The sequence below is a fragment of the Corvus hawaiiensis genome, chromosome 1 (genome assembly GCF_020740725.1).
Source record: "Corvus hawaiiensis isolate bCorHaw1 chromosome 1, bCorHaw1.pri.cur, whole genome shotgun sequence".
NCBI lineage: Eukaryota > Metazoa > Chordata > Aves > Passeriformes > Corvidae > Corvus > Corvus hawaiiensis.
The window spans coordinates 15,216-137,111 of record NC_063213.1 but is presented as its reverse complement, the minus strand read 5'-3'; the positions used below and the strand labels follow the sequence as shown (position 1 = coordinate 137,111).

Sequence of the window (121,896 nt, the reverse complement as noted above, 5' to 3'; positions counted from 1 at the left end):
CAAGACTGGAATATAAATGATGTGCCTCTGCCATGCGACCTGGACGAGTAGCCCATCTCCCTCAGGGGATCTGCCCAGGGTGGTCTCCCCCCTCCTCCCTGGAGCAGTTCAGGTCTGTCTGGGCAGGTCCTCCACTCAGTCGCAGCTCACAACCTGCTTCACCCCAAAGTGCTGCAAGGCCAATTCCCAGCACACTGGAGAGTGCAACCCAGGCACTTGCAGATGGTCTAAGCTGTTCCACAGAAGGTCTGGAGTTGCTGTTGGTCAGATGAGATGAGCAGATAGAGGATAGGATGCTCTCAGTAACAGGTGCACACTCCCCCAGCTACAGCAATGTATTCTTGCTCAGCAGACTCCTCCATTCTTAATTCCAGCACAAAGAGTTCTTTTCATAAGAGCTTGCTGTCTTCTCTTTGGCTTTGAGCATTGCCTTGTCACGCATCCATTGTGAAATATTCCATACAGCACTGCAGAGCGTGTGCAGGTGCAGGCTGCCAGCTTGGTCTCAAGCTGGAAGTCGTGGCCTGAACCACTGCACCAGATGCTTTCATGCCCCACTGTCCCAAGGGCTCACCACTCCCTAGACCTGTACTTCAGCCAAGGCAGTCACCCTCTCCTATTCCCATTCCAAACCCTTTCCTGGATGTACTAAGCACTTACCTTGTCTTCTCAGCATGCATGCTGAACCATTGCTCATGGATTCTCAAAGGGGGCAATTTTCTGGTGACAGGTACCACACAAACTCATTTTCCATTTGCAACAGTATTTTGGTGGTACAAATAACTGTAGGGAAAAGCTTGAAAATGTGACGCAAAAACGCAGTGAAAAAGCCAAAAGCATGTGTATAGTCTCTCCTTAAAAACACCCAGTGAGACTTAAATCCACCTCGTCATCTTTACAGTATTTTACTTCATCTTTTAGACATACACTGGTTTTGAGCCCATGAAGCTGGCAGGTTTTCTTGGCTTTTTGCAGACGGAGCTCAGTCCTTTCACTGCTTCCTCACAGCTGCTTGGAGCATCACCCCAAGGTATTCACTGTCAGTGCTCATTCTGTCCAAACTTCCCTCCTCGTCCCCGTGGACTGCAGGGCTTTGGCAAGTCGCACTGAAGGTTCCTTCTAATTACTCTGTCCAAGTGCACATCATAGACATCTCCCACTGCGTGTTTAAGAAGCAATTTTCCTTTTCCTGTTAGAATTGACACTGCACCAAAGACCCTTAGCCCGCCAGGCCCAGTACCTTCATCCTCACCCTCCCGGGAGTCACCAGCTCCTTAAACACAAGGAAAAGCGTGCGGACAGTGGATCGCAGCTCGGGGCCTGTTCTGAATTTGAAGGATTGGACGTGCCTCAGAGCTCCCTTGGCCTGTTTGCTCTCTCATCCTGTTAGTACCGTACCCATCGCCACTGGAATTCTCATTGCCTCCCGGTGAACCCCGGCCCCGTCACCGTCGGTGCGAGCCCCGCTCGGTACCGGTCGGAAGCGCTCCCGACCCTGCTGCGAGCGGGCGGTGCTCGTTCCCAGCCAGGTACGGGCAGCGCGGGCCGCGTTGGCACCGGGCTGGGCGGGGGCTCTGCGTCGGGCCCGGCGGCCCGGGGGGGTGATGCGGAGCGGGGACGGCGGGCGGCGCTGTGGAGCGCGCGGAGGCTGCGGCGGCGGGTCGGGAGCGCTGCTGGAGCAGCGGGGCTGCGGCGGCGAGGGCGGCAGGGGGCGGCGGTGAGTGCGGGGGTGAGTGCGGGGCGGGGGCGGCGGGGCTGGGGGACTGCGAGAGTAAGGGGGCTCTGGCGGTGGTGCGGGGCGCTGGTGGGGAGAGAAGGGGGTGGCTGTGGCGGCGGAAGCAGGGGCGGCGGGGCTGGGGACCGTGGCGGCGGCGGACCCAAAGCCAGTCCGTCCCTCTCTCGAGCTCAGTCGAGGCGGCAACGCCGGAGCGGCCCGTGGGGCTGGGAGGGTGTGGGCGCCGCACCCGCCTGTCCCCGGGAGGAGCTCCGCGCCGCGCCGCCCCCGCGGGGCTGGGAGCGGGGCAGGGGCCGCGGCTGCACCGCCCTCCCGCCGCAGCAGCGCGGCCGGGGCCGGGCGCTCCCGGCGCGGGACCCTCTGCCCTGGCGCGGCGGGCGAGCCGCACTTTACAGACGGTCCCTGGCCGCTCTCCGCAGCGCCGCGCAGGCGCCCCGCGCGCAGACGGCCCCGGCGGGAGCGGAGCATGGACGGGACGGTGAGCGCCGCGCGGCCCCCCCGCCCCGGCCGCCCTCCGGCTCGGCCCTGCCCCGGGCATCTGCGAGACGCCCACGCCGGCGGTACCCCTGGGCCGGGCAAGGACCCCGGGCAGCACCGCTGCTGCTCCCGCCCGGGCGCTGCCCGCCGGGCTCGCCCGCCCGGGAGATTGGTGGAGTCCGGGCGGACCCCGCGCCGCCGGTACCGCCCGGCGGTGCCTCCCTCCTCAGCCGCCGCCGCCGCTGTTCTCCCGCGGAGCCGCGGCTGGAGCGCCCTGGCGGCTGCCGCGCCGCGCTCTCTGATCTTTCCCCCGGACTCGGCTTTACGCGGTGCGGCGCCCGCCTGGCCCCCGCCGGGTGTCCCAGCGCGGGCCCCGCGTCCTCCGCCGAGCCCCGGCGGCTTTGCTGTCTTGCAGGAACTCGGCTCGCTCGGAGAGGCAGGCAGAAAGGGGGAGCCCAGTGCTCATTTACCTCTCCCGAATGTGGGCTGCAGGCCCCCTCGGGAGGGTCTCCTTTAGCAGGGACTGACTTTACCGAGGGAGACACCATCACTCGTCTGGAATTGCCCATCCTGCCCTGACATGGTCCATGCATTCTCTGGAGAGGAGTGTCCTCTTCTTAACACCCTGTTCCTGGAGACACCCCAGCGCTGCCCTGCATCTAACTGACTGCTGTCTCTGGTGCTCCAGCAACAACCAGCCTTCACACAGGAGATGGCAGCTTTTGAGAGAGAGTATTTGACTTGCTGCCTCTAAGATGCCCCTCAGTTCCGTCTTCAGAGGGAGATACATGGTCCCAGATACTCTCTCAGGACTAACAGATCCGTGCCTGTGGGAGACTGATGCTCTGCGTGGCCTTCTGGAAGATCTTCTGACTTCCTGAACATGTAAACCATCTCACTTTGGCACCAGGAGTCTGCTGCTGGAGACTGCTGCTCCTTCCCTCCCTCCTGTTCCCTGAGGCCTGAACTCTTCTCCGTTTCCTCCATCACTGTGGCCTGTGGAGGATCCCTGTGTGCGAGCTGCTGCTGGGAAAAACTGAGGTAGAATTAAAATGGGGGACTGAGGAACAAACAAGGTCATTCACCAGTCAGCATGATCTGGGAGAGTGTGCATTATCCTTGCCTGGTACTGTCAGCACTTCCCTTCTTGGAGAGACTGACTTCATCCTACTGCCCATCCGAGGAAGTCCTGCAGCTTCTGAAAATAACCACTTCCTTGGTGCTGTCTCAGGAGCAATCAACGATCTGCTGTTTTCCATGGGGACACGACCAGTGAAGCCAGCCTGTCTTCCCTTGCTGAATGCCCTGACCTCTCTGTGAGGAGGAACTTGCAGCTTGGCCTTGCCCCTAAGGCAGGGTGAGGACGCTCAGTCTTTGCTCTCCTCCTTTTCCTCAGTGCTGCGGTAGTGTTCCTTCCTGTACCTCGTGCACTCTCCCTTCTCATTTGCGCTGCCTCCACTGCAGTGTTTGCCTCAGCCCCTGCTTGCCTGGGATCTGTCCTTCCTTGAATACAGCTCTGTTTCAGCAGAATTCACCATGATCTTCTTTCTGTCCTTTTTTCTTCCCTTTTTCTGACCCCACTGGATCCAGAGCCTTGGTCCTGTCCCTGGTGGAGTTACCCACTCTACTCATGCCGCGTGGCACTGCCCAGGCTGGCACTGCAATGTTCATACTTCCCTTTCTTGCCTATCCATTCTTTGAACAGTTGTTTCTATCTGCATGTCTAGGTGCGAGCTTATGCTTGAGGGTGCTGTGTGTGCTGGTGCTCACACCTGTTCTGCTGTAATGCTGCTTTTCTTCATCAGCTACAGTACAGAGCTGTCAGGAGCAGCAGGGCTTTGTACTTGCAGGTGCAGCTGGCTCAGCTCTTCCCAAGGAACAGGTCCCTTTTCCTTCTTAGCCTGGTTCATCTTCTTTGGGACCTATCATAGCATGCAGACACTGAAGCTGCCTGACTATGCCCTAAATCTGTGGGATCATTAGTTACTCCAGTCTGCCGCACTCTCCCTATTCTACTGGGGCAGCTAACAGTGCCTGCTAAAATGCTGGAGTGTTCTGGTAGGAGTTGATTTTGAGTTCTTTAAGGAGTTGATTTTTTTAAGGATGAAAGCAAGCTGACTTGGACAATGTTCCTAAGCTGGCCTGCCTTCCCAAGGTTGAGAACATCTGTCTGAGAAGATACCTTTGCTTCTTGGGACAGGCAAATTCCAGGGATCCACTCTAATCCTACCCACCCTGTGGTTCTTACCAGAGCCTGCTCAGTATGTTGACAGGTTATAGGCAAGCAGTGACCTTCATGTTCTTTCTAGATTCCACAAATACAAGCTGGGTCCTGTGGGGAAATTGAAGAGCCCACACGGATGGGCCAGTGCCTGGGCAAAACTGCTGTCCTGGCAGCCTGGACATGCACCTGTGTACAAAGTCTCCAGAGAAGTCCCAAACCACTATGTCAGTCTCATCTTCCCTTTCTTGCTCTTCTCCCCCTCTTTTTTTCCCCATGTTGTGCTTCTTATGAAGTGTCACATGGGTTGGTGCAGTTCTAGGAAATGTTGTTTTTATTGTACATTACTTCCCTCTCACCCAGTACATACTTTCTCTTTTCAGAGCTGGATCCAAATGCATCCTCAGCCTGCTGTCTTAGAGCTGTTCCTGCTTAAGGTCAATGAGAGCATCTGCTGCTAATTCATCATGACATAATATCTGGTCTCCTGCTCCATCCACAGGATAAGTTTATTCCTTCTTCTTGGTCTACACAGATGTGACTCCAGGTGTTCAGCTGCCTTGTCTGGTACAGGTAGGTTTTAGCTCTTTGAAAGGTGACCTGTTTTAGTCAGGAAGGATGTGTGTGTGCTTTGTATTGGGGATGGAAAATGTTTACCTTTGGGCATATGGGAAATACTATGTTGTGAAATAAATCCTAAGATGCCAGCTTGCTGCTGCTGACCTAAACGGGTCCTTTGAATAGCCAATTACTTCTGTGAGAGTTTGCACTAGTGCTGGCAGGAAGATGCTGATCTGGCAGAGTGGAAGTGACGTTGGAGGATGCAGTTGCTAAGAGGAGTAGTAGTAGCAGCAGGTATTCTTTGTGGTAATTCATTACTCCATTTGCCACAGGTAAATATAATTAGTTCTTGTCAGGTGGTTATTGATCTGCGGGGTTCCCATGCTTCTCAGTGCAGGTTTAAATTAGCTCTTCCCAGCTAGGAAGACTTCTTCACTATCTGCTGTTGCTGGATGGGCACTGGTCATCTCCATGATACGGTGCTCAAATCTGCCACTCAGATCTTCATTTTCTAACATTAGTTACATTCTACTTGTTGCTTCCACTGTGAATATCCACCTGTCTGTTTTCCCAGCCAGTACACAGTGTGCCTATAAGGGACTTTTGTTTTTGCCACACCTGGATTGGTGACTTCTCACCTTTCACAGCCTGCACAGGTCACCTCACTGGTAGTGTAAACTGTGTGGTAGAAGAAATGCATACTATTTTGCTTTGGAAATAAATAGCCTAGGTTATAACAATTCTCACTGGAACTGGAAGAGCTTATGTATGAAAACTCCTTCAGTTTTTTGATGAAGATGCTAATGCTAACCTTCAGTTCTCTTTATCACTCGGCGCTCTCTCCTCATCCAGTGCAGTGTTGATACAGTGGTTTCCAAGCAGAGTGCTTGGGCTAACACCTGGAATTTGGTGGTCTCTCCTTAAATTGAACAGCGTTCCAGGAACTTATCTTTTCTGGAAAGATGCAGCTGAAGGAATTGAATGGTTCTTAATTGAAACTGTAAAATATTGAGAGTTCAGGTGTTATACCAGGAGAGTTATCCAGGTTTTGCATTTTTATAGAAATGTCCTGGGTGCATGGAAATAAGCAGATACCTACAACTTATGTGCCTTTCCATCTAGCTCACAAGGCTGCGCTGTGTTCTCCATAGTGCTTTCATAATGCAGACGCTGGCTAATTGGTCTTGTTCATGGAAGGGTCCTCAGAGGTCATCAAGTGAGGTGTGTTTAATTTTTGTGAATTGACAGCCTGAGATGCCCTTGTCAAATGTTTTCAATATTCACTGAGTAAACATGGAAGTGACAAAGATACTGTCATTTCTGTACCTGGATGTATTTGCGAGCACTGGAAGCTCCATGCTGCACAAGGACCCCATGAATTTTATGGAAAGCTCTTTTGGTCTTCCTTCCATTTCTTGAAAAACTCTGCATTCATAGGTTCCAGTGTTTGAGAGACAAACCTCCTATCCTTTCCCTTCTGGCCTCTTACAGTCCTGCAGCCTTCTCTGTTTTCTGTACTGGCACAGAGATGGTGTCTGTGTCTGTCTGTGATCAGTGCCCAAAGCAAGGGACAGAAGCATTTCTCTCTGAACAGAACTAGCACCATGGCTTAATTGAAGGCCTTAGCTAGACTGAAGAATTTGCCTACTCCAAGAATGTCAGTGTAAGATTCTATTCAATATCGTACCCTTTACCCCCAAATTTGGCACACTTACTCTCTGCCTGTGAATAAATTAAAAAAATTATTTGTTTAAAGGTAGTTCGATTCCTTTCGAGATCCTAAACTGCAGGGAAGAAAACACAATTTACCAGTTATATATTTTTATTTTTACAGGCACAGCTATTGCATTGAAGTGCGAAATCATGTAAACTTAACTTTTCAGCATGTGGCCTTTGATTTGTAAATGTGCTTTTGATGAGCACCTCCCCTATGGAGACAGGCTGAGAAAGTTGGGACTATTCAGTCTGGAGAAGAGAAGGTTGTGTGGAAGTGTCTGAAGGGGCTACAAGGAAGCTGAAGAGGGATTATTTGTTAGTAACTGCAGTAATAAGAAAAGGAGTAATGGGTACAAATTGAAAGAGGGGGAAATTTAGGTTAGATATTATAAAGACATTTTTTACTATGAAGGTGGTTAGACACTGGAACAGGTTGCCTAGGGAGGTTGTGGGTGCCTCGACCCTGACAGTGCTCAGAGCCGGGTTGGATAAGGCCTTGAGTGATCTGGTCTAGTGGGAGGTGTCCCTGCCCATGGCAGAGGGGATGGGACTAGATGATCTTTAAGTCCATTCCAATCCCTTAACATTTTATGAGTCTATGATGTGAAAGAAATTTGACTTCACTTGGTGAAATTGCAAGGCCCAACAAAGAATGATATTGAAAATTTATAAATTTATTATTTTTAAAGATTTAAACCAGTCATTTTCCTCTGATAAAATATCTATGATTCATGGCAACAGCAGAATTTAGAGTTAAGAGGTGGTGTCTAGATGGAAAGCAAGAGCTGTGTTTGCAGCTGTGAGACCAGTGAGGAATGATTTTAAAATGTTACTTGCAGATTTTTATGCTTTCCAGTTTCATGGTAGAAAGAGGACATAGTGGAAGGTTACTTAAGGGTTTTTATTCTTGTTTGTTCTTTGAGATCATGGGGATAACCACATAGTAACTGAATGGGCTGGCAGGCTGATCACGCTCTGTGTGGACAGGGGCCAATCTGCGTAGTTGCAGGAGAAGGTACAAAGCTCATTCACTGTGGTTCACAGAGGCATAGAATGTATTGGTTGGAAGGGATCTTTTACAGATCACCTAGTCATGTTCCAGTGTTTCACCTCCCTCATTGTAAAAAATGTCTTCCTTACTAAAAATGCCTTCCTTCCAATCTAAAACCACCCTCTTTAAAATGGCACTTTAAAAGTGTTGTCCCTTGTTTTGTCTTAGAGGCCTTGGTAAAAAGTCTCTGTCTTTCTTACAAGCCCCCTTTAAATACTGAAAGGCTTCAAGAAAATCTCCCTGAAGCCTTCTCTTCTCTGGGTTGAACACCCTTGGCTCTCTCAGCCCATCTCCAGAGCAGAGGGCTTCAGCCCTCAGAGCATCTCCATGGCCTCCTCTGGGCTTGCTCCAGCAGATCCATGTTTGTCTTGTACTGTGGAGCAAGGTGAGGTCTGACAAGAGCAAACAGGAATAATCCCCCCCCTCACATGCTGTCCATGCTGCGGGATCAGCCCAGGACTGATTGTTTCTGGGCTGGCAGCGCACGTGACCAGGATCTGTTCTATTTTTCATCCACCAGCACCTCCAAAGTCCTTCTCCACAAAGCTGCTCTCAGTCAACTCATCCCCAAGTCTGTACTGGGATAGGTGAGACAATTGCCCCAAAGGTGCAGGGCCTTGCACTTGGCCTTGCTGCACTTTATGAGGGTCCCATGGGCCCACTCTCTCAGGGTCCCTCTGGATGCCGTCCCTGCCCTCCAGCTTGTCACCTGCACCCTTGGCTTGGTGTCACCTGCACACACACAAGGGTGCACTCAGTGCTACTGTCTGTGTCATTAATAAAGATATTAACCAGTACTGGTCCCAGTATGGAGCCCCAAGAGACACCACTGGATCCTGATTTCCATTTGGATATTGAGCTGACATCTGTTGAAAGACATTTTACTTAGAGCCCAAGAACTATTGATTCCAATGTTCAAAAACTCAGCTGAGAAATGTGGGAAACCAGCATGGCTGAGTAAGGACCTCCTTCCTGAAACTGAAACACAGCAGGGAAATGCAGAGACAGTGGAAGCAGGAACACACATCCTGGGAAGAACATAAGGATACTGCCTAGGACTGTAGGGATGGGATCAGGAAAGCTAAGGCACAGCTGGAACTAAGTTTAGCAAGGGATGTGAAGAATAAGGGCTTCCTTGCACAGGTATGCTGGTTAGACAAGGAAGGCAAAAGAAACTGTATTCCCCAATAAATGAGATGGAGAATTAGTGACGACCAAAATGGAGAAGGCTGAGGTACTCAACAACTTTTTTCCTGCTCAGTTTTCACTTGTAATTGCTCTTCCCAAATCACTGGACTCTCTGAATCTCAAGGCAGGGACAGGGGGAATGAAGTCCTGCCCACTGTAGGAGTAGATCAGGACCTAGACCATCTGAGGAACATGGACATACTCAAGTCCATAGGACCTGATTAAACACGTGCCAGGGTCCTCAGGGAACTGGCTGATGGTGAATCCTGTCTCTCCTTAGTAATCTGTATTCATCAAAGAACATCGGAGAAGCTGAAGCCCTGGCATCAACACCAGCCATGAAGCCAGGTGTTGATCTGCACTGATCATGGTTGTTTACACATTAATGGATCTTATGGCTAAAAGAAACTTTTGGATCATGTGACACCCATATTTTACTGAGCACTAATTGATTTCCGTAGGTCCTTACTGTGAGCCTTATACCTTTCACAAAGACAAGCTGGTTAACCATTGGAAATTTCAATGCGATATACTGCTTGTAGACCTTCTATCAGTGGAGGGTTTAAGAACTTGGACAAATACTTGTTAAGAAGGGTTTTGGCAGATCAAGGCTGACTTGGGGAAAGGAAGTATTTGAAGCTCTAAAGGCCATGCCAGCCCCTCTGCTTGTTCTCTTAATACTTGTCATTCTTGTATGAATGAAAGTGTCTAGTGCAACAGTATCTGTATGTGGTTTGTAAGTAATTGTTGTGCTAGTTTTGGGCTTGGTAGTCCAGACCTATCTTAGTAAGGAAGTGAACCAGTGTGGACTGCTAAGAACAGCATCTCTGGATCTCCCTGGGATGTGCACGGACCAGCTAGGGACCAAGGCAGTGTGCCCTGAGACAGGGCACCTGAGAAACATCTGCTGTCACTACTTTGCTATGGACTGTCTGGTACTTTTAGTCTCCACCATCCTCTGAAGTGAATGGTGGTGTGTGTCTTGTGGACATTTAACACATACAGATTTTGTCAAGTGGTTTACAAGTCCAAGAAAACTGGATGTTCCTTATCTAGTTACTGCTTTTTGCATCTTCAGTGTCTCTTGGCAAGTCCTATGTCCGTTGGTGTCCCAGGCTGGCTATTTTGCATGAAAAAGGTTTCATTCATTTTGAACTTAGTCCTCCATTTTTGTTGGTGGTCCTCAAGTTCTTCTGTTACACGACAATGTGCTCCTTTCATCACAGTGACAATTTTCATTCTTTATATTTCCCCCCTCCTCTGCAACATAAACACGCACTCTGCTTCAGTTCCTCTCCATAAGAGGATTATTTTGTACCTAGTCTTTCTATATCTGTATGGTTATAATTCTGCTGTATGCTTTCAGAGATGTGACCAGCACTGGCTGCAGTGTGATAAAAAAACTGTACTGACTGATACCATGTTCTGTAGTGTCTTCTATCAGGCTCTTCATTACTCCTTCAGATTTTATTTTCTGAGTGAATGCTTCTGTCAAGTGTTGCAGCCATCCTCATCTGTTAATATCTTTAACAATATAAATTGCACACAAAGTTGTAATTCGTGGAGTCCTGTTTTTTGTTTGAAGAGGAGGTGTGTAAGTGTGCCATTGCAGGTAAGGAGTCAGCGTGTCTTCTGTAGAGACAAACAGTGCCCCATGGGTCTGTTATGTTCCTATTCTATTCTCAGTTGTGTCCCTGTTTTATTAGGATTAGAATTCTTCGATGGCTCATGTAAATCAAAGTGGGTTTGTCAGCATATTGCACTTCAGTGTTTTGAAAATGGCTCTCAGCAAGGTTTCTAAAGAATATATTCTAAAGAATATAAAATATAATAAGATAAGGGAAATAGTCAATAAAGAAAACTCCTTGTAAGCAGTAAGAAAAAGCAGTGACTCATACAATGGTTGAGGTTGGAAGGGACCTCTGGAGGTCATCAAGCAGAACTGGTTGCCCAGGGCCGTGTCCAGACAGCCTTTCAGTATCTCCAAGGTGGGAGACTCCACAACCTGTCTGGGCAACCTGTCAGCCTCACTGTAAAATACCATTTGCTGATGTGCCAAGGGAACCTCTTGTGTTTCAGTCTGTGACCCTGGCATCAGGTCCTGTCACTGGGCACCACTGAAAAGAGCCTGGATCCATCCTCTTTGCATGCTCCCATCAGGTATTTTTATACATTAATGAGCTCCCCTCTGAGCCTTCTCTTCTCCAGACTGAGCAGTACCAGCACTCCTGGCCTTTCCTCACTGGAGAGATGCTCCAGTCCCTTTGTCATCTTCATGGCTCTTCTCTGCACTCCTCAGTATGTACATGTCTCTCTTGCACTGGGCAAAGCACTCCAGCTGTGGCCTCATCATGCTGCACTGAGGGGAAGGATCCCCTCCTGGATGTCACTGTGCCCAGGTACCCCACCCTTGCTGCTGCCTCGTGTTCCACTTGGGGTCTTTGTCTGACAAACTGCTCTCTGGCTGAGTGGCTGCCAGCACATTCTGATGCCTGGGGTTTTTCTTCCCCAGGGGCAGGAATTTGCACTTCCTGGTGAATTTTTGCCAGGAAATGTAAGGGTACACGCAAGGCGAGAGCACACCTCTTCTTCATTAAGGTCAGGCAGTCAAGGAGGTTCTCCATGCAAAGGGGATAATAAGTAAATGGGGAAAGTGCTACAGAAAAAGAGAGACACAAGGCTGTGAGTCAAGGGATAATGGTGACAAAGCCCAAGAGCAGACTTCCACTGACTGATGAGCCTTAGGAAACTACAGGCATAGCTTTCAAGAGGTCTAAGATGAATTAGTGCAATCCCTGGGACCTGGAGTTGCTGAAGGTGATGGCTGTAGAAGGACGAATAAATGCTGAGTTTCTGTGCCTTTTTGGTTCCCCATTGGTGCTCAGTGTAGGATGAATGAGTTCCAAAGATCTAAATAACGAAACAACAAAATTAGATTATAATGTGACATTATTTGACGCAGTAGAACCTAAAGCTGTTTTAGGACTGGGGAAGTGTGTTTCAAAACTGGATGATAATATGGCAGAATAAATTCCAGGTTGATGAATTTATGTGTAAAGTGCATAAAGAAAATAAACCTGCCAATGTAGCCACATTGTTGCTAAAATTATTTCTTTCAGCTCAGGAAAGAAATCTTGGCATCTTTATAGAGAGTTCTCTGCAAACACGAGCTTAACAGTAGTGATTAAAATGGAAAATTTGATGTTAGGTATTACAGGAAATGAATTAGCAAAGCCGAAGTTACTGTTGTAATATTGTATAAATCCATGGCTCTCCTATGTTCTGAAGAGAGGATGGAGTTCTGTATCCCTTAAGATGCCGTGACTAGTAGAACTAGAGGAATTCTAGAAAAAGTGATAAGGATAGTGAGAGGTGGAGGGATTTCCATCAGAGGAGGCCTGTGAGAATTCTTTAGAGAAATGATATACGAAGGTAAAAGTGGTAGAGATCATCAGCCACCACTGAGGAAAGGCAAAGCACAAATGGACTTAGGATTTGTAGAAGATACAGGCATGTGATGAAATTATGAGGCAACAGGCTTAAAACTAGCACAAAATATTGTGGGTGTTGGGTTTTTTTTTTTTCAGCTGAACATAAGCCCAGATGTGCCCAGGTAAGCAGGAGGCCAATGGCACCTGACTTGTACCAGCACTGGTGTGGGCACAACCCCCGGGGCAGTGCCTGTCCCTGTGCTGGCACCGCCGAGCCACCTCCTGTCCTGGGGGTAGTTCTGGGCCCCTCATGACAAGGGTGGAGCGTGTCCAGAGAAGGCAACGGAGCTGGGGAAGGGGCTGGAACCCCAGGAGAAGCTGAGGGAGCTGGGAAAGGGGCTCAGCCTGGAGAAAAGGAGGCTCAGGGGGAACCTTGTGGCTCTGCACAACTCCCTGACAGGAGGGGACAGCCGGGGGGGTCGGGCTCTGCTCCCAGGGAACAGGGACAGGAGGAGAGGAAATGGCCTCAAGTTGTTGGGAAATATTTCTTTACTGAAAGGGTTGTGAAGCCCCAGCACAGGTTTCTCAAGGAAGTAGAAGGGTCACCATTCCTGGAGGGATTGAAAAGACACGTAGACATGACATTTGGGGACACGGCTTAGTGGTGGACTTGGCAGTGCTGGACTTACATTGGATATGATGATCTTGAAAGTCTTTTCCAACCTAAATGATTCTGTAATTCTGTTCTGTGATTAGTAAGTGGACCGTGTTCCCCTTCACTCTTAGGGCACTGCACTGCATTCACTCTGTAAATTGAGGTATAAGGGTGGAGAAGGGGTCCCTCTGCTGCCAGAAGCCTCCAGGCTCCCTGTTATGAGGCATGCTATCCACTGATCCTTTGAGCCCAGTCTCTAGCTGTCTCTGCTTTCCCACATCAGGTATATGGAGCAGCAGGCCCCTGTTTCAGTTGACAATCCCTCCCCAAATTGCAAATCTTAAGTATCAGTGCAGTCTTTTCAGAAGGGTGAGGAAAAGGCTTGCGCGAGGGAGGAGAGAGAATGTGAAACGGGATTGGGCGGCACCAGCAGTGCAGTGGGCACTGACTGCATCCTGCAGCCCAGGGAGCTACCTTGATGCTCCTGCATGGCTGCAGTGCAGATCCCACCTCCGCTAAGGTCCCGTGCTGCAGGACCTCTCCCTGGTGAAGTGGCCAAGGCGGCCGCAGAGGGGCAGTACGGAACTGCCAGGACAGTGTCCCTGCTGACCCTGCCTGTGCGGAGCTGCTCCCGCACCGACAGAGCAGCTCGGGAACACAGCAGGAATCTGCCATGTGCTGCGGGCCGGCGCTGCTGCCCTGAGGCCTCCAGTGTACAGAGCCTGCTGATTTTACAGACATGTTCTGGTTAAAACTAGTGGTGAAGGCAGACGAGAGATGGACACTGCCTTTTGCCAACCAGCTCTTCTGGAAGTGCAGGTCTCGACCACAGGAAGCCCATGGAGAGGAAGGAATCAGTTTATTGCACATTAGATCAGTGAGAGTGAATTGAAAGAGCAACAGGACAACAGGAGAAAAGACAGGCATACAGAGGTTTGTAGGTTGGCAATGTCATTTTAAATGTTGATATCAAAACCAGTTATTAGGGATAATCTGACATATTATAGCAAAATGCTTAAAACATATTCTGAAAATAGGAATGGGAGAATGATTGACGTGCTTAAGTGGGGGAGGTGATTATGACTGTATAAAACTCCTTATGATCTTAAAGATGCTGAAATGCTTTGGGCACAGTGTCCAAAAGCAGTGGCTGTCTCCTTGGCAACAGGAATGCATCTATCTGTTGCCATGGCAATGGACTAGAGGGGTGCTCAAGGAGGGCTTGTGCAGAGCTCATCAGCGCAGGCTCCCAGCTCTTCGTTGCTCCTCCCTGGAGCAGAGGCTGTGGGCACATTCAGGTGCTCTGATCCTGCAGCTGACAAGGAGGAGTGAACTGGAATAGTGTGGTACTGTTCCTGCTCCCTGTGTAAAACAGATTAATTGTGCAGTGTTGTTTCATCTGGGGAGTTCCTCAGTCCCTAATTGCCAGCATTAAAGACTTCTTTGAAGCTCCCCATAAGGAAAGCAGGATTTTTGCTATCCAGAGAGGCATCAGAGAGTGTTTGATGTTGATTCTTTCAAAAGAGCGGACAGACAAATCTGAAAAACAGGAAACAGTGTATATGCAAGGAGTCTGCATCTCAGCCCTTTCCTGGTGTCTAAAAGGAGAAATTGTGCAGAGGCACTGACAGGCCTACCTGTACTAGGTCCACCACACAGGAATTGCTAATAAAGTAAGCAAATTATGTATAATAGGCACCACTTCTTCTAAACCCACTGTGATACTCTTCTAAGGGAGCCAACTCGTATTTAGCACCAGAAGTAGGATCTAAGCATGGTTTGATGTTTTTATCCTTTTTAAATACGAGGCGTGGGATGCAGAAGCACTGATGGAACAGTGATCATTTCAAAGTGATGAACTGGTAAAATTATTTTAGAAGCAGCATTTTGAATGCATTTCTATGTATTGTGTGTAGGTATTACTAAGCAGTGTTTGTTTTAATTTTTTTCATCAACAGGCTGCTTTTCATTCTAGTAGCTTCTTCCTAGTCCTGCATTAAAGGATAGCAAAATAGAAATCCATTACTTACCTTCATTATCATACTGTTTTGCCCCCTAATACATACCTTCTAAGGCAAAAAGCACTTTCAATCGCTGCTTCTAGACTGGCATATGTGCTTTCAGGTAAAGGCACTCCAGGTGTTTTGTCCTTGCCTTGTTTCTGCTCCAGTCTCCAGGCTGTGGTTTCTCATATGAATTCACAGCATGTTGATTGGGCAAGTTGATTGAGTTACTTGTCATGCTTAAGTCTTTCCTGAGTAGAATCATAATATCATAGAATGGCTGAGGTTAAAAGGGACCTCTCGAGATCATGTGTTCCAACCTCCCATCTCAGAGCTGGGTCAGCTTGAGCAACTTGCTGAGTACCAAGTTCAGTGAACTTCTGAGTATCTGCAGTGGTAGAGTGAACTTGCTCTTTGGGCAACCTTTTCTAAGTAAAAACCCATTCACCTGTTGTGTATGTGCATCTGGTTCAAACATTCCCTGACCTTGTCCTTCTTCACTGGGGGCAAGTCTTCCTCGCTTCAGACATCTTAGTGGTCTTAGGAGCCTGGAATTCCTGACAGCCAATCTTGCCAGTAAAGAAAGATGTAAAAGAAGGCATTCAGTACTTCATTCTCAGCAAATCCCCTCCCCAGTAAGCCCACATTCTCCCATGTCTGTCTTTTACTGCTGAGATATTTGTAAAAAACTTTCTGTCTGCCCTTCATGTTCCTCACAAGATTCAATTCCAGGTGGGCTTTTGTTATCCTAATTGCATCCCTGCATGCTTGGACACTGTCTCTGTATTCCTTCTGGGTCACCTGTCCCTGCTTCTGCCTCTTGTAATGCTTCAGCTCAGTCAGGAGCTCCTTGTTCATGCATGCAGGCCTCCTGCTGCTTTTGATTCATTTCCTGCCTGTGGGATGTACCAGTCTTGAATTTGGAGGAGGTAATCTTTGAAAATCAACCAGATCTCCTGTAACTCTCTTCTTTTCAAGGCTGTAATTCATAGAAATCTTCCAAGAAGATCCCTGAACAGGCCAAAGACTGCTGTTTTGAACTCTAGGGCTGTGATTCTGTTTTCTACCCTGATCCATCCTCTCATGTTCCTGAAATATCATCTCATGGTCTAGCTGAGGCTGCTCTGACCTTCACATTCCTGACCAGTTCTTCCACATCGAGAGCACCTCTCCTTGTCTGCTCCTCAGATGCCTGTGTTAGGAGTTTATCTTCAGTGTGACCCAGAAGCCTCATGGATTGCTTGTGCCCTGCTTTCTTATCCCCTCAGCAGATACTGGGGTGGTTGAAATCTTCCATGAGGACCAGAGACTGTGGACATGAGGACTTTTGCTGCTGTCTGTGGTCTCACTACTTCTTCCTCAGCAGGTGGTCTGCAGCCGACACCTACCACAGCGCTACATGTTGGTCTGCCTGATAACTCTGTTCCTAACTGTGGTCTGTGAGCGCTCAGCTGATTCTCTGTCCCTCCCAAGATGGAGCTCTGTGTGCTCCAGCCACACGCTTGGCTGAAGGGCAGTTCCTCCTCCTCGTCCCCCAGCCTGCCCTTCCTAAAGAGTCTGTCTCCAGCCATCACAGCACTCCTGTCCTGTGGGTTGTCGGTTACTTTGGAATTCAGTGCATGTTCAGGGTGAAAAGGGACCAGAGACAGCGTCACTAACAGCATGGATGTTCGGAGGTTTTCTGTGAGGAGGGAGAGGTGGGCTGTCAGTCTGGGAGCAGATACAGCACCGTTGCAATAGGAATCAGGAGAATATGTCACAGCTTCATCGGTTTGAAGAGAGTGACTGAGGGCCTTCTGTCCTCCAACCATAGGCAAATGGCAGAAAAAGCATTTCACATGTTCCTGCTCTCTCAGATGCTTTGCTGCAGGGAGACTGCAACAAGATCAGGAACTGAAATATTAACTATTGGAGTTATATGTGGTTCATTCTTTACCAGCTGCCAGACAGAACAGTAATTTTCTGAGGGTGTTCTTCAGGGTTTTGTCTGGTTTGAAATAGGTCAGAGGCCTATTGTTTCTGCAGGCAGGCAAGAGGGTTCACAGCACTGGTCTTTTGAGAGACAAATGGAGTTGAAGTATAAGGGAAGATCAATGCTAATCCTTAAAATAACGCCATAACAGGAGAGGGATGTAGGTTTGCAACTGATTTTTTATTAAATAATTTATCATGAGGAACTGTGATTATTGATGCCTTGCAGCACTGTGGAAGAGACAAGGCATCCTGGAGCTGCATGGCAAAGTGGATGCAGGGCAGGGTAAAATCAGCAAATGCATAAGGCTGATGGGATGCAGAGGGATGTAGAATTGGGCCCTTATCTATATGCAGTATCTATACTGCATATAGACAGTTTCAGAACAAATTTTAGCCTGTGGCATTCCAAGAGGATTTAATCAGAGTGAAAAAAAAGTATTTGCCAAGTTCAGAAGAGACAGAATTGCAGTTTTGTGATGTGCAACAGCAGGAGCTTGAACTGGGGAGAGGAAGGATTGACTCGAATAGAAGGAGATGGAGAAACAGAAAATGAAAAAGAAGAGTAACTGTCAAAACAAAGTCAGCCAAGTGGAAGAGTTGCTAAAGATCAAATGCAGCAGGAAAGGATTAAGTTATGTGATAGACAAAAGAAGATTTTCTGAAGAACAGAAATACGACAAGCTTTTTTCGTGTTGGAATATTTCTTGGCTCCCTGTATTTCTTATTATTGGAGTATTAGTGATTAACTTTCCATTACATAAACTTTCCACAAATTTTTTAGGTTTGTTTTATTCTTGTTTAGATTAGGTGAATACCCTACTGGAGATTAATATCCAAGATCTTAACTAAAAGGATTTAAAAATACTGTTTTAATTGTTATGGTATCTCAGACTTACAACTAATGATTTAGAAAGCCTTTCTCTCTATAACCTTAGCAGAAATTTATGTATTATTATCTGGCATCATATTTATAATTAGTATTTGGTGTTGCTGTATCATATGTATATATACCAGCTTGGCTTTAGCATCAGAACACTAGGGAATCTCTTTGAAGAAGGAAGCACAGTTATTTCCCAAGAGACAATAAGGTAGTCAAAATCCCCTACAAGTTCATTGTTTCTATGGTTTCAAGTTTCAGGCTGGGTATAAATTGACCAGAAAACAGGTGCCAAGGATGGGGTGCACAGGGTAGGGATTTGGTGGCTATTCCGAGCAATTGCAGCCAGACAGCTGGCATGCCTGTCAGGATGACTGGTGTTCTCTATTCCACTGCGCTCCTTCTATTTCCATCTCTTAACTTCATCTGTAAACTGTCAAGGTCAGAGACTACATTGTTCTTAGCTGTACTTCCTCATACTCTCAGGCACCAGAAACTACTGAGTCCCAAGAATGGGAAGGATTGTGACATGTGGCAGAGAATGTGACTGACACAAAGTACAACACGCAGCTCTTCTCCCTCTGACAGTGCATGGCCATGCACAAACACGCCTCTCTCCTTGGAGTTCTCCAATGTAAACTCTGTTTGTTTTGAAAAGCACTGAATGCCATAATGATTCAACTTAAGTTTGTTCTGCCTGTGTTTCTTCTGCACGTTTTGAAGATGATTTAACAAGTAACTTGTGCCACCACTTGTGTGCCTTGTCATTCAGACGTGCTTTTTCCTGGGATCTCATGCGGTGCGGTGCTGTGCACGCTGTGTGCCGGGTGACCCCGTTGCCGAAGGCAGGTTGTGCCTCTGAGCTGGGAGCTGCCAGCCTGCTGTGCGTGTGCTCTGGTGAGGGAGAGGAGCAGACAAACCACTGTGTTGTGCTGAAGCCAGACAGTTTCCATTTCTGCAATACTTGGTTGCTCAGAATGAGTCTTAGTCGAAGGCCCATTGTCCAGTTGGAGCCCAAGTGCTGTAATCGTGTCTCTGTGCCACGAGCTGCTGTGCTCACTGTCCTGTGATTTCATACATGTATTTATGTAATGGGTGGATTGATGCTGAAAGGATTAGCAAACCATCCTACCTGCTGCACAGACATGGCACAGTTCTTCCACCTCAGGATGTATCTCCACCAGCTTGATTTTTTCCTGCTTAAGTCTCCTGTCTAATGTTTTAGGCCAAGTTGAGTTTTTTATCCTCTCCCCTGACTGGCTGTGAAATTTTTCCAAAATCTTCTTGTGTGAGGATTTAATCTACATATATTTTGCTTCCCTCTTTTAGATCTTGGAAGGAGGTTAAAAAAATCTGTATGTAACAACCAACCTTGGAGTCCATAATAGTCACTTTCCTTCCACCTGTTTTTATTACTCATTTGTAACTTTTCAGTAATGTTACATACAAATAGCATACAAATTATGTTCCTTTTAAGAATTTCAGGCATATGATAATGTTTTACTACATTGCCTCTAAGTCATATTTGCCATTTCCCACTGGCTGCCATTGTATTTTTTTCCAAAGCCATTGTTTGCTGTAATGATGTACCATTTGAGATTAACTTTGACTTTTTTGGGGTAATCTGTAATTGTTGTAATTATTCTGCCAAATAAAATAATTTTAAAAGACATTTGGCCTTGTCTGGCAACACAGTTTTTTTATGATCACCACTATTACTTGCTCTCAGTTCCATCATGTTCTAAGGCCAATGTGATTGTATTCCCCTGTAAGTTGTCCTTTCCAGTCCAGTTGAAGTGAGAGCTGGATTTATGAGACAGTCCGTGCCGAGACTGCTCTGTTTTCCTTCTTTGGTTCTGTCCTTTCTCCAGCCTCCTAGTGCTGAATTCTTAGGCAGCTGTGCATATTAATACATCCTTCAGTCCATATTTACTGGCTATTGATTTGCTTAAACTATAGATACTTTTCAAATGATTTTCAGTGAGAATAGGACATAATTCTTAACATTGCTGGTATTAATCAGAATGGACTTTAAATTTGTTTTTCCGGACAAACAGGAAATCCTATAGGTTTTCTGACAATACAGAAGGGCAAGAGTACTCTAGGCAGATGCACTGGCTTCATCCTAAGTCCATGCAAGGCTCAAGAATGATTTTTGAAAGAGAAAATAACTGAGCATGAGAAGGATATGCATGGTGTGAAAAAGCAGCCTAAGTTTACTAATCTACTCTTTCTCAGATAAGTAATTTTCTACACAAAGGAATCAATGTCTTTCTTGTCTAGACTTGAGTGAAGCCTTTGATACAGTGTGATCTGAAAATTTGGCTGGGACTCAGAAGACAGGTAATAGCAGAACTGCAAAGTAGGTAAGGAGCTTAGTAAAGAAGACAAAAGACATTGCAGTTTCTTCAGGATTTGTCTTGGCACTGGTGTCATTTAATATTTTCACTAATGCCCATGGCACAAAAATAGGCAATGTATAATTAAATTTGCTAGTGATACAAAATAGGTATCGTTGAAGCAGAAGAGAACAGGTTATATGGGAAGAACTGCTTGACTGTGAACTACACAAACAGAAATCAGCTGGTATCTGGTGACAGTACAGTGCACAGCCATGCACTTGGGGCCTTGTCACAGGAGTAGGCACTGTATGCCAGAAGCTGATCTAATGACAGTGCTTAAGAAGGAGAAACAGCCCAGTACATCAGTGCACCTTCAAGATAATGTGGAGCTGTCACTGTCAGGATGTTGTGGAAGGCAGCTGTGAGCCTAGCGAGGTTTGATGGATTTCTGCTCGTGAGAAAAGTCATAATGGCACACGAGGATGTGGCCTGGACACTGGAGGTACAGTTCTGTCTGCCCTTATTCTAGCCAGGTTAACTGGGACTGACAGGAAAAAGATGGAATGATAAGAAATAGGCACAGAGTTTTAGGAATGCAAATAACAGTTTTCACTTGTTTAGTCTGACAAAAGGAGAAGTGAATGTGGATGTGACTGCTATGTGGAAATGCTTCAAAGCATAAACATTAGACACAAAGGACCATCAAGGACAGTGTTGGTAAGCGTTAGCAGCTGTCCCCTAGGAATACCAAGATTTAAAGTGCTGTGAAATAAACTTATATCTGAAAGGGTTATTATATGTGACATGGTTGCTGTTGATTATACATAGAATCAGAGAATTGTAGAATGGTTTGAGTCGGAAGGGACTTCCCAGTCCAGCCAGTAGACCCGGTTGCTCCAAGCCCTGTCCAGCCTGGCCTGAACACTTTTAGGGATGGGGCAGCCACAGCTTCTCTAGGCAACGTGTACCAGTGTCTCACTACCCTCATTGGGAAGAACCAGTGGTTCCCAGTTGCTGACCCAGTGGTTCCCTCAGCTGTGTTCTGTCAGCGAGTGACAGCAGGTGAATCTTTAGGATGCCTTTACCAAATGCACCCCAAAGCCATCATTCTAACCACCAAATATTATGAAGATACTTACACCTTTTGGACTAGGGGCCAGTTGGTTTGAGGGTAGTTGTTGATAGGTCTTTTTCTCTGCTCCCTCATGATTACCCACCAATAATTCCTCTATTTCCTTCAATTTTGAAAAATTCAAATCTGCATTCCCAACTGTTCTCCTTCCAGGACCAAGGTCTTACTAGTAACCTCTCACACTTTGCAGCTCTGCTCTGGCCCTTGGCTAGAGTGTGATGATTGTGGCTGCTGTTTGCAGTGCTCTGGTTATTTGCTCAGATGTTTGAAGCCGTGCACAGCTGTTGCTGCACACTCAATATAAAGAGGGTTGGTGAGGATGGAAAAGTGGAGATAAAGGCACAGTAGAACTAGACAGCTTACCATGAGGTCAAACAGAATTGTGCAGAATTGGCTAAAATGTTAGTATGGTTGATGACATGATAATTCTGATGACTCATTATTTTGTATCCTATAATATTACATACATATTTTTTATATTTCTCCATCTTTTAGCATCTCTGCTGTTGCCTTTGATTACATTTTAAATAATCAGGGAACAAGTTTCTCTCTCTACCTCTGCACAATAATGTTTGGAACCTTCAGAAACAGAGACAAGCACTTTTCTTTGCCTTAATTTTTTCCCCTTCCCTTCCCATGCCTTCCCATACTTCTTCGTTGCAGATAGACTTTAGAAACAATTAGTGGAAAGGCCTAACAGAGAAAGGAGAGCCTGTGGGACAGTGATACAAGATTGTGGCTGAAGATACAGGAGTCAAATAGAGAGCAAAAAGCTACAATATAAAAGCCGTATGATCCTTGGGAAGCCCCAAAGACTGACTGGTAGCACTTGGCATATGCAGATTCCTCATTCGTACATTGTCATAACAATCAGATGTCTACTTTCTCCTGCAATAAAAAATTTAAGGAACTCTTTTTGTTTGGTTTAAATTTCCTTGCATGAGATATGTGAAATCTGTCAGGGGAAACTACTCTGGATGAAAAAAAAGACACCTTAACCTTTGTGTTACAAAATTTCATACAGTTTCTGTAGGGAAATAAGGCAAAAAGAACCTCTGGAAATCAGGTGGTCCTTTGTCCTGCCCCAAGTCAGAGTCTACACCACCTGCATCACTCTGGATAGATGCTTGTCTAACGTGTTCTTGAAAGACCTTTGGCAATTGGGATTCCCATCCTTGCTGGACAAACTATCCCAGAACATCTCCACTGTCACTGCTGTGCTTCTTAATAGCTAACATAAATCTTCCTGGGAGAAATTCAATCCATTATTTCCTGTATTCTGTGTATGGGGAGCAGCTCTTCCCTGTATTTGCAGCAGCCTTTTGGACACCTGACAACTGTTGTTTTCTCTTTATCTTGTTTGGGCCGTACAGTTCTTGTTACACTTACTGTCCTTTCCTGAACCATCCTGGTTTCCTGATTTCTCCCACGTTTCCTCTGATGCACAGAGCCCCTGACTGCAAAGGTTGGTCTGCATGAGACACTGACGATTCATACCACAACAGAATTGCTTTGGAAGAGTTCTTCAGCAATTCTGGCAAACTTTAATTTTGCAACCTTAAGGAAATGTTGAGCTGGAACAGCTTGTGCCCTGGAGAGCTCAGGGGCTGGGGGGAAGGAGGAGAGACGAAAATGAGGAGAAAAGATTAATCTAGAGTATTGTTGTCAGTGCCTATGCTGCCACCAAGGGGATGAGAGCAGTGGGGCAGCATTCCTGCAGTTCCTGATCTTCTGGGGGTTTTATCTCTTTATTTTGTGTCAGTGTAGTACTGTTAACTCACATTCAGCTTATGATCTATCATATCCCCAGATATTTTTTTCTGAAAAAAACTCTTCAGCCAGTTGTTCCCAATCTTCTGTTTAGATAGTCGTTGATATCTATCCTGATGTGGAACTGTGCACTGTTTCTGATTGAATTGTGGTTTGGAAAAAACAGGACATGTCTCCAGTTCCTCTGGATTTTAATTTTAATAATTTCTTGTAGCAAACTTGTAATCTCTCCAAACCGTATGTTGCTAGGAAATTGAATAAGCATGTTGTCTAAGTACATTATCCATATTTTTAATGAGACTGCTGAATAATTCTGAACTCAGGAACAAGTGGACATTTCTTTAGATTAAGCAGAGCCTCAGTCTTGGGATATTGTCTGGTTCCAGCATGTCTTCTATGCCACACTGCATCAATTCCAAAACTGCTGCAAATACTTTAAATTTCAGTGAAAAGCACGATGCTGACTTTAGTGAAACTTGGATGAGGGAAACTACACCTGCTTAAGGCAATCAGCACCTTCACGTACTTCTGTAACTACCTACAGATCAAAAAATTGCAAGTAGCAGCAAACATGTCTCCCTAAAACAACAACGTGGTTCATCTCTTTTCTAATCAGACCATCAGTTTAACAGCCTGAAAAGCCTGAATAACAGCACAGAAATTAAACCAAACCACACACACAGAGACCAGGTGGGCTCCCAGAGCCCCAGGAAGTACCAGGGAAGGAGGTCAGCCTTTCTCTGAAATGAAATGGTCTGGGAATGTGACATGAAGCGAGCTGAAAGTGAGTATGAATGAGGCTCCAGTGTGTGCTCAGCCTTCAAGAAACCGTGGAGGAACACAAGACTTGCAGAGAGCCCTATGGCACAGAGAACTTCCAGGCCAGAGATGGCTGGGAGCTGCTAGGATACTTGAAGCAGTTGGGGACGACTTAGGTTGAATCAGTCACTTTTTAAAAGAGCACTGACAACTATTTTCTATACTTTTATGGAAAAAAAAAAAAGTTGGGAAAATAGAAAACCAAACCATTTAAAATAAAATTATATGCTGTTTCTCTTAATATGGGAAATGAAAATTTTGCATGGTAACCTTCACCCTTTTGTGCAAATGCCTCACACAGTAGTTTTCCTGGACACTATTGTAAAGGGTTGAAGAATCACAGGAAATGGGTTTCATTCTCAGCTAGGTGATGTTGGGCAAGTCATTTCCATCCATTTGTACCTTATTTTCCATTTGCAAAATGTAAGAGCTGTTTCTACTCATTTATTTTCTGAAGTGCTTGGAGAACTACAATCATACTAAGTAAGAACTGAGTTTTTATTATTACAGGATTTTTAAACTTTTTTTTTAAACTCAGTTGACAGCTGAAGCTAGTGTGCCATTCCGTAATTTTCAAGTGGCTGGCCCTGGAATTTGATGTTCAAGGAAATCTAATTTGGATGTCTGTTAAGAACATCCAGGTAGATTACAGTATATATTGTATGGTCTGCAGCTTAAATTAGTAGCACTTCATAGCAGACGTGCTCCTGCTCCGGAAGGTGATCAGTGGCTATCGATGGCGATCGGGGCAGCTGCGGCTCCATGCTGTATCTGCAGCTAAGGGGAAAATAAGAAAACCCTGAAATCCGCAGCCGAGCGCATGCTCCGGCGGCGGGACAAAGGGCCGGGGCGAAGCGCTCCCGCCCGTCCCGAGAACAGCCCGACCCCGCTCTGTGCTCCGCCGCCGCAGCCCCGGGAGCCGCCCCGCCCTCCGTCCGCGGGCGGTGCCGTTGAGGCGCGGGAGGGGTTAAAGCGCTCCCCCCGCGCGTCCCCGCCGGCCCGCGCTGACCTTCACGCGGCCGCGCCGAGCATGCGCGCGCTGCGCCCGGGCTCGCGGGGCCGCGCTCCGCCCGCCGAGGTTCTGCTCGCCCGGCCCGGCCCGGCCCAGCCGGGCCCGGCCCGGCCCCGGGCAGGCGGATCGGGCCGGGCCGGTCCCCGCCCGCGGCGCGGCCGGGACCGTGGCAGGCGCACGCCCTGCCCGTGCCGGGCGCGCCGTTGCCATTCGGTGCCGATGGTGCTGGCGACGGAGCGCGGGGGGACGCGAGGGGGGACCGCGCGCCGCGCCGCAGCCCGGAGCCGCCGCCCCTTCCCGCGCCGAGCGGGCGGGCAGGGCCGTGGGGTGCGCCGGGCCCGTCACGACGGCTGCTAGAGGAGCCGCTGCGGCCCGTCCTTAGTGCCGTTTCACGCGGTGAGGGCCCGCACGGCTTCCCGCGAGGTGGGGGGGAAACAGCCGCACGGGCTGGGACTGCTGGGACCGCCGGCCAGTGCGGCCCCAACAGCTAGTGCAGACTGTGAGGAAAATGAACGGTGTCTGCCGGGAGCAGGGAAGGGGCTCACATGATGGGAGCCAACATTTCTGTGTGAGTCCGGGGTCTAAAATCATGGCAGGTACCAGGTGGATGCTGCCTTGCCAATCATGCTGGCATGTAGAATTTAGAGTCGTTTAGGTTGGAAAAACCCCTCCCGATCAAGTTAACCTTACATTGCCATGTCCACCAGACACGCAGCAGTTGGTTCCAGATTATACGTGCCTTTAGTTCAGCTAGAACCTGAGGAATTGTTCCAGCACAGAACGAGGCATGGCTATGTTGATTTGCTTGGCATATTCCTTTTGAGGCGCTGAGAGGGGGAATTGATAACAATGGTCATCCTCCCTAAGTTTCTGTGATTCCTAGGGCTATTGCCACACACTAGCTCTTAGATTGGGGTGACCCTAAAAATCAGTGGAGGTCACTGTCTTCATCTCCATGTTCAGAAGGCCATGTGATCTTCATGGCTTGCCCTTCATTGCTAGTCAATGCAGTGTCTTTTCTGTGCTTGTTTTTAATGTTGGATGAGGGTAGAATATTTTTTGTTTCTGATCTGATTCTGTCTTGTTTGCAGTCTTGCCAGAAAATTCACAGCCCCTAGACAAGAATTTCAAGCAGAGGAGTAGAATAAACCCCTCTTGTAACCTGGCAACATCTCGCCTATTGCTGTGTTAAGGGAGACCAGGGAACATCGGCGCCTGTGAGCCGCGGGCACACGGAACTGTCGGAAAGCAGATCAGTGCCCCAGGCCATCACTGCGGGCTCGGCCATCACGGAGGAGCCACACTCTGCTTGTGGAATGGCCGCCGTGCTGCCAGCGCCACGCTCGCCCCAGGGCCACGGAGGGGGCGGTCTGCTGCTCTCTTCTCCTTCCCCCGTGGGCATCAGGTTCCCAGCAGTGTCCTGGGATCTCACACTCTGTCGTGCAGGGCTTTATGTGACAAGCAGTGAGCTGCTGATGTCTTGCAGCAGCTGTGGTGTTAATAATTTGTCTGCATCTGTCAGTCACCTGGGGTCTCTGGTGGATCCATCACAGTGGTACCAGCATCCCTGGAGTGGTCACTGGGGAGAGGCAGTGGGAGTATTGGAAACAAGCTGTGGAAGCTGTGCCGCCATGCTGCCCCCCACCCCCTTCCTCTGCTGATCTCACACTCTTTCTTTCCCCTCGCTTCCACATGTTGTCCCTCCCTGTTCCCAGCTCCGGCCTCCCGCTGCTTCTCTGTCTTGTCCAGAGGGGTTAGTTCTCGTCTCTCATGCTGGAAATGCTGCCAGCGAATGTTTCTGTGTGCTGCCTGCCAGGTCCCTGGGGAAAGGGCCTGGAAATGCAGTGCGGGAGGAGCAGTGGGAGCAAGGGAAAACCACTGCTCGCCTGCTGCATTTTCTAATGGGAAAACATCTCTGTGAGGTGCTGAGCTCTGTGTCACTGCTTAAGTTGCCCCCCTCCCCCTTCCCCTTGCCCCAGAATTGCCTATCCCTGACGCAGAGAAGGAGAGGCTGCAGCACCACCACGGAAAACCGAGACGTGTTTTTCAATTTGCCTCCTGCTTATCTCTGCTGTTTGGACAGAGAGGTTTAAAAAGCTGGATTTTCTGTCCCTGCAGAGTAAACAGACAGAGCCCGGCAGCACAAACTATTTCTGGCTTATCAGTGGAGGAATGCAGCAGCTGAGGCTGAGCTCGAGTGGGCCGTCAGGAAGGCCCTGAAGGGGCCCCCTCCCCACTCCGCGCTATTAGAAGTGTGAGAGCCCAGCAGGACTCAGAGGGGAGAGTTGGAGAAAAAGGCAGAAAAGGGAAAGAAAGAGGAAGAGAGAGAGTGAGAGAGGCTGAGCAGACCCTGATGGCTACAGATGAAGTTACAGGAGGGGCTCGCAAAGCTACGAAAAGCAAACTTTTTGAGTTTCTGGTCCATGGGGTGGTGAGTCGGGAAAGTTAGTGAGCTGGCTGGCTCTGAATAGAGGGATGAGTGGAAACTGGAGGTTCTGTGCTGGGCTGTATCGGCTCCTGCAGTGTGCTCCTGGGGCGCTGGTAGCTGCCTCACCAGGGGAACACCAGGGTCTGTGGAGCCCCCAGCCTATGCACTGATTCATTGATAATACAGGCTTGTGTCTGGGGGGATGTGTGCTGTGCTTTTTGCTGTGATTCTCCATGAATGGTGAATAGCATGCTTTTCAGCCTGATCATGGTGCAGAATCTGCGCTGGATCTAACCCAAATGGGCTTGTAGGACACTTTGTTCTGTAATCAAACTTGTGTTTTGAAAAACAGTTCTGATGAGAGCCTGATGAAGCCTTGGGGTGCTGCCTCTGGTTCTTGTCTCCAGTCTTGGCTCGTATGTATCCTCTGGCTACTTAACAGGTGACTTTCAGGGGCTTGAAGAGATTAGCTGTGCAGATCTGTAACAGTCAATGGAAACTCACCCACGAGAGAATTTCAGGGTGCCATGCTTAATTAAAGCAATCCTTCAGGTCTTTAAAAATGTTCCAGCTTTTGTTTAAGAATCAGGTCTTCGATCTCCATTTAAGGGGAAATGCTCACCCTGTTTTGCTGCCATTGGAAACGTTCTTTACATGACTCTAGTGTCTGAGAGCAGTCACCATTTATAACATTTGGATTTCTAGCATTGATACACATTTAACAGAAATAAGGCTGTTAAAGAGCCCCAAGGAATGCAATATTGTTTGGATGCTGATAGTCCCAAGTGCTTCTTTCTTGAGGATTCTGACACCTCCTGTGACACCTTTTTGAAGACATCAGGTAGGGGCTCTTGTACAGAGATCATAGAAACCTGTGGGGCTTATGCCAGACTACTGAGCTGTTTCCATGGTTCAGGCTTACTCCAGATGTGAAGTCTCTTGCGTGTCCTTTAGCTCCTGGATGTGGTGGGACTGGCATGGCTATGGACTTTGAGGTGGCTTTCTGTGTTGGTGAGAGCTGTGAAGAGGTGATGTGGTGCCAGTGTACAGGAGCAGGCTGGGCGAGATTGGTGGCTGTTCAGGGGTCGCAGAGAGCGGGTGTGCAGGTGGTAGCAGTGGTTTTGTTGTGGACATGTGGATTTGTCAAGGTGGTCTGGATTGTGATGGCTGTGTCTGAGCAGAACCAGAAGCAAGTTGGGAGGGTGGCAGATGGGATGATTTTGCCTTATCTAAAGTTTCGCTTGGCATTTGCACACCAGTGCTCTTCCTTTAGTATCAAGAAGAAGGGCAAAAATAGTTATGTGAATTTGCTTATTCCACGTCTAGCTGGCCTTCATGTGAAAGCAGCATGCAGGGCTCTTAAGCCTGGGAAATTTTAAATTTATACTGGAATGAATATAGCAGAACTCATTTCCATTACTTATTTGGATGCCAGGAAAGTCTGCCTTTTCTGCCCTGGGAGTTTTGTTGCCAGTAGCATCTTACTTGAATACATGCATTAGCCTGGAATATCTGTATGTGTTTGTCATCTTCCTGCTTCTTGTTGGCGAGGCTGACGCTTCTTGGCTGTTGTTCTGGTGCCTGAACACTTCTTGTATCACCCTCTCCTTTCCTTCATTATCATCTCCCTTAGTTCTGCTTTGCTGCCTGGTTTGTTCTTTCCTTTAGTTTCTTCCTTGTCTCGGGTTCGTTTTGATCGAAACATGGGTTGGGGTTGTCACTCTTCCGTTACTTGAAAAAAAATGAAAAAAACGTACAACTTCATTTTATCTCTCCAGGCCCTGTATCCTACCAAGTAAGAGAGCATGCCATGCCAGCCATTACCTTGAGTTTACCTTGTGCTGGTTCCTGTGTTCTATTACTACCCAAAGTGTGTCAACATCTGAATTAATTCCTTGAAAAATCAAGTTGCATAGCAAACTTTAGTGGAATTTCTTGGAGTCAGATCCTGCTTTAATTTCAGGAACCAATCTCTTCTTCAAATGGCTAATTTTTTTTTCATTCTATCTATGATAACATTATTTAATTTGGTTATTGAAAATTATTTTCTTTTCACCCCTAAAAATTGGGAGAAGCAAACAGAGGTAGAATGTTGTGAGAATATTTTTTTTTTGCTTTGTTGGCACTTAAATGAACAGGATAATTCTGCGGTATTTCCTAAGGGCAGTTAGCTCTTGGATTCACTTGATCTTTCTGGAAACATATGTTCCTTTGCTAAGGTCACTTTGCCCTTTGCTCTTGTGCACCTGATCCTGCTTTTGTGCTTTTCCATATTGCCAGCTTAGACAATGTCTTCTTCCTCGTTTGTCCAAGGCAGATAGGATCCCCCTGAAAGGTGAAATCTCTTAAAGGTTAAAACTCTGAAGTGGGATGCTTCATTCTCTTCCTACTTGAGACCTTGATAGTTTGTTACACCTCTGGTTAGCAGTTGGGCTTTAAAAAAGGTTAAATTTCTTTCAGTTATTTATTTTTACTGTGCTTTTACTCCTGTTCTGTTTCATCAATGTCTTGCACATCGTTTTTGTGGGAGGAATTTTTTTTCCCCCCAAAGGCTTCATCCTGTACTTTGTCCTTTTGTTGTTGTTGTTGTTCCTCTCTTTTTCTAGCATTTTTATGGACAAGTATGGCTTTAATCACCACATTTATGTTGATTATCTTTTTATCAATGCATTTTCTGCTGTCCAGTAGTACATTTCAGGCAGTCTTTATGACATCTGTCTAGGTGTCCAGCTGTTGCCTTATATTTTGTTGAATAAGTTACTAGTCTTGCTGCAGGTCATTCGTTTCCTCGGTTTCCTCTATCCTCTAGTCCCTACCACAGGCCTCATTGCTGGCTGGATCCCTTAAATGGATCCTGCCTTTGTCTACCTCCCCTGCTTTTTTCTTTGTTTCTTTCTGGTTTTTCTTTTTCTTACTCAAACAGCCTGTTTAGTCTTGAGAAGGTCCATGGTGCAGGTCTTGTCAAAACGCTTGTCCACACATCTGTCCTCTTGTGACTCGATTGCAGGAACCTTCGCTTGGTGCCTTGTGCTGGTGACCTTGGCTGTGTCATCTGCACGCAAGAACCTGCTGAGAGGTTCATTTTCTTGTCCCGTTGTTCTGACCTTTTTAATCTGCTTCTGTGTCCTTTTGCTGTTCCCACTTTATCTTCCTTCCAAAGCCAATCTTTTTGCCTTTTATCCACCAGATACCCATATAAAGGTCTATGTGCCTGTCTTAACTCTGGAGTCATAGCTGTATTTACAGTGTACTTGGCTGTCAGTTCAAATCACCTTCTTTTTCCCGTAGTGATCTTGGTCTTTGTCCTCTTTGCTATGCTTAGGAAGCTCTCTGTGGCAATATAAGTCCTTATCCATATTTATTTTCTGCTAATAGGTGTTATTTCATAGTTCTGCTAATCTCTACAATTTAATATTAGTTACACTCCAAGATTGCTAATTCATACAAACCCGTGTATCACTGATGTGACTCCTTTGCTTATCCTTAGTCCTTTTTTTGTGTGCCTATCTACCTCTGAAATCTGGTCATAGGATTTTATGGTAAATACATAAACTGTCTTACATTAAATGGCATTTACAACAGTGAAAGAAGAGTGTCAGAGCATGCCAGCATGTAAACAAATATTTTATATATATGATAGGTAACTTGTCAGTGTTAAAACAGATGAACAGGTCTCGTGGATATGGAGGCTCTATTACAGATTTATCAGTGATTTGGAAAAAAGGATGAGTAATTAATTTCATACACAAGTTTTTCATCTCCTGATATATTGCTGGGTTTAAATGAAATGTCACCATTCAGGAGAAAGGCTTGGATGTCCTGTGAGCTGCCTAGTGTCTAGCTAATAAGACATCAAGTGAACTGTTAGCCTGATTGGGAAGTGGGGCAGGGAATAACGCAGAAGCAATTGCAAATCCATGGCATATACTTACCAGAATGTTTTTCTGATTTTGGTAATCTGTATGACTAACAAGCCAAATGACTGGGAACTCGGAGGGCAGTAGGAGTGGGAGACGTCTGAAGGCTTCATCAATAAGGGAATTAGGGGTATTTTTGGTTTTATTTATAATATGTAAGGATAGAGACTGATTATATAAGTTGTAAAATCAATGTCATTGGAGGCTCTTAGGTACTGGTTAAAGAAGTAAACAGCTGTCAAAGATGATGGAGTTACTGGTGATGCTTCTTTGAGATGAGAAAGAACTGCATGACCTCAAGGTCTCATATTTCAGTACAGTATAAAAATTACGGGGGTTTTATTAGAATGGGAGGAACTAAAGATATTTTTGCAAAAATTGAATGGTGATCTGTTTTAAGTGAATAGAAGTGACTGTTTCTCCCAACCAGTCACAGGGTTGTAGAGATCACTACTAGAAATAGTGAGGTGAAGAGGGTATGGCCAGGTTTGAAAAAAGTAGAGCTTTCCTAATGAAAAATTTCCTACTAATTTTTATTTTGTCATGGGTATAGATACTGTCTTGTCAGAGCATAAGCCAGCTAACACTAGAATGGCTAGAAAAGAGCCTCGTGAACTGTTGGTTTTGGACAGTTTGTTCCACTTCCTACCTCAGGGCTCCATGCGTGGTTCTCTCTGCGAGGGCATCCTCAGCAAATGGGGCCTGGGATGGAGGCACTGGTTTGCTGTGTGCATATTCCCTGTTGTCGTAAACAAGGAGGTGTTTGGGGTGAGTAGGGCAGCCTGGAAGAAATCAAGGGATCTTATGGCAAGGAATTTGTTTGGGAAGGTAGTTGCACAGGACTGTTAGAGTGAAAACTTTGTACAACATTCAACTATGTGAGCAAGCTGCTGGTAGAGACTGAAGCTTTGTCCTTTTCTAGCCATGGACTGATTTCAGGCTGTCAAATAGAAAAAAGTTCATGCATAATTAATAAAATCATATTAATGCTAGCCAAGGCTTTAATAGAGATCAGTGTGATTTTGTGCAATATGGGCTTGTTAAACAAATTTGAGTTGCTGGTTAAGAAAACTTGTATTTGCTGAGGAATGTAGGTGTATGGATAAAATGGATCTGTGAGGTGTTTGAACTGCTCTTCTCTTTCTAAAAAACCCAAAACCACTGTAGGAATATGAAAATGGTCAGACTGGATCATTTAGTTCAGTATCCCACGTAGAATGGGGCAGTGGAAGGCAGCATGGAAGTACAGGAACAAGGCAAAAACCTTAGCAATGGTTCGTATGAATTCTCTCTGATTTGGAGCTTGGGAGCTTTCTGACCCAAAGCTGCCCTCTGTGTAGTGCATCTATATGGATTTTGGAGTGCATCTATATGGAGGTTAGTCTAATGATGTCTTCCAGAACCTTTCTAAACTTCCAGCATTCAGTGTTTTGTGTCAGGAGTTTTTTCAGCTTATCTTGCATAAGGAATTACCTGATCCTGCCAACTGTTGTTTGATTATTGTAAGGGAAGAGACAACGATCTCTTGACCAGCCTCTTCTCTCTCCAAGCTAGTCATGGTGCTGCAGAGCTCTGCTGTTCCTCTCCCTCCCAAAGCCATCCTTTCCAAAAAGCCAAGAGGTGCATTCTGGTAGTTGTTCATACAAAATCCCTTTCATACATTAGATCACAGCAGTGGTATGATCAGATCTGTTAAAGGTGGTGGAACTCCAAGCTGGTCTGTAAGGTTTGTTTGTTTAGATTACAAAGACATTTTGGGGGTTTTTTTTTGTTGTTGTTGCATCCAAGTGCTCCACTTGAGCTTGGTGGCAGATTTTTCTGAGCTGTGAGCAGACACACATGAAATAGAACTGAATTTCGTCTCGTGTTACAATTCACAGTTCTGTAAATGGGATGGTTTCTAAATTAAAGACTTTTGGATTGTTGTAAACATGATATTAAAGTGCATGGTACCTGGAACACTTGGATTTACAGACTGAGAGCTTTTGGGAAATGGAGGACGGTGAATATGGCAAGAAGCAAGAATTGCAATACTGATGTTTCAGCTTACTAAGCCCCCAAAAGATTCATACACATTAAAAAGGGGAACTCATGAAGTAACATCTATAATTGTAAGGAGGAGAGAAGCCTTGTACCAGTTTTATTTGTTGTACTTCTAAGAGTCCATTTTGAAACAACACATCCAGTTGGGAAACCATGTGTGCAGTCAGAAACTTGTTGCCATCAGACAGTATCAGTCTAGTCTAAATTTCTTAAGGGTTCCAGGTACTTCTAGTTACTCATTCTTACCTCCAGACAGCATCAGGTATCTTCTATTGCTTATGTTTATGCTCTATAGAAATCATAGAATGGTTTGGGTTGGAAGGGACCTTAAAGTTCATGTTCTGCCATGGGCAGGGACACCTTCCACTAGACCAGATTGCTCCAAGCTCCATCCAGCCTAGCTTTGAACACTTCCAGGGATGGGGCAGCCACAACCCAGGCCTAACCACCCTCATAAGTAAAGAATTTTCTTCTAATCTAAACCTACTGTGCACTGTGCTGTTTTTGCCTTGCTGCTCTGCAGGCACCTCTGCTCTGCTCTCTGCTTCACCTTCTCAGAGCTGTGAGAGCAGTCCCTTCAGCTGGGGACAGGCTGTGGTCTTCCTCATTTCCTGTGGCCCACAGTGGTTTTGCCCTCTGTCCAGTGGGGTGTTTGTTAGTGTGAAGCCCTTCCCTCTTGTTCTGTCACTCCAGGCCCTTGTAAATCTCTGTAAATTAATCTCTGTAATAGACTTGTAAATAGTCTCTCTCCATCTTTCTTGTAGGCTCCTTTTTAGTTAAGAAATATGCTGTTTGCATACTTGGTGGTGGTGGTTATTCTCAAAATCTGTCAGTGTCTCTGTTAACAAGAAGCTGGTGGCTGTTCCACACAAGCCGTAAGAGCCTTCTGTGTGGTGCTGAGGTGGATGGAGTCTGTCAGGACAGGAGATTGCTGTAAATGCAGCTCAGCACTCAACTGCAATGCAGCAACTCCTGGCTCTCTGTTCAGTCTCTTTCTGAGGCCTCTTGTGGGTATTTTTTGCTTGACTTTTCTTGACACTTTCTTTTACTTTCACCTGTCAGTTCTCCAGGTTATTTTCCTCTTACTGGTATGTCCAGACAGGAAACCTTTTTTCTGCTTCTGTGTTTTGACTGCTGTGATGTACATCCCCTGAGAAAAGACTCCGCAGTGGAAGAATGTAGAAGAGCACTGCTCTAATGTTGTCTTGTTACTGCTGTCAGACAGAAGTTCACTTAAGGATGACAAAGAGGACAGAGGCAGAGCTCTGATGTGACAGGAAGTTCAGGCAAGGAAGAAAGTAGACAAGCCAAACATGGCTTCAGAAACTGGTCAGTGGAAGGCAGTGAAGGGATATGGCAGCAGGTGTCAGGGAGGTGGTATCCTGCTGCACTGACCATGTGCTCAGGTTTGAACAGCTGTAGCTGTGCACATGTATACAGGCAATTGGCAGAACTCTTGGGGTCCAGTACACGTGCATGTAATATTGGTCGTGTGCCTTTGTGCACTGTGCTGTCTTTGCCTTGCTGCTCTGCAGGCACCTCTGCTCTGCTCTCTGCTTCACCTTCTCAGAGCTGTGAGAGCAGTCCCTTCAACTGGGGACAGGCTGTGGTCTTCCTCATTTCCTGTGGCCCACAGTGGTTTTGCCCTCTGTCCAGTGGGGTGTTTGTGCAGATTAATACATGTAAATTGAATCAATGGAGGTAAAAAGGAGATAGGACTGTGGTTACAGAGATGAGTCGGGGATGGGGGTCTCAGGCAGATGACTTCCCAAGAAGGAGGATGTATCAGTGCTGTTTTGCACTGCAGCATTTCCCATGGATGCTTCTTGTTTAAGACAGATTCCATCCTGCTGAGGAAGAGAGGGAGAGACCTAGTCCATAGGCAGATGCACCTTCAAGATCTCTTTCAAAAGCCATAATGGGATTGGAATACTCTTTAGTATGAAGACTTTTTTTTTTAATGTCACTGTTGTGAAAAATTCGATGTATTTTCCATCACTGTCTTGTCTCGCACATGCGTTTGAGAGCAAAACCAGCTTTTAGATGAGGTGAGGTACTGCTTGTGTATTCTTCTTTTATAAAAGTTCACATAGATGAAGTATTTCTGAATCTTGGGAGTCTGGTGGGCTTGCAGCAGGAAGGCAGTTGCACAGTTGCATAGTGAGTAATATTTTATCTATGAGTGATATCAGAGATAGAAACATGAGAACAGAGGCAAAGGAATGAGGTGGTCAGGGAATGAGATTGAATGTGCTTTTGCTGGAGCTGCCTCTCGTTTCTCATGTTTGTCCTTTCTCTATGTTTCTCTATTTTAGTGCTTAACAAAGGAAGCTGAAGGAAGTTTAAAGATGTAAGGCCGAGTAGCTTTAGCTTGCTGACCTTGTTCTTCAAGCCCTGGGGTGTCCTTTAGAGGAGCACCAAAAAGGGCCTTCAGTTTTATGCATGTGGCCAGTCAGTCTCCGTGAGATGGCTGTGCTCAGGATCCGGGCTCTTCTGAGTGACTGTCAGATGTCCCCGGCTGACTGACAGGCAGCAGCTGGCCCAGTGGTCTGCCTTTTGCTGGAAGGAGGCCACAATGCATGGCTTGACAGATGACAAATCTTAAATGCAGGCTCGAGAGAGAAGCATTTTCTGGGCCATTTCTTTCTGCTGACTCTGCCTGGGTCAGAGGGTGGGAGCGCATACATGGGAACAGAGAGCTCTGTTCCCTTCCAGCTGTTCTTGGGGCTCTAGGTTCATGGCAGAAGTCATTTGGAGCTTTGCACAAAGCTGCAGTTTGGTCTGTCTGCTGCCTGCTGCTCTCTCCACGGCCATACCTGCCATTGCTTTCTTACATCGGCACTTGCTGAATTCACCTGCGTGGATTCCTGCGCTGGTCACTCTCGTACCTCCTGCCTTGCCTCTCTGTCCATACCAGTTATATTGGTTCTTTGCTGGTCATCCATTCCTCTCCTTTATCCAGTTTCCTTTATAGATACAAGTGTGAGAAATATCTAAGACTTGTGATGATCAGGGAGGGCACTGAGCTGGGGCTTTGGGAGCTACAGTGGATTTGTGTGGTTAATTTGGAGATGCCGGTCCAAATATATTTAGAATTATGATTTATTATAATGCATAATTACATATTTAGAAATCATAGAAATTATGAGATAAAGATGAAGTAAACTTTTAAAAAGAATTATATATGTTGACTGTGCACAAACTATTTTCTTCCCACCCCCAGTGAACTGGCTTGCGTACCCTCAGGGGTGTGTGCATCTCATTTTGGGGTCCAGTAGTGTATTTCTCCCAAGTACTTTCTCAGTCTGCAACTATTGAGCCAAGTATGTCTTCGATGTTGTTAGCACCCCTTTGGAAGAGGGTTCCACAGGCTGATACCCACGGTGGGACAAACTCACGCCTTCAGTGAGCCTGACCCCTCTGCTGATGGCCAGGGTTCACTACTCTAGCAGGGGCAGTGAACAGTCAATACCCAACTGCCCTCCCCAGGCGATGCCTGATTTTGTAGAGCTCTGGCAGATGCCCCTTTAGATCACCTTGGATCACCTCTTTCCAGATGAAAAGTCACAATATATTTACTTTTACTTCCATGGATGCAGTTCCATATGTTAAGAATTTCTGTGCCATTCGTTGTCCTTGTTTCAGCTCTGCTCTGCCATGACTGAGCTGCAGGAGCCAGAGCTGCGCACAGACCCTCACTTGTGGACACGTCGTGGCCAGTGGCACACTGATATCCTATGTTCCCTCCACTCTTACTTCTTTTCTTTAATGGCATTCTTGACCTCTAGTAACCAGTGAACCGATTTTTTTTCTGGAAGTGTCTGTTTAAACAAGACCTTGGTTCTGCTGGACAGCAATCAGCTTAGGGCCCATTGCATTGTCTGTGATTCTCGGATTGTTTTTTCCCTTCTGTAATTCACTTCAATATGTATTGAAGTACATTTGCATCTTCCTTTTAAGTGTTCATTCTGTCTCATAAAGTCCTTCTGCAGTTCTTGAAACTGGCCCTCGTCCTTGCAAGCGTGAATAACTTAACATTACCAACAAACTTTTTCACTCCCTTGCTTTTTTCCTGGCTTTTTTTGGTTCTTTTTTTTCCCCCCAGGTTGTTTTAAATATGCTGAAAATGAGAAGTCCCAGCAGAATTTTACATGTGCCTTCCTTTTATTTTCAGAACCAATTACTTTTGCCTCATTTCTATCCTTTAACCAATTGTTTATCCATAATGGATGCCACTGACTCTTGGTTTCCTTAAAATACTTTGTAGAGGGACTTGACTTTCAAAGGACTTTTGTTGTATGGTTATTCTTTTTCTCATCCTGGTTCAAACGCCTAGAGAATGTGTGTGTCTGTATTTTTGCATATATGTGGACATATACATATTGATAATTCTCAATATGAGCCTAAGCTCGTCTCTCTGTTTTGAATTGCATTTTGCAGGCAGTAATTATTTTACTGGTTGTTTTCCTTGATGACTATAAACTTTTAGAATTCAGAATTGGGTTTACTGTGTGTCTTGTGCAGCATTAAGCGTGACCCAGAGAGCCTCTCAAGAGCATGCAGAAGTCAACATAAATGCCAGGGCTTTAGAATGCCTACAGGGCTGCTGACAAAATCCCACATCCATTTCATTCTTTTTTTTAGTTTAAAGGCTTGATCGGAGACATGACCTTTTTCTTAAAGGATTCATGCTGCATTATGAACCGACACTGCTCTCTGGTGTAGGTGAAGTAGAAGGCTCTTAATGCAAAGTGTTTATCCTGATGTTTTGCCCGTGCTGGTTTCTGTCTCCCAGCTGACCAGAGCTGCCTGCTCGGCAGTGCAGCGTTTGCAGTGGGAGTGTGCTCGCAGCTCTGAGCAGCATGTGAGCTGCACCAGTTTGGACTATGTGTCGCTGCCATGGGGTGTTCTTTTCAGGCTGAAGGTAGAGCTTCCAGCTGTAACCCGGTCTGGATATGCCACTGACCACTGAGTGTTTTCCCAAACCTAGTATTTTGCCTCCCTGTTTCCTGTCTCCTTTATCCCTGAATGCCTCATGACATCCAAGACACACCAGTCACAGAGCTTACGTGCTTTATGTTGCTGCTTAGTGCTTATCAGGATGGTCAGAACGGGGAATCTGTTGAGGCCAGTGTCGCATGATGTACAAATGTCTTGGCAGCTGCAGAAACAGGAACCAAACTGGCTTTTCTTTCTGTTTTGCTTTTCCTCCAGCGCCCTGGGATGCCATCAGGAGCTCGAATGCCCCATCAGGGGGGTCCCATGGGTCCTCCAGGCCCCCCATACGTCGGAAGCCCCTCCGTGCGACCTGGGATGCCCCAGACTGTGATGGAAACAACAAGAAAACGCACTGCACCACAGCAGGTCCAACAGCAGCAGGTGCAGCAGCAGGTGCAGCAGCAGCAGCAAGCCACTCAGAACCGAGCTAGGAGGTGAGTGTTCTGGAAGGAGAACACAGGAGGACAATTTGAGGAAGCAGAGATGATACCTGTTTAGCAGTGGGTAAGACCTCTAAGATCAAATGGGACAGAATAGAACATGTATGTATTGTCAGTTTTTAAGCAGGAAAAACATTGGTAAATTTTACTCTTTTTTTTTGTTTGTGAATGGTTTTGAACAAACCGACCTTTAATAATGTCTGGTTTTGCAGTTACTCTGCTTTTACTTCACAGGTTTGTCAGGCCATAAATCTGTTGAGTATGTTTAGCCTTTAGAGTTAATGAACAGTTCTCTTCTAATATAGTAAGATTATTGTATTATTTGTTGCCTGTTCTGTATAGTTGCTCTCATTTCTGACTGGCTAACAAAATAGTTTGTAAATGGCACAAGTGGAAAAAACTTTTCACATTGTCATGTGAATACTTGTACTATGATCACTCAGAAGAGTGGTCATAAAACTTGCAGTTGTCCCAAGTGTTTTTGCATATAAAGTAAACAAATATGCACTGGAAGTAATTCCATAAAATTAGAGGGATTTCTGTGAGGAACTTTCTTTTTTAGATATGCCCACCTTGTACATTGCTGAATGCATTCTCTCTTAAATAAGTTAGCTAATTTCTTTTTGCAACGTATTAGACCTCATCAATCTTGAGTGTTGAGTGTGATCCGCACACACATAGCAGATCTGCATGGGCTACCTTTTGCAAAATCATTATAGATGTATATACAGCTTCAGACAGTGTTCTGGTGGTGTCATGGAATCCAGTTGTAGGTAAAACATGACTCTCTAAGCTCAGTTCTTCAGGAGCCCTGCTCTGACCAGGTTATATACCTTGGATCAGCAAGTCAGACTTGGGAATGCTTGTATCTGGGATGCATCTGGAAAGGACACTGATCTTGAGAGTATTAATACACAGCAATTGAAAAAGGTTGAACACAGAAGGAATGTGTGTGAGTGCAGCACGTGAGCACAAGCAGTGCATGTGCATCTTGGAGGCCTTGCCTGGCACCAACCAAAATGCACATTCTATAGCACCTCCCAGGAGATTCTGCAGGAAACTGCACAAAATAATGCCCAACCTTCAGGTACTAGGGTGGATATAACCTGAAAAATTGCCCCTGCTGGATAATTAAGGTAAACTTTAGTCACTAACTAGTTTCCAGGGAGCATTAAAGGACAGTATTTTCTAAAAGTTGATGGCCTAACTCACAGAAGAAAGTTCCCCATCCCTTTTCTTAACTTCAGTGTTTCTGATTTGGGACCCAGCAGTGATCTCAACTGCCTTGAGCCCAGTTCACAGCAGTGCTCCCTGGGTACACAGAGAGCTTCTCTGTTTCTTCTGCCATGCCTTCCCTTCAGATAATGTGTTGAACGTTTTCCCTTTTTTCATTTCCACCTCCCTGTCATTTCTCATTCTGTTTTTTCAGGCACACTTTTCTGTCACCTTGGGTCCAGTTCTGGGGTTAAGTGCGTTCCATGTTTTCTAGCGCAGGCCAAGAAGGTTGCGCTTGTCCTTTCTTGGCAGGTTTGGTGGAGACAAAAATCTCATTTCTGTAATAGGCTATTGAAGAACTGGTTGAGACCCAAATTGTTTGGGGATGTTGCTTTGTTTGTTTCTTGCTTTTTATTTGCAAGCCTGTGGGGTTGTTGCCGGTACGTGCATATCCCACTCCCTTTGGGAGGCTGGCGCTTGCTCAGCCTTTACTTCCAGATTCTGTGAAGTGTTTCAGTGCAGATTTGATTTGTAAGCTGTGGAAGGTATTGGAGTTTCATATCACGTAACATTCCATTCCCATTATTCCTACACTTTTTAAAAGGAACATTGTTCACCTATTAAGTTGGGTGTAACTGAATGTACCTCCAGGCACAAAGAGTGTCTCAGCCTTGACTTATGTGGGGATGGGAAAGAGTCTAAGAATCTGATATTTCAATCCTGGCTTATTATTAACAAACATAGGAAGAGGGTATGCCACACCAATGAGCATGGAAACAGCTTTTATGTGGACACTGCTGGTGACAGACTTGCAGTATGAAGACAGTAAGGAGGAGGGTGTCCTTGTGACATGGCAGAATAGCAGCAGGTGGTTTACTTTCCCCCATTTGTCTGTCACAGATGGAGTGATTCATCTCCTGCTTAAGATAAAGGCCTCACAAATTAAAGAGATGAAGAATAGGACCTGAATTCCATCTTGGCCCTGTTAGAGAAAGCTGGGTGACAGGTTTGGTGGACACAAACAGTTCTTAGAATCTGAAGAATTCAAAAGACAGTGTATTTGACAGTCTTCCTGACAGTACAGTTTCTCAGGCACATGCACATTTGTGTTTATGTCCACGAGTAAAAGTGTGTTTTTAAAAGCATAGCTATAGAAATGTGCCTATGTATGGGTATGGACACAGTATGTGTACACTCTGCAGGCACACATACATCTTCCCATGTGTGTGTTCATAAAAATGAAGAAAGGTGGAAATGTAAGGCCTTTTACCTTTGTCCATCACTCATGCAATTTTAGTTTTGTTTTGTTGTTTTGGTTTTGTTGGTTGTGGGAGTGTTTTTATTTTTGGTTTTTATTTTGCCTGTTGCCTTTATAAGATTAAAAGGTCTCAGAGGTAATCAAACTTTTGCCAGCAGAAGACCGCTCATGCAAATATGTTACAATAAAACAAGTGTGTATGTATATATATAAGGAATGAAGGGTGTACATATGTGTGTGTTTTCATACATCATATGAAATACACACATATATGTGTGTGTTCTTCAGCACTTAATTTTGGGCATGATTGAATAAATGCGTGTTGTCTGTTTGAGCGAGTTCACATGCCATTTGAGTGCTCAGCCACTCAGATGTGCACACACATAGGTGTGTCTGTGCATGCCACACGTGAGACTGTCCTCCTGCACGCTTGTCTGTACCTGGAAGCAGCGTGTGCACATGCACTTGCATACATTGCCACCCTGCACCACAGAAGATGCTGTGATCAAAGAACTTACAGACTTCTTTCCAGGATGCATAACAGACAGCCCTGATTTGTTCTTACCTAACTGCCTCCCCAGCCTGCTGAGAGAAGGGGTACGAGGTCCTGGGCATGGGTGAGACCCTTTTGCTGATGCATGCACAGCTGTGCACCAGCATGTGGAGATGTCAGGATAATTTAGCAGGTGGCCTCGTTACTCCTAGATCTGTCACCATGGTAACGTGTTTTTTTCTTTAAAAAATGTACAGTGCCAAGAGGAGGAAGATGGCTGACAAAATTCTCCCTCAGAGGGTGAGTCGCTTTCATTTCCTATTCCCTTCACAATCAGTTCAGCATCTTAGTGTAATTAGAGGAATTTTAGAAAATTCTTTCACTTTTTGTTTAAAAATCTAATTAAAAAGTAAGTAGACAGTGGGTGAAAGTCTGGAGAGCCAGGCTGGGGCTGGGCTGGGGGCTGGGAGCGTGGAGCAGCCCGGCCTGTGCGGCCTCGTGCCTGGGTTAGCCGAGCCAGCACTGCCGCTTGCTGGAGGGACCGTGGTGCTGGGCTGCCAAGCGACAGCTCGGCACTGGGGCCCTCGGGTCTCCAGAATGCTTTTGATCCATTTTTGAGGCTGGCCAAAACCTGGTCCAGAGTGTGGCTGTACCTGAGGGGGTGGGCTCAGACTCAGGTCTCTGGCCCAGTAGAGCTTCCAGGTTGTGATTTTTGTGGTTGTATCACCGTAGGACTGAAGTGAACCCATGTAAACAACAGAGTCCAAGGGGTCTGTATTGTCTGGAGAGTTACTAATTCTTTTATCCCTGGGGATATGTCTAGCTTTTGGCATCTGCCCATGTTTGATCCTCAATGCTTCCATCATCGACTTCCTTTCTAAACATTGGGATTTCTCTCTGTTCTCCTCTCTCATGACTCCCAGACTTTTCCTTTCCTTTACCCTCTTCAGTACAGTCCCCAAGAACCTGCTTGGTCTCAAAAGGCTTCAAAACACACACCCTTGTCACATCTTAGTCTCAGTTGCTTTGACTGGTGCTTTTTCTAGGCTCAGAATCCCTTGGACAGGTGTGTCCTTTTCCTCCATATCCTTTTCAAGTTTTCAAGCTCCATTGCTAGTGTGAGCCCAAATTTGCTGGCAGGCTCCAAAGTCTGTTCTGTGACATTTCACAGGTGCCTACTACCAGCCATCCAAAGAGGTGAGCCCACTTTGGTACTCCTGATGTCATACTATCCCTTCTTCTCTTGTCATTCCTGCCACCTTCTGAAAGCAGAGCCTCTCATATGTAAGCCATTAGATCTCATGTTGCTTGAAAGACTAAGCTACTATTAAACCCAGACCTTTGAACTACTTGCAGCCTCCTGGTTGTTGTGTTGAAGCCTCATTCTTGCTCTACTGGTGGTCTGTACGTTTTTATAATGAAGGCTAAGTTTCTTGTACTGTCAGTTTTGTCTGTCCCACACAAACTGCTTTCACAGACAATGATACGTCCCGTATAGCGAGGCTGTTGCTGCAAATGTACGTTCATTTCGAGGTGCTTTTAGGTTGGTTTGGTTGTTTTCGTTTTGTTGGTTGTGGGAGTGGTTTTGTTTTGGATTTTTATTTTGCCTGTTGCCTTTATAAAATTAAAAGTCTCAGAGGTAATCAAACTTTTTTGCCAGCAGAAGACTGCTGACTGTTTACCAAGTCCATGATAATTCTTTAATAGGTAGAGACTTCTATAGGTGTGTCAAAAATCTCTACAGATGCTTTCAGAACCATGCTGTCATCAAATATTCTTACTTTTCAGTATCTTTGTTGCTGACAGCCAACAGCTTTAACTGATGGAGTAATAAAGCAATTGCTAGAGGTCTTTTCTGCAGTGGGGTTTTTATCAGTGCAGCTGCACTGCTGGTGTCTATGATGTGACCTCTGTCTGGGTTAAGATACTCTGTCAGGCTGCGGTAGTGTGTCAGAAATCCCTTACACCATCTGTGGGATGAAGAAATGCTGTGCACATCATTGTCCTGTCAAGTGGAGGGTTTGCACTGGTGGCTGTGGAATGCATGTGAAACACAGGGTAAAACTTCCAGCTTTCTGGAACTACCTCTGGAGTGTTTTCCAGTCAGTCAGCATCTGTTACCCACAGACTTTTTGCAGACTCCTGCTTATGTCTTCTGAGAACTTTGAAGGGGAGAGAGGAGGCTATTAAATACATTTTACTCTTGAAAATGATCTTATGTAGCAGTGGGTTCTCAGTATTCCTCACTATGGTAATGACTCAGGCAGTTGGCACGGGTAACCTCTTGTTGGATTTCCAGGCTCTCTGGTTAAGCCTGTGCCATAGTCCACATCCTGGAGCATAGTGCTGTTGGGTAGGATCACTGAGCCACTCCAGGCAAACTGTTGCACATAGGAAGATTGGATTAGGGAACTGCATAGGACATCCTGGCACTTCCAGTCTGGTTCCCTCTGTTGTGGAAGCCATGACACAACTGCCACCTCAAGACTAGTTACTTGAGACATACTTTTGATCTGGCAGCTTGGGTTTTTTTGTTTTGCTAGGCTCAGCAAGGGAAATGCTTTTAGCTTCCCAAGTAAGAGAGGCTCCCCTCTTGAAATCCTCTTAGTCACTTGTTTTATCTATTCCAGGTTAAATTAACCTCTTTCAAACCTTCTTAAATCTACCTCTCAATAAACCAGAACTATACGTAGTAGGAGAGATTACCAGTATCACCAGTGCTTGAATGCCACTCCTGCATTTTTTATCTTTACTGGAAAGAGCACTGCAAATTGGTATGGCTGTGCTGTTTTTTATTCATAGCCTTTCCACACTGATACAGCCTCTGGTCATTCTGTGATTGGCTAATACAAGTATTTCTGCTTTCTGTCATATGCAACTGATGAATTCCCATATTAGAGCAGGATTTAGACTCTGAGGCATGATCCTGTGCTTTGTAATGCTATATTTCATCCCATCTCCATTATACAGTTCTGAGCTTCCTCACATTTTCTGTACTATCCTCTGCCTTGCAATGACAGTGACACCCAAATTTGTCATTACTAAGTTTTCTTAGCATACTTCTCCTTTTTGTACAAGAACTATTAATGAATGGTCCATGAGGTACTTCCTGCTTAATACTTATTTGCTATGCCAGGTCTTGTTCCAATCCCCATTTTTCAGTCTTAAGGAGTGGTTCCCTTTATGACTGTATGTCAAATGCTTTACTTAAATGCAAGTTGCTTGTATTGACTGCATTTCTTTTGTCTAAAATGCAGTTTTAATGAACACAAGGACTTGGTTAAACTCAGTTGACATACTGAGTAACATAGCAAGGCTTAATATTTTTTATAGTGTATTTAACATTAACTCCAGTTCTGTCCAGCAGGTTCTTTCCTGCCCCATTTTCCTCACTTCTGGATCTTTCCCTTGTTCACACCTGGTTGTCACCAAAACCCTCATTCAGTTTTGGAGAACTGCAGAGGCATCTTCATTCATAGCCAGGGACCTAAATCTCTGGAGCTGATGTTGCCTTTGTGACCCAAGTTTAGCAGTTGTACCTCGATTTTGACCTCAGACCACAAACTGTTTGTAGGGACACATGACTGCACCTCGGATTGCACTTCTTTCTCCAGGCCTTGCCTCCTCATTACTTCTGGTCAGTCTTATTTTCTCTTAGTGTTGAGTCATTACATTTTTTCCCAGGAACTGTGAGTGTGATCCACCATTCTGTTTCTTTGGCTTCCTTGCCTACCCATTCTGATGCAAGAGTCTCAGCTGAAAACCATTCTGGCTCCATAGCTGTGCCTGTTTCTGCTTTTCCTTGTTTAACTTGCTGAGTGGATTGCAACTTTGAAACAGCAAACTGCCCCTCCTTCGGTGGCATACTTGTCTCTTAGTATTGGCTGCTGTTCTTCTCACTCAGCCCCAAATTCCTGAGGACTTTTTGTCTAGCTGTGCTGACAGGTTTTTGTATACCTGTCCTCTCCTTTTCAGCCTCTCTACTTCATTTTCTTTTACGCAAATATTTGGTCAATTTTTGCTGCTGCTCTTCACTGACCACCATGTGGAATTCTCTGCACAGATCCCATGCCATAATAGCTGTCCTGCTCTGGTTTGGTCACTGCATGGCTGTTGTCCACCTCTTTCTCCATCTGAGTCAACCAGAGGTGAGGAACACCTGGATCTGCCATTCACTTGTAAGAAAGATGATGTTAAGGGGTGTGATAATCAGTGGTAGCCTTGGATATAGCAACCGTGAAATAAAGAAATTCAAGCTCTTGCAGGGAATAAGGAAGGAGAGTAGTCAAGTACAAACCTTGGACTTTAGACAAGCAGGGTTTGGCTTATTCAGGGAACTAGTAGGTGTGATTCCTTGAGAAGCCAGTCTGAAGGCTCAGGGAAACTGGGAGGTCTTTAAGGACCTTTAAGAGCAGCCTGTTTTAAAGGCCGGAAAACGAGCAAATTTATGAGGAGCCCAGAATAGGGAACTCACAGAGGTGGTCCCAACATCAAAAGGCAATGTACAAGAAGTGAAGCAGGGACAGGCTACAGAGGAGGAGTTTAGAAATGTTGCCTGGGCATACAGGGAATGGTATCGGCAAAGTCAAAGCTCAGCTGTACTTGAGATCTTCAAGGGACATCAAGGACAAGAAAAGCTTCTGCTATTGCACTAGTAATAAAGGCTGACCAAGGAAAATGTGTGCCCCATGGCGAGTGGACTGGGTGATCCAGTGATGACAGAGACAGTAAGTCTGAAGCACTCAAAGCCTTCTTTGTTCAGTCTGCACTAACAATGCCTCCCATGCCCAGTGATCAGTGAACGCATCCAAGAGGAACAGCCGACAGTGGACAGGGATTGGGCCAGGGATTAGTTGAGGAAAGTTGACCCATACAACTCCATGATACCCAACAGGCTGCATCTGAGGGAGCTGAGGGAACTGGCCAATGTCCTTTCAAGGCCACTCTGTCATCCATAATAGTCTTGTATCCAGGTTGGGACATTTTGGTCTAAATGGGCTGACAGCCATCTGCTTAGGTGATGAGGCTGAGAAGGTGGCTAATGGTTGCACTTGGCCATGAAGACACTGACATCAGAGTACAGCAGGGATGTGTCCTGGCAGCTGTTCAGTCCAGCATCTTTGCCACTGGAGGAGGCAGTGCAATGCTTGCTTATAAATGTACAGATGACACCAATCACTGGGTGGGGAAACCAGTCGATATGCGTGTGGACAGGCTGGAGGAATGAACCAACAAGAACTTTATGAATTGCAACTAAGTCAAATGTTCTTCCTTGGGAGAGAGGAGGACTGCCTGGCTGGGAAGCAGCACTGCTGGAAAGGCCCTGGAGGCACTGTTGGATGGTGAGCTGAGCATGAGCAGGAGGTATGCCTTGTCAGCAAAAATGACTAACAGCGTCCACAGCTCTGTGGCCAGGAGCACAGCCAAGAGATTGAGGGACTTGATTACCCTTCATTGCTCAGTACTTGTTAGCTCACTGCTAGAGCACTGTGTCCAGTTTTGGGATCCTGAATTCAAGAAAAACATTGGCAACTGGACTGAGGTCAGTGCATGATTGTCAGGTTGATTGAATGACTGGATCAGCACATGAGGAAAGACTGAGGCAACTGGCCTTGTTCATCCTGAAGGAAGGCTCTGAGGGGACCTAGCAACAGCAATGGCTTGCCAGCTCTTAAGAGAGGAGGACCAATATGGATTGCTTTTGCCATTTTACTGGACTATGTTACTGGCCCTGTGGTAGTCAGTCAGAAATCCTCCTCAAACCACTCTCTCTCAGGGGTCGCGGGGTGGCACAGTTATGATTTATAAGGAGTGTCAGCCCTTAGCAGTCTTTCTTTGACCACCGTAGAAGCCTCAGTGGTAGAGACACTTTTGTCAATAAGCTATGGTCTAAAGTTTCTTCTTGGAGAAACTGTCCGGTAGCTGCCAAGTCAGACTTCAGTCACTGCCACTTAAAATTTAAAAGTTCTGGTTCTCAACAATACCTGTGAAATGTGTGGGTTGTGTGCATCTGCCATAGGTAGTAAAAAAACCAGCTCAGGATCAAATTGAGCTTGTCAAACATGGGGGGAGTAAGGGGTCTTGGATTTTGTTACCTCTCTCGAAGAAGGGAATTCTAGGGTAGCCTAATTCTGAAGAAGCTGCCAAATCTCCATTTATTAGTGATTTTTTTTTTTAAATCAAGATCCTGAAACTGCTCTGTTGTCCTCCAGTGAAGAATGCAACTTCAATTGTTCCTGCCAGAAATAGGTCCAATTTTATTTATTGGGTTTTTTCTGGGACCTTGGAGGTGCACAATAGTAGGACCTCTGAAAGTTGTGCAGGCCAGCTGTTGTACAAAACAGGTTCAAATTACATCAGCTTGCTCAGGACCTTGTCCAGATGGGTACTGAATATGTCCAGCCAAGGATGGGCACCCCAGAGTATTTTTTGGCAGCCTGTTCCAATGTTTTAATACCATCATGTGTTTTGTTTGTTTTGTCAGAGGTTTTTTTACAAACCAATTCCTTATAGGGAGTGAATTGGCCGTGCTGCAGTGAATTTCTGTTGCCTCTCACCCTAATCTCAGGCACCTCCAAGGGGAGGCTGGCCCTGTCTGTGCTTCAGCAGTCCATATGGCAGTCGCACTCACCCAGGCGATCCCCTTTTCCCTTTTCTCCTCCAGGCTGGAGAAGCTCTTGCAGCTTCTCTCGGCAGGTCTGTGCTCCAGCCCCCACCATCCTACTGAGCCTCTGCGGGCCTTGCTCCAGAGTGTCACATCTTTGTGGTCCTGTGCCCACCAGTCCAGATCCAGTTTCACCAGCGTGGCATAGCAAGGAAGAGCCTCTTTCCCAGGCTTGATGGCAACACCTGCGCTAATACGGCCCCTTTTGCAGCTGACCTTTGCTATGGCTGCCTTACCTCACAGACTCCTTCTGCACTTGTTGTCTGTCCAGCAGGGCCCCCAAGTCCTCTCCTGCCAACCTGTTTTCTACCCCGCCGATGCCCACCTGTGCCCCTGCACGGCATCATTCTGTCCCAGGAGCAGAACTTCTCCCATGCTGGGCTCTACCATGCTGAAGCGCCGTCCTGTTTCTGCGGCCTGTCAGGGTCCCTCTGAACAGCCCTGCTGCCCTGACTGACTTGGGCTCAGGACCCTGGGAGGCCTGAGGACAGGCCTTAACCAGGAGCAGTGGAGCCAAAGACAACATGGAGCTTTCTCTGTGGCTTTTGACAAGAGCAGCAGAACCAGACCCAGACCTGGGTTTTCCTTAGCATTCCTTCTGCTGCTGATCTTCTTGCAGAAGGCTTCCTCGTTGCTTTCCCCAGCCTGCTGACTGCTGTCGTTGCCTTCCAAGCTGTCATACTGTGACAGCCATAGAAGCTATCCAAGGATGTTGTTCGTATCCCAAAATTTGTAGTGTTGCAGCTGTTCCTTGGTTTCTGATTCTGTCTCACGATCCTTGCACGTCTGTTTACAGGCAGGTGTGGTGGGGCCCCCACACTCTGCTGCTCCTACAAGGAACTTGTGAGAGACTCCCATCAGGCCATTCCTTCCACACTGTCCTCACTGCCCCCACTTGCAAGTTGGCCATTTTTTTGTCACCATTGATAAAAAAACCTTTGGAAATCAAGGATAAAAATGCAGAATTTAGTAATAATTGCTTTTTACTAACTTTTAAAAGTTTGAAACATTTGAGTTTTCACAATAGAAAGAGAAACAACTCCAGCCTCTAGAAAGACAGTGTCTTACTAATGTTAATAGTAATCTCTTCCAGTTATCCAAGTAATTCTAAGATAAAGTGTTACTATATAAGCTTCAAAACCTTGGCTGACAAGATGCTGCTTCTGCTACTGCTCGGTGCTTTCTGGAGTTTCTTCTACTAGATAAAGGCCAGAATGGAGAATTTAAGTATTGAAATACTCTTTTCACATTTGTAGTTAGAACTTTTGTAGAAGAGTGTAGACTTGCATGGAGCTATGAACTTTTCAGTTAGGGCAAACCATGTAAGAAGAAGGAATTAGGCAGGCTGTGCAGATCAGTATCACATAAACACTATCATGCCTCCAAAAGATTATTCCATTAGTAGGGTGAGAAAGCAAAAGACTGTAAGAGCTGCCAAAACTGGCCTGAGTGAGCCTTTGATCTAGCCCAAAATCCTGTCTTTGCTGGGACCATAACACATCCCTAGAGAAGAATACAAACACAGCCAGTACAATTCTTCTCTCAAATGCTCTCCCAACCTGTGGCCATTTGCAGTTCAAGGAATTAGATGCAGTTTTGTCTTTGGCTGATTTTAAAGTGTTTGTGCTTTTTAACATCTTATAATGTTTAACATCCAGTTTGGTTATAGGAATGGAATAGGAATTGCCCTTTCGCTTTCATGTGGTAAAAGATGTAAAGGTGTGGAATAGAAAAATTTATTGAAGGTTTCTGCTGTTTCTACAAACTTACTAGAAATTTTGTTAGATCCTGGGTCTAGTACCCATTGAAAGGTTGTATCATCTGTGTTGTATAGGCTGTATCTTAAAGACTCTGTAGGCCTCTCCCTGCTTCACCATCTGCCTGGGGGGTTCACAAACTGACTCTGGTGGAACTTGGCATCAAAGGTCTGAAGCTACTTTTTTGGTCCAGAATTTTTAATTGACTGCAGCACACCATGATTGATTTCCAGGCAAGGAACTGAGGAATCTTTTTATCTGTGCAGAACAGGAAGAAACCTTTGGGGTGTTTTGTTGGGTCCAAAGATTTGCACTCACTGCCTCGCTGCCCTTACTCTGCAAGCTGTCTGTCAATTCCCTGATGTTTCCAGGGTAATGCTTGCTCTTCGTGCTCATGTTTCTTTTATTATTCTGCTGATACTAACACATTGAGAAAGCATATAAGCAGTTAAAAATATAATGGTTCAGCTAAAGCCGAACACAATTTTTTGCTCTGTGGTTTCTGCTTTTCCAAAGTATCAATCTTGCTGTAAGTAGAGCAGTTACTCTACCATCTCAAAACAAACAGAGTAGGTTGAAAGAGACATTTATTTGATAATCTTAATCAGTCTAAATACAGCAGGGAGAAATTGTTTGTCTTCAGGCTGGAAAAGAAAATTATTAAGAAAGGGATGAAAAAAACCTGTAAAACATGTGGGAAAGGTGCCTAGGGAATGCCTGCCCACCACTGCTCCAGCAGTGCAGGGAAATGACATCAAATGAAGCTCACTGGTGGCTGGTTCCAAATGAGCAAAAGGAGGTACTTCCTCCCACATTGCCTGGTGAGGTTCTGGAACGCTCTGCCTTGGGCTATTGTGGGTATTAAAAGGCAGCAACTTTCAAACCTTGTCAGAGTACTAGGAGAGCCAGCTCTTGGCATGACCTCGTGCAATAGTTCTCATGTCCTTGCAGATCACAGGGAACAAGTGTATGCCTGGTGTCTCTCACATGTATGTTTGTGTCTTACACCAGATATAAACTGTAATTTTAACTGTAACTAATTTTGATTCTAAAGCAAAACAGGAATACCAACTCACTTTTAATTCCTACGGAAATATTATAACAGTTAAGTATTTTAGTTACATAGGTGAAAGCTACAGTGAATATTGTAGAAATAGACAAGGTTGTCTGGTAGATCTGTTTTAATTACTTACAGTACCTTTTTTTATGGTTTGCCTGCATGAGGTATTCCAAATTAAGAACCAGCATTTTCATTTAAGGGTATACTTACCCATTTCTAAGCTCAGTTCTTTACGTCTTTGTTCCAACCTACTTCATATCCCCACCTCTGCTAACTTCCTTGTAAAACAGAAAATAAAAAGGGGGGTTGTCAATAGAACTCACGTAGTTAACTATGTATTAAAGTACCAATAAAAGTTGGCAGGATCATAAGTTGACACCTGATACCTGATCGTGTTGAAACTTTGACGTGAAGGTCAATTTCACCTCAGCCAGGAAGATACGCTGGCAAAGGCTGGCATCCTACGTGACAGTTTTTACTTACAATGGGTAACACTTGGTTTTGAAACATCAACATGAACACTCTTTTAGTCTAGAGAGATGCAGCACTCTTTAGTTTTGAACTGGACAAACTCACTGTACTTTGGATTGCTGAGAGTAGCGGCTCCCTGGCTGCCGGTAGCTAAACCTCTCTTGAAGAAAACAGCCATGATTCAGGCCCTGTGGATTCAGACAGGATCTTCCAGAATCCATTAGCTTCCGTTCCGTGCTCTCGCTTTTCAGTCTATGCTTGTCCCATGCCACTGAGACCTGCCTCGCTGTCTGGGAACTGCTGTCAGAGGGAGAACTCTGGGCATGTCTCTCCAGGGGCTGGGAGTGTGTCAGTGTTGCTGTTCTGGAACATGGCAGATTCGCGCTTCCAGTGCTTGGACATTCCTTGCTTCCTTCTCAGATCCGGGAGCTGGTTCCTGAGTCCCAGGCCTACATGGATCTCTTGGCCTTTGAACGCAAACTAGACCAGACCATTATGCGGAAGCGCGTGGATATTCAGGAAGCACTGAAGAGGCCAATGAAGGTATGTTGTGAAAAATTTGTAGATTGTGTCAGGGGAGGAAAATAATTCTTGTAGTAAATGGTGGAAATACCTTTCCAGTAAAAGTCCCATTAACAGAAATGCTTTGGAACAGTTCAGACAAAGCTCCTAAGAGCAAACAGCTGGGAATCAGCGTGCATAGAAAAGTGGTAGAGAAAAGAGAAAATTCTGGCTATTACCTGCTCTAGCTTCTGAAAGTCTCTAATAAGGGGAATAATACCCTAGGGATAAATAAACACTGGTTTGGGAACTTTGTATTAAAATGATAAAAAATGAGAAAATAAGAGATTAGAGGAGTGTGCTGAAGGTATGTATTACATTTCCAATTCAAATTCGGTCAAAAGTGGAACTTCTGGAATAACAGAACATATAATGGCAAGAACTACTTACAGAAATGATTATTTGTGTAAGAAGAGAGTTGATGACGTTTTCTGCAGTTTCTTTCTATTAGATCAAGTCCAGTACTTCACTCTTCCTAATATCCCACTGAAATGGTCTTTTTCTAAGTTTTCTGAGTCTATTAATTTGAATCATGGAAGAGTTTAGATAGGAGGAAACTGAAGTTACCTAGTTCAACCTTCTGCTAAAAACAGGGTTGTCAAGGCCTTGTTGAGTTTTGAAAATCTGTAAGGATGGAGGTTTCACAGCCTCATCAGGCAGTCTGTTACAGTTTTTGTCCACTCTCGTTGTGAAGAATTTCTTTTCATGTCTCATTTAATTTCTTGTGACTGTATGGGGTAGCTCATAGTCATTCATCTAGTAACTCCCATAGAATGAAGGGGTTTGTAGCTGTATGTCTGCTGTGAAGTAAAGCTGTCATTCTTGTCTGTACTACAGTGATGGGAGTCAGCCCAACAAAGATCAATATTCCATTGTGTTTGTCACTGTACAGGTATCTGATAAAATGTGGAAGGCTTTTACCTCTTGATGTTTTTCCAGTTGATATATGTGAAGCAAAAAAAAACCTCCAACAACAACAGTAAAAAAAAAAACCCACAAAAAACTATTACGTTCCATTAACATACCTAGATAGATAGGAAACTGTATTGTGGAGGGTCTAAATCACAAGTTCATTATTAAAAAGTGTTGTACATAGTAGATTGGACTCTCAGAAGAAATAATTTGTCTTACCTTCTTGATATGGGTAGAACACCATTCTTTTAAACTAGCTAGGAATCTGGCCATGTTTAAAAATGATTGAAGACTCTGACTGGAATTCATAAATCAGCAGGAAATTGTTTATTCTGTGGCAAACTCTTTAATGAGGGACTTAACAGGTACACAAGGTCCCAGCTGTAAGCTGTGCAATGGAGATATTCAGTGTCTGGGATAGGGAAGAGTGTAGGAGGCACAACACTCTACGGAAACTGTAGACAGAAAATTCTGTTTCCATCTAAGGCTCAGCAAACATATTTTAAGTATCAGTTACTCAGCATCTAGAGAATGATCAAACAGATGTTTTTCAAATTCATATATAGGTAGTCCTAGCAGACCTGTCAAAATAGAGCTAAATCTAGATAAACTTGGGTTTTTCTTAAAGTTAAGTATTTTCATTTTATTATAGTTGCAGAATTGGTAACAGCAATAGAAGTTATCTCTGCATTTCCATCTCTCATCGAAGCTCTTGTAATTTTGAAATATTTGCCTTAAAACAGTGATTCTCAAACTGGGACTGTAATCCTGGGAGAAATATGAATTTGTCTGAGGTATGTAAAATTATGTAGGGAATATGCAGGATTTCTCAGAATTATCAGCTGTAATTGCAGTTACGGTGTTAGTCACAGTGATTCAGCTGTAGAAGCAGTCGTAGGGAACCACAGATTTATGGTCTAGTGTTGCTCAGGCTGGGGGTTTTTTTCTGTCTGAAGACTAACCATTCTGGGGAAATTTTAGGGGGAAGTGGTTTAAGCATTTTTTTCCTGAGGATAGTGCACAGAATATGTTTGTCTTGTTGATCCTACTTGGATCTCCTGAGAACAGTTGTGCTGTTGAACCCGGTGACAGCTGTGGGATGGCTCAAGAGGTGAGGAGGCCTGGGGGTTGTGCAGCTGTTGAAGGGGGAAGTCGCCTTCCCCACCTGTCAGGTCCTTTGACCACTGTCAGCAGCCCCCTTCAGCTGCCAGCTTTTCCAGTTTAGATCCTGCCTTGGTAGTTTTCTGCTTGTTGGGCACTGCTGTGTTCTCTACTCTTCTTCAGCCAGTCCTGCATTCTTGGATTGCATCTGTCATGAGAGTCTCAGAATTCCTTGTCTGCAGAGCAGCATTAGCAAGAGTCCTTGTACTGACCTCATGGAAGACCCACGTGGTCAGAATTCCAGAAAGAACTTTTAGGAGGTAGTCAGGCAGACAGGGCTGTTTGATAGATACAGCAAGCTCCATGGCCTGAAAGAAACAGAAACCAAACACTCAACTCCAGACCAGTAGATGTCGTTAAAGAAGAATGAATTACTGAAAAATCTCTGCAGCTCTAAGTCCATGGTGAACGTTGGGAGTGGGATTTATTTGGCTAAGTATAGACATATCTATTTTATTCATTTATATGTGAGCTAGTTGCTCTCGGCTCCCTTCATAGTTGTGGGATTAAGTTGGTATAGGCAATGGTGTTCAGGGCACAATTCTTCTCATACAGAAGCGGATGTTTAAAAGAATATAGACAAATAATGCCCTAAAAAATGCCTATTTCTCTCCACTGTGTAAGCCTGAGATAGACAGCTGTGGGCATAACAATAATTTAAAACTGAAATGATTTTCATCCCAAAGCTTGAACCAGGGTCTCCTGACAGAAAGAGGGATGAGACCCATGTCACAAGCAAAGGCTCCTACTCCAGGTCCTGGCACCACAGACAGTACATTGGTCTCACCCAAACCAGAGACTGTCATCCAGGGACTGTCACTCTTTTGCAGTGAACTAGTGTGGGACATTCTGTTTGCCAGACGTGTAGAGTTGCAGTTTCCGAACTAAATTATCTGCTTCCAGGTTCTCCATTTTTAGGTTAAAAACAAGTAGTAGCATCAGAATACCATCATAGTGTCTCTCTCCCTAGTTTTGTGAATTGGGATCTTTTCCCCACTTTCAGATTTTAAGATGACTTAGGAATTGATACTGGGTTGTTGCCAGAAAGCAATTTGGGTTTTTTTCTGAAACACTTGTCTTGTGGTGTAATTTTATGTGTTCTGCTTTTTTGCTTTATGAGATAAGGAAAATTTGAACACCTAATCTCCTTCTTTAATCAGTCAATGTTTTAAATTTGTCTTTCAAGTTCTTTAATGTTCTCTTTTCTCAGGTAAAAAATTCATTCCTCCCAATCACTGTAGAAAAATAATTTTTCAATGCGCCTGGCTTCTTCTTACTGCCTGTCACTATACAACTCCTCATTCTCTCCTGAGAAAGTACCGTATACAACTACCAAATAAGCTGCTGCAGCTGATTTTGTAGACTGTTGCCCATACTAATTTGCATTTTATTCCTCTGCAGCATTCGTTTCACCTTTTTTTGAGTTTTGTTGTTGTTGTTTAAGCTTTTATAGAACTGTCTACAAGTGTTTTTCATGCACTGCAATTTTGCACTCAGTAAATATTGTCTTGTTCCTTTTATTATTCATGATATTTCTATAGTCTGCTAAGTCACTGATTTTTCTGCTTTGGGTTGACCATTTTTACATTCTTGTCCATTTTTTTTCAGGAGTTACCGAACTAATTTTGTTTCTTCTGCAAATTTTGACATATCTTGCTGCTGCTCTGAGTGAGATGCCTCTATATTCCAGCTCTGATATGGACACTCTCTATTTAACTTGGGACTTTTATAATGATGAGACAGTGATCACTGTCTTTTCTGTCTCCTGATTTTTAGTCTCCATGCTACCACTGTTCATTATGCTTCCTAAAAAGTTACTCTATATGCAAAGGCAAAACCACGGATTTTAATCTTTTCTGTGCTTTCTGCTTGAGGTTTTTATGCTATGTTGAGGTTCATAGAAATTCACCCTTAAGATATACTTAGAGAGCTCTTAACACAGTACTGCTTATAAGATTGGCAGCCAGATTTTCTTGCGTCAGTTGGGAATAGACTATCCGCTAATAACTTTGTTCATTTGTTTGAAATCCCAGACACAACTTCCCTGGAAGCATCCTGGAGGTTTTGTGTCCAGCCTGAGAGTTCATTGAAGGAAACTTCAGCAGTTGATGGAGATTTGTCTGGGGGATAGCACACAGATCATGGGATCATCAGATACTCGCTTCCTGATTTGACTTGTTAGGGATTCAATGCTAATGGAAACTGAAAAAAAACAAAGTAACACTGTAAACCAGGGGAAGCTTTCTGAAGGATTTGGCAGATTTCCAGCATTTCACTCATGTATTTGAACTTAAAGCTGTATTGATTTGTGTGAAGATGACATTGGAGAGCTTGGGGAGAGAGCAAGCTGTAGCTGTGCTGCTCCACCGTTCCTGTTAGCCTCCCATTCAGACCTGTTTGATTTCATGTGAGCTCTCCCAGCAGTTGTGCTGAGACCTTTGCAGGAGTTCATTGCTGACATGACCACTCATTTATTACATACGATTATTTTTTTTTCCTTTTCGATTTCTCAAGGAGAAATTGTAAATGAAACACGGTGCGTTTAGGGGAAGGCTTTTCATTTTAATATGTCTGCAATTTAAAGTTCCTTTTGCTGAAGCAGAGTCAAAGATCTGTATCTTACTCTTAGAGAGCAAGGAGATCAAGCGTTTGCTGATTTTTGGACAAGAGATTATTTGATTTACAGTGTTGATCAGGTCTCTGTGAATTTCCCCCTGCTTAGCTTTGCCTTTGTGGGTGGTAAAGTTCTGGTGTGTTTGAAGAGATGAAGTGTGATGCTTTCTCTTTGCCCTAGAGATGTAAGTCTTCTCTTTAGTTTTTGCTCCCAACTACTGAGAATCCTTTGGTTGCTTGCTTTTCTGTTCTCTGAGAATCCACCATACAGAGAGGAGAACAGATTTTAGGTCTGTGTGGTAAAGTGCGTGGCTAAGAAATTTGAAGAATTTGTTGAAAGGCAGTGGCTTCTTGCCACTGCTTTATTTAAGCTGCAAAGCAATCAAGTTGCACATAACTTTTATCATTTCCTGCCTGGATGAGATTGAGTTGCGTAACTGGAGATGGAAGAATATGTCATTCTGAGAGCCTTCTGGATATGGACTTGACATTATTGTGGAACACAGGGGTACTGAGAGTGAACCGAATGCAGTGGTTTTGGGTGTGTGTCAGCAGCTGAAGAGACTTTATGGTCCATATAGTGACTCTAAAACCCCACCCAGCACCATGCTGGTGTCTTTCTTCCTTGAGCTGAATTTTGACTGTATCTCATCTCTGAACTGGCATCTTCCAAGACTGGACATCCTTATGATAGCAGTATAGCTGTGCATGCTGGAGTTGTTACTCACTGGATGGATCCCTTCAGGTAGGATTCAGACTATAATCTTGGGTGTCTGCCAAGGGTCTTGCTTCACAGGTGCAATGGTAGTTTAAATCAGCTGCCAGGAGAATAGTTATGGTAGGAGAGAAGGAGCTTGAGGGTCCAAAGTAACTGTTCTGGCTGTAGAGCCATGGTTCTGAAATTTTGCTAGGGATTTCTAAATTTATTTTCTTTAAATTCCACTGCACAAAGTATGCATTACCACTATTGGTGATAAGGGTATGCAGGGCAAGTTCAAGTGACATTGTCTAGTTCCTGGACCTGGAAGAGGAGACAGTCAGCCTCCCAAAATGTCTGAGAGCAGAACCGTTCCCAGGTAGCTCTTACAAGAAGCCAGTGGTGCTGGCAACACTAGATGTATAAGGAAGAGGTGGTAGTAATTCTGGAAAGGGCAGAAAAAGAAGGAAAAATGGAGCAGCAGCAGGGAAACATGATAAAAAATGGAGGAGCGGCAGGAAACAAACAAGATGTGGACATGATGGCAGCAGCTTCAGAAAGGTAGTTGAGGTTTGAATGTTTCTGGGTCAGTACAGTGTTGTGCAGGGCATGTTGGGCTGTTCAAGCAGTGTTCATGGACAGATGCCTCTTTCACAGTTTCTTATACTGCTCTCCAGAACATCTCTGGTAGGTCTGGCTGACTCTGCAGGTCATGTCTGCACTCTGAAAGGCATGGAGTTGCTGGAGTAAGAGCAAACCTGAAGAAATGAAGCATTTTCAAGGAGATGTGAGCAGAGAAAATTTGGTTTACAGAATTTTATTTTTTTTAAATTTTATTTTACCCAGCAAATGTCAGTTTTCCTTCTTTATGTTCCCTTATTCTGTGTTTTAACGAAGATTTTTATTAGACTTAAAGCCCATTTGGTGTTGAAGTATTCTTGCAGCTGTACAATTGCCCTACCTGACTGGTTTCTTGAGGAGTAAGAAGCAAGGATCTTTCTGTGGTTGTATTTAAGAGATTATCATTGCCTTAATAGTGTTGCAAATTTGCAGTACCTTGGGCCAATATCTGAAGACAGCCCCCAGGGTGCAGGTTGGACATTTTGTTGTCGGATAGAATGTCTCTGCCCAGCAGAGGCTGGAGGCACAGCATGCCACAGTACAGACAGGTTGTCAGTAATGTCTGTATCATGTTGGAGTCAAAGGCTAAATAGCTTTCGATGTAAAAGCAAGATACATAAAAAGTAGGAGAAATTATAATTTTTGAGATAGCCATTACTTAGTATTTTTATTCACAATTATTCTAAGTGCCTTTCTGATGTGGAAGTCAGCTTGTATATAGGTGTTACAGTCAGGAAATAATTAAATTTGAGAAAGAGAATTTGTTGTGTAAGACCAAACACTCTAAATTGAAGAGAGAGATGCAGGAGAAACAACCAAATGATTTGCAGACTGAGACTCTGGCAAAGCAGGGAAAATACAGGGAAGCCAGCAGGAAACCAGCTCTGAAACGTAAGCTGTACCTGGCTTGTGCATGACTTGAAAGACGAGTGCTAAGGGGCTATCAAAGGGAAGGAGTGAAAGTGTGGAGGAGAGGAGCTCGATACTTCACGGTTCAGTTGGGTGTTGTTGTTAACTTGGTTTTAGGTGGACTGGACAAGACAGCTAGAGAGAAAGGGAGACATCTAAAACACTCAGATTTGAATAAGGATGTTACTGCAGAAAATGATCTTAGTGATGAAATGACTTCTGAGGAAACAGACACGGTTCCTAGCTGGATATGGGGAGACATGAGGAGAGAAGGAGTTTCCAGGGTAAATGGGAGAATGACGATAATGTCTTTGGAAACTGAAAGAAGAGGAAATGGAATCAGTGATATAAATGTGAACTATCAGGAGAGTATCTTTGAGGAACTCTTAAGTAAAAGCCTGCTTGTGTATGTGGATACAGTTCTGCAAGTAATCCAGATGGGTATAAAATTTGGGAATGGTGCATAAAATGTGCAGAGTAATTTGAAGAGTTGTGAATTTAAAAATGTGAAGTCCTTCACAAGTCCGCTGCATGAAATAGAGACTTAGGATCATTAAAATAATTATATTATGAAAGAGCACTTTGGCAACAGAAATGCTGTGGGAAAGGATGGAGAAAACATTGATTCGCAGGAATGTTTTTCTGCCTATCTCCCTGTTCTTACCTGTGTAAACCTGTCATTTTCTGCACTGATGGCACTTTGGAAAATCCTGTTCCCTGCCAGAACATACTGTTGACACTCCATTTCTATCAAACCTCTCCGTCACTGTCTTCTCCAGATTTGGCAAAACGTAGTAATTTTTCTGTTCCTCTTCAGCCATACATCTCTGCCTTCCCCATTCCTCTGTGCCAGATTATGCTCTACAACCTGCTGTATGTAACTTCCTTCTCTCCTATGTGTGTGTGAAAGCTTTACAAGATTGCTCCTTTCTTCTGTTGTTTTGTCTGCATTAACTTGATAACTGTAACCTTTTTGACGTTGTGTTATACATAGGTATTGGAGATTAGAGTCCCAAAGTAATTTTTGGTAATAATCTTTTCTGGAATCCATGCATCAGACTTAATGGCTGTGTTTTCCACATGGTGCATGGCAGGAGGGGTGCTGAGAAATGACACGGCCAGAAGCCATTACACTGACTGGGAAACTTCAGGTGTTCTGTAAAAATGATTATGTGTAGGCATGATTGTATCTCTGACAGACTTGAGCACCTACCTCGGTGTTAGGAATGAGGCAGGGTGCCTTCCTTCACTCCGGTCTCCCAGCAAGGTGGAACTGCAGCATGTTTGCTGAGGGTAAAGGCAGGTGGGGTGAACAGGTGGGTAAGGCAGCCGGCGTGTGTCGGTGTGTTCAGGTGTGTCTGCAGGAGGATTATTACCAGATGCTGCATGATGGTAGAATGCAGATGAGCAGAGATGTGCCTGACAGGTAGTTTGCTGCATGAGCTGATTTGTGATTGCCATTTACAAATTTGAACTGATGCAACTATGAAAGACATTTATGTTGCAATGGAGTTGCAGCTGAGTTTTAGCAATCTAGCTAGGTTGAAGCCAGAAAGGACATCATATCGTGCTTTTCTCACAGTGATTTCTCAAATATCTAATCCAGACCTACAGGATGTATCACTTCTCAGGCTTGGCAACCTCCTGTCTTCCTCCATTTACACTGAATTTTAGTATGTTTGTATAGCCAATAGTTTTTGAAAGGAATTTTCAGATTCAGCTCTTCAGTGTATTTTCTTACATGTAACAGAATCTTAAATTCTAATATAACTGGTGCAACTGTACAAAACATGGAGATTCTCTACTAAATGTGTAATTATCACCTTTCCTGTGGCTTCCTCAGATCTTGAACTTAAACTGGATATGTACTTTTCCCTTGTCTATGTGTATAACAGCAAAAGCGGAAACTGAGACTTTACATCTCCAACACATTTAATCCTGCAAAATCAGACGCTGATGACTCCGACGGCAGCATTGCTTCATGGGAGCTGCGCGTGGAGGGGAAGCTCCTGGATGATGTATGACTTATCTCTGTTTCACTGGGGCTGGAGGACTCTAAAGATTGTCCTTTGGGGTGGTAGGTTTTACTGGGGACGTCAGCTGAGACAAGACACGTCTGAATGGTAGTGTTGGCTTGTTGCTGCTGGGAAGGCACCATGCCCAACCCAAGTGAGGGATAAGGCCCTAGTGGGAATGTTGGAGAGTGCAGCAGAAAATGAGGCAGATGTAAGGACAGGACAGGTAGGAGGAAGTGGAGATAAGAGGGCTGAGGTGAATCCCTTCAAAGAGGTGGCAGGGTTCAGGTTACCACAGGTGTGATAATTCAGGCCTACAGCAAGCATTGCATCTTGTGAAGAGCGGGATAACAAGGAGAAGGCAGTACTTACATTGTACTTAGGGAGTACAACACGATGTAGGAATGGTTAGAGCAAGGATGGAAGAAACATTTTATCATTATGAAGTCCTCAGAAACCTCAGTGATGGATTTAGCTGTCCTTGGGGAAGGCTGGACTTTCCTAATAAATCATCTCTTTGAATAGACTTCACAAATAAGTGTTTATAGGCTAAACAGATGGAGAACATGCATGCATGGAGAGGGCAATGCTTTCAGTCTGTCTGGAGGTAACTGTACACGAATCAGAGTCCTGCTGGAGGATGAAGTGGTGACAAAGTGCAACATCTGGGAATTGCAGTTAGACAAATTCAGTTTAGAAATTAGAGCATATATTTCAATAAAGAAAGATTCTTTATTGGAGCAACATAGCTTTTCAATTACCGGCATTTTTAAATAAAATTTTATCTGCATGAAATACAAAGAAATAAATTGGAATCCTGTGGCCTGTATTCTGTGGAGAGTCAGTTTTTAATGTAGACAGTATGAGCTATGTAGTAAACAACTAATACTGATAATTAAGTGAAAAGACAAAATGTAAAAGGAGATAGTTTTGCTTCGTGCATGACCACTCTGTAAAATTTAATGTAATCTGATAAATCAGACCAAGAAATTAGCATTCATCAAAAAACCCCAGACTGTTAAAAAGAAAGGTATACAGAGGCCTTAGGATCGTAGAATGGTTTGGGTTTGAAGGGACCTTCGAGACCATCTCATTCCATCCCACTGCCATGGGCAGGGATGCCTTCCACTAGCCCGGGTTGCTCAAAGCCCTGTCCAACCTGGCCTGGAGCACTTTCAGGGATAGGGCAGCCACAGCTTCTGTGGGCAATCTGTGCCAGGGCTTTACCACCTTACCACCTTCTGAGTGAAAAATGTCTTTCATTAAAACCATTGCCCCTCGCCCTGTCACTACAGGTCTTGGTAAAAAGTGTCCCTCGATCTTTCTTACAAGCCCCCTTTAAATACTCCCTGGAACCTGCTTTTCTCTGGGCTAAACAACCCCAGCTCTCTTAGCCTGTCCTCACAGGAGAGGTGCTCCAGTCCTGAGATAATTTTCATGGCCATTCTCTGGACCTTTCTCATGCATGCCATGTTCATCTTACAAGCCAGTCCTTTTCAATAACACTTAAGAGTCAACGAAGTCTTACCTAAAGTGCGCAGTGTTCCACTGTTGTTGAGATTTTTGCATCTTGCCCCGTGTTTGTCAGAGGGAGAACTCAATTAGATTGATCACACTTGTGACTTACATGGGATTTAATGTTCAAGACAGAGAGACTGAGAAGAAAGTCTAGGACACAAACTAATAAATGCAGCCTCATACATGTCTGGTTCTTCTGCTTGTACAGCTCAGCAAACAGAAACGGAAGTTTTCATCTTTTTTTAAGAGTTTGGTTATTGAACTGGACAAAGATCTTTATGGACCTGACAATCATCTTGTGGAGGTGAGAAGGTTGTGCCCCCTTTGCATACAAACCAGTTACTGGCACGCATAAACACCTGGTGCCTGTTGCCTCCCTTGTTTAAGGGACCTTGCATTCATTATTTCATTTAAGGTATTTTCAAAGTTTTCAAAATTCCATTCTTCTTAAGAATGTTTGCTAAAGGAATCTACTCTAAAAACGTAGATGGATTAGTGATATAGTGCACATCTTAGAACAGAATGTATGAAAAGATGAAAAAACTGTACACGTTTTTCCTAACAAATAAAGTGTGCTAACAGCAGAGCGGGTTCTGCACTAAAGCCGAATTGAAATGACTGGCGGGGCGGAGGGGTGTTGTGGTTTGGTTTTGTTGTTGTCAGGTTTCTTTTTTAAATTGCCAGATCTTCAGAAAGCTTGTACTTGTCTGATTCTAACATGGTGTACTGTGTGAGATGCACCTCCATGGACATCAGTGGAAAAAAGACCAACAGTTTTGCTTTTCTCTTTGTTAGTGGCACAGAACTCCCACAACCCAGGAAACGGACGGCTTCCAGGTGAAGAGACCTGGGGATGTCAGTGTGCGATGCACGTTACTTCTCATGTTGGACTACCAGGTCAGTGCACTGCTTTCGGCATGGAAAATACAGCTTCTGGGACCTAGTGCAATGGAGCAAATTCATCTTGTCACATACATCAAAACCCAATGTACCTGAACTTGCAGTGTCACGTGGTCCATTGAAGTTAGAATGATACCAAACTGACAGATTATTTAAAATCTAACGGGGACAAAACAAGTGAGTTTCTAATATAGTCTAGCAAAATATTGGTCTTGGTATTATGATAATTAGTATTTTTATTGTCCACCTGAAGAAAAAATAGGCATTTCCTCCTCTAGCTTCTTAGGGAATAGTCAGATAAGTTGCACACAAGTTACGCATGTGGTTCTTTAAAAAAAATTCAAAGGAGTAGCTTTTGCTAATGGTACCTGAACTGTGTAGCTGTGGCAGCCTTACCTTGGCACAAACGATGGACGCTGCAGTTGTGGAGCTCACTAATCTGACTGAAACCATCTCTGGAAGAAATGTTGCTGTCTTAACGAAACTGTTAAGAATGCACTGCTGTGAGTAGATGGGATCCCCCTTTTCAATGACAGTTCAGGCTCAGATGCGTTTTGATGGTATAACTTTTAAGAACTTGTTCTCTGCCACCTTCTTTCCCCTCCAGGCAAATAGCATCTATTCAAGATATAGACGCTCCATTTTATGTTAACAGAGGGAAAATTTTATTGATTTTGTGGAGCATATGGGCTAACTGAAATACTGATATAGGCAGCGAGAATTTTTACTGTTAAGACAATATAATGATGTTTGTTATGCTCACCGTTATTATAGATTTATGCTTTAGAATAGATGTTCTTTTATCCTTAAGTCTTGATTTGTTATAAAGCTAGCTTTGGGTGACCTGCCACTCCTCAGACTGGTGAATACTAAACCCGAGTATGAGTACACACTTGAAGAAGCATCAAATTCCAAATTATCCAAGGAATTTATATTACTAGAGATGGTAAACAGGGAAGTTGAATTGTATCACTGAGATCAGGAAAAGAAATAAAATACATTGACTGGTTGTGGCCGGGTAAATGTTTTGGTGTGCACCAGAATGGTGGGAACATGCCTGAAAAAATAAGAGTTCCAAGACAGTGTGTGGATATGAGACAGCAGTTATTAGCAACTGTGGAAGCATCATCCTGCCTTCCTTCTCTCTCTCTGTGGTTCATTTCCAGTAGTTCAGAGGAAGGGCTGTTCTTTTTCTTCTCCCATTCCCAAAAGGAAACATTTGCATCAGTGTTGAAAAGGAAAATTCTTCCTGAGTCTTTGTGCAAGTTTTTATTATTTGAAGTATGCGCTACAAGTAGTCCATGTGCATAGCACGGGTACAATGTCCCTCTTCCAGAGTACCAGATTTCCAGAGTTGTATTTTGTGGTGGGACACAAAAACACAAACTTGTATTTTTGCAATCTCTGCCACTGAATGGGATGCTTCTCCTGAGGAGCAGAGTCCCCCGAGAATTAAAACTGAAACTTCATACTTGCGTATCTGTCTGCTTTCCTCTTTATTGCCACCTCCTTTGCTTTCTGTTCCAGCCTCCCCAGTTTAAATTGGACCCACGGTTGGCCCGTCTGCTGGGGATCCACACGCAGACACGCTCAGCCATCATCCAGGCTCTCTGGCAGTACATCAAAACAAACAAGCTGCAAGACTCCCACGATAAGGAATACATTAACTGTGACAAGTACTTCCAGCAGGTAACTCTTTTTTAGACACAGTAGCTCTTTAGAAGCAAACTGTAACATCCAGCCACAAATTTGGGATGAATGAAAATGACTGATTTTTATCTTCCCTTAATGATTTGCAGTATCCTCAGTATTGAATGGCTTTCAGCAGCCACTACAATTAATATCATTAACAGCCTCCCCATGTGCCAGTGTTGTCAAAACCCCCTACATCTGGTGGTTCAGCACTCCCACAAAAGCTGTGGCCTTTCCAGGAAGGAGGACTTCTGTATTGATTTGATGGGTTTTTTTCCTCCATTGTATCATTTTATACTAAGAAACATGAAATATGTTTTCTTCCCTTCTCTTTCCCTGTTCATGAAGGAAGAAGACATGGAAGATAGAATTGGAAAAGCTGTTTCTTCTTAAATCTTCTTCAGATAATGAAATGATCTGCATGATATTTTGAAAGTAGCATGTTGAGACTTTTTGTCTTTCACAATGACCTCTAGAATTAACCGAGAAGGCCACTTAAAAGCACTTCCACCCTTTCTGTAAATATGATTATGGGGTTTTTTTTTTTGAAAGGTAGTGTTCACTGAGCTATCACTGTCTTACTTGGCTTTGTTTTTCTCTAGCTTCAGGCTCACATGACTTATTTTGAAAGTAATTGAAAGTAGGGTTTGTGACATACTTCTGTGTAAGGAAAGTACTGGCAATTACAATGAGTAATATTTTAGTGAGCAATGAAAGTAAATGTTGTGATGAAACTTGTGTCCTAGTTTTCAAGTTTTTATTTTCTGTTACTAATTTGCCCTACAACAGTTCAAAGTAGCCAGTGCTTGAAGTAAACTTAAAGACAACTTTGCACATTTGAAAATACCAAATGCAGCAAAACAACTGTGAGATTCATGGGTATTTTTAGGAATATAGAACCAAAGTGATCAGGATTATATAGTCACTCTCTTGTTTGTTTGGGTTTTGGTTTTTTGAGAATTACAGCATACAGTCTCTTTTCACATATAGTGAAAATTCCATATTAAAACCACATAAGAATTTTTGACAAAATGGCAATGCTGTTCTCTTGATTAGATTATTTGATTTCCATTCTTTATTTATCTTTAGCCAATTTAGACTGAGTTTTGTTTCTGCCAGCCCAAAGAGGAAATGGGAAAGGGGAGGTGAAAAATATTTGAAAAATCATGAGCAGAATGAAAAGGTGAAAAAGGAGTAATTTTTTATATTTTGGTCAATAGTTGCAGTCCATCAACTAAAACTAGCAGGTAGCAAATTGAAAACAAACAAAAGGACTCAAGCATATTTAAACTTCAGAACTCTTTGCAATACAACCTTGCAAATGCCACAAGTGTATATAGATTCCAAAAGTGACAAACCAAAGGATGAAAAATCTTGGGCTGTTTTAAATGCAAATTTGGAGGTTGGGAGAGTGTTTTTGGGGAAGAACCAGTATATGTTTCTCCTGTTCTTATATTTTTCCTTTAGTATCCCCTTTTGGCCACTACCAAGAGCAGGATACTATGGTAGATTTGCAGCAGATCCTTTGTATGACCCTGTACAGATGTACATATCTTTCAGTAAGCAGGAGGGCCTTCTCAATTTTATGTATTTTAATTTTCAGTTTAAGAACTTTGCTAGAATAAGAACTTGTTGAAGCCATCTTTTCCTCATGCACCTCATTAGAGATTTATTTGGTCTTAGGTCTCCTTTGTCTTAGAACTCTGCAGGAATGCTATGATACCTGATAATTGTCTTCTCATCCTCAGAAGATGAGCCAAGTGAGAGAGTTGGGAAGTAGCTGATTGCTTTTCTAGAAGACTGAACCTCACACCCCGCAAGAGCTAGCTAACCTGGAATAGTTTCATAAGAATGCAGTGCTTGCACAGATTTAAATCATAAATGGGATTGTTTTGAGTATTTCTGTTTTCCTTAGGTCTCTGTCAAAACTGTCCTAATCAGCTGATCTTACTTTCAAAACTGATGCTACTACTTAGGAATCTGAAGCCACTTACAATAAACGAAGTATTTAATGATGAGGTTTTTTGGTTTTTACTCTAATACTCTTAAGGTTGAGAGATGGAGGGCAAAGGAATTGGGTTAGTAATGCCTTCCAGTCTGATAATATTTCTGTAGATTATATAGTTTTAGCCTCATGACTCCTGGGGGAAAAAAGGGTTGTCCTAGCCAGAAGTGTACGTATCACTTAGGGGAGCAGTACATAGGCACCAGTGTCTCTGGCATTCCCCTTGAGATACTGGTCTTCTCATTTGGTATGTCAGCTTTTCTGCATCCTGCACTGCTGCACTGTGGTTATATCTAAGGGCACAAGACAGTACACACTAAAAAATTATCACTGAATGAGTTACCTGACCCACCAGCATCACTGTAGCCAGAGAGGCTTTCAGAGCCAGGGGTTGCAAGTGTAGACCACTAATTCTAGTTAGGCAGGAATATGAGAAGCTCTAGGAAAATTCCACCTACCCTTAGTTTCCAGCCTCCCATCCTCCTCTCGCTAATGTGTGTTCTTGATCCCTTTTCCCTTCTTAAAGCTCTTGTCGCTTAGGCTTGCATCCATGTTAGGAGTTTGACTTGAGTGTTGAGCCAGTGGTGACAGCAGATTAGATGGAGCTTGGTGTGGAGAGATTTTGGGTGGGAATTCCACAGTCATCTCTATCAAGTGTCAGAATTCAGAACTCAATTAAGGAGGAAGCTGCAGACTCATTAGGTTTTGTTACTTCCTTGTTCTTCAGAGACTAGCTGGCTGAATTCCTGGATACAGGCAAGTCCTATAAATCAGACAGATTTTAGAATTGATGAAGACAGATCCTTTTCTGTTCAAAAACAGTTTACATCAGCAGGGAGATTTGAAATCCACTGTGTTACAAGCAAAAACAAGAAAAAAGTTTCAAAGGTACTTCAAAAGCAATAGAACCTTGCAAATACCCAGAGCTGGCTCCTGGGTATTTCTGCTGCCAAATTCACTCACTTGAGAAAACTGTGAATTTCAAAAGATACCCTATCTGAGGAACCAGAGCATCTGACTTTGTATGTCTATTCTACAACCTGATAGTCCTTTCTTTTCAAGCCTGCCTGCATGCTTTGTCTCTGGAGCTGCAAAGCTTGTTTCTGTTTACAGATACATACTATGAGTAGTGTATCTCTTCTATCAGGTGAAAGTAGTTTCCCTAAGAGGCATTTTCATTGGCATAGGCCTGAACATTTTTACAAAAACTTCCTCCACATAAAGGCACATTTGAAGGCAAATGTCAATATATATAGAAAGTTCAGGTTTGTTTGGGGTTTTTTTAAGGTCAGTTTAATTGGAGTATCTTTAGAGAAAAGTCTATTTGCCAGTTCAGAGCATTAAAAATCACAGTAGGAAACAAAGGCTGTAATTATATTTCTGAAAACTCCAGGTATAAAGAGTGTTTCTAGATTCATGGCAATGCACTACAATTACAGAAAATTTCCAAACTCTACAGCTTTTAATGCTTTCCAGAAGAAAAAAATTCTTTTTTTCTGAATTCAGTAGAAATTCATTGTGTGATTTTCAGGGTTGTCCTGTGCAGAGGCAGGAGCTGAATTCAATGACCCTTGTGCGTCCCTTCCAAGCTAGGATATTCTATGAGTCTATGATTCTGTTTAGCTTCTGGACCATAGTAAAGAGACGGGGTAACCATGAACCATTGTTTGGAAAGGGGTGGTTCCCTTCCAAGAGGCTGTTCAGGCTTTGGTTAAAAATAAATAATATCCCCTTGGCTTTATTTTTCCTTAATCCTAAAAACCCCAGAAATTGCAAGCGATTTTAAAATCCAGAAATGTTTTCTCGTATTTTTCTTTAGCACAAAATATCACAAGAAACAAAAAGGCAAACTGTTTTTATGTTTTCTCTGGTAAAAAAATACAATTCTCTTTACAATGTGCTTTTGTAAACCTTCAGTAAGAGAGGGAGTATTTGCTTCTCTCCCATCATTGATACAGCTGATCTTCGTGTCTCATTAAAGAGCACAATCTTCACATGCCCTGCAGCATCTAAACCAGAAGTGAGACATCTGAAATTGTCATGACTTGATGGATATGTCTGCAAGCCCAGATGAAAGTACCACAGCAATTTACAGGGACAGAAGTGACCAAAAATTTAATCTGTGCAAGGAACCTGAATTTCAGTTTTCAAAATCACCTTCCTTAATTGCCTCAGTTCCTTGTGAGCTGCAGATACTGCAAGATAGGCTTTGGACAAAAAGCATTTGTTGTTTATTGTGTTCCAGATCTTTGACTGTCCACGGCTAAAGTTTTCTGAAATTCCTCAGAGGCTCACTAACCTACTGCTGCCACCAGACCCGATAGTGATAAACCACATCATCAGGTAAGCTGGCTGGTCAGCTCAGCACTGCCATGTGCAAAACACTAGGTGAAGTACAGAAACAGCTGCAGCTAGCTGTAGGGACCATAATCCAGTTTTTACAGTTTCCAGGTGAATGAATACCTGGGACTTTGTTGTGTGTTCATTCTATGTATCATTCTAGTTTGTATAATTCTGAATTATTTTCACTAGCACGGAACCAGTTTTCTAGGAGTATGAAAAACAGCTTTTATATTTACTAGAATATGATTGAGAAGAGTTGGTCGGGCCTTTTCCCTAAGGAGAGAGCAGTGACAGTTTGAACCCACAAAAAGAGATAAAAAAGAAATTGAAATGAGATATTGTACATCATGGGCAATCATTCTAATCACTGATACATTATGTAAAATGTACAACATTAGGATTTCAAATGCAGGGCCAGTCCATGCATGCTTTGTTGGGATTGGATCAGCTCTTTGACTGTTAGTCTTATCCTGAAAATGCCAAGGAGTCAAGAGATCTCCAGAGATTTCCAACAAAGAATGCCTGGATTTAGAGGAGGTCATTGTGACCAAGATACTGAGCTCTCATATCCTTGTCAAAACAGATGTCTTTGTAGCATAGCAGATGAAATACGACTTTCAGCTCTCTAGGGCTCTTCCAGCATGTGCTGTATTTAAGTGACAACTGTGTACATGGAGGAGGGGGATAAAGAGATTTCTGGGGATTGCAACTTTACTGTTCAGATGTTTCAATCTTTTCCAAGTTTCTTTGTGGTCTGGGTCAAAACTCTGATTCTGGGTGTTTAAACGTTATTGTTACTTAAGCACAGTGATTTGATCTCCTGGAGAATATTGACAGCAAATGTTTCTGAATTTGCTTGAAATTGGGCTCTTTATTTTAAATTTGTAACATATGTGATAAGAAGTTTAAATACTACATAGGCTGTGAAAATACAATTTGCTTTTTGATTAATTTGAATATATCAAACAGAGTAATGACAAGGCAGCTTGGCGGCCGTGCAGATTGAGAGCTGCGTACGTACTGTCATTGGATGCAACTCAGTGACCTGTCCGATGGACCACAAAAAAGCTGAGGTCCTCGGAGATAGACAGTCATTGCTTAGAGAAAAATGACAAGGAACTGATGATGATGTTTCCAGGGGCAGAGAGATGGCAAAAAGGTTCTGGAGGAAGTGTTTTTTGTCAGGTACCAGCTGAAGACCAGGACTTTGTATCTAGTAGCATTCTCTGATACACTCTATGCACTACACAGTACCTGACAACCTTAAATGGCACTGATATAACGGTGTGGAAAAAAGAAGAACTAATTTCCTGAGAAGAGGCAGTACTTTTGCAGTGAAGTCTTTACAGTGTCAGGCTAAACTAAAATAAATCTGGAAGTCTATCACTGAACTTAAAGAAAGTAAGTAATTTTTAGACTCATAAGGTCACAGGATAATTTACAGTAGAAGGGGTTGCTGGTGGTCATTGAGAGCTCCCCCATCCAAAGTCAAATCAGGTTCAAAGTCTATCCAGGATACTTAGGGGCCTGGTTCAACCAAGTTTAAAATAGGGTCTCACAAATGCTCTGCCCTGTCCCCCTGCATTCAGTTTTTCAGAGTGAATGTAGCCAGCCACTGAAACAATATGCCAACTGCCTGTCCTGGTTTAATCCAGTCTTCAGCTCAGACTCCCCATCCGCTTGTTCTCTCTTGAGCAGGGCAGGGGGGAAGGTTGAAAAGGTAAAAGGGAGAGAATTCATGAGTTGAGATAAAGACAGTATAACAAATGATGATGATGATTGTGATGAACAAAATGCAATACAAGTGATACAGATGAAAACTATTGCTCACCACCAGCTGATTGATGCTCAGCGAGACCTTGAGCAGTGAACACCTGCCCAGTTTACTGTTCAGTATGGCTCCACATGGTTTGGAATATCTGTTTGGTCAGTTGGGGTCAGCTGTCACAGCTGTGTCACCTTCCAGCTCCTTGTGCACCTCCAGCCTCCTCACTGGTGGGTGGTGCAAGGAGCTGAAAAGGTCTTGACACGCTGTAAGCAGCGATAAGCAATAACAAAAACATCTCTGTGTGACCAACCGTTTCCAGCACAAATTCACAACACAGACCCATGCCAGCTACTACTCTATCTCAGCCAAAACCAGCACACTACTACAGGAAATTTTTCATCACTAGTGATTGTAAATATATGTGCTCTTAATTGAGATAAATCCTCAGGACTGCCTTTTACAGGAAGATCAAGTAGATCACAATTATTCATTCTAGTTTTAGAGGCTATGCACAGAGACAAAAATGTGAAGTATTCTAAACTTATTCTAGAAATTTTAACAGTATTGTAGAATCACTCTCTGGGCAACAACAACCTTCCTTTTTGAAGAAAAAGGAAGAAAAAATACAATGGGGTTGAAGTGGATATAAAGTACAGATGAACAAAAAGTCTCTGATCTTGACAAATGTTTTAAATACTAGGTAGACTCAAACATGCAGAATGCAATTAAAAATATTGCATTTTGTAATGGTTTCTGATCTCCATGATACTGAATGCATCAAATTTGAAACTGGTAGAAGTAGAAACTGGTAGAAATCTTCTTACCTGAGCTCAAGCTAGAACGGGAGATTTTCTTGAGTTGCACTTCTAATTGCAGCTGGCACACCTGAAATCAGAGGTAGAAAGAAAAACCTCTGTGGGATTTCCATTTCCACAGAGAAGCGAGACATCTTCCACACTGTTAAAGGACACAAGCAGACTGCAAAGCATAGCTCTCCAATATTCTTCTAGTACAAACAGGTTGTCTCTGGATTCCCCCTTTTTGACTTACCATCATGATTTTTAAACAAACAATTCCTTATAGGGAGTGAATTGGCCATGCTGCAGTGAATTTCTGTTGCCTCTCACCCTAATCTCAGGCACCTCCAAGGGGAGGCTGGCCCTGTCTGTGCTTCAGCAGTCCATATGGCAGTCGCACTCACCCAGGCGATCCCCTTTTCCCTTTTCTCCTCCAGGCTGGAGAAGCTCTTGCAGCTTCTCTCGGCAGGTCTGTGCTCCAGCCCCCACCATCCTACTGAGCCTCTGCGGGCCTTGCTCCAGAGTGTCACATCTTTGTGGTCCTGTGCCCACCAGTCCAGATCCAGTTTCACCAGCGTGGCATAGCAAGGAAGAGCCTCTTTCCCAGGCTTGATGGCAACACCTGCGCTAATACGGCCCCTTTTGCAGCTGACCTTTGCTATGGCTGCCTTACCTCACAGACTCCTTCTGCACTTGTTGTCTGTCCAGCAGGGCCCCCAAGTCCTCTCCTGCCAACCTGTTTTCTACCCCGCCGATGCCCACCTGTGCCCCTGCACGGCATCATTCTGTCCCAGGAGCAGAACTTCTCCCATGCTGGGCTCTACCATGCTGAAGCGCCGTCCTGTTTCTGCGGCCTGTCAGGGTCCCTCTGAACAGCCCTGCTGCCCTGACTGACTTGGGCTCAGGACCCTGGGAGGCCTGAGGACAGGCCTTAACCAGGAGCAGTGGAGCCAAAGACAACATGGAGCTTTCTCTGTGGCTTTTGACAAGAGCAGCAGAACCAGACCCAGACCTGGGTTTTCCTTAGCATTCCTTCTGCTGCTGATCTTCTTGCAGGTGGCCACAGCATCACAGATTCTCAGAATGTTTGAGGTTGGAAGGGACCTCTGGAGATCATCTGGTCAAATGCTCTCCCCTGCTCAAGCAGAGCCACCTGTAGCAGGCTGGCCACAGCCATGTCCAGGTGGCTTTTGAGTGTCTCCAACATGGGAGACTCTGGGCTGGGCAAAAGGCAGATGGGCTTTGAGGGTCTTACTGCAACTTGTGCTATTGCTTGGTCACCCTTAGAATAAAAACATGTTTCCTGGTGTTCAGATGGAGCCTCCTGTGTTTCAGTTTGCACCAACTGCCTCTTATCCTGTCACTGAGTACCACTGAAAAGATCCTGGCTCTATCTTCCTTAAACCCTCCCTTCAAGTTTTGGTAAGTTCCCTCCCCACCAGCCTTCTGTTTTCTAGGCTGAATAGTCCCAGACCTCTCAGCCTTTCCTCAACTGTGAGGTGCTCCAATGCCTTAATCATCTTCATGGACCTTTGCAAAATTCTCTCCAGTAGTTCCATATATGTCTTGCACTGGGAAGCCCAGCACTGAACACGGTACTCCAGGTGTGTCCTCACCAGTCTTGAGAATAGAGAAGGATCACCTCCCTCCACCTGCTTACAACACTCCTAATGCAAATCCATCCTTGGAAGTTCTTCCGCTCCCCCAGCTCTGTCAAGCTCAATTTGATCCTGAGCAAATTTTTTTACTACCTATTGCAGATGCACACAACCCACACATTTCGCAGGTAGTGTTGAGAAGCCAGCATTTTTACATTGCAAGTGACAGTGACAAGTCTGATTTACCAGCTACTGCACTGAAGACTGTTTTCTAGTTAAGAAACTTTGGTCTAACAATAAAGTAAATGTTAAGTCTAACTGTTGGCAAATTAAATATAAATTTAGGTCAGGACAAGCCAAAGAATGATACTGGTATTTAGCGTAACAGGTTTCAGGAGGATGTCAGAAATTAAATTTGATGGTCCGGGCAAAAGCTCCAGCTCAAAAGTCTGTGAAATCCAACCGATAAAAGATGAGAGAATATGCAAATGTATAAAGATACCCTGTTCTTAAACTTTTCTCACAGCATCTGCAACAGGCTTTATTGAAGAGTGTATTCTGGGCTGGATGGATATTCATTCTGATTCATTTATGGGCGTTCTCATGATCTTGTGTTATACTCTCCATAGTGTTGACCCCAACGATCAGAAGAAGACGGCTTGTTATGACATAGATGTAGAAGTTGAAGACCCATTAAAGGGCCAGATGAGTAGTTTTCTTCTCTCAACAGCTAACCAACAGGAGATTACAGCATTGGATAACAAGGTATTAGCCCAAGAGTAGTGTGCTCATTGTGTAGCTTCATGTGGATTTGGTGTTATGTGTCAAAGACAGTAATGTTGTGAGACGGGGACTTCTTGTGCTTTCAAGGGATGAATCAGCCAAATGCAGTGGGAATACATAGGGCTGAATGGCATTCCCACTTAGGATTTGACACGGTTGTTGAGGTGATAGAGTTTCACAGGTAGCGTACCGAGTCCCCTGACACTTGAGAACCACCTGAACTGTATGACTGTAACTTTTCATTGAGAGGTCATGATATTTTGCTAAATTGCAAAGCCAAAGCTAGGAGAATCTCATACTCAGGTGTGGGTTTTGTATTCATAACTGCAGAATGGCTCTCTGCGTTAGGTGGAAATATGGAACATGCATGGCGGAAAAATCACTTGGAGCAGTTTGGCAGTTTTAAGTGTTAGTGGAAGAGGATTGTGTGCACTTCAAATAATAATACCTGTCTTAAGGCAGTGGTGGGCTTTGCAGGCTGTTTTAGGGGTTTGTGTCCTATGGGCTGTTAGCCAGTTCTGGCATGTGTCAATGGCTGGTTTGGATCGGTAAGGGATAAACGAAACTGCCTCCTCAGATCAAGGCCCAGGTTCTCTTTGTTTACTTCTAATAGAAACAAATATGTTAAACTCTGGTCTTCATGCAATTTTGAAGGGGATCTGGGCACCAGCAATGCAATGGATTCTGGTAACTGTTGCAGCATCTTTTCTGTCATGGCTCTTGAGGAAGGTCCTTTTCAGCAGGGCAGCTGCTCAGTCAGTTGGTTCCCAGCCAGCCAAGCTTGCAAGCAGCATGTGTAGGGTTATTCTGTTTCCAGTCCCACTCACCTTTTCAACCATGTCTGTGTCACCTCTTTTTTGAATATTTGCTACAGCACAGTGCAAGCTGTGATCAGTGAAGTTACTGAAGTCACTGCTGCGTGAATGAGCATGGGCTGCTCCTGTTACCCTCTGTGCATTGCATTGCTGTGCTGCCATGGAGTCCCCTCCTGGGAATTCAGCGCATGCCAATGGAGTTCACTCCACACAACTACAGTATTTTCCCAAAAAAGGAATGATTTAAAATGGACAGCAGCTCTCTTCTCTTAACATACCACATAGTACTTACACTAGTGGCCTTGATGGCATAGCCAGATCAGAGGAGGATTATTTTCTCCCACATGCTTGGTCACCTTAGCTGTTTTGGCAAAAGAGATGAATACATGAAACTAAACAAGATAGGTTTACTATTTCAAACTAGAATGTTAGAGGGACAGGATAGCAAAAGTTTGCTTTTGTGTTTGTTTATGTGTAAATGATTCATGAACTGTTCTCCTCCTGATCATACTTGATGATATTATCCGTTATGGGACCTTGACTTCTCTTCAGTCTTCATTCTTCCCCACTAGTTAATACTCATTTCTTCCGTAATATTTCTGAAGATACGATTCATTTTCTATAAACCTACCCATGATTTCTCATTGTTCATGCTCTTCTTTTTGCAGCCATTGTGAATTTTACAGGCTTTCTCTTAAGAAAAAGTCTAGAAGTCATGGCTGTTCATTTGACATGGACTTAATCAGGAAAGTGCTAGAGTTTTTAAGGATTACAGTAGGATATTGAAGAGATGATGATGATGATGGTAAACTGGGGAATAATTGATTTCTTTCACTGGGCACTGTTTAACTGCATACTTATGTAGCACCTGTCCTCAAAGATCCCAGTCTCAGCAGGCAGAATGATTCTGCACAGGAAATTATTACATTGTACAGTGACATGGCTTAGCTCTGCATGCCATGCAGGAGTTCAGTGCAGGAAGTGAAGGAGAATCCTGTACATACTTGTATTGCAGAAGTGCAAGTGAAACCAAAATGTAGTGGCAGGATTGCAGTTAAGTTGCTGCTTTTTGAATTGAAAAACCCCTAGGAGCCTTCACAAGTCTGTGGTGTAGAATTGTCACCTTTGTACATTACCAGGAATGCAAAGATAGTAACAGAGCTGACCTGATGGTCACTGGAGCATGGGAGAAATTAAAGAATATCTGCTTTGGTTTTTTTCTGTCAGATTCATGAGACAATTGAGTCCATAAATCAGCTAAAAATACAACGTGATTTTATGCTGAGTTTCTCCAAGGATCCTAAAGGATACATCCAAGACCTTCTCCGGTCCCAAAGTAGGGATCTTAAGGTGAGCTAAGGTTTGAAAAAGAATGAATAGTGGAACCAGAATGGAAGAATTTTATCTAAATGTACACAGAGTGTATAGCCAAACATCTAGGATGGATAATTGGTGGAAGACAGACAATGAGTGGACTACTGCAATCCCTGAGTAGACAGTATGCAGCAAAGACAGTTTAGGTCCTATTCTGGTTCCAGTAGAACAGTGGTGCTTCATGGGAGTGGTAGGTCAGCTTGTGGCCAGACAGTAAGCTCAAAATGCAGGGCTTTGTTGATGTATTCTGTAAATTGAAAGCTGTGTAAAACTCAGCAGGAGCATCCTATAGCACGAGAACACAATTTGGGTGTTTTGTTGGTTCATAATTTAATCTATCAGCTGTCCTTGAGCTTATCTTTGAGATATGCAAGAAATGGAATGCAAAGAAGTTCAGTTGTTTGCCAGCAAAAATTAATCATTTGTTCCTCATAAAGTTTCACATTTTCTGTCTTTAACTGAGATGCCTCAAAATCAGTTGTATTAACGAATCCATTAAATTATTTTAATAAAATCATTGTGTCTTTCTTATGTAAATGCCTATTGTTAAGTGAACAGTCTTCCAAAAATCTACTGTTAAGGTTATGGTTATTATAATTTATATTGTATTCAAAGGGGACAGGTATCTGAAAGAATGTTTAAATAAAGCAGACTTTGACTTGAAGAACTTACAAACAAAGCTGTCGTGGAGCTTCTCTAGCTATATACATGGAATAGTTGTTCAGAGTTTTCCCAACTAGTCCCAGAAGAGCCTTTTCTATAATGTTCTGCCCTGCTAGCATCAAAGGTGTGATTCCACAACACTGCTTTGCAAAATATACCAATATTTACCTTTGATTCTGTGATGCTGGAGACATAGTCATCAGAATTCTATTTTTTTATAGAATGGTTCCAACCCCCTTGCTGCTCTATCCCTGGAGGCAGATTGGACAGGGCTTGGAGCACCTGATCTAGTGGAAGGTGTCCCTGCCCTTGGCAGGGGGTGGAACGAGATGAGCTTAAAGGTCCCTTCCAACACAAACCATTTGATCATTCTGTGATCCTGTTTTGGCAGAAAGCACACATTGTCCATTTGCTTTGGGCTTTGAGAACAGTTCTGACCATTTTTATGTGTAATGTAGATAAATTTTCACTCTGGGTAACTCTGCAAGTTTCTCTGTGTGGTAGAAGAGCTATGGTGAAAAATGGGTTTATTTTTGTCACAGGTGATGACTGATGTGGTTGGAAACCCGGAGGAAGAACGCAGAGCCGAATTTTATCACGAGCCATGGTCTCAAGAAGCTGTGAGCAGATATTTCTACTGCAAGGTATGAAAGAAATATCCACACTGCTGACTTAAAAATGCATCTCCTGCCACTGAGCAATTTAATCTGCTAAACTGTACAGTGTGTCTTTTTCTTTCAGATCCAGCAGCGCCGACAGGAATTGGAACAATCTTTGGGAGTGCGTAACACATAAGTACTGCTCACAAGATTCCATTGGCATCATGACCACCAAACCAGTGGACTTTTCAGTGTTACTTAGCTCACTGTTACACGTGGACCTGCTTCCTGACTGGATGAGAACATACCGTCAACACACCAGTTAGAACACCAGCTTTAGAGTGACCCTTGAAAATCTTGCCCAAGATGGGTGTCTCAAACCATTCCAAGCCAGAGACAGCAACATAACAGTGTCAGTGTGAAAGAAGACTAAAGGTTCACTCATCAACGCACGTCATTAAATTTTAGTGGAAAGTTAGACACTACACAGCAAATCCTAATGGGCTATGCTTAGAATCATGAGTGGCACTGATGGGGGAGGTTGAGATAGGTGTTCTAGGAGACCACAGATTTAGAGAAATAAATGCAGTTCTTACCCTATGGTACCTAAGAGTCTCAAACAGTAACTTACCTGGAATTAGACAAGATAGTCTTTCTTATAGCTGTGGAATGCTTTATGTTCCTGAATAGAGTTTTTATTCCAGCCGTACCAATGCAAGAAGCTATCTCCCCATCTGAAAGAACTAACTAGGAGGATTTTCATCTCGGAATGCAGAGCCCGTCTGGAAGAAAGACTGAGAGAAAGAGACTCATCCCTGGGATAAGAGCTTCTTATGCGTCCCTAATATCAGTGGTATTAGCAACAAATGAGGTATTCTGAGAAAATGGAAATAATGTAATGGTGCTTTGCTGATGCCTGCCTTTAACACAGCAGATATTAACAATAAGTATGTATGTAAAATACCAGATCACTTAAATGTTTCTCTGTGTGCCTGTAGGGTTCATCACTGAAAAGAACTTCCTAATTCTTGGTGCAGAATTCAAGAAGCTTAACTTCATGTAACACGGTAGTTTTTTCTTTACTTCAAGATGTTAGCAGAGGCCCTGGATTGGTCTCACATTTTGATCATAGGTGAACTGCCTCTTACTATTAATTATTTAGCTCTCCCATACATGGTACGTGCTGGTTATTTTGGATGCTCTTGAGTTATAAAGCACTATCAGCCTTAAATAGCACAGAGAACATATCCCTTGGAAATCATCTTCTTTGTAAATGTACGACAGATTCAGACTATGGGAATTTATAGAACAATTACTTGGAAGCAGGGACATCTTCCTTAAATCCTTCCCCTCCTCATTTTTTGTAGTGCACAGATGAGTTGTAATTAAAGGCCCAACATGATTTCTAGTCCAAAAAGCAGCTGCCAAAGTATAACTCTTGTCTGTTTCATATGGCACTAAAAATGCTCTTCCAGGTTACTCCTTTTCACCTCCTTTCTTTCACTTCCTTGGAAAAAGAATCAAATTCACATGTGGTATGGAAGGAAGGCAGCTCTTCTGAATAAATGCATTTTTTTCTCTAGTACTGTGTTTTCTGCTGTCTTTGCCAATTTCTCTCTTAGTTTAACTTAAAAGTTTCTCCTGTTCAGTCACAGAAGAGATAGTCTTCTCTTTATACCTTTGTTTAATATCTTTGTTTTCACATTAATAGTGCCATAGCTTTTACTCCATCCGTTGTGTGAGATGTCTTGGAAAATTTGCTTTTGATTGCATTTACGGGATGGCAGTACTCTCACACAAAACCTGTTGGTGTGAGAAAAAGTATGGCAGTATGTCATTGCCTGAGGCCTTTTACTGGGAATGGCTTGATTTGGAATTTTCCCCTTTTGTGTTAAAACCTCTTTTCACAGTAAAATGTGAAATCCTGCAGTCTTAAACTGGTTATACTGAGGGGCTGTGAGGCTGCCACAGTGATTGACTTGAAATGTTACTTAATTTAGGACTCCACTAATTGGACTACAAGCAAGCATTATGAAGAGAAAACAGTGGGGGTCATCTGCTACTGTGCTTCCATATTTGTTATGCTGCTGTGTCCGTTGTGTGCATGCTGCTCGATGTATGAAACTCTTGTCTATATGTAGCAAACAGAGCAGCTACATTCAGGGGCTTTGTTCAGTGTGCAGGAATAAGAAATGCAGAGGAAGATATGCAAGGATATGAGAAGGCCACTGGACTGAGATAGATGCCTGCAGAATGTCTGCCAGGGAATTCTGGAGTTTTGAGAGCCTTCCTGCTGAAGTGGCAAATATTTGCAAGAAATATCAGTCATTTGCCACAGCTGGCAACATACTGGAGTCCAGCCTGGTTTTAGAGCCTCTGTAGAATTAATTGGATGGATCTGGTTCCAAGTCTCTTTCAGAGCAAATTAACAAAACTAATGTGTTGGTGCCGGTGTTCACAACTGCATCACTGAAAGCTGAAGCTCTGTTAAGCAGCAGTGTTGCACTGAAATGTGTGTGTGCATGAATCAGGCACTGGAGATGACAGTCCAGAATCTAAATTCTTATATCCCACTGGCTATAAGAAAAGAGTGGTTACCACCAGTGAGTCTTAGGAATCAGATATCTTTCCTTTGGTTAAACTGGAGTTTGAGATTTTGATGCCTTTCTCCTGGAGCTGTTCAGGAGCTGTTCGGGCCTTTTAGTGAAGACAGAGAAAAATACTGTCCTCTGTTCCACAAGTGCAGCTAAGAGCTTTCTTGTTTGCAAAACAAAGAGAAATTTTTTTTGAAGAGAAATAATGGAGAAATACTGGAAGCAACTAGACCAAGTGTTGCTTGACCATTGAAAATTAAGGGTAGTGGCACTGAACAGGCAGGTAATTATGGCAGACTGTGAATGAGAAATTTATTTTGAGTTCAGGATGGTTGTCTTTTTGGGTGTGTAAAAGATGACAAGAAGATGTTTCAGCGTCTTCAGTTGCTACAGTACGATACAAATCTATGCATACTGCAAAAAAAAATTCTGTGCATAGAAGTTATTAATGTATAGATGATAATATAGATTGTTAGAAAATATAGCATCCAACTAGGAAAGGGTTCAAAAGAATTTTGGAGTACCAGTAGGAGGGAAATGTATCTTGGAGCGGAAGCGTTGACATGGCAGGTTAGAAACAGTTTTTTTAGTCTTCTGGGTTGTTGGCCCTGAGACAGTAATCAGATCAAATGTTTCTTAGAGATTGAAGGGGAAACAAATGTTCGGTTATGGAATAAAGAGAAGAATACAACAGTAGGAAAGGAAATTTAAAAATGGAGCAGAGTGCCACTGAAGCGCCAGTAAGACACAGCACAAGATAATGTGCAAAGTACTCTTGGAAATAGCACAGCCCATGTGAGTCTGTGCATTCTGTGTGCATGTGGACGTAAAGAGAGCACCGTCTCTACGGTCTCAGTCGCTGCGTAGCTTCGGAAGTGGGGGGCGAGGACAGAACCAAAAGTTTTGCCAGTAACTTTGAGATGCACTGTCAAAGCATTTTCACTGTTACCAGCAGGGATTCGGTTGTTCGACATAGCAGGGTTTGTAGTCGTAGTGCAGACATCCTCTCGACTGGCAAGTTTTTTACACCACATTGTTTAGAATTTATCCTGTGGAAGCCGAGTGAAAATATTAGTGTATAAATCAAGATTGGTGCATATCCTAGGGCTCCTAATTTTGCCAAAATGCTAATCGGGTGTTTGGGGATTGTTGGTCTGGTTTTGTGTGGAGAACCCTTTTATGGCAATGCAAAGAGATAAGGAGGGAAAGAAGGCTCTTTTTTACTAAAGAAAGCGGTCTCCTTTCTGTAACTGCTCTGCTGTTTAATAGGATGTATCTGTTCTGCCAGATCCTGTATTGTGAACATCTTTTCCAAACTCACTGAAGAGAGGAACTCCATTTAAAAATTACAGCAGTGGGTTTGTGAGAGTGAGCAAATACGTGTATAAAGAACGGGGGGAAGGGAGAGAGCCACTTCCTCTACTCTGCAGCCACCATATCCATTGTATGATGCCGAGTGATTCGTAGAAAAGCTTTTGACAATAAATACTTTGTTTCTTTGTATCTCGTGCACTAATCTTATGTGCCTTCACAAAGACGGGTACGTTGGTTTCTTTCTGTTCCTGATAATGATCTCTAGTGTTTGGGTTTCCCTTCACTTGTGAATGCACACACAGACAGGCAAACATTTACAGGTTTTCATGGGACCTGACAAAGGTGAGAACTGTTTCTCTTTAGATCTTTCTTACCTGAATTCCTTTTTTCACTAGATTCCACCTTCAGCCATTTTCGTACTCAGTAAGTGAGAAATCCTTTCCATTGGAGAGATCTGGCTCCTCTCCTTGTCAGCCTAGAACTAGAGCTTGGATGCTGAGAGGTCGTGTAGGAATTACAGAGTCACCATCTCCACTGTGGTAGCAATTAGGTGGATGCCACTTCTATAGCGCTTGTCCCCAGGTTCTGCTTAAATAATTAAAAAAAAAAAAAAAAAAAATCAAATGGAGTTTCTTCTACTATGTATAATATGTCATTGCAGGTCCAGATCGGGCCAGGCGCTTCTGAACAGGAGACCTCTGCCACCTGTCGATTGTCGATTTGGCTGGGAATATGGTTTTGTTCCAGAGTGGCTGGATGGAGCACTGGGGACAGTTGGGGTTTGTCAGCTTCAGGGGTTGATTGCAAAATCACTGAAAAGAAGAATGACAACGAGGTTTTTCAAACTGGTGCTTTCAGACCCCACTTGACATCTTTGCTTTGGTTTGGAGGTGGTCATGTATTTGCACTGCAGGTAACGAATGTCCCCTTCCAAATTCAGCCCAGCAGGTCCCAAAGGCTGTTACCGGGATTATTTCTTCTTTACTTTCTTTCATTTGTGATAACATAATACCCAAACTGACAGGAGAAATTCCTTAATTTCTCATGGAGAAAACCACATGGCAGAGGCAGTTTGCAAAGCAACCCAGAATTGTGTATGGAGAAGAGAGTGCTGAAATGTGTGTATGCATGAATCAGGCACTGGAGATGGCAGTCCAGAATCTAAATTCTTTTATCCCACTGTCTATAAGAAAAGACTGGTTACCACCAGTGAGTCTTAGGAATCAGGAGTCAGGTATCTTTCCTTTTCCAGGAAAAAATGCACAATGCCAAGTCTTTTTCAGTTCTTTCACCTAGAAAAGCTCTTCCTGGCACACAGGGAGCAGATATTTATTTCTCAAGTGCTCGGACTGGACTGGGACCACTCCAAACGCGAGGAATAATTTCATTTTTCCAGAAGGAACCGGGATAATCATGGACTTCCATGTACGAATGGTTGGAGAGAAACTTGGAAGAAGTCTTGAAACTTGTTTATGCTTTATCCTGGTATGGCGTTTGCTCCCTGAATGCCGGAAATACTCGCGCTTCCGAGCGCGTTGGCTGCGCAGGGGCGCCGCGGTTCCGCATTCCCGCTCCGCAGGGAGGTGCGCGGGCACTGCTGGGTGGCTCGCTGGTGCCGCCTGCTGGCTCAAGCTGGTACTGCGGCCAAGAAAGGCACGCATGCGCACTGACTTGGGCACATCGCCGGTGTCACCTGCTGGCCGAAAAGCAGTACTGCAGCTAGGGGCGGTGCGCATGCGCACTGATCAGCGGGGAAGCCCTTCGTCGTGTGGTCATTAAGGGAGAAATGGAAACAATGCTGAGCATGCGCGGTGTTGTGGGAAGGGAAGCGCAGGAGCAGTGCTATGCCTGGTTACGTCATGTGGTGTTGAAGGGCGGGGCGGAGCCGGGCAGCGCTGCGCATGCGCACTGGCTTTACCCGCCCGGTGCTGTTGCTCCGTGGGTACCGTCCGGCGCTGCCCGGGAGCGGCTTGGAAGCGCCGGGTTCGGTTCCCGGCTGCGGCAGCGGCGGGCGAGGGTTGTGGTGACAGTGGAGGAGGGCGGCTGTTGCTGTGGCTGCAGCGAGGTGGAAAGTGAGCGGAGAACAGCGACGCAGCGTGTGCCGGGAAAAGACCCGAGGGGGGGCGGCCCCGGAGCAGAGCCGGGCGGGAGCGGGCGGCGGGGACTGCGCGGGCTGAAGGCGGTGCGGGCGCGGAGCCGGGGAGGAGCTGCGGGGCTGGGGCCGGGGCTTGCGGGCGGCACGGCGGGACCTCCCTGCAGAGCCTTTCCTGGGAAACAAAACCTGGAGTTTGTCCCACCTCGGCCCCGTGGCAAGGGGCAGCGCAACCGAGGGGAGCAGCGCCTGAGCAGGGGCGGCAGTGTGCGGGCGCAGGGAAGACGCGGCTGGTGCTGGAGCGAGAACGTGCAGGTTTCTTACATTTAAATGAATGTGGAAAGCAGGGAGAGAGGTGGTATAAAAGCACCGGGTGCTCGGGCAGGTGAAACAGGACTCAGGGGAGGGAGTCGCTTTCCTGAGCTCCTGAAGTTCCACTTGACTCTCTCAGGAGCACTCAGTGAGAAGTTTCCCATTTGGAGTTGGGCTCCAGAAGGAAGGAACTTGAAACCGCTTCTTCTGATAAATCCGTAAGTATGGGAGGCCCTATGAAGCCCACGGGTGTAAGCAGCCAGTAACTCCCACGAGTATTTTAACTACTAAAAATAGCAACTTTTATTTCTTCTGCACACAAACGACTTGGCTGTCCTGTGCAGGGTTCACTGAGGCTGTGAATTGCAATCCAGGGCATCTTCAGGCTCCTGGTGCTCGGGACTGTGGCGTGTGGTGTGCAGAAAACATCCCAGGCTGTCCAGCTTGGGTGTGGATGTGCATTTCCACAGTTCCTCAGAGTGGGAAAAGGCCAAGAGGGTGATGGGAAGGCCTTTCTTCCAGGCCTGGGCATCCTCAAGAAACCTCAAGGATGTTTTTTAAATGTTTGCTGTCTTTTGTTTCCCAGCCCAGGGCTGAGCTGGAGAACGGGTGGAGACAGTGGCAAGCGGGAGTCCCATGTTTACATCTGCCCTTGGATTCCACTTTCTTCCAGTGGGTCTGTGCTGCCCGAAGTACAAAGGAAGGAGGTGTTGGAGTACCTGTTTATTCACCTGTTGAGCTTGGAAGAGATGCTGAGTGTGAAATTCCAGGGGTGCCGGCTCCTTGCGAGCTGTTGGCTGCTCAGGAGATTGGGTCGGGGAAAGGGGGGGAGAGTCCGAGCACAGCACAGTGGTAGGAGCTGGGTTTGCATCTCAATCTAAGGCATCTCAAAGCCTGATAAGCTGGAAAGAAGACTTTGCTGTGTTAATGCACAATTACATTTTTGTGCAATTTTTTGAAATTAGGGCTGGGATCAACCTGGGGAGGTTATCTGGCCCAATTCCCTGTGCCCTGCTTTGCCATGAGGAATGGATGCCTGACCTCTTTGCAGAGAGCTGCTGCTGCTAAAGATTTCTCAGTTTCTATAGTGAATTTATCCCCGTACTTTGCTGCTATAAAGAAGTCTCCCCTTGCTGCCATTTCCCCCTATTACATTTAAGATCAGCTCCAGCTGAGTTAGAATTTGATCCCGACCTTTTCCCTTTTTTTTTTTCCCAAGAGGCCTCAGCTATCTCGCTATTTCTTTCCTCTCTCACCCTCCAGGTCCTGTTTTTCAGACCTCGTTCTTTCCTTATAAAACCCTCGATAACCCATTCCCCACTTAAGGCTTTGTTGTATGCTTGTTTTGCTACCTTCTGGGTGCTGTGGATGAAGGTCTGGCTTTGAGGAGCACACCCTGCTCCCTTTGCTCAAGGGATTGCAGTTATTCCAATCTCCTGCTGCTGAGGGCTTCCTTAGGCTCTTGCTGAAATGAAAAATATCCAGGAAGCTTTTCCTTTTTTGAGATTAGACTGGTTTCTGCAGGTCCTTGAGATGTGACCATGATGGTTAAAAACCCACAGTGCAAATGAAGGTTTCTCCCGTCTTCCCCCCTGCCCCCCACCTGCTCCATGCACAGTTCATTACTTTGTAATCACAACTACTAAGGAAACCTTTCTACTCTTGTCAATTGGCAATGCAACTGCTTTTAAATTCTGGTTTAAAATCGGTTTTGAAGTCAGGTTCTGCCCTTGCTATTGATTTGAATTCTTGACTGAGTAAATTATTGGTGCTTAACAAGCCCTTTGTTGCTTTAAAGCCTTTCTCCAAGGGTCAAAGAATAACACTGACGGGGAGTGAAGGAGCGCTGCCCAGTAGTTGCTTAGAAACGGAGTGTGTTAAACCCGCTTTCTTTAAAAGCAGTTTTGAGTAAGTGAAATTCAGGCACTTGAATTACTTTGGGGAATGGTCCATTTAGGATAGATCCACACTGACAGAAGCTGTTTATCTGAGGTCAGTACATGCTTTGATCAGTGCAGGGCCTTCCCCTCAAGAAATGCATGAGCCAAGCCCAGCAAGGTAGAGGAAAAGACACAAGTTCAGCTTAGGGAGCTGCACAGGTGAAATCCCATGGATGTGCCTGGAGCATGGCCCTCCCCAGCAGCTTTTCTTACAGTTAAATCCTTTAAAAAGCTAAAAGCTGATGCTCAGTACTTTGGGATCTGGCTCAAAACTTTGGAGAGGATAAACTCCCTTACTGGAACTCAGGCAGTGGAGTGCTCACAAGCCAGCAGCCAGATTGCTTCTTGTTCAGCTTCAATTCAACGTTGGCTTTTTTGTTGTTGTTTTGGTTGGTTGGCTGGTTTTAAAGTATTCTTAGAGATGCTACAAGTGGAAGAAGAGAACAGAAATAGAGTGGAGCACCACTGGCACAGTAACTGATATTTTACTGTTCCTCTTTTTCTTTTAAAAATTTATGTAGATAACATGAACTTTTAAACTCTGTGATTTGGGAGAAACACTCTTTTTTTCTCCCTCTCTTTGGAAGAGATATGCAAGTCCTGAGCCGTTGGGCCAACACTTGCTGCATTTTGTTTACGTTTTTACAATCAAACAAGGGGCTGATAAGATTGACAAGGAAGATACAACTCAGGAGCTCACTAGGCAGCAGCCTCCAAACTCTTTGGGTGATGCAGTAGAGTATGAAGACTGTTTTCCAGTGTGAGATTAATCCATAATAACATGCTCACTGACATAAAAGTCACTTCTTATAAGCCACTTCTTATTCCCTGAAGTGCAGGAGCTGAGGTGTTTGACAAAGCCTTGGCAGAATGATGCAGTATATCCCTGTCAGATTTCTCCTTCTCATGCTAGCAAGAGCAATCCATCTTCTTTAAGGGTTTTGTTCCTTTGGGATTGTGTGTAGTTTAGAGGGAGAACAGTACCCAGAAGCGTTAATTATTTCATCTGCACTGCTTTTTTCCTCGACGTGTGAGGTCTGAGTATTGTGCTGGGAAGTGGGGCCAATAAAATTTCTGGGAGTCAGACTTGGAGCTTGAAAGTTTTAGAATTAACACTGGAGACTCAGCTCCCTCTATGGTCAGAAGAGGGGGAGACACCTTCCTTCAGGATGTCTCTCCAGGGAATGCTTTTGCAAAGTTTTCTCTCGTAACGGCTGAAGTCTTGCCTCTCCCTGAAATTGCGGTGTAGATCCCACTGGAGGCAGTAAATCTCTCAAATGTATGAGCTTGGGCCTACACACCTGCTAAGGTGTGACTAGAGGTGTGAGAGCTTTTGCAAATGAATTTGGAATAATGAGAATCACAAAACCACTGAGGTTGGAAAAGCCCTCTAAGGTCATCGAGTCCAACATGTGCCCAATCCCTACCTTGTCACCCAGCCCAGAGCACTGAGTGCCATGTCCAGGTGTTCCTCGGACACCTCCAGGAACGGGGACTCCAAACCTCCCTGGGCAGCCCCTGCCAAGGCCTGACCACCCTTTCCAGGAAGAAAGTCCTCTTGATGTCCAACCCTGGTGCGGCTTGAGGCCATTTCCTCTTGTCCTGTTCCTGGTTGCCTGGGAGAAGCAGCCAATCCTCACCTGGCTACACCCTCCTGTCAGGGAGGTGTAGAGAGCAAGGTCTTCTCTGGGCCTGTTCTTCTTAGGACTGGTATGGAATCACTATTTTGCATTAAAGGACAATAAGCAGATGTTTTGAAAAAATACTTTGAAATGTTTTTGCATTGCCCTGGAAATCTGCCAAGAATTGGAGTTGCTTACCAGGTTAGGTGTTCTTGCCTGCAACTTCCCAGGGGCTGCTGGAGGTGGGATGAGGCTATTGCAGAGGAAGTACAAGTACGTGGTTTCTCACTCAGGAGACTGGGTTTACTGTAGTTATGGGACTGGTTTTCCAGACTAGAGGAACCCCTTAAAGGACTGCAGAGGGAGGTGGAGATGGGATTTGGGGTTTTCATCCCCACCTCCTGAGCACACATGGGGTTAGATGCCCCTTGGCAGAGCTGTAAGGTGTAATGTGGGCAGCAGCTCCTCCTCTCTTTGGGGGCCTAAATTGAAACGCTCGGGAGCCAAATCACCTCTGAGCTGCTCTGTTGTGAGCAGGAGAGGAAGGGACACCTCCAAAGGCCACACAGCTCACTCATAGTCAGAAAAATCCTACTGCTGAACCTGGAACCCCCCCAAGGATGCCCGGGACCCCCCGGGCCCCTCTGTGATCCTCGACAATGCACCCCCCCATCATCATACCATGCAGTGTCCCCCAGTGTTCTGCCAGTGGGAGCACTGGAAGAGATACTGGGAACACTGGGAGGGAACTGGGAGGAAACTTCCCACCACTCTCCAACGTGCAGCAGCCCCAAGTGCGACCAGTGAGAAGGAGGAAGTGCTCCCAGTGCCCTGCCCCCCCCCCCCCCCCCCAAAAAAAAAAAGTTGGGGGGGGGGTGCGGGGGGGAGTACGAGAAGAACAAGGATTTAAATGGAGGAGAAAACACTCAGTTTCTGTAATTGTGTTTGAACTTAGGAGGATCCCACTTCATCTACGATTTGGAAGGTCTCAATTGAAGGAACACACGTTTTCATGATTTTGTATCTCAATTGGCAGGGAATCACCGTTTTCCATTATTTTCGTATCTAAATGGAAGAAGAAAGCCTTTATGGTGCTGTTTGATGGATTTGAATTGAGGGAAACCGCCCCATTTTCATCATCTTAAGGTTAAAATTGAGGGCAAAACACCACCGTCCCTGGTTTTAAAGGGCTTCCCTTGAGAAGAACCTCTTTATGTGCCATTATAAGAGTTCCATCGAGGGGGGACCCTCATTTGAAGGGACCTTCATAGAGGAAAAATGTGTCTAAAAGACCCCAAAATGGTGTTTCTTGTAGGAAATTGAAGAGGGAGCTGCATTTCCCCTCATTTCAGGAGGCTAAATTGCGCAAAACTCCCCCGTGATTCACTTTTTATTTGGGTTTAAATTTAGGGGAGACCCTCCTTATGCATCAATTACGGGTCTAAATTGAGAGGGAACCTCCGTTTTCCCCTTGATTCAAGGCTTTGAAATGGTGACTAAAGGGAGTTTTCCCTTAATTCATTAAGAAATTGAAAAAGAACAGTAAAGATGAGCTGGCGCTGCCGGTTTGGACTCAATTTATCTGTCGGTATTGCAAACTCCGACAGACACCGAGCTCCGACAGACACCCAGCAGTGACTGTGTCACGCCCCGACAGATCAAACAGGGGCTGGAAGCTCCATGGAGTAGCTCAGCGCCTGCTCCACTCTTGCCCCCCAAAGCCCGGGATGGACCGGTGGGTCTGGACACATCCCCATTGAGGGGGGCAGAGCCGCTGCTCGGGGGCCCCGGGGGATCCTTTATCCCCCTCGTGCAGCTGCGAGCTGCCAAGGAAAAAGTCCTCGTTCCTAGGCTTGAACCCCTGCAGGTTTACCTCTCATTCTCTTGCTCTGATTTGTTTGACAAGAAATTCAATTTATTCCCCCCAGTCGTGTCTCTTACTCCAGTGACCCGTGAGTGACCTGTCTAGGCCCTTTTCCCGATCCTCAAGTCTTTCCTGATGTGTTCTGTTCCCTGCCCAGGGTGAGGAGGAGAGGGACAGAGCGGTTTTGCTGCCACCAGGCACCTGGCCAGGCCCAGCCCACCCCAATAATCCCTGCGATAATTCACGCCACCATTACCCAGGCGCGCGGCGGGTCCGGCTCCGCGGGCAGGCGGCTACAGTAGTTCAAAGCAAACTGGGACGGAGTGAGAGGAAGCAGGTGGTGCCGGTGGGTGAAATGTCTCTGCTGCGACCTGCCTGGGAAAGGAGGAGGGAGAACCTGGTGCAAAGTAAAGGGGAGAGAAAGAGGGACAAGGCTGGAGCTGTGGAAGGAAGCGGAGATGGCCAAGGGGAAGCTGAGCATTTTGCTTTCCAACTCTGTGGGGGGAAAGAAAGCGCTGTCAAATCCATCCAGGAAAACAGAGGAGAAATAGCAGGTGGTGGAAATCGCCGGCAATTTGGATTCAATTTGTCTGTCTGAACTGCAAACGCCGACAGACACCGAGCACCGCTGGACGCCTGCTGGCGTTGCGGTGTGTCCTGCTCCGGCTGCAGCCCGCCTGGCGAGACCCCCAGCAGCAGCTGCCCGGGGGCTGCGGATCGGGCAGCAGCCAATCGGAAGCATTGCAGCGTGCGGCAGCCAATAGGAGCCCTGGCTACTCCGGCAGCCAATGGAAAGCGCCGTTTCCTGAGGGACCAGGCGAAGCTCGAAGCTCCTCACAGCTGCTTCGTTTTTTGGGACATTTGTGGAAAGCTCGGAGTTCTTTTTTTTTTTTCTTTAGCTTACCTTTTCCAGGACAGGACGGATTCCGGCGCGGGGGATATCCCGCCTCGGGCGTTTCTGGGCGGTTTTGAAGCGGGGGGAGCCCACCGCGGCAGTGGCGGGAAAAGGGGGTGCGGAGTGTAAAAGGGGGCGCTTCGTGCCGGTAGGGAGCGGGAGAACGCGGCGGCGGGCGGTGGGTGGTGAGTGCCGTCGGCGAGACGGGGCTTGGGCCGCCTGCGGTGTGCGATCTCCCGAGAGCAGCGGGGAGGCCCCCGGGGAGCGGCGGCGGGCGGGGCGCTGTGGGAGCCGGCGCATGTCCCCGAATGGGCCGCCCGGCGCAACGCGCGAGGTGCCAATGAAATAAAATAGAACACGGTAAAGTGCCATAGAGGAGCCGCACCTAGAGGGCTCTCCGCCCCTGCCCCGTGTCACTAAGAGAGCTGCACCGCGGGACCGTCGGGGCGGCGCTGCTGGTTAAAAAGAGCAGCACGGGAAAGGCTGGGAATTGTGAGCGGAATAAAATATTGACAAGGGGAAGTGTAAACGGAATAAAATATTGACAATGGTCTAAGAAATTATTCAAAAGGTACTGCAGCAGGAGTGGCCCCTGCGTGTTGTTACTAAAACAGCTGCACCGAGGCACCTTTGGGGTGGTGTTGATGGTAAACGTGCAGCACGGAAAAGGACTGGAGGTGTGAGGGAAATAAAATATAGAGAATGGTCTGAGAAATAATAACAGCACCGCAGCAGGAGTAGCCGCTTCCTCAGGATAAAATGAGCTGCACCGAGGCGCAGCTGGGGCAGGGGTGCAGCTTCAAGGTGTCACAGCAAAGGTCGCATCTCTGAAGGGAATAAAATAGAATGGTTGAAAATGCTTTAAAAGTACTGCAGCAGGAGTGGCCGCTGCCCCGTGTCACTAAAAGAGCTGCACTGAGGGACCCATGGCGGTCCCGTGCTCCCAGTATGGCCCCGGTGCTCCCAGTAAGGCCCCAGTGCCCTCCCAGCACTCCTAGTAAGGCCCCAGTGCTCCCAGTATGGCCCCAGTGCCCTCCCAGCACTCCTAGTAAGGCCCCAGTGCTCCTAGTATGGCCCCAGTGCCCTCCCGGTGCTCCCCCAGTGGTCCCAGTGCCCTCCCAGAGCTCCCAGTAAGGCCCCAGTGCCCTCACTGCTTCGGCAGAGAGCCAAAGGCGCACCTGTACATCCAAAAGATCCTCTTTAAAAGTACATCGCTTATTTTTATTCATCACCATCATGCATCATTCATTAATTCTTTGGAGTTGCTGAGTATCATCTTATCAGTTTTATCTTTTTCCTTGGCTCCATTCCGTCTGGTTTCGGGTCCTTTTCTTCTGATAAGATTTTCCAGGAATGCGAAGACCCCCTCCCCATCCTTCCCAAACTGAGCACCCAAACTGCAGACATTCTACAGAATTACACTACAGAACCCAGGCAAAGCTTCTCTCACATTAAGGACCATGAAAAAACCAACATCACAATCCATTCCTAACAATGATGGAACATGCAAAAAGCCAACATCACAATACTGTTCAGAACAGAGGGATCAGCGGTGATGCGGCCCGCCCGCGGAGGGATCAGCGGCTATGCGCATGCGCAGGCGGAGTGATCCGCCAGGAGGGACTATTTGTGATGCGGTCCTGCCCGCGGAGGGATCAGCGGTGATGCGTCCCCGCCCGCGCATGCGCACTGATCCGCGCACCCCCCCGGCCATCTGCGCACGCGCAAGGATCCGCGCACGCGCAGCTGCCAAAACGAGCTTCACTCTAGACTTTGAAGGAAAGTTGAAGAAAAGGGACCGTTTAATAAAAGCTTAAGGAAATCAGGAGACAGCAGCACAAAGGGCGCTACGGCCGGGTGCTTCGCACAGAGACAAAGGCGCACCTTTACACCCAAAAGATCGCCTTTAACAGCGAGCTCCCGCAGCCAGCTCACAATCCCAGCCCGCCTTCCCGGGCAGGGTTTCTTTCGGACCAGGGCTGCATTTTCATTCCCCGCTCTGGGAGTCACCAGGTGCGTTAGGAGCGAGCCGATCCCGCTCCCTGAGACACAAGGGCTTGCTCGAGGAGACTGTTCCTGTTCCTCTCTTCCAGCCACTCTGCTCTCCCCAAAACACCATTTCCTCGGAGCTCCTCTGAAACTGCATTTCCGTGGACCCAGGGCTCCAGAAGCTGCAGAGTCGTGCAATGGGGTTTCTTTGGGAAGGGACCTTAAGCTCTTGCAGTTCCACCTCTGTCATGAGAATCTCAGGGCTCTAAGACTCACAGAACGATTTGGGCTTGGAAGGACCTTAAAGCTCATCCAGTGCCAGCGCTGCCACGGTCAGGGACACCTCCCACTGTCCCGGGCTGCTCCCAGCCCCAGTGTCCAGCCTGGCCTGGAACATTCCAGGGGATCCAGGAGCAAATCCCCCCTCTCTGGGCAGACAGAATGAGCTAAACCTGGCTATTCCTGAGGGAGTGATGGCAGCACAGCCGAGTCCTGCATCCCTGATTCCCACTGGGAATCTCCATGTCCTTCCTGCTGTGGGATCCAGGAGTTGCAGTAGGATTTTTGTGTTTTGTGCTGCATTCCCAGCACGGCAGAACCTGTCACCCTCGGAAACACGGCCAGCATGACAAGTTTTTGCTCCCTTTCTGCTTTGTTTTTGCTGTGTTTTGTTTCTCTCGACAGCTGGTTTAGAACTTCTGTGTTGCTGTTTAGACATCAAGCTTTGGGGCTGAGGTTTTTTATTCCCAGGTGCTTGCTGGCAGTAAAGATACACTTCACATCTGCAGTGTGTGCACGTGGCTTGGGCTGTGGATTCTGGGGCAAAAAAAATTCAGGAATCAGGGAAAGAAAGAGATGGAAAAGAGAAAGAGAAAGGGAATGTGAAGGGAAAGGGAAAGGGAAAGAAAGAGGTGGAAGAGAGAAAGGGAAAGAAAAAAGTGAGGAAGAGGAAAAGGGAAGAGCAGGTGGTAAAAAGTGATGCTTGAATGTTATAGAATCTCATTTAAATTAAATTCGAAGTTTCTGTTTGCTCTAGAGATGGAACCAAGGATAACAAATGGTGCCAGGTGACATAAGGGGAACAGGATTTTCTGAGTGATCCCAAATGAACTGGATCAAATAATGGAGCAGGGAGGCAGTTTAGGGGACCCTTGATACCCCCAGAAACTCCTCCAGAAGGAGGAAAAAATCCAGACTAAATCAGCCCTGGGATGTTCCGGGGCGTTCCTGCCTCAGCTCTGTCCCACTGCTCTGCTCTGGGCTGTGGGATTGGACACAACCAGCGCTGCAGCACCTGGGGACTCACTGAAAAAAGGGTTTTTTCACTAAAAACCAGTGAACCAGCAGTGAACGGCAAAAATGGACAATTTCCGTTCCCGTCTCCGGGAAAAGCAGCAGGGATCAGGCCGGGGAGGAGGTCGCTGGCTCCGGGAAAGGATTTTTCCAAGCCGGGAATGAGCGCGGGCAGCAGAAGGAAGAAGCTCTGCAGGAGCTGCCGCGTCGCCTCAAACACGGAGGGGCTGCGCTGCCCGAGCGGAAGTGGCGGGAGCAGCGGGCACGGGGAGCACCGGGAGCGGCGGGAGCAGCGGGAACAGCGCGGGCACGGGGAGCACCGGGAGCGGCGGGAGCAGCGGGAACAGCACGGGCACGGGGAGCACCGGGAGCGGCGGGAGCAGCGCTCCTCCGGGCGCGCAGTGCGCAGGCGCGGGGCCAGAAGCGACCAAGGGCAGGCGGCGGCGCGGCGGTGACGTCCCAGGGGCTGTGAGGGGGCCTCGGTCCGGGCAGAGGAGCCGCGGGAACCGGGAGCGCTTTTGGGGTCGGGACTTGGGCCGGGGGTGTCCCGGGGGCCACGCGGTGTCTTTGGTGGCCTTTAGGAGGGCCAAAGGAAAGAGTCTCCGGTTGTGGGTGAAAAATCTCCGTTGAGGGACACCCCGTGGAAGAGGCTGGCGCTGTGCTCGTGCCGGGTGAGTGTTCCAGGCTGGATCTGGTTGAGGGATGTGGGAGAGACGGCCGCGATCCTGTCCGTGTCCTGGAGCTGGAGGTCCGGCCGCGGAGGTATGAAAAACACTTACGGAGTTCTATTGGACTCAAGCTCCTGCCTTTCCGTGGCCATTCCTCTGTCATCAGAGGCCCTCCACAGACCCAGCAGTTGGTTACATTCGGCTCCTTACCTATCCTTTCCCCTAATTCCACAAACAGACTTTTTTTCTCAATTTTGAGATTTCATTTTTGTAATTGTTGTTTGAGTTTCAACTACATGTCTTGAACTGGGGTCGATACAGAGTTAGATTGTTGTGCTGGCTTTGCCTCTTTATTTACTAGTTGTTCTTTTACTAAGCTTGAGACTTTATTCCCAACAATAGATGCGAAACAAACCCACCTTTCCCCTTTTGGACATTTACTTCCCAACCTGCCCCCACTCATTCCTAGGTTTTCTACAGTCCAGTGCTTTTTCCCATTTTGCATCCAGTTTTCTACTTTGGATGGGTTGTAACAGAGACTGTTGACATGGGTACGTGCAATGAAAAAGGAACCTGGGTGTTTTCCATGTACAGCTTTCGGTAACACCCATGGCGTGGCTGTGTCGGTATCCCCAGAGGGCAGAGACAAAAGAGGAGTGACAGATAAAGGAATAACAGAGGTCCCATATGGCCGATACCTCCACCCCCCGTGCCTATGGGGCTGCTACCCACAGCAGGGGTATGTGATCTTCTTGGTGGCAGCTACAGTGGTCATCGGGCCTTGCCCTCTATTTCCTCGTCACTTCCTTTTTGCTGATTTCCAGGCAAATTGCTTTTGACACTTCTTAATTGTAGCTTCCCACCGTTCCTCAGGTATCTCCCATTCAACAGGCACTAGTAATTCCCATCCCCAAAGCAGGGTTACTGTTTCAGCTGTTCTTTGCTCTGCCTGGATTGGGGAATAGATTTGGCGTTCGACACCTCGTGCAGTGAGAGTGTCGTTTCTGTGAACTACAATAGCAATATTTTATCAGTCTAGACATTTACTAGCTAGCATGTCCAGTAATGGGATGAATTAGACAGGGTATGTGGTATGGCACTGTTGGAGGTAGCAATTCCTCCTCCTTTTTGAATAAATCACAGGCTAAGGGTAGAATATGAGAACCCTCAGCCCAAAATAGTCCTGATCCTCCTGTTTGGAGTGGAAGGATTCCTCCCCAAGGAGGGTATCGGAGGTGTCTCAGGACTTGTCCAGGCAACACTTGAAACCACTGCTATAAGCTTGGCCTTATTTCCCAGTCAGGTGTGATTCTTGGTGTATCTCTTGAATCATTTGGCTTTTCCCAGCGCATTAACCCCCAGTTCCCTCTTAAGAGTTACCTTGGTATCCCCAGGCTTAGATTAGTCCACTCCTTAGGTTCCTGCACGGGTCCTTTGATTCTGCTGCCGTGGATCCACCCTCGCTCCTTGGCCCGGATCGCTGCCTCAGTTGTCAGTAGCACCTGAAAAGGACCTTTCCCTTGTGCAGCTAAAGATTGCTCCTTCCATGTTTTTACTAACACCCACTCCCCTGGATGGATGTTACGGATTTTAAAGTCTAAAGGAGTGGTTTGAGGGATTATCCCTTTGAACCGCAAATCTTCAAGGGTCCTTGCAATTGTGTTGACATATTCTTTAACACTCATTCCCCTAATTCATAGGTAGCAGTTTCATGTTGGGTGTTCAAAAAGGGTAACCCAAACTATAGGAAAAGGGTTCGGGAAGGATGTCTGGACTTCAGGCAGCTCTCTTGAAAGCTGTTTATTGCATAGGAAAAGTCACAAAAGCATTTCAGGGAGTGGGTATCCAGAGCCAGCCCCACAATTGTCAGCCACAGCTTGTAGGCATAACTGAAGCTGCTTTCTGTTCAAGAGAGCATTGTACACCTTTCTTGCTGAGTATCCCAGGACATAACAACCAACAAGCACCAGACACAACACCTTTACATTTGCCTATAGCCTATCTTAGGTACTACCACCACCGTACTGTACATATCCTATAGAACCCTAGAGTCACCACCATCCAATCACAAGAGCAAGCAAGCTACAATTCAAGCTCACAATGGAACTCTCAGACCTCTCTTCTTCCTGCCACATCAACATTCCTTGTCTGCCTTCCATAGCTCTCTTCCTGGCAAAAACATGCTTTCTATTTACTTCTGCTCTTCCTGGGACCCACCCACACGGTGAAAAACATGTCCTTGTTTGCAGTCACATACCTCTGTCCTAAGCACAAAAATCTCCTTCCAGCTCATCTCCAACCTTTGTCCTCTCACCCATTCAGTGATCAATGTTTCAGCAAACATCTTCCACTCTACATCAAAACCTGCTTCCATTTCTGTCCCATCCTCAGGCTCCACGCTCAGAGATCTCTCAGCCGAGCCCACATATCTGCAAAACTTTCTTACCAAACTTTCATTTTCAACACCAACCATCATTTCGTAAGGTGACACTCTCAGGTCTGACCTGGTTGTGTCTGAACTCTCAATAAAGCCAGATGTTGGCATTTTACCCATGACATTTGAGTTTCAATTATTAATTCAGTTGTTAAGGTTCTCTTTAAAGTTTGTTTCATCCTCTCTACCCGTCCTGAACTCTGTGGGTGCCATGGGCTATGTAGTTCTCATTTTATTCTTAAGGCTTGAGTTAGTTGCTGTAAAACTTTTGATGTAAAGTGTGTCTATCTTAGTAATCATTCCATACCTGGGAATAATTTGTTCTAAGAGGGTTTTACATTCTACATTGGCTGTGGCTCTGACACTGGGAACAGCTTCCACCCAATGGGTAAGATGGTCTGTTATTACTAACAAGAATTTCCACCTCTGCACGTGGGGGACTTCAGTAAAGTCCACGTGGATACTTTGAAATGGTTGGAGAGCCAACTCACGACCTCCTGAAGTTGTTTTTCTCATCACCTTCTTATTTACTTTTTGGCAAACCATACATCTTTCAGTTATTTGTTTAGCCAACCCATAGATTCCAATGCACCCATAATTCCTTAGAAAGTGATCACACAAAGCCTTAGTACCTCAATGAGTTTTTGATGCATGTTTTCTAATATTTTTCTGGTGAGTGACTTACGAAGTAACTGCCTTCCATCAGGAAGTTTCCATTTTCCACATTCGTCTGGCCTTCCCCCCCTTCTTCCTTCATTCTTTTTCCTCTGTTTCACTGAATTTTGGAGTCTCCAATTTTTCGCTCTTCAAGGTCAAAATTAACACAACCCTTTTTATCCCATTCTCTGCAGCATCCTCAGCCCCCCTGATCTGCCAAACTCCCTCCTCCCATCTCTGAGGCCATCCCCCCCGCTGTCCCCCCCATATGTACCACAGCTGTCTCTTCAGGCAATTCCAATGCCTCTAAAACCTCCAAAACAAGTCTCCCATGCATCAGCCCCTCTCCCTCTGAACCAAGCAATCCCCTTTCTTCCCAGATTTTCCCAAAGGCGTGCACCCCTCCAAAAGTGTACCTTGAATCAGTAGATGTATTTCCCTTCTTGTGTGCTAAATCTTCCAGTGTGCATAGTCCCCCCATCAACTAAAGCCTACCCTGACATTCTTCTTCCTTGGACACATCTGGAAGAACCGTCTCCAGATATTATTTCCTTCTGCAAGGGCTCGTTCCTCGAGATGGAACTTTGCTGTTTTGTTTCTCCTTTCAGAGGAGCAGCAGCAGCGGTCGTTGCCAGGGGAACGGTGCAGGCGAGGGAGGGAGGGGGGGTAGGAGGTGGGAATCCTCTCGGAGGCCGATTCCTCCAGGAGCGGGGGAGCAAAGGCGGAGGCTGCTGCCGCCACCGCCAAGGGCACCAGCTCTTGGGGCCGGTACCAGAGGCTGGCGTGGAGCCTCTGCACGGGTCTGCAGCAGCCACGGCGACAGGAGGCCGAGCTGCCGGCGGGCCCAGCGCGGCCCGCGGGGCCGAAGCCGGGTTCAATGGAGCCGCGGCAGAGAACGCAGTGGGGGCGGGGGCTGCTGGAACGGCCGCGGACATCGGGAGCGGGGCCGGAGCCGGGACTGGGGCCGGGGCGGGGCCGGGGCGGGCCCCAAAAGCGGCGGGCTGGGCTGGTGTGGAGCGGAGAGCCGGGCTAGGGACGGGCACAGGGACACCGAAAGCGGCGGGCTGGGCTGGTGTGGAGCGGAGAGCCGGGCTAGGGACGGGCACAGGGACACCGAAAGCGGCTTTTCCTGATGCTTCCAGGTCCAGTCTTAAGTGCACCATCCAGTTGAGCTGTGTTGGTTTGTTACTGATCAATGTAGTGCTTGTCCTGCCCGCAGGCTCTGGGCTTTTCACTGCCCTGTGGCCTTGGTTCGTGTGTTGGAAGTGTTTGCTGAGACACAGAGTGCTGGTGTTGGGAAGCAGCAGCTCCGTGACTTGGGGCTGCTGCTGCTTTAGGAGTTTCATCTTTGTGCCTTTTTTTTGTCAATTCGGTGTGCCCCAGTGAGACAAGGGCTGCAGTGGGTGTTCTGCAGAGCTCCAGCACAATATTGCCACGCAGCAAAAGCAGAGAAATAATAACAGCCACAACTGGGCACTGTTCTCACTGGATGCTCAGTAAAAAAGAGACTCCTTGAAATAAAGGGCTCAAAGGAAAGTGTTTCCCTTTGGATGTGTTTCCTTTTGGATGTGTGAAATGCAGGATTGCCGAGTGACAGTCTGCAGAAATTCAGTCATTCTTTGTTTGTGGGAACTGCCCTGGAGAAGGAAGTGAGTGCAAAAGCTCCACAAGCCCTACAAAAGCAGATCCAGGCAGGCTGCAGAGCAGGGATTGCTGGATGCAGAGTGGGAATTCTTTGTTCTTCTGGTGCATTGAAGCAGTTGCCATTAGGATTTTATTTGGTGATGCAGTCTCCTGAATTTCATCTTGTCGGAGTGCCCTTTGTGGGGAGGGGGCATCACTTCTGGAAGAATTCTCAAGTATCTTGGTTTAGGTAAAATACAGTAACTAAAGTACTTTTTATAATTTTTATGGGAAAAGTAGTGCGTAGACTTCCTTTGGAATAAACTGTACTTCTTTAAATGTTTGCAAATCCCTGTGTTTTGTGTGTGTGTCTATGAGCACTCCTGTGTTTTACAGAACACGCTGCAGACTGTAAATAAAACTACCAGAAAGGTGTTGAAGTCTTGTGCACTGAATGTACCATTTAATGGGAAAGTGAATAAATGATTAACCAGCAGTTGCTAAGTGGATGCTTCCTGCAAATATCTGAAATCTTTGTGGTGTTTGTGTGCAGGTTTCAGCTGGAGTTGCCCTGGCATTGCCTCCCAGAGGGGCAGGATTGCTCCCCAGGAAGTTCTCCAGCCAGAAGTCCCTCTGGATCCGGATTATTTTTTTTTTAAAAGTTTAGTTTGTCTTGGCTTTTTCTTTTTTTTTTTCCTGCCCTTTCTGGTTTGTCTCTCCATGTTCTTATTTTACAGAGGAACCCCTCCCCAGCCTGGCCAGAGCCGCAGCCTCCTTCATGTGCCGCTGCCTCACTCGCTGCTGCCGTGCTGGCTCAGGAATGTGCTCAAAGCCCGGCTAAGCAGGAATTGTTCCGAGCCTGCTCTGTTTAATCGCTGCCGCCGCGAGCAAAGCTGCCCCGCTCCTTGAGGGGAGCGCTCGCTGCAGCCCGGCAGGAAAAGAGCCCAGGAAAAGCCGTGCTCTCTGCAGGAGAAGCGCTGGGAGCAGAGGGGAGAGCGGGAAAAGGGAACGAGAGCAGCTGGGCGGGCGGGACGGCATCAGCGCTGATTCCTCCGTGGGCAGGGCCGCATCACAAATAGTCCCTCGGGCGGATCCCTCCGCGGGCGGGGTCGCATCACCGCTGATTCCTCCGCGGGCAGGACCGCATCACAAATAGTCCCTCGCGGATCACTCCGCGGCCAGGACCGCAGCACCCTGCGCGGGTGCCTCCGGCGGATCCCTCTGTTATAAATGGTATTGTGATGTTGGCTTTTCGCATGTTACATCATTGTTATGAATGTGAGGTAAAGAAATTCAGCCAAATTAAATTTAATAAAGAAATAGATTTTATTCCGCGGCCGAAAGATCGGTCACACAGAAAGCCACGATGGAGAAAAGCAGCCCGAGCCCGGGGTCGGAGCTGGGTGAACACGCATAGATCTGATCTCTATCCCACCAGAGCTCCCAAGTTCACGGGTGCTGCTTCGGCTGGTTCCTTCTTATACAGTTTTTGGGCAGAGTCCGAATTAATTCTATTTTTCTCGCAATTTAGCATATTCATGATGTTTTCTTGTCCCGGAGTTGGGCTGCACAAAGCCTTTCCTGGGTCTGATTAATTGTCCATCCTAGATGATGAATGGGCCATCTCTGAAGATGCTTAAGAGAGTTTTGTGTGCTCCCATTCAGGAAGCAGCGTGTTTTCAGCTGGAAATTTGGGGTGGTTTTGTTTCTTCAGGGTCTGGGGTCTTTCCTGAGAGAATCAGCCCTCCCATAAATCCCCCGGGTTGTTCTACACAGCTGCTTTGGCCGTGGGTCAGAGAGAGAGAAGGGAAATGACTTTTTACGGGGTTGAAATTTGTCCAGGCAGGAGTGGGACGTCGTCTTGCCCCTCCCCAGAGCCCTGCAGGCGCATGGGAGTAGCTCAGAGCCGGCCCAGCTCTCTGAGCAATAACAACGCTTGGGAGGTTCGAGTGTTGATAACAGCTCTCCTGTCTCCTGGGGCCAAAGGTCTCACGGTCCCGGACTGGTGAGGGAGAAAAGGAACTTGTGCTGTTCCTGGAAAAGCTACTATTATTCCTTGTGCAGCCTTTTAATTCTGTGTTCTGATGGACTGTCCGCTGTCTTTCTAACAGGACTTGTCAGAGATTCAGATTTAGGAACTGAATTTGGGTCTGTTCCCTACAGGATCTTGCCAAGCCTGAAGGCCTGGGGTGATGACTGCTCTCAGCGAGGGCTCTTTATGAATCCTTTGTCAGATTTCCCTCAGTGCTGGGCAGGAAAGGCAAGGGTTTGGATCAGGAATTCTGCAAGCGGGCCCTGTGTGACCGTTGGCTTCTTGTGTGTGTGCGCATCAGTGAGCCAAAATCAAGGGCAAAGGCTGGTTTGGTTTTATGAACTTAGAGTAACTTTAAAAAAAAGAAATCAACTTTTTCTTCTTTTTTAATTTAGGTGCTGGAATTGCCTGTCTGGACGTATGCTGAGCTCTCGCTGCTGTGGACTGTGCAGCCTTAATTGCTGCAGGTTCCTGTTCTTCTCACCAGCTCAAAGTACACGTGGGGTTTTTTTGCCCTTCTATATAGAGCTGTTGAGTTTGGGTGATTTTCCTGTATTGAGGATATTGAAGGTCGAGAAGGAAGATTTGTCTCTTTTTGTGCTTTTCTGTTGTTTTTAGCACCTGCTCAGCATCTGAACGTGGTTGGAATATTGGAAACATAAAAGGTTTTGGATTCAGTGCTTATTTGTGCAAACCCAGTTTTTTTATCTTTTCTTTTTTTTTTTTTTTTTTTTTGAAAGGTCTCCACTGTTCCTGGTAGTTTTATGTAGAAAAGGTCATGTGAACAGCAAGGAGCAGTGAGCATTTGGAAGGGGGGGGTGCAGGTATTTCATCCAGGGTGGGGGAGTGAATGTGGCCTAGGAACAGCTCTCTGGTCAAGTGAGCAGCAGAGGAACTGAAGGATGCTCTTCCCCAGCAGAGCTGCTGCTTTGTGCTCTGGGGCAGCGCTGCCGCTACTGGGCTTCCTCGGGGAAAACAGCTCCTTTAGGATGTGCTTTGCTGCAAAGGTTTCCCTGAGCTGGGTGTCTGCAAGAGGCATCGGGATACCAGTGTCAGGAGTTTTCCATGGTTTCCAGGCTGTTGTACACAGCACGTTCCGGGCAATTTGCGAGCGTGAGGCAGAGCAAAATCGGTGCAATTGGACTCTGCAAATGCAGTTCAGGCAGACGTTGATCTTTTAACTTTTCCATTGTAGGTGCGAATTCTGGGGCATTTGTGAGTCTGCCTTGACTTGCAGGGATTGAAGGGTTTAGGTGTGGAATTGTTTGGCCAGCTTGCTCCAAGGCATGGTGTACTTCTGGAAGTGCCACACACCTCGCAGGACCGAGGGGCTACTGGCTGGGTGCTGGTTCTGCTCTGCCCTGGGAACTGGGAGCCCCTGGGAGGGCTGGGGGTGACACCTGGGGATGGGCTGGGGAAGCCTGGAATTGTATCTCAGCACTTTTCTATGCAGATCTATGGACCGGTGTGTGCTGAACGAAGCGGCTCTTCAGCACAATAAATTCAGCAGTTTGGAAAAACCATGGAGTATCTCCGAGTTAATGATGGGAGAGGGTTGGGGCTGCTCCCTGATAACGTGCAGGGCTCGGGGGTGCGAAACGAAGATGGGGAGAGGAGTGGGGGCTGCTCCTCGTTGTCGGGGCGCCGCGGGCGCTGCGCAGCCTTCCCCTTTTACTTACCAATTCCTCATTTTGTGCCTCCTTTTCCCTTGGGGATGCGCCCGGGCCGCATTCCAGCGGCCGCCGTGGGACAGCGCCTGCGGGCGGCGGGGTTTCCCGCGTGATTGACGGGCCCAGCGGCCAATGGGAAGGGGGGCGGGCCGAGGCCTGGCCAATGGGGAGGCGGCTCGGGGCTGCGCGTGGCCAGTTGGAATCGGCGGGAGTGGTTGGGGCGGGCGGGCATGGACGGGCCCGGGCGGTGAGCGAGGAGCGGGAGAACGGGATGGGGAACGGGATGGGGAACGGGGAACGGGATGGGGAACGGGGGGGAACGGGATGGGGAACGGGGGAACGGGATGGGGGAGCGGGGGAACGGGATGGGGAAGCGGGGGAACGGGATGGGGAACGGGGGGGAACGGGATGGGGAACGGGGGGGAACGGGATGGGGAATGGGGAACGGGATGGGGAACGGGATGGGGAACGGGGGAACGGGATGGGGAGCGGGGGGGAACGGGATGGGGGAGCGGGGGGAACGGGATGGGGAACGGGGAACGGGATGGGGGAGCGGGGTGGGGAACGGGGGAGCGGGGAACGGGATGGGGGAGCGGGGGAACGGCGTGGGATACGGGGAACGGGATGGGAGAGCGGGGGAATGGGATGGGGAACGGGGGGAGCGGGGAACGGGGGAGCGGGGGAACGGGATGGGGGAGCGGGGGAACGGGATGGGGGAGCGGGGGGAACGGGATGAGGGAGCGGGGAATGGGATGGGGAACGGGGGAACGGGATGGGGAGCGGCATCATATTTATTTTTATTTTTGGGTTTAATATTATTTTTATGTCTAATTTTTCCTTTCCCTTCCCTTCCCTTCCCTTCCCTTCCCTTCCCTTCCCTTCCCTTCCCTTCCCTTCCCTTCCCTTCCCTTCCCCTTTCCCTTTCCCTTTCTCTCTCCCACCTTTCTTTCCCTTTCCCTTTCCCTTCACATTCCCTTTCTCTTTCTCTTTTCCATCTCTTTCTTTCCCTGATTCCTGAATTTTTTTTGCCCCAGAATCCACAGCCCAAGCCACGTGCACACACTGCAGATGTGAAGTGTATTTTTACTGCCAGCAAGCACCTGGGAATAAAAAAACCTCAGCCCCAAAGCTTGATGTCTAAACAGCAACACAGAAATTCTAAACCAGCTGTCTGGATTTGAAAAGACATATGTCTTTGGAAGTTAACATAGAGTTCAACTTGATGTAGTGATCGACTTAGGTTCAGCTTAAAAAAGGCCCTACCGACATTTTATTGTATCTAATCCCTGCTTTCCCCTGCGTTTTAGTTCTTGCCTCTCGGCCCACTGTTTCACGGGGCTGTACATGGTAAAACACTTCCCTGTGTGCTTTCTGGGTTTGAGCTGTCCTGCCCCGGCACGTAGGGTCACGGTTAAGTAGAAGAGTTATCAAACTTAGTGGTTCGTCTCTTTCATGGCTTTTTGGGTAGAAAACTTACGGGCCCGGTGTGGGAATAACTCCTAGCCCTCGGTGTCTCGTTGACCGCCTCCCGTTGTCTCGCAGGTCCCCGAGGCGGCTTCGGATCTCCGCGGTCACCAACGCTGCCGATTTTCCCAGCGCGCGCCGTTCGACGTCGAGGAGTGGCATCCAGAAGCTGTGTCGGAGCATCTTCATGGCTGGAATGTTTTGAGTAAGGGCTGCAGTCAGGGTGTAAGCTGAAGGGTGTGTGACTGTGTGTGTGTGACTGTGTCTGTCTGCTTGCGAGAAGAGTGCGGGTGTGGAATGGTTCTGACCTTGTGTGTGGGAGTTTTGCCTTTCAGGCTTTTCAGCTACTTTTTAAACTTAGAGTAAAAACAACCCAGCTGCGCTGTCTGGGGATTTTTTCCCTCCCAGCTGGGTTTTTTTATCTGGGACCTGGCCGGTCTGTGAGGTGACGTTCATCGCCAGGGTTTGGGTGCCGACCGTGCCGGGGATTTGTCAGGCGGGATGATTTTGGGGCTCCCGGGAACCGCGTTCCCATGGGGTGCTCTCGAGATGAGAGCGAGGGTGGGTTTGTGTGTCAGCTGAAGGAGGTGTGTGGTGGATGAGTGTTTTCTTCTCCGTGTGCTGCTGTTGCTTTGGGTTCCTAGAACAATAAAATGTAATGAATTTTCCAGAAATAGAACAATTGTTACATTGTACTGATAGGGGGTTGGCTTGTGTTGTTCTGTGTTCGTGTTTGCTGCTGCCCTTGCACATATTGCTCTGTATGTCAATTGGACTTTGACCAGTGTGCATATGGATCGTATTTGTGCTTGTGCTTGTGTACATTGTTGTTTCCACTTGCTTTGCTGAAGTGTAAATAAAAAACCCTCGTTCAATAAAGTTGAATAAACCCTAATAAAGATACCCCCCCTCCCCCCTTTTGGTTGCTCTCTTCCTTTGGTGTGGTTTAGTAATTTTTCTCGCCGTATTTCTTGCTTTGCTTTACTTTTCAGTCTATTCCTCACTTGACTTTTTCTAACTCTTTATCTTTTTCTCACTGTTTAACTGTTTCTGGATGTCTCTGTCACTCTATTTCTCAGTTTCTCTTTTTCTCTTCAACACTAATTCTCTTTTAAACTCGGATTTCTTTTTCTCTCAAACCCTATTCTTCTGTTTCTCTATTCCTTTTTCTCTCTATTTTTCTTTCTCTTTCTTTCTGACTCTGACTTACTTTCTTTCTGACTTTCTTTCTCTCTGACTTTCTCTCTGACTTTCTCTCTCCGACTTTGACTTTCTCTCTCTGACTTTGACTTTCTCTCTCTCTGACTTTGACTTTCTCTCTCTCTGACTTTGACTTTCGAACTACCTTTCTCACCTTCCCTCCTTTGTTCATTTTTACCTTTCTACCTTAGTTTGTTTCTGTAGCAGCTTGGAAAAAAACAGAGACCACTCTTTCTTCAGGCACGATCTGCCCCAGGCTTTGTGTTTCTATTTTGGGAAAGTTTTAAGAGAGTTTTGGCAATGGGCACAGGGAAAGACAAAACAGATCCATGCCCACAGACTGGTCAGGGCAGACTTTCTGCCCCTTCTAGGCCACTGACTCAGACATGAAACCTCCCAGCTTTCTGGGAGGTGAAGGAAGAACAGTCACACCTGGTGCTCCTACCTGTAGTCATTTGCCTGCTCTGCATCTTTCCCAAGAGAGCAGAAGGCGCTTAGCAAAGTGAAGATCAGTGGAACAAGTCGCCTTCTACACAGGGCTCTCGTTAAGGCTGGAATGGCTGCTGCCAGCCTCTGCACTTTCTGCCTCCCCAACTTCCTACCTTTGTTCATTTCTACCTTTTTAACTTTCTACCTTTGTTTGGTTCTGACTCTCTACCTTTCTATCCTTCTACCTTTGTTGCTTTCTACCTTTCTAAATTTCTAAATTGACATGTTTATTTGTTTCTACCATTTGAACTTTCTATCTTTCCATCTTTCTTCATTTCTAACTTTCTACATTTCTACCTTTGTTCATTTCTGCGTTTCTACCTTTCTGCATTTGTTCATTTCTACCCTTCTGACCTGCCTTTCTACCTTTTTTGTTTCTACTTTTATGACTTTGTACCACCTTTCTAAGTTTTCTCTCCTTTTACCTTTGTTCATATTTACCTTTGGTAGTTTCTAACTTTCTACATCTCTGACTTTCTCTCTCTGTTTGTTTCTACCTTTCTGACTTTCTACATTTCCAACTTTCTACTGCTTGTTTCTACCTTTCTACATTCCTACCATTTTTGTTGCTACCTTTCTAACTTTCTACCTTTGTTTCTAACTTTCTAGATTTGTCCCTTTCTCCTTTGTTTGTTTGTAACTTTGAAACTTTAAACCTTTGTTTTTCTCCCCATTTTTACCTTTCTAGCTTTGTTTGTTTCTAACACTCTACATTTCTAACTTTGTGCCTTTCTAAATTTGTTTTTTACTTTCTAACTTTTACCTTTCTAACTTTGTTTCTAACCTTCTTGTTAGAGTGAAGGCTCCTCTGGCCTCAGGCCCAGAGGGAAGCCAAAGCATTAGGTTTGAATTAAAACCTTTGGACAAGCTGACATCCATGAAGCCACACCAAAGGGAAATAGAAATACAGATTTTTAACTTTTAGTAGAAATAGATGCTAAGTGCCTTAAACCTGAAAAAGCTGTAGCAGAGATCTTGAACACAGCTCTCTTGCTGCAGCAGTGTTACCTTTTCACAGAATTCTTTACTTTAGACAAAATATAGATAGAATTACACTGTTCATATTTTTTAGATGGAGTGTTCACATAAACAATAAGAGCTGATTGAAACTGTATATGCAAATCTGTGTAATACAGATGTAACACTTGTGTGAGGCTTATGACTGTTAGAATTAGACCAGGATGGGTTAAGAAAAAGAAAACTAGAATCGTGTGTTAATCTTACTGGTCAATTAACAAATAGACTCCACACTTCTGTAAGAAAAAATATAGTGTATGGAGCATATAGAAGAAGCTGGTTTTGCCTGCTGCTGCTGCTTGGCTTTATCATGTAACCCCATTTGAACTCTGCCTTCAAGACAGCTGTGAGACCGTGAAATAAAGAACTTAGCAGAACAGCAGCCTCCTCTGCTCTTTCACCCTGGTCCGAGAAGGAAGGGTACCCTGTCAAAGGCTTAACACCTTCTGCCTTTCTGACTTTGTTTCTAAATTTCTACCTTTCTAATTTTGTTTGTTTCTAATTTTTTTTTTTAACTTTGTTTGTTTTTAACTTTCTACCTTTAGAAATTTGTTCGTTTCTTGTATTTTACCTCTTTGTTTGTTTCTAAATTTCTGCCGTTGTAACTTTGTTTCTACTTTTTAAATTTCATTTGTTTTTAACTTTTTACCATTCCTCCCAGGGAGGGATGTGTGCAGAATACTAAAACCTGTTAAATTCTTCACTTTTACATCTATAGGCAAATGCTACTGATTTAGATGTAAATTCATTTTGAAATGCGCCAGCCCTCTCTCTCTACTCTGTCGCATACAGGAATATAAGAAGCTGGGAATAGAGATCAGCAAGTTTTGAGAATAACGAGCCGGCGTTTTTCTGTAGGAAGGAAAGAAGCAAGTGCCTGGCCCCAGGAGCCGAGACGCTCGGGCTGCAGGAGCTGCAGAGCGCCCAGAGCCGGCTTTTCCCTCTGCTCTGTCCCTGCCCCCGGGCTGAGCTGGGCGGCGCTGCTGCCGCCTGGTGGCGAGAGCTCGGCACTGCCGCCCCCGACACGGCGCCCCGGCGCTGCTGCCGCCCGGTGCCGGCTGAGCCGAGAGGGCGGCGGCCTCGGTGGCTGCCGAGCGTGGCAAGGGCAAGGAGCGGGAGCGAGCGGGGCGGCGTCTGTCAGCGGAGGGGAGGGGCGAAGGGCGGTTCGGAGCGCCGAGGGACACGGCCGTGCGTGAGCGGGGCCAGAGCGGTGAAAAGGAGCGGGCGCCATGCGAGGCGGTGCCCGCGAGGAATGACAGCGTGGGGGGCGGCCCGGCGGGGCCGGTTTTGCCGGGCAGCAGAGGCGCGGTCGCAGCGCGACCCGGGCGGGGAGCACCGGGCGGGCACGGTCGGGAAAGAGCCGCCCGCGTGCCGCTCTCAAGGGGGCGGCTCGGAAAGGAAGGCGCAGTTCCGCGCTCTCGGGACGGCGGTAAGTGACGTTTTTATTAGCACCTGCCAGGACCTTGCAGAGGGTGGTTTACACTTCCGCCACACTCAAGATGGCGGACGCACTAGGCCCCTGCGAGAGGTGTCCCTGCCGATGCCTGCCGCGGGCCGCGGAGCAGGCGCCCGCCTCCGGTGCCGCTGACCCCACCAGCCGTGTCCTTGCACCGGGAAGCACCGCGGAAAGTCGCGCGGAAAGCGCGGGGCCGGCGTCGGAGTCCGGGCCGGATTCAGGCAGCCGAATAGACAGAAGCCCTTGTGAGGAGCGGGGGGGCCTGAAGTGTACCACACTAAAGATGGCTGCTTGACCGGAAGTGGCTTCTGCCAGCACCCAAGATGGCGGCGAAGGGCGGAAGTTTCGTCACCGCCACACTAAAGATGGCGGTCGCTTACGCTGTTTTCTGACCTTCTCAATATGGCAACAGGGAAGGCCCCCCACAAGCTGCGTCTATTCGGCTGCCTGAACGCGACGCCGACGCCGACGCCAGCCCAGCGCTTGCACGCAATTTTCTGAGGCGTTTCCCGCTATGCGGACACCGACTGTGGGGTCAGCGGCGCCTGGGGCAGGCGGGAGCATTCAGGCAGCCGAATAGACGGAGCGGGGTCCTTCCCGGCCGCCATCTTGAGAAGGTCGAATAGCCACTGACCCGATCGCCACATTGGTGCGGTACCGGTGACTTCCGCCCTTCTACGCCAGGAGCGGCAATGGCGGGGAGCCCGGGGAGCAGCGCTGCCGGGCCGGGGGCGCCGGGGCGGGTGCTCCGGGCTCGGAGGTGAGCGAGGAACGGGGACAGCCCCGAGCGGACGGCGGTGGCCGCGGGGGATCGGTATTCCGGCCCAGGGATAGGTGTCCCGGCCCAGGGATGGCTGTCCCGGCACAGGGATGGGTTCCTGGACTATCTAATGATATTATATAACGATCATACAAGGAGATCTATATAAAAAATCCTCCATCGTCATCCTTCTCCCAGCCCCGCTGTGTTTTCAGGATCTTGGGGGAAGAGTTTGCGTCTGGACAAGGCTCTCGGGCACAGGGTGGGATTCTTGAGGTGCAGGGCCAGGATTTGGACTCGATGCTCCCTGTGGGTCCCTTCCAGCCCAGGAAATGCTGCGATCCTGTGCCTCTGAGGGTGAAATAAAGGGGACCGGTGGGGTTTGTGCCCGCTGTGTTCACGGCCCCGCCGGCTCAGGGCGGGTTCAAGGCGCAGCTGCCCCGAGACAGCGGGACCGGCCGGGGCTGCTCGCTCCCGGTGCTGCCGCCTTGTGGGGAGAGCCCGGCACTGCAGCCCGGAACGGCGCTGGCCACGGGATCAGCGTGGAACAGCAGCGCAGGGAATGCTGAGGCACCCCAGGGAAGGCTGAGGCGCCCCAGGGAATGCTGAGGCGCCCCGGGGAATGCTGAGGCACCCCAGGGAATGTTGAGGCACCCCAGGGAATGCTGAGGCTTCCCCTGCCCGGGGCACTCGGCAGCAAATCCCTGATGTTGAGCAGAAAAAGGAAAGTTCTGGGTTAGTGGGAGGAGGTTTCTGGAATGGAGATGGGACAGGTGCTGATCCACGCATGGAATCACGGGGTGGTTTGGCTTGGAAGGGACTACCAAGATCATTTACACTCTGTTTGTTGTCTGATTCCACAGCAAAGAACATCCAGAACTGCCTCCTCACCCTCATGGACAGCAGGAATGTCTTCCATAGCTCTTGTTTCGGAATGGGAATGGCTGTTGGGAGCCCTGGCAGGACCAGGTAAGAACAGAAATGGATCATTCTGGCTGCTGCTGGAGGTGGTTTTCTGCTTTCAGGCTGTTCTTCTCATTGATCCTTTCACAGCAGTGTTCTAGGGCACATTTGAGGGTAATTCCAGGAATTTGAAACCAGATGAAAACTGGTGGGGAAAAAATGTGAACCTGATCCATTTCTAGTAATTCCAAGCTTCTCCCACAACACTGTTGTAGGGGAAAGCTGATGAAAGGGTAAAGATGCAGAGGAACAAGTGCTGTAAACCCCCCAGGCTCTCTGAGAGAGCAAACCTTCCAGTACTCCCAGCAGATCTCTTGGAGAAAGTGTGGGATCGCAAGGTCTTCCAGGAAAGCAAAACAAGGGCAGAGATGAGGGAATAGGCTTCCAGTTAAGAATGGTTTGGTGGGTGTGGGAATGATTCTTGTATGTTTGATGCTTCCCTTTTTATTCCTGAATAATTTTAAAATTATTCCTTGAATAAATCATCTAAATTTGGGAATTTAAATTTGAGAGGGAAGAGTGCAACATTAATACAGGCAGAGATCATGGAATGATGGAATGGTTTGTGTTGAAAGCCCCATCTCTGAGCCTGTTCTGCCTGTCCATCAGCCTGTCGTTGCAGGTGGACATGGAAGTGATGGAGGCGTTCAGGGAACGCGGATTGTTTTTCCCTGCCTCTGGCAGTCAGGTCATTACAAAGACTAATTGACCTCTTCCAGTGGGGAGACATTTAAACAAGAGGTGCTAAAAGAATTGGAGCTTCTGCATGATGAAATCTGCAAGTATCCAACTTAAAATCCCCCCTGGATCGTCACCGGTCCAATTTCCACGGACTGGTCACCTTGGCCAGGAGTGTCCAATCCTGCTGTAAATGCATTGGGCCGGGGTCTCATTTTCATTTCATGTAAAGACCCTCTGGATGTCCCCCAGTCACTGGAAAGACCGGACTGGGCTCCCAGGGCAGTAATTCCAGGTGTTCTCTTCATGGGAATAGCACAGGAGCCTTCCCCTTGGCCAGAGGAGCGGCCAGTGCCTTCCTCAGTCCACAAATCCCCAGGACAGAACACAGAGAAAGCAACAGGAATATGGAAATCCTCCACAGTGGGAGATTCTGGTGCTCTGGATTAGATTTTGGATTTATAACGTTAAAGGGAGGGGTTTCAAAGACTGAAATATTATGTTTTATGACTTAAACATTTTCTTAAAAGACTTTTAAAACTGTATTACAAAAGCTGCAGAAGACTCCCACACCCTGAATGGGGCCCTGAGGCCTGACACTGCTCGCTGATGAAGATAAGATAAAGTAACAACTCAGGGCTGGGGATATTCACGGAGCACAGGCTTAACACCTCCAAGATGAGGAGCACAGCCCCAGGGCTATCAGCTGCCCGGGCTCGCACCAAGGGGTGGAGGGAGGAGAGGCTTTGGGTACCTTGAAAAAGCCGGTGGTCACAGACGCAGTGACTGCCCATCCTTCATCTGTGCAGAGCCCAGCTGCGGGGTCCTCACCGGGGGGAGGAAGCTCATCCACAGCAGAAGGGGTGACATGGCCCAGCACAGGGGCCCCCAGACCCTGCAGCAGAGAACCAGAGATGATGCAACAGACCCTCAGTGTTGCAAGGGACAGTGTCAAGCCAGCCCCTGCAAGAGAGGCACGTGGGCGTTCCCACCTGGCCCAAAGTGTGCATTAACCCACGGAATTCTGCACCCTTCGGCTGTGGCAGCATGTGGCGGCGTGGCCACAGCGCCCACGGGGGACCCTCACCACTGGCAGACCGGATGGAGGGGAGCAACAAGACGTCGTTGGCACCCTCAGATGGGTGATGGGCTTCCATCCAACCCCTCTCCCTGTTCCCCCACCCCCCACGCACCCTTCTTTTTTCTGTTTCTTTCTCTCTCTTCCCTTCTCTTTGCCTCTCTTCTGTTAAATAAAATACATCCATTTTTTTGGCAACAACATCTAGCCTCGTTTGGTTTTAATCTCGTTTCTGGGGATATTTTGAACCTTCTAAGTTCTTTCTGGTTTATGCACAGAGACTGAGCTTGCTTTGCTTTTCTGGGTTTAAACCGGATCGTAACAGGGCAGGTGTGGAGGGATTTTTCTCCCTCTCCTGTTCATTAGTGTTACCACTGCTCTTGTTGCTCTCACTGTTACTATGTGTTGTCATTAATCTCAAATGATTGTCTTGGTTTCCATTCTTAAACTGTTCTGAGCTGGAATTTTGTCTCTGGTCTCTTCCCCATCCCACGGGTGGGAGAGGGAGCAGCTGCTGGTGCCCAGCTGGGGTCCAGCTTTGGCCCCGGGCACTTCTGGGGGCTCCGAACCCGAGGGACAGGAGCAGTTTTGGGCTCACAAAAAGAGACCCAGTGCTGCGTTTCGAGGGCTCAGAAGCAGGTGCAGAGCTTAAAAGCAGAGACTAAATCCTGCATTGTCCTATTACCACAGGCCGAGGACCTAGGGTATATCACTGTGTCCCGCAGCCGTAGGGAGGAGGAGGAGGAGAGAAGATCCAGCAGGCAGGAATTGTGCAGCAAGATTGATTAATTATTTTACAAACTCTTTTATAGACTTCTTTCTTCATAGTCTAATTGGACAAAGGATCAGCCTCCCCTTGGGGTGATTGGCTAAAATCCTAAAACATCCATTGTCAAAATATTTTTCTACTGTACCATAAAGAAGACTTCTCAAGATTGCAGGTGGTTTGGTTGTTTACATAATTCTGCTACCTCTTCTGTGAGACAGAAAAGTCTCTCACAGAAAATAGCAAGAAAATCCTTGCTAGCAGCATTTCTCTATCTACTAGAGTCCTGAGAGCAGGCTCCTATGGCCAGAGTTGGGACTCAGAAACAGTGACTAAATCCTGTTTTCAGGGCTTGAGGAAGAGAGCGAGTCCTGTGTGTTTGGGCTCACAAAGAGAAACTGAAGTGCTGCGTTTTGCTGGACCTGAATTAAAGCCCAAGTGCCGTGTTTTGATGCTCAAAGCGGGCTCTTCGGGCCAGGGCGAGTCTGTGTCTCTGAGCTCCGAGTCCTGCCTCAGGCACAGCCCGAAGCCGGGCTCGCCGGCCCCACGCAGAGCTCGGGAGCAGCGACTCAGCGCCGCGTCCGGGGCTGGTGGCAGAGCCCGGGACCGCGTCGTGGGGCCCAAGGCGGGCTCCGGGAGGGGCTCAGGGCTGAGAGCGGAGCCCGGCCCGGCGCGTCGGGCCCGGCTCGGGATGCCGGGGCTGCCCGGGCGCCGGCACAGCCCCGGGTCCCCGCGGAGAGCCGGCCGGAGCAGGAGCGGCAGCGCCGAGCTCGGCCCCAGCGCCCGTCCTGGAGCGGCTCCTCCCGGTCCCGATCCCAGCCCCAATCCTGCCGGGGGAGAGGCGGCACCGCCCGGGACCCGCAGCGGCCGCCGGCACGACCCGGACCCCCGGTCCCGGGAGCGGCCCCGGTCCGGCCCCGGTGCGCGGGGCGGGTCCGGCCCGGGAGAGAGGGGCGGGGCCCGAGCGATGGTGCCGCCCCCGTGCCGGGCAGGGCGGGCCCCGGGGCCGGGCGGGGCCGGGGCTCTGGGGCGGTCCCGGGCGGGGCCGAGCGGGGCCGGGGCGCGGTTTCAGGGGTGGCCCCGGGCCCGGCTCAGGTGCGCGGGGCGGGGTCCGCACAGGTGCGCGGGGTCCCAGGGCGGCTGCGCAGGGCGGGGCCGAGGTGATTTAAGCCCCCGAAATCGCCCCCGCCGCCATTTGCTCCCTCAGAGCTCGGGGTGGCTGCGGCCGGGCCGGGCTCCCCCGGCGTGGCCCGGGTGAGGCCCCCGCTCCCCCTCTTTCTCCTGCCCTTATCCTCCTCCTTCGTCCCCCGCTTATCACCTCTTTCCTACTCCCCCCCAGTTTCTTTCTCTCTCCCCCCCACACCCTCCCTGTCTCTCCCAGCCCCCCGCCTGCCCTCTCCCCAGCGCCCCCCACCCTCTTTCCCTGCTCCCCTGTGCATCCCCGACCCCCCCACCCCTCCTTTCTCCCCCACCCCTCCTTTCTCCCCTCTCCGTACCCCGCTCCCCAACCCGACTCCCCTCTCTTCCCCCTCCTCTGACTATCATCCCTCCCCCTCACCCGGCCTTTCCCTTCCCCCCTCGGTTCTCCCCAAACCACCCCGACTCCTCTCCCTACCCCATCTCATCCCTCCCCTTTCCCTCTTTCCCCCGCAGCCGCGGGGCTCGGGGGCGCCGGAGAATAAAGCCCAGAGGGCCGGAGCCCGGCGCCCCTGCCCTCGCTGGAGCCCCACACGGGCCGGGCCCGCTCGGCGGGTCCCCCGTGCAGTACAAAAACAGCGCTGGGGCTCCGGCTTTCTACACATCACACTGGGGATTCCCTCCTCAGGAGGGGTTCCCGGGGGGGTGGTGGGTTTCGAGGAGGGTGGTGGGTTGGGGTGGGCCCCCTCCTGAGGAGGGGGTCCCGGGGGGTGGGTGGGTGGGTTTCGGGGAGGGTGGTGGGTTGGGGTGGGCCCCCTCCGGAGAAGGGGGTCCGGGGGAGGGGGGTGGGGCGGAGGGGGGACTTCCCCCCCTCCCCCCCCCCCCCCCCCCCCCCCCCCCCCCCCCCCCCCCCCCGACCCCCTCCAGTCCCCGCCCCCTCTCCCCGGGACCCCTTCCTCCGGACCGGGGTCCCGGGGGGGGAGGGTGGGGAGGGGCTGTTGGTTTGGGCTGTGATCTCTAGAGTGACGTGACCCCCTCTGCTTCCCCTCCCATCCCATCCCATCCCATCCCATCCGCCCCCCCCCCCCCCCCCCCCCGGGGCCCCGGTCCGGAGGAGGGGGTCCCGGGGAGGGGGCCGGGGGAAACCCCGTCCGGGGGAGGGGGTCCCGGGGGAGGGGGCGGGGACTGGAGGGGGGGAAAGTCCCCCCCTCCGCCCCACCCCCCTCCCCCGGACCCCCTCCTCCGGAGGGGGCCCACCCCGACCCCCTCCCGGGACCCCCCTCCTCCGGAGGGGGCCCGCCCCAACCCACCCCATACCCCAAACCACGCCCCCCCCCGAACCCACCACCCTCCCCGAAACCCACCACCCCCCCGGGAACCCCTCCTGAGGAGGGAATCCCCAGTGTGATGTGTGGAAAGCCGGAGCCCCGGCGCTGTTTTTGTACTGTACGGGGGACCCGCCGAGTGGGCCCGGACCGTGTGGGGCTCCAGCGAGGGCAGGGGCGCCGGGCTCCGGCCCTCTGGGCTTTATTCTCCGGCGCCCCGAGCCCCGCGGCTGCGGGGGAAAGACGGGACAGAGGACAGGAATAAGGGAGCAGAGGGGGTCAAAGAAGGAGCGCAGGTGGGGGGGTTCGGGGTGTGCAGGGAGAGGTGGGGTGGGGGGGACAGGAAAGGAGGCGGGGGGAGGACGAGGACGGAGCACAGGAGGGGGGGTCAAGGTGCAGAAGGGGAAAGAGGGAAGAGGAACAGGGGGAGGTGGAGGGGGAAGGAAAGGTGGGAGACAGAGGGGGAGGATTGAGGGCAGGTGGGGGGAATTGGGAGGGGAAGGGGAGCAGGGTGAGGGGGCAGGGGGGACCCGGGATGGGGGGGAAGGAACGGTGGAGAAGGGGAGAGAGGGTGGAGGGGTAGGGCAGGGTTGGGGTGTGTAGGGGGACAGGGAGGGGGGATGGGGGGACCGGGCCGGGGGGGGAGGGGAAGGTGTAGGGGGTGGGGGAGGGGAAACAGAGGGGGAAGAACGGAGAGGGTTAGAAGAAGAGAAGCAAACACAAATATAAAAGAAAAGAAATACAGAGACATAGAGACATACAAATATAGAGATACAGAGCCCGGTCCGGCCAGAACCGTTCCCACTGAGAGAACAAATGGCGGCGGGGGCCGATTCCCGAGGCTTAAATCCCCTCGGCCCCGCCCCGCGCAGCCGCTCTGGGGCCCCGCGCACCTGTGCGGACCCCGCCCTTCACACCTGTGCCGGCCCCGCCCCGCCCCGCCCGCGCCCGTAAATGCCGGCGGATCCGCGCCCGCTCCGCTTTGTGCGGTGGATGCTCATCCTGCTCATCCTGGGCTGCGGCGGGACCGTCGTTCAGAGCGCTGTGCGGAGCCCGGCACCGGGGGGCTGCTCCCGGCGCTGCGCCGAGCCCGAGGCGCTGAGGTGGGACCGGAAACGGGACCCGGGCCCGAGGATTCGGGGCTGGGTCCTGTCGGTGTCTGCTGGGGGTCCCGGGCCGAGCCGCTTGTCTCTCGGCGGGCGGGGTGCGGCTCCCGGGGCCGGAGAACTGAGGTGGGATTGGGGATGGCATTAGGGATCGGGATTACCACGGCTGGGAAGAGCTGCTCCGGGATTGGCGCTGGGGCCGAGCCCGGCGCTGCCGCTCCGGCTACGGCCAGCACGGGGCTAGGGTCCCGCCGGAGCTCCGGCTATGCTCCCGCTACGGCCGCGGAGAGCCGGGGCCGTGCCGGTGCCGGGCCCGCCGGGAGGGCGGCGCTTCCCCGGAGCAGGCGTTGGATTGCGGCTGGAAGCGGCCGGGGCGCGGGGACCGCCCGTGCCCGCCCCGGCACCCCCAGAGGCCGCCGCTCCCTTAGCGCCGCCCGCCCTGTGGGGCGCCCCCTGGCGCAACCGGAGCGCCGGCGCTCCCGGCCCGGCCCCGCCCGCAGCCCCCGCGGGGACGCGGAGCTCCCCCAGCCCCGGCACTGCCGAGGCCGCCGCACCCCCTGCGCACAGCAGCGCCCGCCTCCCCCTGCCCCGGGGCCGCTCCCCCGGGGGCCTCCCGCCCGCCGCGCCCCCGCCCAACGAGCGCGGCTGCAGCGGGACGAGCCGCTCCCCCGGCCCGGCCGCTGGCGCCGAGGCCGCTGCTGCCGCTCCTGCTCTGACTGTGCCCGCTGTGGCGCCGGGGCTCGCTTGAGCCGCTCATCCCACAACTGCCGCGTGAGACCTGATGCTCTCCTTCCTCCCCCCCCCCCCCCCCGCTTTCTCTGGGGCTTGCACGCTCCACTGCAAAAACCTCTGGCTTTAAAAGGCCAGTGAAAAATGTTTCTTCTTTATTTCCAGAGCACAGGACATTCTGAGTGGGAATGGATACACAAGGACCGCCAAGTCGAACCCTTATGTGAATGGCTCCTCTGGCGATTGAACCCACACCTGGCCATTCTCAGCACCCTGCTCCAACCAAGCCACTCTCAGCTCCTGGCAATGTCCTGCCTGGGATAGGAATGCCAAGTGCCAGCAAGGTTCATTCCTATGCAAATACAGCTCCTTCTTTTATGCTAATGCTGCTTTCCACACCAGCCCCTGCAATGGCCACAGGGCAGACCTCCATGGCCAGCACCTGATCATGCAACAACACAGGTGAGCAGTTGTGTGACAGCACTGAACTCTTCCCATAACCCTGATTTCCTGCCCTTTCCAGGATTTACCCAACAGCTGTAAAGGTGCTCATTCCATGGCCCTTTCCAGGGAGGAATGAGCAAGGTAAGTCCTGAGGGTTCACTTGGTCCACGGCCAAAGCTCTTCTGGAGAGTGCCAGGGTTGCTCCTGCCTGCAGAGGGGCCTTTCCCACAGGTGAGTGTTCACAGCCCAAAATCCCAGGGGCTGCTGAGGCCGGGCCAGCTTTTCCGGCCCAGAGCTGCACAGAGCTCTCAGCGACTCCTGCTCCCTGCCAGGAGTGTTCCTTGGTGCTCCCTCCGTGTGTCCCAGCTGGCAGGGAACGGGGGGAGGGAGAAGGCCGGGAGCCCCAGGAAGGGAAGCAGCAGCTCTTGTGCTTTGGATTTGCAGAGAGGAGCTGTGCCTGCAGTGTCCTGCCCGTGGCACGCAGCGTGCCAAACACACATCCCGGGAACGGGCACTGGGCTGCCCAGGCAGCGCTGGGATGGACATGGATAAAGGGCTGCCCGTGGCCCCCTCGGCCAGGGGCCACTCTGAACAAGCACCCGGAGATGCTTCAGCCCCGACAGACCCCACTGACACCCCAAAAATACCCCAAGGAACAGCTGGCACTGGGGAATGTCGGCACGGGCTGTTTGCAGAGGGGCTCAGACAGCAATTCCCGGTGCTGACCTCCCACACACCTGCTAGCTATGTCCCAGCCACCCAAAATGCCTTCCCTCCCAGCCTGAGGACATCATCCCTCAGCAGCGTTAAAGCCAAGGCAAGCTTCCCCCACAGCAATGAAATGCCAAGCAATGCCCTCAGAGATGCCTTCAAATGAAAGGTCAGTCAGAGAAATCGCTTTGGATTGAGTTGGGAGTTTTTGGGGAGCTAGCTGGAACTGCACAACTGATGGAAAGCTTTCCCAGGTGGCTCCCACTGCAGGCGCCCTGAAGGCAGGGATGTGCATCCCTTTCCTGAGGGAAAAGAACTTCCAGAGGCCACTCCTGAGGCTCTGGAATGAAATCAGCTCCTGCAGGGAGAGAAGGGCACAGGGGCTGCCTCAGCACAGGCTGGGAGCGTGTCCAGCCAGCGCCTTCTCCTGCTTTAAAATATCACCTGGAGCCCCAGCTCGGGGCGTGCAGGCAGCTGAATTCCAGGGAACTCTGTCAGGTGCCCCCAGGGACATGGCGGGGCTGGGGGATGAGGGTTACAAACAGCAAATGCTATGGAACATGAAGCTGTCCTTGCCCTGACCCTGCTGAGCTTCCCTGGAAGCTCTGCTGGTTCCTGACACAGCTGGTGTTAAATAGGCAGCTCTGCATGGGAATATCCATGTTCCAGGAGGCACTGGGAGGCTATTCCAGTGGGAATTCAGCAGGGAATTCAGGGCTTTGGGTAGAATTCATCTGAACTAGCAAAGCTGAACCCCAAATCTGGGCACCACACAGGGAACAATCTTTGTGCTGCCCTGGCAGCCAAAGCCCCTGGGCTGGGAAATTTCAGCAGGCAAATGGATGGAATGATCTAAATCCCAGCATCCCCCAAAGGGACAATGCTATCGCCTCCTTTTGCTCCCAAAGTGTCCACTGTGTTCCCCACAGGTGCCCTGGGGATGCCAGGGAGGTGCCTTTGCCCACAGTGCCTTTCTCCTGCCCCTCTCCAGCCTGAGGCCTCTTCTCCCTTCCCTGCCAGCTGCTGCCAAGGAAGGAGGACACAGTGAGTCCTGAGTTTACCTCAACATAGTCCTTCCCTCACCTTGAGATGACCTGAGATTTTACCCCCAAAATGTCCCCATCTGTCTCCTTCTGAGTTCCTCATTTTTTACAAGGAAGCATTCTTTCTCTGCTCTGGAGATTACCACAAGATTTGCCCCCAAAACTTTCCCCACCTGTCCACTACCTCTTTCCTCATTTCCACCTCAATCTTTTCATTCTTTGCCCTACAGATGCTTTCAGTTTTTACCCCTCTGAACTTCCCTACCTGTCCATAACCGATTACCTCAGTTTACCCCATCAAGTGCATTCTCTCTGCTACAGATCACCTCAGATTTTACCCCCAAAATTTTCCATACGTCTCCACCACTGAGTACTTTATTTTTACCTCCAAATACTCATTTTCTACCATGGAGATTCCCTCAAGTTTTACCCCCCAGATTTACCCACCGGTCCACAGCAATTCCCTCAGTTTACCTCAGGATGTTCCTGCTCTGTCCTAGAGATGACCTCACATTTTACCCCCTCAGTTTTCCCTACCTGCCCAATTCTGATCACCTCCTTTTTACCTCAAAACACGAGTTCTTTCTTCTACAGATTAACTCGGATTTTATTACCAAAACGTCTATTTTGTCCCCTGTACACTGACTAGATTTTAAAACCAAAACCATGCAGGTTATGTGTCTTACCCCCAAAATGTTCATTCTGTCCCCTACAAATTAGCTCAGATTTTTTCTCAAAACCACTTATGGTTCCTACATAATTACCTCAGGGTTTGCCCCCCACATTCTACCTCATCTTGACTACTGATCACCTCATTGCTTCCTCAATATGTTCATTCTTTGCCCTACAGATCTTCCCAAGTTTTACACCTGAAATTTCCTTGCCTAGCCCCAGTGACTGCCTCAGTTTATGTCAGTGGTCACACTCTCCCTAGAGATTACCTCAAGTTTAACCCCCAAAATTTTCCTTACCTGTCCACAACTTATTACCTCATTTTTACCTAAAAAGATTCATTCTCAACCTTTAGATTATTTCAAGTTTTACCCCCCAAAATTCCCCTACCTGTCCACTACTGATTCCCTCATTCTTCCTTCAATATTTATTTCCTTTCTACCATGTAGCTTCTATCAAGATTTACCCCCAAAGTTTTCCATCTGTCTACTACTGCTTACCTCATTTTTACCTCAAAATGTTCTTTCTACAGCTTATTTAATATTATTTTTACACAAGTTTCCCTATCTGCCCACAACTGATTCCCTCATGTTACCTCAGTGTGTTCATGCTCTTCCCTAGAGATTAGCTCAGATTTAGCCCCCAAATTTTCCCCACATGCTCAGTACTCATCACCTCATTTTTCCCTCAAAGTGTTCTTTCTCTACTCTTGAGATTTTGTCAAGTTTTGCCTCCAAAATTTTCCTTATTTGTCTACTACTGAGTACCTCGTTTTTGCTCCAAAATATTCATTCTGTCCCCTACAGATTACATCAAGTTTTACCCCCCAGTTTTTCCTTCCTGTACAATATTAACTCTCTTCCACCCCAAAAATGTGCATTCTCTCCCCTAAACATCACCTCAGCTTTTCCCTCAAAAATGCCACCTCGCTCCCCTCGACATCCCCTCCCATTTTCCTACACAAACAATTCTTGTGTCCCCTCTCAGTCACCCCAGGTTTTCAGCTAAAAATGTCTCCTCTGTCCCCTCGAAGTTATCCCAGGTTTTCCCAGTGAGGAGCTGCAAGGAATTCAGGCAGGGCCAGTGACACCAGGGAACAGCTGTAAATTCAGAGGCAGAGAGAGAAGATCTACCAGGAAAGGGGAAAGGTTCAGAAAACATTTCTGCAATTAATTAATTAATAATTATTTCCAGTTCCCCACTGAGAAGAACACAACCTCACAGCTGTTAAGGCCTGACAGTTCCCTGCAGGGAGAGCTCAGCACATGTGCCCAGAGGCAATCCCAGCATCTGCAAGAAAGAAAGAAGCAGCAAAAGGTGATTTCTTCTCTTTCAAAGTTATTTCAAGTGCTCACACCCAAACCAACCTTTGCTCTTGATTTTGGCCGGGTGCATCGTGAGCGGTGGGCACAGGTCATGTCATCCATGCTGGTGTGAGTGATGCTTTCTGGGGGAAATCAGCTGATTTCCAAAGTTCCCTTCCTGCCCCGTGCCTGATCTACACAGGAGAAAACCTCTTCCAGGAAGGGATTGTGCTCCCTCTAATCCCATTTGCCCAGTCTGTTCCATGAGGATATTGCCAGCCTGGGGCAGCAGAAGCACACACAGCTCTCAGCACTCTCTGCTCCAAGCACAGCTCTGGGCTCCTTTGCAGACTGCCTCTGCCATGGGGTTTTCTCCAGGAGAAGCCAAGGAATTGCTCATGGAAGGGTGCAGATTACATTATCCCAAAGGGAAGCAAAGAATAAGTACTCCAGGAAGAGCCCTTGGCATCTGCTGGGCTGAGGTGGGAAGGGGACATTCATTC

General features: G+C 47.2%; 2 protein-coding genes and 4 long non-coding RNA genes across 20 annotated transcripts; 5 read left to right on the top strand and 1 right to left on the bottom strand.

Moving 5' to 3' along the window:
* The first annotated feature begins 1,673 nt into the window (after window positions 1-1,673).
* Window positions 1,674-82,149, top strand: SMARCD3 (SWI/SNF related, matrix associated, actin dependent regulator of chromatin, subfamily d, member 3). Of its 11 annotated transcripts, none has more exons than XM_048287288.1 (14): window positions 1,674-1,717; window positions 4,817-5,006; window positions 38,567-38,784; window positions 42,014-42,056; window positions 52,129-52,251; window positions 61,078-61,200; window positions 62,924-63,019; window positions 63,511-63,612; window positions 65,143-65,304; window positions 69,558-69,655; window positions 74,448-74,583; window positions 76,644-76,766; window positions 77,996-78,097; window positions 78,195-82,149. In XM_048287288.1, exons 3-14 carry the CDS (start codon window positions 38,576-38,578, stop codon window positions 78,246-78,248), a joined length of 1,371 nt encoding a protein of 456 aa, XP_048143245.1. In that variant the 5' UTR covers window positions 1,674-1,717; window positions 4,817-5,006; window positions 38,567-38,575; the 3' UTR covers window positions 78,249-82,149. The 11 variants fall into 11 exon arrangements, with proteins under 11 accessions (XP_048143245.1, XP_048142526.1, XP_048184822.1 ...); XM_048286569.1 differs by lacking the exon at window positions 1,674-1,717 and adding an exon at window positions 2,129-2,213; XM_048328865.1 differs by lacking the exon at window positions 1,674-1,717 and adding an exon at window positions 2,540-3,569.
* LOC125318791 lies at window positions 24,433-25,003 on the bottom strand. The gene is made up of 2 exons (XR_007200587.1): window positions 24,962-25,003; window positions 24,433-24,729 (listed from the first exon to the last, which is right to left on the bottom strand). It is a non-coding gene; the product is annotated as an uncharacterized LOC125318791 (long non-coding RNA).
* A 1,594-nt stretch (window positions 82,150-83,743) lies between the features above and the next one.
* LOC125333062 lies at window positions 83,744-86,143 on the top strand. Of its 2 annotated transcripts, XM_048319023.1 has the most exons (3): window positions 83,744-84,032; window positions 84,504-84,582; window positions 84,951-86,143. In XM_048319023.1, the coding sequence occupies exons 1-3, from the start codon at window positions 83,747-83,749 to the stop codon at window positions 85,243-85,245; spliced, it is 660 nt and encodes a 219-aa protein (XP_048174980.1). In that variant the 5' UTR covers window positions 83,744-83,746; the 3' UTR covers window positions 85,246-86,143. The 2 variants fall into 2 exon arrangements, 1 of the variants encoding a protein (XP_048174980.1); XR_007206950.1 differs by lacking the exon at window positions 84,504-84,582.
* A 12,632-nt stretch (window positions 86,144-98,775) lies between these two features.
* On the top strand, window positions 98,776-102,065 carry LOC125332660. Its single transcript, XR_007206643.1, has 2 exons — window positions 98,776-100,582; window positions 101,777-102,065. It is a non-coding gene; the product is annotated as an uncharacterized LOC125332660 (long non-coding RNA).
* A 2,354-nt stretch (window positions 102,066-104,419) lies between these two features.
* LOC125334958 lies at window positions 104,420-105,449 on the top strand. The gene is made up of 2 exons (XR_007207288.1): window positions 104,420-104,461; window positions 104,594-105,449. It is a non-coding gene; the product is annotated as an uncharacterized LOC125334958 (long non-coding RNA).
* Window positions 105,450-116,331: 10,882 nt separating this feature from the next.
* On the top strand, window positions 116,332-121,385 carry LOC125331614. Of its 4 annotated transcripts, XR_007206235.1 has the most exons (4): window positions 116,332-116,487; window positions 117,385-117,681; window positions 119,304-119,418; window positions 121,284-121,385. It is a non-coding gene; the product is annotated as an uncharacterized LOC125331614 (long non-coding RNA). The 4 variants fall into 4 exon arrangements; XR_007206508.1 differs by lacking the exon at window positions 119,304-119,418; XR_007206419.1 differs by lacking the exons at window positions 116,332-116,487; window positions 117,385-117,681 and adding an exon at window positions 117,839-117,894.
* Window positions 121,386-121,896: the final 511 nt, after the last annotated feature.

Bases quoted from the DNA above. Each gene is read 5' to 3' on its own strand.
- SMARCD3 (XM_048323825.1), top strand. From the start codon at position 38,097: ATGCAAAGTGTTTATCCTGATGTTTTGCCCGTGCTGGTTTCTGTCTCC. The intron at 74,584-76,643 runs GTATTAGCCCAA...TTTTTCTGTCAG, and splicing joins TTACAGCATTGGATAACAAG to ATTCATGAGACAATTGAGTC. The intron at 76,767-77,995 runs GTGAGCTAAGGT...TTTTTGTCACAG, and splicing joins CCCAAAGTAGGGATCTTAAG to GTGATGACTGATGTGGTTGG.
- LOC125333062 (XM_048319023.1), top strand. From the start codon at position 83,747: ATGGAAACAATGCTGAGCATGCGCGGTGTTGTGGGAAGGGAAGCGCAG. The intron at 84,033-84,503 runs GTGAGCGGAGAA...TGACTCTCTCAG, and splicing joins TGGCTGCAGCGAGGTGGAAA to GAGCACTCAGTGAGAAGTTT. The intron at 84,583-84,950 runs GTAAGTATGGGA...TTTGTTTCCCAG, and splicing joins CCGCTTCTTCTGATAAATCC to CCCAGGGCTGAGCTGGAGAA.